Below are 133,803 nucleotides of genomic sequence, written 5' to 3'. Positions count from 1 at the left end.
ATAGTTCAAACCAGTGACACTCTTCAGAAGAACTTATTTCCTGTTTTTTTTTGTTGTTTTTTTTTTTTTTGTGTCATGTTGGTAGGTTGTTTCAATGGGACGTCCAAATGGGAGCTTTTTACCGTCCCTACTGGACCACAACCTGAATTATCTTTCGATGCGTTTTCCCTCAGGCAGTGTCAAACCTGCCATTCTGCTTAGCCCAAATGTCCACTTGTGAGCAATGAATGATCAAAGAAAACCCAGAAATCTAAAGGATGTTCAAATTGCAACGACAAAGTCATCAAGAAAAGCCGATGCCGAGGAAAGCTTGTGTTTGAGAAATGACTGGAAATGACTGCATGTCAAAATTCCAGTTAAATTTTGTGGGATCATAGATAACCCCACTATTGCTATTCTTTCATTAAAAACGGTAAACACATGCCTAAGCTTTGTTAATGACCAGAGGAACATTATGTCATCGATTTGGGCAGTTCATATCACTCCCACACAGTATGGAATCTACCAACTATGAACCTTTGAACAATAACCATCCAGAAGCTCTTCTACAAAGCAGTTTGTTGTGCTTCAGAATATTCAAATGCATGCATCATGGCATATGTCGCACTCTTTTAAACATACAATGAGTATAAAAACACCGCACGGGGGGCAACAAAAGCAACCCCGACACTCTTGGGAAACATCACAATGCACAGAGAAACAGAGAGATACAAATCTCACAATGGACAGAGTTATCATGCCCAAACAAACACGTACGCCACCATTTTGGAAGTCAAACCCAGAACATACAGGAGCAGGTAGCTTGATGGCGGTTTCACTGTTGCAGTTCGCACTGTCAGCGAAATGGATGAAAATCCGAACAAAGAACAACTGTACACACACGTATATCGTATGAAAGGCACAACTTCAAGTGCGAGTCTGAGTCAATGTGGTACAGTCACTTTGACTGACACAACTCTTTCTCTTTAGATTTCTCTTGCTCTGATCCACTCCTATGTGCATTTGTTACAGAGGTGGACTCACAGATCTCAGCTGTATGAAATAAATGAACGGTTGCCTTTTTGTAAATGTATTCATCAAATGGTGTTTGCCATAAATGGGCTGTAGAACCAAAGATGTTATGGACACACCAAGAGAAGAGTAGGAGCTTTCAGCTTCGCTGGCATCTCTGTCAGGACAGTCTTTGGGGAGATGACTCTGTGAGCAAACACGCTAAAATGCTAAGGTGTAGTGTATACCCTATTTATTATCTTATTCTAACGCGCTATATTAATTAGCCCAAGGCACAAAGTGCATTTGAGGCAATTATTTGGTCCCAGTCTCATGAAATAATGTATGAATAACTTGTCAAGTCACGTAGACGTTTCTTTAGCACATGTTGTGTGTTCCACTTGAACTTTGAAGCCAAAACTTTTGGTGGTTGCATACAGAAAATCAACTGACCCAGTTTTGTCATCCAGTGTGTATACTGCACCTATTCTAATTCTGTGATCTGAGTCTATGTGTGTCATGCTTGCAAACTTACTGACAAAATCTCTGACAAATTTAGCGTAGCGAATTTAAAGACCATTTTGATTCAGATTTACCAACCCAGTGTTCACCATCGAACATTTATCCAAGCTTTTTCTCTCTAATTTCGCACCCATCTCTTAGACATAGATGCAGATGAGATCTACAACGTTCCAAAACACCACCCCTACATAAAGAGCTTTCAATCTCCAATCTCTGAGTACATTTCTGACCTCACAAACAGCGCCGCCAAGGCTAATTAGCCTGTAGTGCTCTGTCAATTGCATCCTTTGATATCAAAATTGCACTTGTGAGTTCTTTCAGTCAGGTTTATACTCTTTTAAAAGTTTTCAATGACCTTTTAACACATTGCTAAATCTGGTATCTCTTCTGTCCCGGTGCTCCTTGGTCTTGCGGCTGTGTTTGATACAGTGGTCAATGATATTCTAATCTCCGGTCTCTACATTGGTTTAGTTATCGTCTGACTAACAGGTCCTTTTGGGCACGCGGTGGCGATCCCTCCTCTCATTGGACCGTTTTACCTATGGTGTATCCCATAGCTCCATATTGGGTGTTTACACTCTACGTGCTCCCTCTGTCAGTCAACTTGGAGACAACATTATATTGCTTATCACTTTTATGCTGGTGACAATCAGATTTACCTGATACAGCCTGATTTATTCTGTTAAAATGTGACTCACCAAATTTTCTTGACCTCAACAAAACTAAAGCCGAGGTTGTGATAATCAGTCCGTCTCACTGACAGGCTTCACAGCCCACTAATGTCTGACCATATCCAGGTACCCTGGCACTCTATTGTAAATACCTTGTCAAGAAGTGTGGTGTTAGTATTGATGTTTGTCTCTCATTTCAAGGCTCTTCATCAGACTATCGATCTCTAGAAACGGAGCCACGCCATCTTAAATACCCATAATCCGTTTTAGCATGAGATACGTCACACCAGTTAAGAAGTGCAAAAAAACAACGAAGAAGAAAAGAAATCAGAAAACAGACACAGACAAGGATGATTGTGAAAACGACACAATGACATAAGAATACGCAACAGCAGAATTATATCAAAGAGTCTGACATCAAGTTCTGCTTTGTAACAGCAACAAGACAATAGTCCAAGACCCATATAAATAGCAACATCCGTGCATCCATTCTTTTTCTATACCCGCTTAATCCAATTCAGGGATGTTGGGGGACTGGAGCCTATCCCAGCTGCCATTGAGTGAGAGGCGGGGTACAATCTGCACGGATTGCCAGTCCATTACAGGGCTAAACACACATTAAAGCCATCATACTGATTAAAAGACGAGCACTATGTCTTTAGCTGAAGGTAACAAAAACTACAACAAAAACACACACACACAGTAAGATACAGACTACAACATAGATCATTCAAACAGACCAAACCAATTTAAGAACCGTCTATAAACATAAAAAAGAACAATCGTACAGACTAACAGTGCAAGACAGTCACTGAGGAAAGGCCTCATTTTAAATGACCCAATGTACAGTGTGCATCCAGAACAGTTTAAAACAGACGTGACTAATCACCTGCTTTAATGGCTTGTGTTTGAGATTGCGTGTCTTTGTATGTAGAAATCAACATTCTGAAGAAGGGCCCGGCACTGGAAACATCCCAAACCAAAGCTTATCCAATCGTTTTTCAACGTAGACTTTTAGCAAAGGTTAAACATTTTCCTTCTCTTAATGAGCTTGAGATGGTCACTCATTTATCACCTCTAGGTTGGATTATTGCAGCACATCCGGTGGTACGTGCCAGGTGCTGATACCACAGCTAGCGTTGGTTCAGAACGATGGCTGGAACACACAAACATGAATATATCTTTCACCTACCTTGGCCTCATTACCAAGGGCGTAGGAATGAGTTTAACATTGGGGAGGGGGGCACATTTCGGAAACGTGTCAGACATAAAATAATTTTTGGGTGGGACAAATACGCCTGTCTCCAATATTTGGGGGGGGGGGGGGCATGTCCCCCCCAGTTCCTTCGCCTATGCTCATTACATTGGTGCCAATTGGCCAAGTCACACTCTAAAGTCATTGAATAAGCAGCTTTGAGTTGTTCCACGGTTCAGATTTGTATCTGATCGCTCCTTTTCAGTTGCCAACACTCTGGTACAGCCTCCTAATCAGATTTTCCTACTCAGTAGATTAATTAAAAACACGTCTCTTCTGGCTTGCTTTCCCAAATAAAGGCCCAAACTATTTTTGTTTTTAATGATAATATCCCCTGGGATGGGAAAAAAAAAGTAGGCTTTTGTTTATTTTTATTGAATTGATCTCCGGCTGATCTTTATTTTTTATTTTCTAAATTTGTATAGCACCCTTTGCATGTTTGATACTGTTTTTCCATCTTTACACATCCTGTTCTTGTGCAGCACCTTGGCCGCCGTTTGTGGTGCTGCATAAATAAACTGACTTGACTTTTCATTCTGTCAGAGCTCACCCAGAACATGCCATAGCAGAACTGTCACATCCGATTTCATTTAGATCCAGCTGCTTTCTTTTAGCTTTTGACCCTGGTGTTCGTCAGTGAAAAGTCACCGGACGTATTTAGCTTGAAATAAAAGTGGGGGTCATTGCTTTAACAGGAGATGGGAGAATCCAAGGGACGCATTCAAGCTGTGACCATCTATCTAGAGATGGAAATGCTGGTCAGAACGTCCCGCTGTCACCATGCAGCAATATGACTGAGGTGCCATTTTTCTTTATGTTAGGAGACTAAAAAAAGAAAACGGTCTAAAGTTGAGTACTGTTAGGCAGTGCTTGGCTGACACCTTGTGGATATCTTTTGTCACGACTGTGAAGGTCAAGTTTTGTTCTGTTTTTGTCATTACATTGTTTTAACACCACAAATCCTCATAGGTTACTCTACAGATCAGTGACCAGGAGCAGAGATATTATAATTTTGTTACTGCTATTTATTTTTTTCGAGTGAGCAGCAATAAGCACAACTTCAGTAGGATTTGACTGACACCAAGATGTCTCTGCCTGCCACTCCTACACCCACCCATCGCTCCAACCGTCCCACATTACGTCACTGAGACCCGGGCGCTTGCTTTGAGCGCCGCAGCTCCTCGTGAGGCGGAGCACGCACCTGCAGCCGGGAAACACGGTGCACGTCTCCTCTTGCCTTCGTGTGATCCGCCCCAGGTTTCTTGATCGCAAATAAACTGCCATAAAGGTCCAAACACAGCGGGTTGAAAGGCGGGACTTCCCCCCGAGCACATCTAAAACCGGTCCGGGTCGTGTGTTTTTTTCAGTTTTTTTTTTTTATCTGTGTGCAGCGGACGGGTCGAGCCAGTGTTGGGTCAGATAAGAAGGTAAGCTTGTTGACAACAGCTGAGCATTTTTCAAGATGCATTATTTGTGCGTTTGCTCCGCAGCTGCTGATCTGCGCGGACTGGACTCGCTGCTGTGCGTGTTTGTTGTTGCGCGCAGAACTGCGTGTTTTTGGCTGTTAGCGCTGCCGTAAAGATGCTAAGACAAAAACGTCTGTTTGCTTCCTAGTGTCCCTGTCTGTTCGTGTGAACATTCACCTCAGTGATATTCTTTCTTTCTTTTAGAATGGAGTGACTCTCACTGGTGCATTGCAGCCGATGTAACCTCAGTTTGACGAATTTCCAATGACATCATTGCTGTTGAATTCAAGAACTGTTTCTCTAAGGTCAGATTATAGACACATCAAAATAATACCACTAAAAGCTTCATTGTCTTCTTCTTCTCATTATTATTATTATTATTATTATTATTATTATTATTATTATTATTATTATCTGTATATCTATTCTTTAGTTTTTTGTAAACCAATTATTAAGGGAGACAGTATAGCTCCAAATAGGATCTCTCAGTACCTTGTGTCAGAACCTCATACTGCCTCATTCGTTCACAATCTTGTGTAACTAAAAAAAACAATAATTTCCAGATAAAACCAGATCATTTCAGTCAAGGTTGACTTGCTGTCTCAGAGTTAATCAATGTAAGTATCGCTCATATGACACGTTTAAACAACCGATTCTTCCCAAGTCATTGACACCTTACAGATTCCTAGTTTGTTGAGGGTGTTCATAAGGAAGTATACTGTGACAAAAAAATGGAACCTGTGTGTAATTCCTGAATATCTTCTTACAAAACTATGGGCAATAGACATTATAAAAGGCATTGCTTACTAATTTTTCTTTTGTACTGGCATGATAATTATTACTTTATAAAGGAATCCTTAGAATGATAGTAGGCCTATTTGTTTTTTAAAGAAATATTGAATGCAGAGGAAAAAAATTAAAAAATAGAGACCTGAATTAGATTTGATTAATATTAGTTGAATGTTAAAAAATAGCTTAGCATATGCAGGATCATCTTTGTAAGAAGTGGAGGACAAAGGTAGAAACTGACTTTTATTTGCATCAATGGAACCTGTTCTTGGTTAAATTGGTACATTTTGGTTGTTTCCCTTTACTCCTTCTCCATTCCAGTGTAGCAAGCTATGTGTGTGTTTGTTTCTGCCTTGTCATTTAAGCGATTTGAAATCAGAAATATAATTGTATGCCCATTTTGAATGCAACTCCACCAACTCATTTGAAAAGAATTGTTACAGGGTCATGATCTATGAATCTATGAATATATATCTATATCTGTTGACACCATTTGCTGTAGTTTTGAGAATGGGAAATGTTTTCTGCATGATATAGGATTTCAGCAGCTGGGTGTTTTTTTAATTGAGATCTAAATTTAACTTTGAATGACTTAGAATAACCCGTGATACCCATCATGTCCTTGTGAAAGAGCTTGTAGTGCCAAGCATGAGAGCTCACACTAGCACACACAGTAAATCAAGCTTTAACTACCACACACTAGGCTCACAGAAAAATACTGACTGGCCGTTTCATTCTCAAATACTCTTACGTCTTCAGCAGTCTGTCTGCTAACGGCTGGTATTGATCCCTCTTTTGAGATATAATTCTCGTCACAAGTTGAACTGGCCTGTTTAAACACCACACCGCAGTGAGGAACACTGAACTTGCGCATCCCCACTTTATGTACACTTTGAAAATGTGCAAGTTACCAATGCCATGTGCACTAATGTTCCCTTATACCATACCATCGATGCTTGCTTTTGAATTCTGTGCTGATAAGAAGTTGGTATATGAGCGAGAGAGGTTAATTGCTGAGCTTGAGCTGGATTTGTGTTTTTGTTGTGCAGGTTGTATCGTCACACTATGCTGGGCTACTTAGCACACAGAGGCTGCAGTCCTCTTCTCTGCCTGTGGGTGCTGCTTCTGCCCCTGGTCTCCTTGCAACCCCTGAACCACCCCGGGCACCCGGACCACAGTGCGAAGGACCGGCCCAAGCTGCTGCTTGTGTCCTTCGATGGCTTCCGCTGGGACTACATTGATCGCGTCCCAACGCCTAACTTCCGCAACATCATGGAAGGGGGGGTGAAAGTGGAGTACGTGGAGAACGCTTACATCACCAAAACCTTCCCCAACCATTACAGCTTGGTGACGGGGCTGTATGCTGAGACACACGGCATCGTGGCCAATGAGATGTACGACCCCGCTCTGAACCTGTCCTTCTCCATGGAGACGGACAGCATTTATGATTCAAGGTGGTGGGATGAAGCTGTGCCTCTCTGGGTGACCATTCAGAAATCTGGAGGGCGCAGCGGGGCGGCGATGTGGCCGGGGTCTGATGTCAAGATCCATGGCATGTTCCCCACTCAGTATCTCCAATACAATGCCTCAGTCTCATTTGAAACCAGGGTGCAGAGGATTATTGAGTGGTTCTCTGCACCCAAAGATGAAGCCTTGGATTTTGGAGTCCTGTACTGGGAGGAGCCGGATGAGAGTGGGCACAACCTGGGACCTCAGAGCCCACTCATGGACGAGGTCATTGCAGATATTGATGAGAAGCTCGGCTTCCTCATGAATGAGCTAAAGAAGGCCGGGCTGTATGAGAAAGTGAACCTCATAGTGACCAGTGACCACGGGATGGCACAACTTTCCCCTGAGAAGATCATAGAACTTGATGAGTATGTGGACAGAGACCTGTACACCTGGGTGGATAAGAGTCCCGTGGTGGGAATCCTCCCCAAAGAAGGTAACAACAGCGATATTTTGGGAATAAAATGAAGTTGACGAGTTACACTAATGGGCTTCTGGCTGTAGCTCCATTTTAGACATACTATGAGACATTGAACCCTGTCTTTTTATCCATTTATGAAACGTGTGCATATTTAAAAATAACAGGCATGCTCGTTAACAATTTGATTAAAAAGAATGAATAAAATAACCCAGCTGCATGTTTAAATATAGCTTTTGTGATTCTCTAGTATTGTGTAAAAGCCACCCACCCCATTTCTATCCTTCTGAGGAGCCAAACTTTTTGCTGTAATCTACTTTTTAAAGTATTTTGAAAATCTGTATCCAGATGTGTAACCCTCTGCTTGTCTTCTATCTTTTAGGGAAGCTTGAGGAGGTGTACGGTATGCTCGTGGACGCAAACCCGAACATGGCGGCTTACAAGAGAGAAAACATCCCGGAGCACTTCCATTATCAGCACAACATCAGGATCATGCCCATCCTCTTAGAGGCTAAGGAGGGCTGGACCATCATGCAGAACAGGACGGGACCCTTCATGCGTAAGTTATCGGACCCCGTTAAAGCTACGCTGAGATTTTATTCTGGTTTGCGGCTCTGCACATCATAAAGCAGGTATCGTCAGCGGGTTTGAACAGCAGCCTTTGTCTGCTCTAATAATAGCTTCACGGCAGATTTATTTCAGTCTCTGAACCAAAGCAAGCACATGTTATACCAAGTGTAATTAACAAGGAAGGACAGATTAAGTTCCCCTGGCTTGAATTGCAGTTATTTTTTTTCCTTTGGTTCAATGGAAATCAGGGGCCTACTTTTCAGACGAGAAGCTTCCGACCCGTGTGAGTCTTTCAGCACCGACTAATTTGATTGCTTAATTCATCCCCTCTGCTTGAAAGCTTGCTAATCAGTAAAACGACCAGGCCGGGTCCAGCTGGAAGGAGAATCTGCTGACTCTCTGTCATAACGCGATGTGAAAGTGCTTAGCTGGGTGTGTGTGTGTGTGTAGGGTGATGCTTTCCTGCATCCGTAGTTGTTTTTTTGACTGTGTAGCTGTTCAATGATTTAGAGAGAAAAGGGCCTTTGTAACAAGACCACGGCCGTTAGTATCTGTCATAGTTTTTCAGTGTATTTAGCAATTAATGTCGTGTAGATGATATGTCAGACTTACATGAGCGTGTTAGAGAGACACGGTTATGTCTAGAAATATATTTGATTTTTTTTGTGTGTGTGTTTTGATCTGAGCCCATTCACATCTAATTTGGGATTTTTGAGTTATGGCTCTTTGATATTTGTGCTATTTGCATTTGGAAGCTGTCGCTGTGAACCAACAACATGTGGTAAAAGTACCCTTTGGTCTAAGCGAAACAGGTCCCCTGTGATTGACAAAATGAATAACTTTTGGTTAAGATGTGGTTGGAAAAAAACTCTTTGGTATCCATGTTGTGTGTTGTTGTTCTCGCTTGTCTAAGCTGTATTAGCATTGAGGGGATTTACCATGATTTCTCACCAGGTGAGTGTTCAAATCTGTCATGGTACAGACTATAGACTTTTATCCAAGATTCCTTTCTTTGTATGAAATCCAAACGTTTTCTTGATGTTAGATGCATTGTAAACATTGTTGGTTTTTGGCAACTGTACAGTTGTTATTCTACTGGATTGTAATGTTTGAATTGGGCCATCAGCCGGTGTATGGTACATTTTATTCAGTCCAGTTGTTCATGTACCGTTAATTACATCTTTAATGTTGTAACCAGATTCCAATTTGTATTAACTAATCTTTACACCCTCAGAAGATACTCTTTCTTTAAGGCAGTCATTGCTTTCGAAGGTTTCCCAACAAAGTATTGGATATGAATAATTATAATTTGTCCAATTGCCTAATTTTGATCTCCTAAAAAAATAGTATTCTACATATTGAGGAGCTGTAATTTCACAAAAATATTTTATTTTTACGACCATATTTGTCCTGCTAGCTTTTCCCCTGGCTTAACAAAAATGTCTGCCGGTGATTCATGGCATGTGCCAAGAGGAGATCTATAGAAAAGCAATGCAGGGATGATTAGCTTGTAACAAATATCCCAGCCCCTTTTGCACTCGAATTTATTTTCTTTTCCTTTCCAGTGGGGAACCATGGCTATGACAACACCTTACGGAACATGCAGCCCGTGTTTGTGGCCCGTGGGCCGGCCTTTCGCCAGAATTACATCAAGACCTCCATGCGCTCCGTTGACCTTTACCCTCTCATGTGCCACATCCTGTCCATCCGCCCTCTGCCAAACAACGGCTCCCTCCTCAACATTCAGGACCTCTTGTCTTCGGAGCCAACCCCTACCACACCAACTCCACTCCACCAACCCATTCCTCCTCAGGTCAACAGCTACTCCTATGCCCCGGTCGTGGGTTCCTTCATCGGTGTGGTCATGGTGTTGGGCTTCCTAGTGGTCTACATCATACTGGTGACTCTAAAACAGCGGCCTGTGCTAAAACACAGAAGCTGGGAGATGTCTCAGCCTTTGCTGCAAGACGACTTGCACCTGTAGCTGACGAAACAGAAAGGATGGCCGATATAAAAGAAGAGGAGGTATTGCTCCCCAAGGTACTGCCCTATCCAGAAGCATCCCCTTCCTAACACCGGTAAATTGTGCTGCTCTCTTTATTGAATAGGAGATCAAGGAAATCAAATGTAGCCTCCTAATCATGTGTAGAGATAAAGTAATTGCCACATTTACAGGGTTTGCTTCTGGTGCAGGCTTAATTAAAATAGTAAACCTTTAGATGTTTTGTTTTTTTATTTTTAGTGGCTTTGCTTTGATTGTGAGTTTTAGCGCAAATTACTTCAACATTCACATCCTCACTGAAAAAGTAGAGATTCGTTTTGAAGAGTGGGATTTTAGCCCGTGTTTTTGTAAAGTGTGAACGTTTAGTGGCCAAAACTGTGACGTGGATAATATCAAGGCGTTAGTATTCGATGCTCAAAACAAACTTGTTAACCGGACGTGCTCGTAGCTGTTCTTCGAGGCCAGTTCCTGCTTTTCAAGCGTCTGTGTGGGTATCCTCGCGGGAAGTCCACGAACGTCCGAGTAGACCACTCTGTCGAGGTCTCTGTGCAGTACAATAGTCTCACTGTGCACGCTTTTATCGCAGCAACTGTGTATAAGACAGGGGGAAGTTTGTTCTCGACTCCAGTTCTAAGGCTATGTTCACAACACGATATCTGCTTTTTTTTTCGGAGCTGTGTGGAAACAGAAATTCGATGGTCAGTTCCAATTTTCAAATGCGATTTGCGTTAAGTCAGTATGTGGCCCTGTGGCTGTGACGCTGATTTAGGGCTCCACATAGCTTTCTTAAACAAATGAGCTGAGCAGCATCGTTGTCATAGATCTGCAGCACTAAAGCGGCGGCACTAGCAATAGCCGCTAAAGCAGTAAAAGCTAGCCGCCTGGCTTTTCTAATCCTTCTAAATCTTTTTACATTTGACTGAACATCCTCTAAATCAAAAAGTTGTCCTTTAATTCGATGCCGCAGTTGCGACGTCGGAACTGTTTGAGTGTCTCGGTCTTATCTCGAGTGGTCTCAAAAAATACGACTTTTTCTTCCTGCATGTAGGACTCGTGTATGCACAGTAGGGTGTCATCATTTCTCAGCCCCTCTTTCTACGTTGGTCGTGAAAAGGGGGGTGTAATTGAAAGCTACAGAGGTTTCTGCGAGTCGGCTATTCGACAAGAGCTTCCTTTGAGGCGTGCCGACGCCCTCAACACCCTGACAGCAGCCGCGTTTTCTTTGACAGCCGCCACGTTGATTTATTCGACATTTTCAAATCTATGCCAAACAGATTTGTATGTCACAAAGTAAGGACGGATCAAAGTCTTGTTCGAATTTTCCACCACCTTCTTGTTGTCTGAGCACTGAATAAGATGCTGCTTTGAACTATAAATGCTGTGATTATTCACAAAGTATATTAAAGTATTCATTAGCCTCCTGTAGTTTCAGGAGGCCGGCCGTGGTCACTGTTCCTTTTTTTGAATGTTACTCGGAAGCAGCCGCTCCGCTGAAGACTCACCCCGTGTGTCCTCCTTTTTCTCATGCGTGGAGTGCATTCCATAAGCTAATTGCATCACTGCTTTGCTTTTATTTTAGTCTTCAGCTACCATTTGCCTTGAAAGACCTTTAAACACCTCTTAAGAGTGTCCATTTATTTGTGCGTCAGTCGTTTTTTGGTTGTTGTTTTTTTGGGGAGGGCTTTCTTTCTGTGTAAATGACTGTGGATTGCCCCCCTCTTCTTCGTATGTTGACTGTCTTATCCATGTTCATATTGTCGGTGAAATGTGAAGTGCAATTGCTGTTGGTCAGTTTATTGTCTTAGGGATTTTAGGTTTTATCGTTGTTCGGTTGAGAAGAGTTTGTCAACGTGACCTGCTAGGACTGATCCCCTAATTTGCACTAAAGGATAGAGGTGAATGAGAATGAAGGGGCAGTCGTTAGCCGCTTTTTTTTAGAACATGTAGCCTATTATTTGCACTTCTAGTTTGTAGTCAGTATTTGCAGTGATTAACAGAAAAGGAGGCGATAGCCTCTTTCTGAAAGCTATTTTGACTGAAATAATCGTAGAATTAGACAGAAGATGCAGAATTAACTGCTTTAACTTTTTCTTTCCGCACCTTACGAGAAACAATTGGTTTCATCTTCTCCTTTCGGATTTTTTGAGGCATTGACGTAAACCTGTGGCCAAAAAAAAAGGACATCACTGTGATATGTACTTTTTAAAGGAAATTGAAATTCATATATTTAAAACATTTATATAGAAATGGCTAATTTTCTGATCACTTTAATGTTTTAGTACGGAAAAGTGTTGTCTGACAATTTCCCCTTGTTGACAAGAGCAATGAAATATATCCAGACTGTGTTTCAAAATTATTCTTCTGAAATTGCTTTGGAAATGCTAATTATTATCAGTTTGTTATCGCCTTGGATTTGAAATGTGGATATTTAATATGACTGACAAATGATCTATCTTTGCCATGTTGGTGTAATTACAGAGTCTTCTGAAAAATAAAGGAACTTGTAAAAAAAACCCACAGTTTTCATTGTATTTGTTTTATGGCCACTACCTTTTTTTTTCCTGTTAGTTCAAACATCTTTTACAGTTACTTTGAAAAGAAAGTACAGCCTTTTTCAATTGTAAGTTTAAAAAAAGGTGCGATACAAAGCTTTATGTGTCGGGACATGATTAAAAAAATAAGATCTGATTGTTATTGGGTCTTTAAATACAATCAACCTCCGATGAACAATGCACGCCATTGACACCCTGTCATTATTTAACAAAAAACTAAGCCAATACGCAGAAACCTAAGTCCACCTCATGATTCAGTAACTTGTAGAACCACCTTTAGCAGCAATAACTTTAAGTAATAGTTTTCCACGTGATGTTATCAGTCTCACATGGTTGTGTCCATTTTGTCCCACTTTTCTTTACAACGTAGCTTCAGTTCTGAAGTTTTCGTGCCTTTGTTTCTTCACAGCTTTCTCAAGGTCCCACCACAGCGTGTTACAGCATTTGATTCCGGAATTATCTGCTATACAGAAGAGTTCCTCAGTCTCTAACATTTATATGATAGTGGGGAAAAAAATAAACTAATTATTGTGTTAGTCCGGCCAAAACTGGTCTTGTAAAATCCATGTTTATTTCAACCAATATTGTACGAAATTGAGCTTCTCAAAGACAGATACATACAGCCAGATAATGCGGCTGGGAGTTGGATTCCTCCTGCAGGTATACACAGAAGAAGAAGAAGAAGGAGTAGCTGGCAACCAGAGAGAATAACGACAAGAAATAGAGCGCACCTTTTTAAAAGCAAAAAGACAGGAAAGTGTAAGCGAATATCAGTACGGTCAAATTCATTGTCATGGAGTTGGTCAAGTTTAGGTTAATAAATTCATACTCCTTCCGCGCATGTATACTGGCCGAGTTGTGCTATAACTGTAGCCCAAATGAAGGCACTAAATGCCAACAAGGTGACCGGATCCTGCGGCTGCAAAACAAACCCAAATCATCAGCTCTCCACTACCGTGCTTGGCAGCTGGTATGTGTTTGAGCTGATATGCTGTGTCTGGTTTTCCACAAACGTGGCGCTGTGCATCGTGACCAAACATCTCCACTTCTCTCTTGTCTGTCCAAAGGTAAATCGTTCCAGAGGTCCTGTTTGTTCAGGTGCGACTTTAAGAACCGAGGCGGTGCTGCCAGATTTACTTTTTGAGAGAAAATCAACTTTTTTTGTCAAAAGTGTAACATTCAACGCGCAAAGTGGGGCCTGTACGGTCCGAGACACGTAGCTTTTGGATTTGTTGTTTCTCCGAACATTACGCGGTCAGACTGTGGGGTGAACTTGCTGGGAGGTCCACTCTTGGGATGACTGACAACTGTCTTGAATGTTTTTTTCATTTGTGAACAGAATTAAAGGTTTCCTCTCCCAAAAAGACCAGGAGAAACTCATCCATGCATTCATCTCCAGTAGACTCGATTACTGTAATGCTCTTTTAACTGGACTTCCCAAAAAGAGCATTAAACATCTGCAGCTCATCCAGAACGCTGCTGCTAGAGTTTTAACCCGGACTAAGAGATCTGAACACATCACAGCAGTTTTAAAATCTTTACACTGGCTTCCAGTCAGTCACAGAATAGATTTTAAAAGCCTGCTGATGGTTTACAAATCCCAGAACGGTTTAGGCCCAAAATACATCTGTGATATGTTCAGAGAATGAGAGAATATAAACCCAGCAGAGCTCTTAGATCCAAGGACTCAGGTCAGCTGGTCCAGTCCAGAGTCCAGACTAAACATGGAGAAGCAGCATTTAGCTGTTATGCTGCGAACAAGTGGAACAAACTGACAGTGGAGATTAAACTTTCACCAAATGTAGACATTTTTAAATCCAGGATAAAAACATTTCTTTTCTCATGTGTCTATGCACGAAATCTGCACGATATCTTTTAATTTATCTGGACTGTTGCTTGTTTTTAAATTAATTTAAATTATTTTATTTGTTTTTCTTTATATAATTTTATGTATTTTTAATGCTTCTTACACTCCCCGCTGCAATGCTTTTATTAAAGCACTTTGAATTGTTTTGTACATGAAATGTGCTATATAAATAAATTTGATTTGATTTTGATTTGAAAAATCCTTCCTGTAAAATGATGGACTCTATTTTGTCTGGGAAGGACATTTGAACCCTTTTCAGATTACAGTTGCTTCTCTTAAGATCATTGCTGAAGTCTTTCCTCCTTGGCATTGCATGAACACACACCTGAATTTTACCTCCAGACAGGTAAAATGCCAAAACTTGCTTGATGATCAATTAATCAAGTGTATTTGCTACTTATTCTTTAAGTATTCCTTACAGCTTCTGCGTGTCTGAGGTTGTATTGACCTAACCGTAAGACATGACACATTTTACTGTACCCCCCCCCCATGGCCTTCTTCATTCACCTGAGTGCATTTTACAGTAAATTAAACTGATCACTCAACAGAAGTAAAATAAAAAGGTTGGACAAACTCCAGGTTACGCTTCAGTTGTCTCGTGTTTAAAATAGTTTTCTTTTCACTGTGTGGCAGTGAACAGCATGACGTTTTTAACAGGGTTTTTAAGTTTACACTAACATTTTCTGCTCTGCGTTAATGTCCTTGGAGACGTGCAGGCCTTACTTGTTCACTCGTTAACTTGCGGGATCAAAGGTCTCTTGTGAGTCAGAGGCAGGCGAACAGAGAGCCACTGCTGCCGCCACTCCACAGCTATTCCTCCAACCTACAACATCAAAGTCTGCTCCCAGATAAAGCCAGCCAAACATGGACGACCACTACGACACCACTATCGACCTGGTAAAGGTCCGAGAACCCAAATATGAGAACTCGGGTGAGTACAGCCAGGTGGAGGTCCACGCCTCTGCGGAGGTAGAGCGGGTCTCGACGGACTACATGGAAATCAGGGACGCGGACAAAGACAGTTCCTCGTCCTCATCATCCAGCGACGATGAGGAGGCCAAAGCTGAGGCAGCGGTGGAGGCGAGAATGGAATCGGAGGTCGAGGAGGCGCACGACTCGTCCAGGCGCTCCTCGGCCTCCTCGCGGTCCTCTTCCTCCCACGGAGACCCGTGCGACGACCCGCCGGTTCAACCCATGATCCAGCTTGAGGATAACGTCGTGGAGGAGATGATGATGGCGTACACCCTTCAAGACACTGAGCCGAAGCAGGAAGAGTCCGTGGACTACAGCCTGAAAACTCTGGTGAATGTCACCCTGGATGAGAGCAGCGCGGCCCCCGATGGGCCCGGCCAGCCTGTCGTCTCTCTGTTCGTCAAGGTAAGAGAAACAACATGTTCTCTGCACGGGGGGTGGGGGGGACCCAGAGCAAAAGTCAGTTTGCCTCATTAACCAGCAGTGAAGTTGGTTTTTCTATTAGTTCTTCAACTTTAAAGACACGTTGTCTATCTGAGGTTGATGCTTACTCAAGAAAAAAAAAAGAGAAAAAAAGACCTAAAATCCCTCTAAATACAAGAGACAGCTGGCATGATCCTCAGGCATATCTTTTTCTAATGAGAAGCTAAATGTTCCTTTTTATTCTTTAAACGATCTACTGCTGATAAGCTATAAATGCCTTAAAGTGGGCCCAAGTTCATCCGTTAACCAGTATTGTGGTGCTTTCAATTCAATTCAATTCATTTTTATTTATATAGCGCCAAATACAACAGATGTCATCTCAAGGCACTTAAATAATAAAGTACAATTCAAGCCAATTGGAATTCAATTCATTGTAATCATAATTATTTACAAAATAATCCAATTCATTCACGTGAATTATGGTCCATAATGGGCCATAAGGCTTTGTGGCCCATTATGGACCATCCGAATGGGATTACCAGCCTGAGTTTTGTTTCCTGGTTTATGTTGGTCATCTGGTAAAGTTCTGTGATTAAAAACATGACTAATCTCCTCATTAGTTTCTGAGGCATGGTCTATCCTGAGGAGTGTAGAAAACCTTACGAGGCAGCATTTAATGGCTAGAATGGCATAATCTTATCTTTATAGCCACATTATATGCAAAGTTAACCTTTGAAGCCTGACTAATTAAAGTCGTATCAAGCGCTGCTATAACTAAGATGCATCTTTATAGATATCTATGGATCGGAAGTATTTCAGAAATGTCACAGAAGCAGTGATTTCTGTTTGGCAGGCTCATTGCCAGTCACTTTAAAGCAATACTATGTAACATTTCTACCTTAAAATAACAGCTTGAAAAAAATTGTGCGGCAAGAATGAGTTTTAATATTACGATGGCCTGTCTCCTATGCCCTTCGGGGGTCTGAGTTGGAATAACTGCGCTATGTAACTTTGCTGGACCGGCCCGGCAGCTGAGCGGAAGTACTTCGACTTGCTTTCTGGCACACCTACCGCAAAAACAAATAGATCCCTCTCACGCTCCCAGGTACATTTGATGACTCTTACCTTCTCGGTCGATATAGCTTGCACCTTCTAACTCCTCGCCGGTTCGTCAACAAACGTGAAACGTGAAAGCGAAAGGGTGTTGTATTTACGACAGTGTAACCGTACATTACCTCCAAGCCTGTAGGGGGAGCTCCAGAGTGGGCTTTTTGAGAAGTTACATTGTATTGCTTTAATCTGGTGGCAGTCTGATCTAATAATTAACCCGTCTCCTGTGAGGCCACAGTAACCAGGGGTGAACTTCACGTCCGTGCAAACCCTCCGGTGTGTTTTGCTCTTTTGTGCTCTGTGGCGTGTGCTATCAGCTTCGCACTGGGTCACTTTGCAGATTGGGCTGCTGAGGTTGAGGCAGTCAGCTGGAATCAGGGAGCTCTCTTTCAGCCCAGCAAAAGGCTTTGTAGTCAAAGGTAACGAAGACGTGAAGATTTGTAGTTTTCTCTTTATGCTGGACGACGTACCGGCGCGCAAAAAATACCAAGTGACAGCTCCAGTCTGACTTAGATTAGAAGTCGATTAGAGTGATCAGAAACCTGCTAAACTAAACACATTATTCTGGTCACACACACACACCACCGTAAAAAACCCAGGTCACCCTACCTGTCTGCATTGCCCATGGTTTGAATTAGGGATGCAGCTATACCACTTTTTTTCAAACCGATACGATACAAATACTTCGATCTGAGTACTTGCCGATAAAGAGTACCGATGCAGATACTTCTACCACAAAAAAAATGCAAAGAATTGGACGACAGGTTTCGGTCTCACTACCCTAACCACACTGTTCCTGATTAGCTCGACATCTCCCCTAGCCGCCAATCTAAAAAAAATACAACAAAAATGACAAGCCACCCTCTGATTGCGGTTTTCATTCAATAAATTGGCATCGGTTCATGGTATCGGTTACCATGAACCCCCCCAAACCTTTAAATTAACGGCATCCTTTAAAAATTTCAGATAAAATACTGAATATTCACTGTTATGAGCTGAAGAGAATAAATTCTCTGTAAATATATCAATTGGGAATCTTATTTCTGGTTTAGGATTCTTTATAATCTGAATTTTGGTGCACATAGCAGAGCTCAACTCTATGTGGTCAGAGGTCAGACGAGAACATTTGCACACCCACGAATGGATTAAAGCTCACACTTGGAACATATGGATATGCTATCTTGGTGTTCTTACATCACAATTATGATAAACACGGATCGGAGTTCACCGTGGAAATGACCGCATCCTTGGCCCCTTCGACTCTATCTGGCCCTCCTATTTGAGTGAATCCAAGGTGTGGGCGAATTTTCCAACGGCTTAATCTTCAACGACTGCCATAAAATAAACCGAGCTCGGCTATAAAAGTGGGGAGGAGAGTTGGGACATCATCTGTTTGTGCTGACAGCTCGGGCTACTCCTCCGCTACAGAACAAGCAATCGCTTTTATCAACGAGAGGCATTTTCAAAAGGGATCAGTGTCCTATTTCTAATGCGATAAGTTAACACTCGTTGCACAAGATTTGCCGGCCAGACACCCGTATTCACGGTGTCCATATTCACAGATATTTCATGGCATGACTTAAAAAGTAAGACAATGCTCGCCAAGTGTTTGATAAACACACAAGGTGAGTGTGTGTCAACGCGAGAGGAGAACTCGAACACTCCCCCTTCACCTTGGCTCCGGAAAGAAACACGTCTGTTACTGTTTGATGCTCGTAGTAAATGATTAGCCCAAGAAGTCAGTGATCTGAGCTTCGATTTGTGTCAAAACAGACACAAAGACCGAAATGCTCCACGGATTTTTATTAACCTCACATGTTTAGAAAATCCACGGAGGAAAAGATCAATTTTAATTCCTTAGCTTCTAAAGCTGCAGGTGGATAAGAGTGTGCTGGAAGAAACAGACCCTAACGGATGTAAATGATTAAACTAAGGGCATTTGTTTGATAGGACATAGCTAGAATAGATGATTCCAATCTTTACAAGCAATATGCAAGCTACTCAGCTGCTGATGTAACCACATATTCAACAAACAGAGTGCTGTTTCGGTCTACTTGTGTACATTCAGTGAAGAAGAAACTCTACCCTCTTGCTGTTCTAAGGCTTTGTGCATCAGGACATCATAAAAAAAATCAGCGATCTTTATGAGGTCCTGAAATCAGATAAATACAACCTCAACGCACAACATTTCACGCCTTGTGATTATTTGGCTAAGTGTGTGACAAACTAAGTACACCTTTATTACTTTCATGGGTAATAAAAGGCTAATCCAAAGCAGAGGTTCGGGGAGTGTGCTGGTCTGGAGCATTCAGGTGTGTGTGAACACAATGTCAAGGAGGAAAGACATCAGCAATGATCTTAGAGAGCCAGTTGTTGATGCCCATCAATCTGGGGGAGGGCTGTAAGGCCATTTCCAAAGAATTTAAATTAAATTTAGCAAAGTTGCATCTGAACAAACTACAAGACTTCTGTAACAATGCTCTATGGACAGACAAGATGTTTGGTCGTAATGCACAGCGCTACGTTAAGTGAAAACTAAACGCATCCTATCTGAATAAACACCTCATGCCGGCTGTCGGATATTGTTCGCGTTTGGTCGCCGAAAAGTAAGACTCAGCTTGTCGTCTTGCATTGTTTTGGCCAATTCTGTGAAAAAAGAGACTTGTCGACGTTCTTCCTCACTGATAATAAACACCTTCATCCTCCACAGGGCCCAGTGGCTGGTTTGTGCTGCATCTTAGTGCGTCAGCCAGAAGAGGGAGCTGCTCTATAAATATAGACGGTCAGGGGGGGGTATCTATCCCATCTGTTTCTCCTTTTCTGTTTTCATCTCACTTTCAGGTGATAAGACATTTATTCTATCTTTCAGAGCCAGGTCTGCCGCTAGCGATTAGATATAAGACACGTGAGGATGAAATAGATATGGATGCTGCTGTTCTGGTAGTCAGAAAAACCAATGAAGCGACAGCCACGGAGGCTCAAAGTGAGACTGATATCATCCTATTTTTTGGCAGTGTTAGGGATAAGGGGTAAATAGTGAAATAAAAAACTGTGAGCTTTGGGGAAAGCAGTTAAAAGAGTAAGCGCTTGCAGTGATGCGTTTGGTTGCAGTGGTGGGAAGAGAGAGATGGGGCCCCACCCCCCTGGAATAGCCTGACACCTGTTTTCCACTTAGTGTCAGTGAGATCTCGCTCTGCTCTCCATCCGGGTCGAAATCAGAGCACGAGGCTTTAACTAACACCTCAACCGACCCTCAGCGTCACCTGGAAGACACAATTAAGAGAGAAAGCTGCCTTTTTGTAGGACCAAGCTGGGGTGATTAAATCTCTCTGGAATCAGGAGGACGGAAGGCAACAGAATTTTTCCCTATTTCATGGACGATGTAGACCTCCAAGGATACAGAGAAGTTTAAAAAAAATTACAAACAAGACTCGAGTTTACAGCCAGAACCAGGCGCCATGTCCACGAACTGTCAAGACAGAGAACCTGATATTGAACTTTTTGTAAAGGTAAGACAGAACAGTAATAACAGTGCTCAGTTATGCTTGTGTATTTTTATTTTCATTGAAGGTAGAGACAGTAAATGGGCAGAATTTTTAGACGGGCACCCCTGTGTGATATAGACGGCTCATGTCATCTGATAGTAGAGGTAGAGTTACAGCAGCGTCCACCCAGCATTGCTGTGACAGTGATACTGAAGCTGCTCACTGATGATGGGAAGCTCAAGACAGCCACCGCATGGGCTGCATTATGCAACTGGCTTCAATGCGATAGACTGAAGTCGAGCACCGCAATTCAAGGATCATCATCTTGGAAAATAATTCACCAAATTAAATCAAATGTTGAAATGTTTAGAAGTAACCATCATGGAAACGCCCTCCTTGAACAACAAAAAGCAGCAGTGTTTCGCTCCCAGACAAAGTTCACTTCCGGTCTCTCTGAGAACTGTTAGAAGCAGATGAATAAAGCTGAGGCAGGTGAAGGGAGAGCAGATGGCAAAAAGCTGGTATGTGGAAGCACTGAGCCGGTGTGAGGGCCGGCGTCCCCTCCTGGGAAACCAGACAACCAGGTAACGGTGAGTTTAGTGACTCTTGGGTCTTGCCTTAACTTTTTGGGTTTTTTCTTTAACCTTACGTTTGATTTAGAAATTCTAAGCTGTCGTTCTTTTAATAAAAGTTTACTCAACTCACTGATTTTTTTTAATGTGAGATCTGATGCACAAGCCTATTTATAGTAAATAGAGAGAGAGAGAGAGTAGTTTCCATAGCAGCTGCAATCCTAATATTAGTCCTTTCCTGTTGCTGCCGTCTGAGATGTGACCCAGATGGACAGAGATCTGTCCAGTGATGCTGGACAGCTGCTGCTCACTGGGCAGCAATTAGGCTTTGATTTTCTAAGCGCCAATATTTGGAATTGTTGAAGAATTCGACTAGATAGCCGAATGTTAATAAATAACATGGGGAGAATGCAGACATTGGCACGGTCGTAGCTTGCGTAAGAATATATCAGCATCCCAGTTATAAACCCCACACAACTAGAAACACACTTGTGTAAAAGGTTTTTATGTGGCGTAGTGATCAAAGGGTCAAAGGGCACAGATTGTAAAGGTCAGTATCAGCGAGAAATTCGCAGAAACGTTGGGTCTGGAGTTTGAAATATTTGGGTGTTCACCAAGCAGTGGGAGGCAGGGGGGCAGCACTGGAAAGAGAGACAAAAAAATAAAAATAAAGGAATTGTTTTGTTTGCTTCACTTTGTCATATTTTCCCACTAAATAAAAAAAAAAACAGGCACCAGAACACATTCACAGTCTTCACATAAGAGTTTGTGATGGATCCCATGAGGCAGCTTTGTCTGCAGGAGACCCCCCCTCAGCAGCAGGTCGCTCAGTGGCCTCGTACCCGCACGTTCCCTGTTCCTGCAGGTCCAGTTGCCCGCAGCAGCTTTTGTCCTCCGTGTTCTAGATGCTGTTTGGCCATTATCTGCGGCTTGTGTATTGTGTTACTTCCATGCAAGTGAGCGCAGCCCTATAACAATGCACGGACAGTAAGCGCCACATTAATGCAAGCAGCACTGAGAGCATCAATGGCTGGCTCCGCATACAGTTGGCTCAGCTACTTTCAGACTGGCAGATCACTCTTCTGGTCTTTGCTCCGAGCCTGTGTATGGACATGTGTAGTGAACTGCAAAGTGCCCTCCATCTCTGTCATGACCCCTCTTGTGTAGTGATAGCCCTTGTTGCATCCAAGTAAAACAAAGTTCAAAAGAGTTTAATCACTATGTCATTCATTTGATGAAGCAGACAGACTCCAGATGCTAACCGTGAGGTCAGTGCACCTGTTCTGCCGCGTGTTGCGGGCCTCTGTGCGGCTGCGGGTCATCAGGTCAGATGCTGCTCCCTGCGCTCCAGTGGCCACTGAACCGGATGATGGAATCAATATGTATAATTCAGCTGAAGCGGGGGGATCAGGTGTCACTGTTGGAGCTCTACATGCCGACACACGATATCACTGCATGCCTACAAGTGTAGGATGTCGAGGAAGTGATTCTATGTGTTCTGCTCTCAGACAGAAGACGTACGCAGCACTTTGTCGAGCTGACAGCCTAAAACGCGCTGCCTGATTAGCTGTGTTTTCGCGGCTGTATTCGTTTGCATTGCTGGTTGGGAGAATGCTCGACGCACGTTTGGGGAAATGGAAACAACTTTTGCGATTCATGTCTGACCTGGCAAAGGTTAAAACTAAGGCTGGGCAACGATTAAATTTTTTTATCTAATTAATCACATGATTTCCCTGATTAATCACGATTAATCGCATTTGTACACAAAATCCAAAAATGAATTAAAAAATGTATTTTAAATGTGCTGCCATATGAATGAAAGTGCCATAACATTTGTTGTGCAAACACACTTTTAACATCAGCATCTTTATGTAGTTTTTATGTAGAAGCCTCGCTCCACTGTCTGTTTCCTTGAATGACTTGCTGGAATCAATTGTGTGTTTTGCCTTTAAGTGATTTTATTTTACACTGGAACTCCTACGGGGAGAAGACAATTCAGCTTGGCAGTGTTTACAGATGACTTTGGTTCTGTCGAATCCGCCGTCTGGAAGAACTTTAAAATGAAAATGACCGAGTAAAAGTTCCGTACCCTTCTCCATGTTTGGTGGATCCGCCGATTACTTTCTTTTCCGGTTCCGCAGCAGGCAGCAACAGACTTTTACAAAATAAAAGCCAGTGAGCAACAGACTTGTACAATTAAAACAGGGGTGGCCCGTGGCGTAGTGGGTTGAGCAGGCACCCCATGCACATGAGGCTACAGTCCTCGCTGCAGCTGGCCCCGCTTCGAATCCCACATCAGACAGCCCTGTGCTGCATGTTGTTCCCCCTCTCTCTGCCCCCTGCTTCCTGTCTCTCTGAACTTTTCTATCCATTAAAGGCACAAAAGCCCCCAAAAACCCAGGTTTTTCTTATTTTTAATTTCTAATTTTTTTAAAGTAAAAAAACAAAACCAACGTTAACGTCCCCCCCGGGGATAAAATATTTATCAGCGTTAAATAATGAACGAGTTAACGCGATAATAACAAGTTAACTCACCCAGCCCTAGTTAAAACGATGTCAATTGTTCACCTGCTTTCCAAAAGATTGCCTCAGATTTGATTTGCTGGGTAAGGAAACCTGGTTTATGATATACATAAATTCATGTGGGCAGCATAAAAAATGGTGTACATTTGCTGAAATACACGCATCGAATCTCTTCAACCACAAACGCTTATGTTATTCTTTTGATAACCAGTGCAATATTCCCCCACCTGCAATCAATGTGCCGCCCCTGAAATTTCTGGCCTATACAATACTCCCACTAAATAACTCCTGCAATTTATATTTCTGTCTTAATGTTGAACTTTGATTGAACTCTTTTCATTCAATGATCATTTTTTGGTGTCATCATTTCTGCTCCTCTTATTTCATTTATCCGCTGCAGGGAGGGAAGCCCGAGTGTCTCTGCTCCCCTTCCTGCCGCTGAAACCATGAGAATGAATAAGGGGATGGTTGGACTGTCCGCTCGTCCTGACAGGCTATATATCCCCAGAGAGTGTCATAAGTCTTGAGTCTGACTGGCTCCGTGTCATCTTGTGCTTGTGTGCAGGCAGGCAGCGATGGAGAAAGCATCGGCAACTGTCCCTTCTCCCAGCGTCTCTTCATGATCCTTTGGCTCAAAGGAGTGGTGTTCAACGTCACGACTGTTGACCTCAGGAGGTTAGCGTGCAAGAGATGCAAGATCGAGAGCACAAAAATGCCCCCACCCCCCACCCTCATGCATTACCGTTGTTTCCTTTACGATGTCTGCTTTCTCTTGTGTCCTGGGCAGAAAACCAGCAGATCTACACAACCTGGCCCCGGGGACGCACCCTCCATTCATTACCTTCGACGGAGAGGTCAAGACGGATATCAACAAGATTGAGGAGTTTCTCGAGGCAATGCTCTCCCCTCCAAAGTAATTCACCTGGAAGGTTTTACAACACAGCGTGTGCTGCACCGTACTCCACACATCCTGCTTTTGGTTGGATTTATTTCTTTTCAGCCACATTGCTGAAGGGAAAAGGAAACTATTAAGTCAAGTGAAAGAGTGATGCATTTGATTAAGATACAGAAACTATTTATTGTTTATTGTGGATGTAAATCTTACATGAACTGGTGCTGGCGTGTCTCAGGTGCTTTTGCACCTTAAAACATAGAAAAAAGCTATGCTGAAAGCTTCACTTCCAACAGCGTCGGCCTTTAATCTAATTTTAACAAAGTCAAGTCAAGTTTCGTGTCTTTTGTTATTTTTTGTTACTGTCTGTTCAAAAAGAACCTCAGAGCCAGTGTGAGAGCACTTGCAGAGAAAAATGTCAGCTTAACTAAATCTTTCTTTTATTGCCTGTAAAGTTTTTTACATTATAAATGGACCTTAGTGTGAGAGAGCTAAGGGGGCGGGCGGCCAACTTAGTGCGAGTGTGTAACATGTTTTAGGTTTGAGTTTGAGCTCCGGCCCAGGTGTTAATGCCATCCAGATGCTTTGCTCTGACTGCATCTCCTGCCTCTGTCCCCGTGTCTGCTCAGGTATCCCAGACTCGCTGCCAGGCAGAGAGAGTCCAATACAGCTGGAAATGACATCTTTGCCAAGTTCTCAGCCTTCATCAAAAACACCAAACCTGAGGCCAACGACGGTGGGCTGCTCATTTTATACCATTTGAACTCCCATTTACGTGCACAACAGAACAAGATGGGAAAAACTGCATGACAGTCATTATTATGTTTCTCCACTAGGTAGTAGCAGAGTCCATTGTTTAAGGGGCTTGACTCACGAGCTGTATTTTGATTTGCTGCCACCTAGTGAGATTATTGCCATAAATGTCATGTCGCTCTAACTTTTTAACAGTGTTGTATCAGCCTATGTGTATTTGTTTCTTTTACTTGTGTGTTTAGGTCTCAAGGCAGGTTTAACCAAGGCCCTGAAGAAGCTTGACGACTATCTCAACAGCCCCTTACCAGATGAGATTGACGCTAACAGTAAGGAGGAGGAGAAGGGCTCCAACCGAAGCTTCCTGGACGGTAACAAGCTCACCCTAGCTGACTGCAACCTGCTGCCCAAACTGCACATAGTCAAGGTAAGGACAGAGTGGAAAAGTGCTTAATTTCGTTAGACCAGCACGGGGAAATGTTTATTTCCCAATTAACTGTAATTGAAAGGGATATTGGAAACGGTTACCTTACCATACCAAGGAAGAATTACCAGAAAACCGACTACGACAGTTTTAGCACAATTTAAAATGAAGAACAGTATTAACATTTCTTTTCCCATCATGCCGAAGCACACTATTTGTCGGTTCTTTTTTTTCTTCTCATGCTGCACATAAAGTGTGATGTTCTACAGACATGGGAATGCTACAGCAGTTTATTTGACAGAGCAGCTATATAACCTTATATAAACCCCATACGCTGCACTTAAAAACATCTATGTCATCTATCCGTTTTTGTCAGAGGAACTGCACAAACAGCACACCATTTACATGGCAACTTGCAATTCAACAAGATTAAACGGAGACACACACGACAATAATTGGTCAAGGAAAGGGATCCTGGAATCCTGAAGATGGTCTTCGTCCCACAAAATGGGCCAGCTTCCTCCTTGTTGAATAGATGAGACAAATAAAGGAAGAAAAAAAAATACTGTCTAATATGTCAATATAAGTCAACTCTGACGGTCAGCTATCTAACTTTATAAAATGAAATATACAAATCAAGCATATTTGTTTGAGTTACGAATGCTAATTTTAATCACCTTCCATCTTGCTAATGATTGGACAGCTAAGCTAACGTTAGCTGTGGCTCTTTTATCATTACAAGGCACTGAAGTCACAGTGGGTTGTTCTGAACTAACATCATTCCTGTAGGCTACTGATACAGTTTTAGGTGGCACGAAAATATTACAATTCACTACACATCAGATATTTATGATGATAACGGAGATTCAGGTGCTGTGAGATAGAGTTGAAGCATTTTTGTTTGCGTTTGCTTCATGATTTTTCCTCTTCAAAACCAGAACGAATGTAGCTAGATTTAAAGTATTGTGCTCATAAAGTATAGAGAATACAGTGGCAGAAGGGAGAACGCCTACTCAGATCTTCAGCTCAGTATCTATACAGTAATGTAAAAATAGGCAAAAGTAAAAACCAGAAATGAAAATACTTAGCAGCAAAGTACAGCGAGTACTTCAGTACTCGTATAGTCCTGTAACTACTGGTTTAATCGTGAATAATGTGTTGTATTATAAAACCCTGTCATATCTTTATAAATTCTTTGTTTTAACACGAACAAGTAACTAAAGTTGTAGAATAAATGTGATGGAGTAGAAAGTAAACTCTTTGCCTCTGACACACTGTGGAAAGGCGGCATTAATGGAAACAGCCACGTGGCGTACAAGTGCCTCAAAAAATTCTACAAATGCACCGTATATGAATAAATGTACCCATTTACCTTCCACTATGGACAACACTGACTCACTTAAGGAAACTGGTTAATTGATTGAACTATTGCTAAATTAATATCAATGATAATTCATTTTCAGATATGTTCTGTATCAGTCGTTTAGAATGAAAAAGATAAAGCTTTCTCTGCCATTCACTGAAGTTTGATGAAAAGGCCAGAGTACATGCAGTTGTCCTGTCTTTCTTTTCTTCTTTATAAAGCACAAAACATCTTGTCTTATAGCATGCCATGCTTCAGCAGTGTCACTTGTAGAGACTCCCAATAACTTAAATGTACAGAACAGATTGGCCATTTTGCCTTAAATGTATAAGCTTAAAAAGCAATAAAACAAGCAAAGGGACAAAAACAAAATACTCGATGCCACTGAACCTCACTATAAGCTGTGACTCTTCCTCAGGGGGTGTGGTTTTTGTCCTCACGGCTACAACTTTGCCATCTCTCCTAGATCGTTGCTAAGAAGTACCGCAACTACGACATCCCATCGGACATGACAGGGGTGTGGCGGTACCTGAAGAACGCCTACGCGTGCGATGAGTTCACCAACACCTGTGCTGCTGACGCAGAGATCGAGGTTGCCTACAAAGACGTGGCGAGGAGACTGGCCAAGTAACTCGCTAACTGAGCTGTGCTCCAACAAAATAAACTAGCGACACAAAGCATAACAAAAAAAACAAAAAAAAAACAGCATCATCTCTGAAAATACAGTACATGTGACTGTCCTTTCAAGTTATCTTCAGTAGCAGTTTCACAAATCTCAGCTTTTTTTTGTCTGTCACTGCAAACAGGTCAGATGTCTCTTTCCAGCTCCAGATGTGTTGAATTGCAGCACTTCAGTGATCGCTGTATATGGTATTTCAATCACATGCGCAGACATGGCAAAACAGAGGTGGAGCAGAAGATAAATCAAATTCATTTAGCTTGATTCCGAAGCAGCCTCAAACATCGCTGCTGTGAAACTTTTGACATAACTCTTTTCATTCAAACATGATTGTGTCTGTCTGTATTTATTTCTCATAACACAAAGCTCTCTTTCATACATACTTCACCACACGGCCAAACGTTTTACTAGCTGCTGATGTCAAGGTCGTTCTCTTTATTTATTCCCAAGCCCACAAAAGTCTAGTCTGCCTCCAGTGTTTATTATCGAGCTCTGGCTCCTGGGGAGACACCTTGTTTCATCTGTGATTGATGATTAATGCTAAATGTTTGCCGAACTCCGCCATTCCAATCTGCTGTTTCATTCCGATCGTCATTCATTAAAGTAGGTGTTGTAGTTTTTTGGTTTTTTTTGTTTGCTCTTGCTTATGTGTGTCTTGAGATTCACTCCTGCTTAAGAAAGTTTGAATTTTTCTTTTTTTAGAGAGAATAAGTGTAAACGCTGATTTTAAAAGAACAAATCCTGGCTGATGAGGGCTTTATAACAAATTCGAAACAAAGTTTGTGTCGGCACTGCTTGCATGCATTTCATTTTTGTAAAACCTGATGTAGAAACGTTAGAATATGAAAACTCCTCAGCTATGTGCCTCTATATGGAAGAATCGGAAATCCATGCCAATGTCATTGATGGACTCATTCTGACAAATGTATTACAGCCAGAGCTAAGACATTTCTTTTGCCTCTAGCTATTAGTGTTCAGTCTGGGTATTGATTTTGTCTTAAGTTACCACATGATATTATAAATGGACAGACTATTTATTTAGCAGCCCCAATCAGGCCTGATTAGGCAGAGCCATTAGTGCTGCGATGAAAAGCGTCTTCCAGGCCAGGTCCACAATGGTCAGGAGCCCTGCCCTCCAGCCCTTTAACAGAAGGATATTTCCTCCGCTCTGATGAGTCTATCACCATCTGCAGCCTAAAAGTTAAAGTTCAAAAGTATCAGTGTCCACGCAGAGGAGAGTGGAAACTTGTCTCGGGGCTTATCGTCTTTGGCTTGATGTCAGGCTGCGACTATAGCAAGACTTCCTTGAAGAGCCATAAGGCTCTTGTGTGGTTTGGACAAACATATGATATGAAATTGGAGCATGATGACTGAGAGGCTTGCTCATTGCAAAGGTCCACAAATAAAATAATATTTTCACAGATCTGCCTCTGCCTTTTCCTTTTCATTCCCAGCGAGATGATCAGTCAACACTGATGCTTTTGCAGGTTGTCCAGAAGGCGGGGGTTGAGAGGTCTCTCTCTGCCACGGCTAAGGTGCTGCAGGAACCTGGTCCTCAAAAGGGTTAAGTGTGTCTGACTGAGCTGATCAAATCCAGTGGTGCAGGTTTGTTTTTCCATCCATAACACAGAGAGAGTGATGACCGCTGACAGGCTTAAATAGAGGCTTCCATGCCAAGGATCAAACGCCATCCCTCTTCTCCACTCTCTCATTAAGACGGAAAACCCGAGCGCCGCCATCCGATCTGTCTCCATTTTTCCTCAAAGGAGTCTAACTTGAAAGATCTGCGCCTGTCGGATTTACAATGGTGGGCGAGTGGTGTTTACTGAGACGCGGACTTGCCAGAAACAACAGTCAAAGAAAATAAATGGAGCCTGCCTAGTGTTTCCACAGGAGTAAGGAAATATGGAGCGAGACTTGTGCCTTGCTGTTTGGTAATTAGTACCTAAACATCCCTGTCCTTGGATCCCATCGCTCACATCCAACATTTCTGCAAGCTGGATAATATACAGTGGAGCATTAACGTCAAACACGTCTGGTCATGGGGCCTGGCACGCCACATTAATCTGTTATTACACTCCCAGTGGATCTACCAGTTGCTGGCCTTGGCTTGGCCACCATATAGGCTGACAGGGACTCACACACAGCGCACTTTTATGGCCAGGTTTAGTAAACCTTTTCAGCTCAGGCATAAATTGTATAAATTGGGTCTTGCTTTGAGACCTGGGCTGATTAAAACAAACTGGCGCGTTTGACGTTTGAGGACCTACCAGAAACAACCCTGTGATCCAATTAAGACCCAGACCCATAGTTTAAGAAATGCTGCCATATAGCCCTCAGTGCCCGTGCAACAGCAAGTCAAATTCTGCTTACCGTAGATATTTTGTACCTGGGAGAGTCACGCTGCATATGTTTCAGCCTGAGGAGAAATTTAGTTTTCCTCCCTGTCCCTTTTAATGAATACAAAAAAGCATTATTGAAGCCCTGTAGGAATAAAAACATAAAAAAGAGAAAAAGAAACGAGGCTGCCCGAAGTTTGCTATATCTGCACCCCCAGTTTATTTAATTAAATTACTGTAGAACAGAAGTATTTCAAGCGTTTCTATCTGGTGTATTTTTTGTGCCTAAAAGAAGAATCAATGCCTGCTCTTTTTCTGACCAATGGCAGACGAGGGAAATGGAAATATTTCAGAATAAATCTAGTAGTCTGAGCTCAGTTTGCTGTGTGTGATAGTGCGAGCTCTGCTATGAAAATAGCCGTAAAGTTATGGTAGAATGGTAAGCTTTTACACTGTGCAAGAGCTGGCTTTTAGCTTGGCCTCGGTTCTGTTGTGTGTCGACAGTTTGCTATGCTAGCTGCCAGATTAGCCTGATTCCTATCCTATCAAGACTCTATGTAGCCCAGCACTCCGGAGGCTAGTGCCTTCTGCAGTTAGCTGAATACCATTAGACCAGGAGCTAGGAGCAACCCTCTTGCCTCCTACGACTCTTCACTCAGCTTTGATTCGTCTGTGTTCTCCACCTGGTCTGTACTAACTTCTCTTGAGCTTGCAAGCCTTTCATCTTATCTATTCCTTGCAGCAAATTATCTGCACAGTGCATCCCACCACACAAGTAGTTCAAATCGGTTTGTGCTGGTCCCTCCAAACAGTCTATGTAGCACATCCAAGCTGTCTGACCTGACTTTTCTGAGACTTTTCAGTGGCTCTCTGATTTTGCTCATGATATTTCTTGTAACATTTTAAGGCATCTTATGAACATGTTTAAAGGTAAAAACTGAACAAACCTGATTTCCAGTGGAAGGGGACTTACCACATAGACAAATACGACTGTTGAAAATAAAAGGAATTGGTGGGTGGATGAGAGAAAAAGGAAATCACTGCATCCTAGGAGCCTTTTTTGATCTGTGAAACATGGTTGTGGCAGTATCATGGTCTGGGATTGTGTACATGCATCTGGGCGAGGACAGTTTGGAACGATGAATTCTGAATTATAGCAGTGAATTCTGAAGGTAAGTAGATCATTTGGTGAGACGACAACCCCAAACAGAGAAGAATGAAGTTAATATTAAAGAAGAAGTAAAGTTAATGTATTATAGTCAAAATGCTGAGCCTTTGTCCAATAAATAATTGTTCAGAAGGACCTGACGCTAGCAGTTGATGAGAGACTCAAGAGAGACAAAGTCAACATAATTTAATTCAGTTTTGTACGGCACCAATTCACAACAAAAAGTCAGTTCGAGCCACTTTATATTGTAAAATCCAACAATTTTCTTGGAGCAAGCACTTGATTATGATGGGGAGGGAAAAACCTCAAAAAGACATTTGATCTTATGTGTTTTCGAATAGTGTATCCATCTGGAAAAGTTAGAGAACCAAGACTGACACAAGACAGGCACAACCTACACTAAAAACGCACTCTACATAACATAGCAGTAAAGATTCAAACCTTTTTTCTACTAAAATATTACCTTCACTGTCTCCTGTGATTCTTCTTGTTTGTTAATGGCTGACATTTGATGTACAAAACTACCCCTTTAGAGGGGAAGATCTGAGCTGCCTGAAGTGTCTAACCAGAGAACAGGAACCAAGTTGTAACCGGAGATTGTGTTTAAAAGAGAGACAGGGCTGCTGAAGACGAGTCCTCATCTTTTCCTCTCTGAGACAGAGAGCATCTAAGAGAATATCAGGTTCTCTGTTGGTCCCCCAACCCTCCTATGCTCGCTTGTCCTCAGAGGTTTGAGTGGCTTGTGGTAAAGCTTGATGGGGATTATTGATCCGCCTGGCGCGCGCCTGCGGTTTTGGCAAAAGACGGACGACCTCACCAGAGAGAGTTCTTGGCACACACCGGCCTCCGTCTTAGATCAGTTGCATAGAGGCTGGGACTGGCCTGTTGTGGCCCAAAGAATGGACTGTTTGAGTTTGGATTCATTTGACTGAGACATTTTTATGTGGATTAAGATATCCGATCAAAATTAGGCAGAAGATAACAATAAACATATCTGACTGTGTTTTTTGGCGAAGAGTCGCTCAAGTGAGTAACCATGTCTGCAGACAGCAGAGCCCAGAGGTACTTTTGCTTTTGGTTGGATTTACTGGTTGGAGCTTGAGTTCCAGTTGTGAACCACATGAAATAATCCTCGGTCGCTGGAGAAGGATGTGGACACTGTGCTAATTATGTGAGATGATGATGTCAGGTATTAATACCTACCAGTGAGCCAGAACTTTTCTCTCTGTGCTGCGTTCCAGTGTATATAACCGCACTGAGGTGACCACACTCACTTTACAACTACACTCGCATCCACATGTCGGACATGTCTGGATCCTCGGCAGCCCTCACACACCAGCACTGTCAAGCGGGCGCTCACTTTATCATTCATAGTTGTAAATCATCGCCTCGCCTGCAGGAAACACGCTGCATTTTATTTTCCAGTCATAAACCATAAAACCTGCCTCCAACACGCGTTATGATCCTTGGAGACAGAGAGGATGAATGTTTAAAGCAGAACCAGACACAATGGCGGGCATCCTTCATCCCTCTTTTCGCCTGGCATTCCCATATAGCCATGGTTATATGGTGGATTTTCCATAAAGCCCCAACCTGATCTCTGGATTGACTCTGAATTGCCAGTATATGAACACAATAACAAGGGATTAAACTTCATCGGATTAGAACAAATTATACTGAACAGGACTGTAAATGCATTAGACTGAATTGGATTGCAATGAATCAGTCTGAACATGCTTACAATGAGGTTGATTGAATTGCATTAGAGTAACAGGATTGAATTGGACTGTGTCAAAGAGGTGCAGTGCAGGGTTTACATGGGTACAGCCAATTGATTATTTCTCATTATAGATTAACCCACTTCTAAATCCTCTCTGGTGTGCAATAAGTTCAGCAATATGCTTCAATTGAATTTATTTTCCTCGGTTTTGATGGCCAGGTCAATGTACAAGGTTCAGACCTTTGATTAAAAACTAAAACTGAAGCAGCAAAATGATAGGTGAAAATGTGGAAATCCTACTTGGCCATTTTTGGATCAACAAATATGGCAAAGTGCTATTAGATGTTATTGTTTGTAACAGAGAGAGTTTTGCCCGACAAGCTGCTTGGAAAAAACAAACAAACAAAACAAACGTAGACGCACAAAGAAAACAAAATGTCAGAATTCATAAATACGCCCACTTCTCCGGGCACCACCACACCACTGCTCGTTTTGAACTTGTTTACTTTCTCTTTTCTTTTTGTGAATTGGCACAATACGAATAAACCGAGTTGAACCAAGTCCAAATGACACCCGAGTTGGGTGTCATTTAGTGATTACCGATCTGAATCGCCAGACCACTGATTCTTCAATTGACACTTGCCTGATAAAGTTTTCACAGCCCTTCATCTGACAGCAGGGACATATAGAGCTCCTTCATGCTTCCTTTCAGGAGAAGATGGGCCCCCTGCCCACATTTTTGAAATTTTATTGCCTGGCTGAAACCTATGGAAAAGGCCTGTTTCGCATGAATATTTGGCACAGAGCTGCAGTTTATCCTGTCTTATGCTCTATACACTCAGTTGTGCTGCAACAGATTTGCCATTTTTTGACAGCTGAGATGGTGTATAATTTGAAACACTGACATGAAGCGAAGGCTTCGGACAAAGACGCCTTTTGTTTGTGTGTTTGGTCGCTGTCCATGGTCCTGACACACAGATTTTCAGAGTAATTCCCCCTGTTCTTTTCAGGCCGTGTGGGCAGTATCACATTGCACAATCTGAACTGGCAGAACTCAATAAATGTAGGCATTTTAGGTTTCATAACTGCACTTTCTTCAAACTGCGTTTCACTTAGCAGCAAATGGTTGCACGGAATCAAATGTTTCCAAAGAAGGCTACAGACACAGGCAGGCTTTAATCGAGTGATGAATGGATTCTGGTGGAGGCCGCCTTACAACCTTCCGTGTCTTTGAGGTTCTGGGCTGCTGCCTGGATGCAGATCGTTTGCCAGTCGATCTTTTCTTTTATTACAGGTCAAAAGACAAGTTGCCTTTTACAACCCCCGCCCTGTGAGGGCGAACAGCTTTTCAGATCTGTCATTCATCTGTGGAGGAAAAGTTCTTGCGCAGGCTCTAGTCGAGAGAGGCAAAATGGGGGGTGTTGCAACAGCCCTGCTAATATAATAAGTGCTATCTTGGCCACATCAAGTCTGCCTTTGGCTGTGCTGAAAACCTTATAGGTGGGCCCTAAGAAGATCCCTATGGCTAAAGAGAAAAACCACTAGAGTGCGCCAAAGTACACAGTTATTGTTGTCACGGTTTGAAAATCTCAAGGGTGGGACCTTGACCAAATTAAAATCACTTTCAAGTTTTTGTTTTTTTTTGCATTGTGGGCATAAACTGAGCTCAAAGGTAGTCTTCCTTTGAGACATTAAGCTGGCCCGCAGCCAATTGTGAAGCACAGATGTCATCAAGGTTCAGGGAGGTCGATGCTGATTCAACAGTTGAGGCCCACACTGGAGTTTATCCTGGGAATAAATGAGAAATCAAGATGCACGGATTCCTGTTTAAAGGCAGAAATCACTCACACACACACACACACACACACACACACACACACACACACACACACACACACACACACACACAGCCTTGTTAGTGGAGACGGAAACATAGGAAGAGATATACAGCTCTCTGAGTGGTATGAGGCCCTTGAGGATCACTTCCCGCCTGAGCTGCTCCTCTGAAACATTTGTAGAGGTCAAGTAAACAGTTTGTATTGGGCTGTCAGCTGTCTACATGTGTGTGTGTGTGTGTGCACAATCTTTCGAATGAATTGCTGTTGTTCCCTTAAAAACTCTTGTTTGTATACCCTCCGCTGATTGCATAATATACCGAAGAAAGAGCAGTCTGCTTTGCTGCTGCAAAACTACTTACAACCTGGTATAAAAATCAAGTGTACATCATCGCTGGCATCATGTTCAACCATCAAATTTAACTGGGACATAAACTCCGTACCGGCCCCTCTTAAATGAGCCTGCCTCTGTGCTGATGTCTCTCCCGTGCATGCAGGACATTATGCTAATTTCCCTGGGTGTCTGGGTCCCGCTGCTCCTCCGGAGTTCATTATTATAATTGCTAGACATGGCTGAGAACGCTGAGAATGCAAACCTGAAACCAGCAGGAGCTTTTTCCACGCAATCCATATTCAGGGAAATCCCGAGAATGTTCCCAATCTGAGCCTTAACAAAACATATGGAGATGGTGTAGATCTCCCTTTCAGCATGTGTACACACACTTAGATTGGCTCTATTATGTCTTGGAATAATGCAAAACAGCTTCCCCAACTCTCCCCATTTCTGCTCCTGTCTCCATCTCTTTGGTTTCACAGTGTACCTTTGAAACGCAGCCACGGCGGTGGCAGTGGCAGTAGTAGTCTGGCTCAGCGTGCAGGGGGCCCCAGGCTGCCTCACTCCACCGTCCAAAGACAATGTTGGTGCAGACGGAACGGCACACCAGAGATGACACCACCAAATGGGCCTCCTTGCATGCAACAAACTCTGAGATCTATTTGGGAACTGTTTCACAGGAGATCGAAGGAGTGATAAGTGTGCTTGAAGAATCGAGTCAACTCAGTGGTGGATTGAAATGGGAATTCTTTCATCGGACATAGAAATCTAAACTTTTTTTGTTTTTGAGTAAAAGATGGTCAATTAAAGAGCACATCTACCTGACAACATTCTCATTCATCCCTTTTTTACAGTCGCAGTTTCAAGTTTCTTCTTGTGATGTCACGCACTTATGCTCGCTGATTTGCGTTACCTTCAGATTTAAGGTGAACATAAGGAAAATTTTGCCTTTCTGGGGTGCGATATCTATGCCCAATCCTGTTACTGAGCTGTTCCAACTTCCCCTAATAAGGTCTGACATGTTTCAGCAGGTGTCTATTTTAGCTTTACAGTCTTTTTTTGCCCTTTGCCCAACATTTACTTTAGTCGCAGTAAACTATTCTACGAGCATGTATCGTTCCAAAAAAAAAGAAAAAGAATGATTGTATTTTACATTTGATTTGTTGACTTTGAACTATTTGAACGATTTGTAAATCATTGCATAACATCATAATTAACTCAGCATCCCAACTGCTTTAGAAACAGGGTAGTTGAATCTTAAAAAGGTTGAGGTATATTATTGTCTCTAATCAACAACGTATTTCTTTCAATTTAAGGACAGGCTTCTTGCTTTTTGACCCTTAGAAACATTCAAAAAGTCTCTGCTCGTGCAAATATTCTCTGCTTTACCTAAAAGCTGCGTTTCCGCTCTCGGATTCATTGCTGCTTCTACAAATATCCTGCTACCCAGTTTGAGCCTTCTTCCGTCCACTCGGGCTTCGCCTGTGCAGCGGACGACACGTGATTTAAAAAAACATTCAAATGAGTTCAGGTCTGTTCATGTGGCACCAATGATTTAAATGGGTTTTGTTCAGTGTGGAGCTAGCATACAGCCTCATGTAATTTGGGATTTAAGACCTTCAAGTTGACCTCACTACATTTTTTTCCCAGATGAAATTACAATTTGAAACAAGATAGGAACTGACATTCAGTTTCCCTTAATCATGCAGAATAATGCAAAATCTGTTCAAACCCATTTTGAAGCGATTACTAAACAAAATGCAGCCATCAGCCGACACTGAGCTAAACTGCAGACTCCCTTCCATATAGAGCCATTATGATATGTGCTTCCTGTTTAAAGTGATTCATTTTCGCAAGACTCTGCTGAAGCCAACTCCCCAGAAATTGTTTGGAGGGAATGCTCTCAAGCAAAGTGAGCGTCCTAACCTGCCCATAAGGATGCTCAGATGTCCCCGTCATCATATCAAGAGCAGGAACTGTTCAGTATCTGAGCGGGAAAACATGGGAGGCTGCTATCAAAGAAAACAATGACGATCTTGATTGAAGAAGAAAGTCCTTCTGTTGTTGACCTTTGCACATACTCAATTCATGAAGGAACAGTAGGCAAAAAAAAAACAACACGTTAATTGGAGGGGCGCTTTATACAGACAGGGGGAAATCTTCTTAGGTAAAGAGAAACTGATTTATGTGGAGAGATGAGCTGAAGAGGAAAAAATAAGTTACAAAATACCTATTTTATTCTTAAAATAAACAGAATGTACAATCACAATGCCAATTTCACTCACTGTTGTCAGGTCTGTTTGTTCTTTTGAAAAAGAAAGAAAGAAAAAAAACAAAACAACAAAAAACAAAACTCATGGTCTTTATGAAACGTACCAGCAAAATCTTACAGAGTCTCTGTTTGATTCAGTTTCCTGACAAGTGTTCATGAGAAGAAGCATAGCAATAGAAACAACAAGTAAACTTTACATAAGAGCAGGGTAAAGTACAATTCCTGGATATCATACATGTTGATCATTAAATAATACAAAGTTTTGTAATGACAGTTTGTACCCAACGTTTTAAAAAAAAGAGAAGACAAACCTCTGTTTTTTTTTTTTTTTTTGTCCGAGGTCGTGAAAATAAAACAACACAAACAAAAGCAGATGAGGACAGAGTGGGATGTCAGTGCCGCGCTGATGTGTAAACAGTTTCTAAAGGATCGTTTCCTGTTCAGTTTGTGAGCAGGAAGTGCAAAGCTACCGATTTAAACATAAGTGAGAGATCTCTGTAAAATCACAGCAATCGCAAAGTGTTTTGATTTGATTTCTCATCGTACACTGGAAGAGCTGGAGCTGCTTCTTTCCTGGGCTGAAGCAGACGTTGAAATGTGGTGTCAATTCCATCAACTGAGCTCAGGGCGTCCTCTGCTGAGAGACTGCGTGCAAACCTTCAATGACGAGCTGGATAAAGTCTGAACCCTGGACAGGCCCGTATTTTTCTCAGCCTTTTTAAATGGGGTTATTATATTACCCAAAATGCACTGAACATCATATTGTACCAAAGCAAGACAAAAAGAAAAAGAAAAAAAAAAAGCCCTGTGAAATCAGATTTAACTCCAATGTAAATGGCTTGTTTGGCCAAGTGTTATCCATTCTCTGTGTGTGTGACTCCAGTAGCGATATAGCTGCATTGAGGACCAAAACCACGAGCCCTGCTGGCAGCCTGCCGCAAGTGGTGCTCGAAATAAAACAAGAACTAAGTGCTTTATGAAACAAACATACACAAGTTTCCCATATTTTTTGGTTACCAGTTTGCTGCCAGCAGCTGAATCCAATCACCTCGGTTTTTGCACTTTTTTTTTTCTGAGTAGAAATCTCACATAGTCATGTCGAAGGCAGATCTTCTACCTCATGCTGGGGCAGCAGAATAATTCCAGGATGTGACATTAGCAGGGAGAAGGGTACAGGTCTGCTAAAGCATGCCATTAAAAGCAAAAGCTGGAGATAAATAAATGTCTGAAGGAATACCTTAGTCTCGTCTCTCTTTAACTGTGAGATCTCCTTTTCAGTCTCACAGACTGAAAAATACAAACCTGTGTGTGTATGTGTGTGTGTGTGTGTGTGTGTGTGTGTGTGTGTGGCACACACTAAGGCAAACTTTTTCAAAGCTATCTTTTGCGCATGATATGAAAGCTATAATAGACTTGGCATGTTTAGGCTATAATCTTGACAGAGCTTTCAGCCAGGCTGGATATGAAAAAAAACAAAAGAAGAAATGCAGAAATAGCAAATCCGTGGGATCATCCAACGATTATTCCAGTCCTGAGGAGTTCACGTATCACAAAGTAACCGAATCTTAAAGTCTGACCCGCACCCGGTGTGGCACCGCCGCAGTCGTCTTTGGACTCCATGCATGTGTGCGTGTCCCTTTTCTTAAAATTTGACAAGAGAATACACAAATATGTGTGCGCATGTCAGACTAGACAAATAGAGAAATTAAGCAGAGTTTGGATATGAAATGGATAATTATTTTCCCCCCACTGAAAGCTGGCTTTCGTGGTATGTTGCCAAGAGGCACAATGCGAGTTATTGCTCAATAAATGCCAAAGGTTTAATTCTAAGCCAAATGTGTGTCAACGCCTAGCGAGGATGTTGGCCTCTTAATGTGTTGAGCAGTAAAACTGAGAGTTACACCAGAAGAAACATGTTGCAATACTCTTTGGAAATTACATTTCATATTCCAAGCGATTTAAATCTTTGGGTGCTACATTGAAAAAAAAAAAAAAAAAAAAAAACGAAAAAAAAAAAAGAAGACTTTTTTAAATTACCTATCAAAAAACGAAAAAAAAAAAAAACTTTTTAACTTAGTTATATAGATGCATCAAAAATATTCAGATTACACTTCTTTGACTCAAGTTTCAAATACAATACATAATTTATGGCTTTATAAGTTAAAACTAAGAAAATGCTTCAATCTACATCAATGTCTCACCCACAATATACAAGTTAAATTAATTGGTTTAAAGCAAATTTACTGTCCACACCACTTTAAGGTAACATATGTGTTACTCTTATCAACTCAGTGCTTAACTTGCATTTTGATATTGTTGTAGTACAAAAACATGCTCTGCAAAAAGCCTTAATGAAATACAAACACTATACAAAAGAGGCAGTCTTTTACATATATTGTTGAAGCATCCCTTAACTTGTGGACGATGATAAAACTGAAATAATGTCTCATCCACATGGGCCTAGTAAACCAAAAATAGTTTTTCTCATTATTGCTGTGAGAATCTCTCCCTTTGTAGTGCCTTGGTCAAAACACATTCCAGAAAGACACGTTCGTGCAGGTCTGTGTTGTTCTTTTTCTTTTCTTTCTTTTTTTTTTATCTCTACTTTAATTTCCGAGCAAAAGGTAGAGATAGCTGACGAGAGCCCAAAAATCCCCTTTTCATCATATAAAAAAAAAAGGTTTTGTGCTTTCAAACCATGACACCGGTTGACTTCTTATCTCTCTGGCCCCTGGTGGTCTTTAATACGGCCTCCAGACTGCTTCATCCATGCGGCCTCCAGGGTTGAGAACAGTAGGGGAATTACTGTGGCTCCCGTCGCCATCCACCCCTCCCTCTGTCTGGCTGGGTAGGTTAGGGTTCACCAGGGAGGTGCCCGTGGAGGCGCTAGTGCAAGGTGGGATCATCCGGGACGGCGAGCGGTCCCCACCGGGAACCATGGAGAACTGGTAGGAGTTGGAGGAAGCGCCGTAGTAGAGATAGGGCGTGCTGCTGGTCTGGAAGGGTCCGCTCTGGGTCTGGGTGGAGCCTGGGTAAGGAGGGGGAAGGTAGGTGTGGTAGTGAGCGCTGCCCAGCGACATGGCTGAGGTGACAGGCGGGGTGTAGGTGAAGGTGGCCGGGTAGTGCATGCGAGGGCTGGAGAAGCGGCTCTCCGTGAGAGAGGAGAGGCTCGAGAACTGGCGCTCGAACTGACCAGGGAATGGGCTCAGATCGGAGGAGCCTGGAACACACACAAACACACAGACAGATTCACTTTTTTTTAGGATGTCCTTTGATCAAATTGATGGATCGTACAGACGTCATTTCCATAAAAGTGCTAAAATTTTCTGAAACGCAATGAAAAAGTCAATCTGTCATACGTTCATTTGATTGAACTTTTATCTAAGAGACTAAATCCCAACTTCGTTGTATTTCGACTACATAGCAAAATTTAAAACTTGACTCAAAAAAAGTTGGTAAAGAGCCACAGAAAGACTTTCTATAAAGAAAATTGATAGAATATACGAGTAACGACGTCCCGAAAGAGTATACAATCTGCAGATCAACTGGTGACAGGTAAGGGTGCCAGGATTGGGTATAAAAGTAGCATCCACCAAAGACCGAGTCTCTTCCACCACTATGTGCAAAGTTTGGTCAAAAACAATCAGCAGCAAGTTCCTAAAAGTACTTTTCAGTGCAACATTGTGAGGAACTTTGTTTTTTTTCAATGTTTTTAAAAGGCTCAGGGAAAAAATCTCTGTATGCAAAGGCTGAGGGCGAAAACCACTGTTGGATGGTCGTGACGTTTGAGTCCTCAGACGGCACTAATGAGAAACATTCAAACAACCCTGATCCATACAGCTCCACAGGGGCTCAGGAATACTTCTGAAAACCATTTTCACCCGACCCAATCTGCTGCTGCATCCAGAAAAACGTAACCTGAAACTGCATTAAGGAGAAAGCCCCACGTGTGCTCGCGGATTCGCATCCGAGTTCTCTGGACACGAGCTCATCTCAGATGGATATAAAGACAGCGGACACGTGTCCTGTGGTCAGATTAGTCCATGTTTCAGCTGCTTTTAGAAGAAAAAACTGATGTCTGCTTTGATGTGCCAAAGATTCGATTTATTTTTTAGTGTGTTGCTGCCATCAAATTTGAAATCTATTTCTATTTCCTAAATACAATGATGTTGGTCAGGGAAAATGGACTTCCTGGGACTTGCGTCTGTTGAATGAAAGCTTAAAAGAATCAACCCCACACAGCTTTAGGTTTTCATCGGATTTTAGAGAATTGCCCAACTTTTTTACAAAACGGGGGTTTGCATTAGATAATCCACGCATCCTCTGACAAGCGTGTCAGTTTTAATCAGGACTGCGGCCTGAACTCTTGTAGAGTTACTGCATTTAATAAATAAGTCCCTCGAGAAATAAAACTGTTGTTAAAATAAATAGTCATTCCGAGCCAGATATTTGTATTAACCAATTCAGAGAAAAGCCAATTAACTTTCTGGGCACAGTTTTTTTTCCCTCCAAACATTGTTGTAATCGGAAGCGTCAGTAGTGTTTTTCACTTCAATTTCTAAGTTTTGATAAACCCAGCAAGCCCATCAGCCAAGTCCCACACATGCATCAGCTTTAATATATTTACACTTGTGCATATTTATGCTTCTTTCTCTGTGTGTGTTGGTGCATGTTTATGTGTATCTGTAGAATTGTTTATGCATGCAAATGTGTAGTATAGTGTGCGTGTGTATGTGTGGGTTGGGGTGGGGGGGGGGGCTTGTGTGTGAATACTGTATGCACATAAAAAAAAAGCAGTTGGGATGAATCAGGAGCTGCACATGTGGAAACACTTTGAGCAGAAACAGTTTCCATGAGATCCATAATGAGGCAGGGCTGAGCTCTGATGTGGCTCCTCTCCTCGCCTCCCATCGGCTCCAGCGCGTGCGCACGCGCGCGTGTGTGTGTGTGTGAGAGCACGCGTGTGCGAGAGAGAGCTGAGAAGGAGCTGCTCCATCTCACCCTTCGTTCCTCTTTTCGCTTCATCCCTTAAAAAATACCCAAAAACCACTAACTGGCTGCGGCGAGCTGTGTGCTGGGCGAAGAGTTGAAGGAGAATAGGAGGTTCTGCTCCTCTCTCTCGACTCCCCCACCTCCACCCGTCTCCTCTCAGTGGTTTAGTCCAGCCATGGCGCTCTTATCATAAATCACCAGGCGTCTTCCGTGTCACCATGTCTGCTGCGAGAGGACAGGGGGTGGTGGGGGAGAGGAGGGAGGAGGAGCGCAGTGTTTATGTGCAGGGAGGGATTGTGAAGCCGGGTTTGTCGCTAGCGTCAGATAGCATATGCTGCCAATTAGGGCCTTTAAACTTCCTCTTTCCACCAGATTTGTTTGATTCGAGTAGAAATAGTAGGTGATTGTCTCTGTTGCGGAGAAGCAGTGTGATCTCAGACATGGCCGGCGCTTGTTAATAAATTCCCGTCTCTTGTTATGAACTTTTGGACCGGCTTTCGTGCTCAAAGTGGCCCTGTGATGATGAGCCAGATCAAACTTTATTAGCTCAAAGGAAACCAGAGTGTAACATTGTCTAAATGTTTGGAGGGATCTTACAAACACTGAGACATCCCTTCCGAATCAGCCGCTACGACTTGACTTGATGAACTTCTGCAACCGCTTCTCGGTAAATTAAACATTTCAACACATGGGCTGGGCTGTTTGAAGGTGGATGGAGCGGATGGTGCGGAGCGTGCGCTGGTGGAGCATCCATATGAGCTTCTGCTTGTACTTCGGTATGTTCTGTAGCCAGATACTGTTACAGAGCAGCCTGGCGAGGTGTCAACATGATCTCCGGAGATCTGAGAGCCTTAGGCATATCACTTAGGAGGCATTAAGCGCGCGAGGTGTACAAGTCGGCGAATGCTTTTGCGTTTTCTGCGCGCGCGCGTGCTCCTACATGCACATGTGTCACTTTGAGAACAAAGCCTGACGCTTCATGAGATGAAAGCTGAAGGGAAAGACCAAACTAATCAGAGCTGACAGGGCAGCTGGCTGGATTTTAAACCCCTTCTAATGCAGAGTCACACGGCTGCATCGCCTAATCACTCAGCCTTGCTCTTGGCACACACACACACACACACACACATACGCCCACACCCACACCCACACACGGAGCATTGTATAGTGTTAGCATGAGGAAACAGACAGAAAAAAAAGCAGAGTAGAAAAAAACCCTCATATGGCAGTGAGTCAAACAGGTGTACGGGGGAGAAACTTGTCTGGCAGCATGTAGGGGTTTTAAAGGAGCTTTCACATTGGGGGGGAAACAGAAACAAATTGGAACACAGATGCTGCCGTTACTGCAAACAGATTGGCTAATGCAACTACCCAGAATGCCTTGAGAGAGTGGCGTATCGCTGTAAAGACACTTTATTTGTCTGTCATGAGCCTGTTATTATCCCCAGGCCTGTTATTACCCATACTCCTCAGGGATCAAAGGCTTAGAGCTAGGAAAAAAGGAAACAATTGTTTTTTTTTCCCCTTCTCTTTTTTTCCTCGAAAAATGCCATCACAACTCCTCTCTGGAGAGACAGTCAGACTCTAACAGGCCTCACTCCTCGTGTTCATTTGGGAGTGAGCGAACAGCAGCTTGCTGGTAAATAGTAGTTCAATCCTTTTCTTTTGTTGTTGTTTTTCATGTTCCTGCTTTTGTTTGAGTGTGGGATTGTGTGCATGTCTGTCTGTCTTTCCCTCGCAATTCAAAGCCGATGAATCCTTTGTAGCTTGATTTGATGACCCTGATGGGGCGAGTGGCTTTCAGAGGTGGCAGAGTAGTGGTTCTACCTGGCAATCGTCGAGGCACGTCACTGATGGCAGGCAGGCCCGTGCCTCGGCTGGAGGAGAGGGGGGTGGTGGAGTGGACTGAGGGGGACGCCATGGGACTCAGGTAGGACGGATACGTCTGTTCGTATGACCAGGGAGGAGAGGACTGGGACTGACGAGGGTCTGATGGGGAGAAATGGAACGAGTGAAGGAAAGGAGCAAGGAAAAAAGGACAGGGAAAGAAAGAGAGAATAATTACCACTGGGCTTCTTCAAATATTCGTAATTATTTGTGCTAAAATGTGACAATAACATTGAGAACCATAGACTTTATTAGTGTCTCTAATCCTCTCCGTGTGCATACGGGTAGGTTTCAGTTGGGCGTGTTATGCAACATCCTCCATAATGACACATCTAATGTTTACCTTTGAAGAGGAGATCTTCCTGTTTGCCTTATTAAACATTGTGCTTGCAGCTGAGACACAGACAGCCTTACTGGCACTCACCCAGGGTGTAAACACACCAGCAAACTACCAGACTGCATTGCTCTTTATGACTGTAAGTATGCAGCAACACAAGAACAGAGGAACGTGGACGTGGACCGAGACAGGATTTCATAGAGATATATATATACTCACTGGAAGTGCTTTTTAAGTATCCAGAAAGAGCCTAAAATCAGATTTGTAGATTTGCTCAACTAAATGATTTGGAAATTAATGTCATTTGAGAATGACAAAAAGGGTGAAACAAGCAGAGGAAAAAAAAAAAAAGTAAAAAGAATAAAATAAAAAGAATAACTCTTATACTTTGCAAAGTAATCCAAAATAATGGCTAATAAATGGTAGGACTAGAAAGTAACAGGAATAAGTATACAACAAAAAAGAAAGTTATGAACTGAAGGGTGAACTGTAATCAAACTGTGCTTGTGACTAAACATATCTGTTCCATTGGCGTTCAAATGACTGCCCACTTTTGACGTATCGATATACTAAAACCAATCCGTCCCACACACACAATCCTGTTCATTGCAGAAAAATGCTCGCCACCACGCTGCGACGCTGTTCAACCATGCCTCAAACGACCCCCTTAGTAGCACTACAAAGCCCTGCCGCGGAACGACTAACAGCTAAAAGACGGCGTGTGACGGGCTTCCGGGTTTGTGAGCGATCGCGTTACGCTCTGAGATGGAGATTGATGGAGTGATGGAGTAGAAAGAGACAGGCAATGTAACACGCTGCACAACTGCTTGTGGCGTCAGCCCAAAGGTCCAACTGGGGAGGGGGTTTGATATTTTACAGTTTGTGACTAGGTGATATGCTTAGGGACAATTCTCGGGAAACGGCCGTTCCACAGAAAAACTGCTGGAAAATTGTAGATGATCCTTGAGTGACGTTTGTGCCGTATTTTTGTTGCAGTTTGGGTGTCAAATACAAAGTGAAAAAGATGAATAAAATGCTCACTAAGACAATTTTAAACATTCCTTATTGTAGATATGAAATGCAAGGCTGGGTCTATCATATTGATGAATATTGATGTACTATCAATAAAATAAGTACAGCTAATAATAACCTATTCATAAAAGAAATTCAGTGTTCAAAGCATTACAGTGTGGGTCACTGTTTTGCTGCGCTCATATAAAGTACTTATATTCATCCAAAATTGTGATCACGAGTTTTTCTTATTTTTTTACCCCCAAATGCCCAATTTAGAGAGTTACATTTTAACCATTTCATTTTGTGCGAGGACTGGACTGTGTGATAATATCCTAAAACCGACACGGTAACACACGTAACAACAGACACAGCAACCTAACAGGTGAAGCCAAAAAGGTACAGTGTTTTCCCTCTGATAAAAAAAACTGCACTGAATAACGCTATGAAAATCACTACTTTGAAATTCGTGTGTCCCGATATACAAGCGATGATGATGGTCTTAGATTAGTCTGATGGCTTTCTGATAGTATTTTTATGGTGAATGTGAAAATCTGGCATCTTTGTCAGTTTCAGATGCACTAATCGGTAACAGAACATTCCACAGTTTGCTGAAGACACTCATAGACTGTATATAAAAGATGGACATAGACAGTGATGTCGCCCGCAGGTTTCTCCACTGCCACATTGCTCCTTTGAAACCAGATGTTACAAGCAAGCAGTAGATATGATGGCGAACAGTGAAAACTACACGCCACTCACAGGGCAGCGTATTGCCAATCACAAGGCAGCCCTGCCCGACAGCATACCCTGCTTTATTGTTAGTCTGATTATAACTGAGGCCACAATTTGCTAAATGAACACCGTGCTCATTAGATAGGATGTGAAACTAGCAACTGAGATCATGGACTCATGAGGGAAACATTTATAGAGGTCACGAAGAAGAGGAGTTCTCATAGATTTCTATTATACCGGACCTATTTTTGCACTGAAAGGATTCGCCCCCTGCTGGCTACTGGGTAGAATGCAGATTAAAGGCATTGGCTTCATTTCTCCAACCCAAAGGCTGCATCCATCTTTAATATACAGTCTATGCTGTCATTCCTCCTGCGTATAAGCTGACTTTGGGAGCTCACCTGGTATCTGTGTCTGACCCTGTGGGTTGAAAGAGTTGGCCGCTGTGTTGAGAGTTGGCCGGGGGCCTTGAGTGGGAACTGTGACCCTCACCCTCATCCTCTCGAGCTCACTAAGGCGATCTGAGAACAGGCCTGTTTTGGGCGGGTCCTCGAGTTTTTGACGATGCCCTGCACAGAAACAGAAAAAGACAAGAGTTTTACCTGGATGTGACACAGGCAGGGTTCAACAGTGCTCCCCGACAAAAAGGGGCCAGAAATTTTGGGTCAAATTGGGGTCACCATCAAGGTGGCGAGTAAACAGTTATCTATGTTCTCCAGGCGAGATTAATATAAAAAATAAGAAAATAAACTGAGGAGCCATTTAGGGGATTTCTAAATGAAAAATTGTTCACTAACATCTGGAGGGAATTACTTTCAGTCAAATAATGCATTCTGTAATTTTATCTCTCTAAAAAAAAAAGAAAAATCGATGAAACATACTATTAGCATTCAGCTCTGTGGTTGTTTGCTCTTCACTTGGCATACAGCTAGTCAAATGTCCTGTACAATGTGAAGCTCAATGAGTCAGCTCTTCTGTCTCATGTCTTGCTCGGTAAACAGTCTGTGATCCTAAACAAGGAGGAGCTACACAGCCTTTAGGGAATGGGATGCTGCAACCTCTTAATTACTTAGGCAAATATCTCGTATCACCCTGCATGACAGGAAAATAGAAGAAAGAGAGAGATGTGCCGTTCGGTTTTAACTTGGGGAAGAGGCTTCAACTAAACACAAGCTCTCACGCCATTTCCCCATTATCCCCACAGGAGTCATAACCAGTGCCAAATATATATATTATGCCGCTTAACCCTCTGCATTCCTTTGCTGATCATTTTACACCCTTTATATACCTGACTCTATTCTCATCACTATTTCAGGCTGGTAACGCGACGCTTCTCCGAAATACAAACACACTAAATGCTTTTTGATAGGAAATACGCTGCAGGTCATGCACACAAACATCAGACAATGTGTCACTCACTATCTGAGCCCAACCCTGTCCCAGTGCACTATCAGCCATGTAGTGGGAACCGAATCAAAACCTTCCCGTTTCCCCAGGTGCGGACGATAGTTTAGCAAAGGTGGGGTAGAAACGAGAGGCCTGTGCACACACAGTTCTTTTAAACACAGAACTGTGTCAGTGTGTCTGTCTGGTCTTGCACTAGTTACCCTGTAAAGGCGGTAAAGTAAATATCAAACAGAGGAGAGTAGAAACTCCTGCTGTGCTTGGCAGAGCTCCAGCTGGCACAGGCAGAAACAGCGAGCTACTTCAGAATCCTGCCCAACCTGCCTGCAGCCTGTGCTGGGAACAAAGGCCTGGCGCTACACCTACAACACAGGGTGGGTGCTGTGGAGAGCAGCGCAGAGAGTAAACAAAGAATCTTACAAAAGGAGTCATCATTTGTGCTGTTGAAGCATCGCGACAAAGACCACAAAAACCCACAAAAACAACAGCTTAACAACACGCATTAATGCCGTTCATGTCATATTCAGCTTGCTATCTTTCTGCAGACTTTTTCAGTCACTGCAACGGTCAAATAAATGTAAAAACGACGAAAGGCGGAATTCTTTCGAAACCGCCCATGACAGCCTGGCGCTTTTCCACTTCTGCAACAACACATTATTATTTCAGCCTCGGATATGCTATGAAAGACCATCTGACTCTTCACAACAAATTAATTTAATCTGGAGCCAAATTTTGGACCTTAAATGCCAAATTCTGCTGCAATGAAATGAGATTTGAGAATGGCGGCAGTGAAAAGTCAAGTCACTGACAGTCAGACGGGCCATGATTTTTATTACAATGACGTCTCCGGACTGGCATCACCAAGCTCAAAATAAATAGGCAATCTCATCATCGCCTTCTTTTAGCTGCTCCGGCGCAGAGAATAAAAGTGGCTGCTTTAGGACTATATAACATAATTCATGTCCATATTTCATTAATAATATTTCCCCATCGTTCCCGCGGATAATTTGTGCCTCTCTTTGGCATTCTTCACCGCTCTGTGCAAGCTGTGCCCAGTCAATCAAAGCGTTTCCATTTTCAACAGACTGAATTTCTATTCTAAAAAAGCCTCAGGACACAGTACAGGCTTTGTGCACAGCCTGTCTCCTAGTGATGGGAATAAATAGCAATGAGAGTCCAAGGGAGATGAGGGGAGACAGAAGGGGGTGGACACAAGCGGGGAGGAGACACACGGAGAGGAAGAGACCCCGATGACCAGTAAATTAAGAGCTGTGTGTGCATCTGAAGCAGTCAGGCGACACAGGCTCAGCGCAGAGTGCTGAGCGCAACAAATGGTGAATCAGTTAAAGAGGGTTTAGGATTTCAACATCTTTCAGGAGGATCCCAAAATACACACAAAGATTTAGATAGGACAATGATGTGCAAATGTTTGGGCATCCCAGCTCACGCTTACTGTTACTGCAGTAAATATTTAAATGGCTTAAATTTCAAAGCTTTGTAAAAGCTCTGCTTCCTCAAACACTGGCTCCTCTCAGCGACCATGAAAAAAAAGAAATCACAAAATCAATTGAAAACCACAAAGTTTGTGGGAAAGAAGGTTATTTTTTTGCTTGTTTGTTTGCTAATGTAATTACCAAGAATGGTAGGTGTAGTTGAAGTCTGAAAAACAAAGAACATTTTCAGTGAAAACTGCCCATATGACCCATTTGTCAAAACCCCTGTTTGACAGCAAAAAGACCTTCAGGAAGATATAGCAGACTCTGGAGGGGAGGTACACTGTTCAGTACTGTACAGCCGCACCTGTACAAATATAACCTTCATGAATGAGTAATCAGAAAAAAAAAAACTTTCCTGCACCTGCACCACCAAATGCCGAATCAGAATACTGCAAATGGCCTGATTCATTTTGGATGTTAAAATAGGCCTTTTGGTTCCAATGTGCGAACCTACGTTCGGAGGAGAAAGCGGGGGAAATAAGACTCCCCTCCAGTCTTTAAACACGGGGGTGGTTGGGTCATGCTTTGGACCTGCGCAGCCTGCAGCGGGGGAACATTTAACAGTTGGTAGGCAGAATGGATTCAAGAAAATCTCAGCAAATTCTGGAAGCAAACCTCACAGTGTTACAAAAGCTGAGAGTAAAAAGAGGACACACCAGAATAATGATCCTAAACGCACATAAAGATCCAACATGGACTATGTCAAGTGGTGGAAGGTAGAATGCTAGTATTGAAAGTCCCTCAATCTAAAGTTAATGGGAAATCTGTGGATAGACTTCAAAGAGCAGTTCATGCAAGACAGACCAAGAATCTCACAGAAGTAGGAACATTTTCAAGGAAGAATGAGTAAAAATCCCCCAGAAGAAGATCTTAAGGACTCCGATGGCTACAAAAATAGCTGTGATGCTTAAGAAAAGTACTGAATGCGCTGGGTGGCCAAACATTTGAAACTTATTTTTGCTATCGAAAAAAAGAGAAAAACAAAACAACAATTCTGACGTGCATGACACAAAGTCTGTCACTGGCAGCTGAAAGTCAGTGTCATAATTTCAGGAACTCTCTTTTGTGAACCACCAAACTGTCAAGTTATGTACGGATGTATACAACCCAGTTTAACGCAAACCTATGTATCATTTTACTCCTGCAGGAATGCAGCACGTCAACCACCACATTAAGGTCCAATTTACACTCCAAACAGCCAGACCTCAAGTCCATTAGTTTACCAGGCCCTGACAGTAAATACAGTTTTTCATGAGTTAATTACACATTTTAGAGGACAACAGTTGCCAAACACAAGACGTCTCAGCTGTTTTATCGGAACCCTAGCAGGGTGGAGGAATGAGCCGGGGGTATTTAAAGGAGCGGGAAAGGCGGATGATTTCACTGCCGTAGGGAAAGTCCCTGAGATTCCCATCATCCCTGTGAAAACAGCGGAGATTTTCGATAGCGCCTGCCACTTCCCTGCCCAGCCAGCGGCCGGAAACATGGACAGATTCATACCAGATGTGAGCAACTTGAACACACACAAGAAACACACTCATGCAGAAAAAGACGTATGGAAACGTCTGCACACGAGAGCATCACACACGCTTGCACATACACTGCGAGCATATGTACACACTGACAGACATTAAGAAAGGATTTAATAATGAGCAGAACACCTCCAGAAGATAGCATCTCAAATGACACAGATCCTGGAAAACTATTGTTTTAGCCGTCCCAGAAACATACGTCTGGATTCAACTCCCCGCTGCTGATCTGATAACAGTTAGTAAAAAGCAAGTACTTGCTACAAAATACAAGTCCTAAGTGATTAATGGCAGTATCAGATTGAATCTGAGCCTGAGCACAGACATCTTTGACAAATGGTTAGCTTTCCCCCCAAGACAGCATGCTCATGCCGAATATATCCTTCAAACACCAGATAGTTTATTTAGCTAGCTTACGGTTTGCTTTGAGATTTCGCTTGAGAAGGATATCTATGTGCTTTCTAAAATCCAGGGGTTACAAAGTTATGAATCATGGATGGATATTGTTAAACATGCTTATTCACTTTCTCTCCCAGAGTAAGTCTCGAAGACTCATGTCCCTCATTTCTCTTCAACAGAAATATGCAAAAACTTAAAGCATTAGCCAGCACCGGGCTTTCAAAGCTTAGCAAAGACGTGAAAGGGGATGAATTTAATCATTTGTGAAGATTAAGCTGAGGGGACATTAGACCAGAATTAAGACGTACATGTGGGTTTTTTGAATGCAGTTAAACTAAAAACAAATTTTTTGAAAAAATGCAATGATAACAATGTCACCACAGTGAAAAGAGGCCCGCAGGCCAGTTTCGATCTTTTACTTCCCTCATGCTCTGTAAATTTTGTGGAAATTCCTGACCAAGTCTAGTCATTATTGCTACGAGCAATGTACCACAAAAAAAAAAAAAAACAGAAACAAATTTCAGCAGGCCTAGATGATTTTTCATTTAAATGTTTGTGCTTGCCCAGAGCGGACCCAACTTTAGTGACCTTAAGGTGTGTTGGTAGACGGGTTTTTGCTTCTGTTTTAGTCGTTCCCCGTGTCTCTGGTCCTAATGCTAAGCTAAGGCGATGTCTCAATTGTCAACCCACAAGTAAGCAAATGTGAGCATATTTCCAGAATATAACATACCCCCCCCTTTGTCGAACTATCACCACGTACACATCAACAGGACATTCTCCTGTCTGCTGCCTGATTCAGTAACATGTGAGGACAATGCAGCCCGCCAGAAAATTCGAGAATAAAAAGGATAATTTATAAATTTAGGTTCACGTCATGGCCTCGTCTGAGCCTTCAGCCTGGTTTATGATCACTGGGTGAGCTTGGACAAATGTATCATTGGGGCTGATTCCCCCCCCCCCCTCCCTTCATGTTCATGGAGCCTGGGTTGAATCAGCTCGTCTGTCTTTGCGTGTGTGTCAGTCATCCCACGGTGGAACAGTAAAGTCGATGAATGAATACAGTGGGTCCATATTTCACTTTTTTATTTGGAGCTCTCACAGTGACCATGTTGTTTTCGTGAGCGCTCAGAAACAATGAATTATTTCAGGTGGCAATCTGAAACTGGCAGAGCGTGGCTCGAGCAGTGAAAACGGTGAGTGGGTGACAGCCAAGCGCATGTCTACCATGGGGGTCTGGTGTGAGGGACGAGAGGGGAGGGAGAAGAGACTCAGAGGAGGGAACAGAGTAAAAACAAAATTGCGGGGAGAAAAAAAAAAAAAAGGAGAGAAAAGAGGAAGGAGTGTAAAAAGAGAGAGGGGAGAGGAGGTGTGGGAGACGAGGCAGCAAACGAAAAGAGAGAAGTAGAGAGAAAGAGGGAGCCAGGCTGTCGTGGAGCTCTGCCAGCCGTCTGTGTGGTCCATGCGTTCCAGCCTGGAGGAAGCTAGCCAGGCAAGGGAAGGGCACACACACACACACACACACACACACACACACTTACATAGACACCCAGATATACACAACAATTCCCAAAGGCGATACATTTATTGAACGCAAACACACTTTATACACATTTGTACAATACTGTACAAAGTTTAAAGACACACACACACACACACAGCTTGGCTTGTGTGTGGTTTTCAGAAAGGCTCCCTCTCCACCTCTCCATCCACATTAAACTGTTTTGATTCAGAACAGGGGAGAACAAATCTGGGAGATGTTTTTTTTTGTTGCAGCTAAGGGCAAACCAAACCCAGGCTTTGTCTTTTTATCATTATCTCCTTTTATGATTCACTTTATGCCTCTTTATTCATCTGTATTCCTCTTTGTCTCGCCCTCCCTGTGAATAACTCTGTGTATTGTGTTGTAGAGACATTGGCCCATCTTCAAGGAACTTCATAAGACGTTCAAGTGACTGGCTGCCTTGGGAAAAGCCTGAAGTATTTTCCTCTCTCTTTTCTTCTCCTCCCCCCTCCATCCTTCTTTTGATTTCTTTTCCTCCTGATGTTTGGGCGACTTTTATTTGTCCGGCTCTCATTATGAAATGCTGCTTCAAGAGAGGCCACAGCGCATATATAATTCTTTTGGTACTTTCTATAATCATCTGGATGCTGAATAAACATTCGTTCTATTTTTGGACAGGTTGCTCAAAGCAGCTTTTGACAGGGCACAATCATGCAGACACGTAAAGGACCTCATTCCCATAAATAATTCATTGAAATCAAACTTGTGACATCATCTGAATATCTCTGGATTAGATAACTAGCATGTACTGGCAAGTGTGAGGGTGACATTGTTTGGGTGCCTTTTTTTGTTTTTGTTGTCATTTTAAGCTATGTAAGGAATATCTCGCATAATGTTTCCAGCAACCACTATAGTCAGGTTGTTTATGAGGCTGGGATTCAGTGCCATAATTTGACTGAAAACAAATTCTTGATTTACATGAACAATTGACTCAGTAAAAAAACAATGACGGGCACAATGTTTTGGGCTTCTCCTCCATTTTACCGTTTGCCAAACAACCGACCAGCTGCATTTTCCTGTCAAAGTCATCAAGCAAATTTGGTAGCTTTGATAAATGCGTTTCTATTGCCTGGGGTACAGTCAAAAATGATATCTTGTAGTGTTTTCCTGAGCATGTTTTACTGGCCTTACAAGAAAATGTCATGAGGTAAAGGAAAGAAAGTAGGGGAAATTTGTAAGGACTTGGGAAAAGGCACGGCAATGAGAATCCGACCACTCTTACATTAAACTTACATTAGCAGAAGTGAAACTGTAGCTGTTGAAACAATATGCCCCAAAAAGCGCTTTACATATGCTGACTAAAGTGTTCTTATCATCTTGTTTCACAGAGGATACCTGATTCATATCATATTACTCAATTATCAAGGTTGGATATTCACAAAAGTGAAGAAATAGCCATGAAGTTAGTTCTTTTCTTTTCTTTTTTCACAGGCTGCTCACACTCACCTTTCTCCTGTCCACCACTTATTCAAGTGCAACCCGGTTAGTAAAACTAAATAAGAACGTTTAAATGCATGAATTAAAGAAAGTCAAGCATTGCTTTAAAAGTCGCTGCCATGTGTTAACAGGGGATGAAAGCAACCCATTTCCTTTCACAAGGGATGGTCAAGCGTGTCTTATGCTAAAGGAAACAGCGAAGGAAGCACTGAATCTCCTTTCTTTAAAATTTTGAGAATTCAATCAGGTTGTTATCCTGGTTGCCACTTTGATACTTCCACTGAAAAATCCACTTTTGTGTGACGCAAGACTGAGACCGACATATGACAATCAGGTTTTTTTTTCTTTTTTCATTTCTGCGTTACGTTTAGGTAACAACACAGCAAAACTTTACTAAAACACTTTGCTACTTCTTGGTTGGATTTAGTCAATTAAGTCGATAGGGTCAGAAAATGATCACGGTAAGGACGAAAATACATTCTTTTTACCATGTGACTTTCACCCTTGTGCCATTTTTACGTCGCGCATGCAGGTCCTCTCATGACCACTAGAGTTTGTACATTCTTCAAGCATAATCTACCTGCGTGAACATTGGGTGTTTAGGGGAGAAGGATTGTTTCCAACCTGACATTCAGAGCTACAGATTTAATAAGATAAGACGAAAAGACGAGGATTCTTGAAGTATGTTGATCAAATGCCACTCTATATGTTTTGTTGCTCACATTGCATCCAGATGTATTTTGGATTTCTGGTTCGGACTTACCATTTTATTTTATTTTCACCTTTTGTCTAAATGGTAGCATACGTTTTATTACACTCAGACATACAACTACATTTTTTCTGTTAATTTCTGTTCATTTGGGCCATGTAAATAAAGCTCCTCCAATGCTGAATTAACAGGGAAGCTTGGCTGCATATGTAAGGACTGTGTGTGTATGCCAATGTGTGCTGCGAGAGTTTGGCTTGGCAGACAGGTCTCCTGAACCACTAATATTGTCTGCAGGCTTGTAAGTAACCAGGGGCCTCTTCACCAGACTTGTTAACACCCCGACCAAAACTGAACCAAAACACGACCCCGTCCCCAAGCCCAGAACCCCCAAGACCCCACGGCTTTGAATGCCAGGCAGCAGAGACGGATCTGACCGCTAACCTCCACCACTGATGCACGACACACACACTCCACACAGAGTAACCACAGGAATATACCAAAGCAATAGACAGTGTGTGTGTGAGTGACACCACAATGGTTTTTGTCACCTTCCCTGTTTGTCTGTCATCAATTAAGTCTAATGGGAACAGTGGGTTTGGACAGAAAGCCTTGTATATTGTGTTATTACGGCTCGGCTATAATCACTCAGGAAGTTTGTCTCAGCTGGCCACAGCCACCGTCAGGAGCAGCTGAAAGGAGACAGAACCACCTATAAAAGCATATTGGTTTAAACAACCACTCCCTGTCTATTAGCTCAAAATGACATTTAATGAGGCCTATTAGCTCTGTTCCAAATCAGCAGTGTGGCCGCACTAGACTAATGACACCAATAACACACTCTGTCTCTACAAAATATGTCACACAGGCTGCTCACATACAGGACCAGGGAGATCCAACACACACATTCACAGATCATATCTATCTACATGCCTGGATGCATGAACATATGTATGAACACACACACAGGCGCGCACACACTCGCTGAGCTGCTGGTGCAGTGGCAAACCACAGGGTAACCAAGAGCTGTCAAGCGATTAAGTACAATGCAAGCCACAGAAACCAAGTTAGCCTCCCGCTAATAGCACAGTGGCCAGAGGGACCTGACTAACCGTTAACCATACCCGCACACACACACACTCTAAACCTCATACCGCAGATCTTTAAACTAGGCCTCACTAATATTCGTCACTCCGACCGTGCAATTAATTAACGCCTGTATAGCTCAGAGATACAAACCGGATTCATTTTATGGGTGGTCCTGCTTTATTCTTCCTCAGATATTAGATGGGGGACCACGGAGGGGGGGGGATCACATCCGTCAGGAGGATTCATATGGCAACCATAAGGCTCATGAAACACACTGTGACACAAAATGTCCTTCCGGAAAGAGCCACTCACAAGAAGGCGAATTATTACCACAGAGAAGTATTAACATATAACCAAGAGAGGCACTTCTACGCTTTATTTTCATCATTCCAGTCACTGTTTCCATGTCGAAACCAAGAGTGCCACATAGTGTATGTCAGCTTTCAGACAGCTGAACGTGGCCTATCTGGTGCAGGCCGCAGGCCGCCTAATTATGCACCCGTTTAACCCGATATAAGAGCTGTAATGGCCGACAAAGCCCCCCCCATGTCTCAGTGAAGCGTTCACAGATAGAATCACAGTTCTAGAGACAGCCGGTGCTCTCAGCTCTCGGGGTCTGTGCTAAAAAGTTGGAGGAAGGGGCGGGGGGGCCCCAAGTGGAGAGGGCACATGTGTGTTTTGCCACCCTTCGACCTCGTCTTAATGACCCCTGAGAGGGAGACGTGTTCTGGCTGTAGTTCCTCAGTAAATTATACCACCACTGTAATTCTGACCACTTAGCAGCAAAGGAAAGAAGTTCAGGGGTTATGTATGATGACATAGTCATTATTGCTTAAATAACTGTCCTGAGACTGAGGTTAGAACGTGCTGACTTTTACTTTAAAGCTTTTCCCGCAACCACAAATTGTGCAAATAGAAGGAAAAACAACGAACAGTCCCTCCTGTGCCAGAATCCCTTCACCTGGTAGAAGGTAGAAACTCATTTCTCCACTTCAGTGACTCACTTCTCTCCGAGCTGAAACTTTGTTGAGACCAAACTGAGCTTTTCCAAACAAATTCAGTTCCGGCTCCCATCTGCTCGCCACCAAGTAACTAGACTTGTTTGAAAGTCATCTGACGGGGGACAGCAGATGCACAGGAAATGCTTTTGATCAAACAAGATGGCTGGAGAGTGAGAGCGGGTGGTGGGGAAAAGTGGGCGTGATTGTGAGTACATGTGCGCTTGAGGACAAGCATATGCCTTTGTTTCGGGGCGCATGTCTGTGAGTGCTGAGTGTCGAGTGTGTGAGGCGTTTCTTGGCGCCAAAGGCAGGTTTCCTACAACCCAGAGTGATGGTGGTAATAATCCTACTGTCTCCCGGCTCCTCTGTGTCTCTGTGTGTCCTGGTGCCATATGTGACTGGGCAGGCGGGTGGGTGGATTGTTTGTGATGTGATATTGTTCATTGAGACGCCTTGAGATGAGAATATGTTTTTTTATGAATAGGGAGGAGGATTGTGGAAACAGCTGTGTGCCAGACCAGTTGGCACTGATAGCTATAGTAAAGTTTTTTTTTTCTTCCCTCAGTTGTTTTTATATGGCCCATTAAAAGAAGCTGATGCTAGCACTCTGCTACCCAGTGTACCCTCTCAGAAATACTTTGTCTCACATTTATTTCTCCTCTTTCTCCTGCATTGCCCTCAAAACTTTGTTTATTTCCTTGTTTTTTGCAGCCTGTCATCGTTTTTTAGGCCGAGCGGCTGCTGCCATTGGCTGGCTCAACAGTAAGCCACACCCACAGCTTAGTTAAAGGGCCAGTCCATTGATTTTGCATGTCAACAGCTCTGAAAAGCATAGGGGGAATGCGCGTGATGTCATCAGACATGTGAGTGTACTGTTCCACCCACTGAGTGGCAAAAAGAAAGCTGGCTCAATGACTGGGGTCTACGTGACTGGCTCGAAAGCACAAAAAGCATGTTGGTAAAACAGGGCGAAGAGCTGTTGTGACATTGACTGTACCAACACATCCCACAAGAAGAGACTGTTGTCTTTTTTACACACTTCTAAAAGGTAAAGCGATAACAGCCAAAGGGATTGCTGCAATTCATAATGTCAACTGTAATCCAGGCTTGGAAACATGGATTCTTAGTGAACAATTTGTGTCGTGTACGAAAAATTCTCATTGTGCAATTTTTTGACAAACCTCCGACAGGCTATTCAGCGTTTCCCATTTTTAGCTTGTGTAACTGCAAAGCTCTTTTTGGTCTGCAAAGTGGATGAGTGCAAGCCATTAGCTTGTAATGACAACCAATAAGTACCATTTATGGATGCATTCTGAAATACGTACAGCAACTGAATTAAGGATTAAAGTCGACTCCTAATATGTTCAAATTAGATTTATTGTTGACATTTGATGGATGAATAAGTCATACTCCCAACTTGCCCTTGTAATCATGATTCCAGGGTTCATAAACTCAGTTAATTTAAAAAATTAATTGAAACTGGCTGCCTAGCATATTAAACTACGAGCACGAACCTATCCGTGCCAATTGGAGTATTCCTCCCCTACATTTCGCTGACAAATCCCGCTCTGAAGTACAACCAGACATCCAGAGATTAATATGCCTTAAGGCTTTGTTTTAGGAACTTTTCCTTCGCTGAAATGACATAAATGTAAATATCAGAAAAACCTAATAATCTGGCCGTGGTCCACAGATACTTTAGTAAGTTACAAAACTCCCCGTCGAGACCATCAGCCTTCAATTTAGCCGATATTCCCTTGTTTTACTCCCAATCCCACCTCGAGCCGCGGCAGCCATGTTGAATGATTTTCCACTCAGGGGGTGTTTCTGCAAAGAACAGTGATGTGGGCGCATACCTTCCATCTTCAATATTTTGAGCAACTAAAGCTGATTCTCCATGAGATTAATCTATGGAGTAGCATTATGGGAAATGCAGTATTCAGAGTTTTTGGAGTTTTACACCACTTAAGGCCTAAAAGGTGGAATATTTTTGCCTCCGCTGCTTATCTCCAGATATCTTTCCTTTTCTTTCTCCATCCTCTCTCTTGTGACACCCCAACATTTTCAAAGTGCAATATAAAATTCTAGAAATACTAGAAAAGTTAAAGCAAGAGCTGCTGTTTGGTGTGTGTGAGTGTGTAAGCAAACTGCATGCATTGGTACTCACTCCTGGGCTCACGCGGTCCGTCCACGGTGACCTTTATAGCTCGGTGGTAAGTGGCCACTTGTGGTGGGTTGGTGAATACTGTGATTGTCAGCGTGAAGCTCTTGCCTGTGGTGACATCAAACAACATCAAATGACATGCCATCTGTGGAGACAATGAGCAGTATTCATCTCCGAACCATCCCCAAGTCACAAGTGTGGCTGTGATCGTATATCAGCCAATAAAAACTAGGAAAATTCAACTTAAAGAGGATTACCAACAAACAACATTGGATGTTTTGAGAGGATCTCTTTAGTTCCTTTGGCAGAGTCTAAATGGAAGACTGACTGCAGGAGCCAGTATCTCATTATCCAGAATTTCTAATGCTGTGTGAGTGGGCGAGAGGCATTTTAATAGTCACTTCCTTTCTCGATAATCCCCAGCAGTTGCTGCCTCGGGGTTGAGTGCTTGTCTGTGCAAGCGCGTATATTCCTATGTGCATGCATGAGGAATGCTGTGAATCAGATTGCAACAGCCAAGTCAGCAGCTACACTAACGTCTGAGGTATGCAGACGCATCACGCAACCAATGGCTACCGCGCGGGAAACGGGAAGGGGAGGGTGGGGGGCGGCTGCAGCGACTCATCTGAGCAGCTGTCCATATACTCTCAGCTATCCTCCCCTCTTCCCCCGTACAATGAAACGTACTGTAAACATGCTTTTCAGGGAAGTTGATAAGATGAGTCAGGGAGATAGCTGCAACAGGTGTCCCACATACCTGGATTTAGGTGCATGAGGGTGAAGCAGAGCCGGTGATCTGTGATAAAGTGGGACGCCGTGTGCGTCACGATCTTGTTTCCCTGCCATCATCTATTCCCTTGGATCTAATTTGTGATTATTGTAAAGATAAGCCTGCACCTATCGGTGGAATCTAAGGATTTGTGTATATAACTCGTGCATCCTCGCTATCACCATACAGTAGCACCCTTTTCCGCCCCATAACTACCACACCCCCTTCCATCTCCGTTGGCTCTCTCCTCCTTTCTGTGCAGGACTTTTAGCTATCTGACATGCTATCAGTTCGCTTGGCTTGTACTTATCTGTCACTGCAGGGTATTCATTTCAGACACCTCGTAGTCTGATCTACCCTGGCTCCTGTGTCACTTCCTGTTACTAGATTCGGTGTCACAGCAAAAGGGACGCACGCAGGGTTTCTATGGCAACAGGTCCAGCCACTATACCCCCCCCCCCCCCCCCTCTCTCTCCTCTCTATATTTCCTCACCCATCATCTCGCCCAACATCCTCTGTTTCCTTACTATTTGACAGCTGCAGCAGGGAAGGAAACAAAGAGGAAACGTCACTAGTGGAGCCGCTAACAGCGACTTACTTTAAGTGACCACTTTTTATGACACTTGTACGTAATCAAAGTCTTTAATAAAATAGCTGTCCGTGCCAACTCTCAGACTGTAAATAAGATGATTTAGATGCAACCGCTGAGAGAATGAGAGATACAAAGTGCCGCTTGGTGATGCCAAACATTCAAGGAATGCCATTTGACTGCACGGAGGTTGGTCTCATCCTGACAACCTGATGATATGTGAGTGATCCGCCGCGGGGCTGCAGCACCCGCCCAAAATGTTTGTGAGTCTGAACTGTGCTGGGTCATGTCAGGTGAAGAGAAGTTTGGGAGAGTTTTTTAAATTAGAAGGTCAATATCTTTTGGTCTCCAACGCTTTGTTTCTTACACTTAAAGGGCAACGCAAGCAGGAAAAAGTAGGAATAAGAAACTTTTTTTTTTTCCTCATTTGGATTGAAGGGAGAAAAAAAAACTAGGAGGGAGTCGTTTTTTAAGGCCAAGAGAAGGGAAGCAACATGATTCGCCTCTCAGACTCGAGGAGATGGGTGGTGGGATTTAGCCCTGGAGTTAGAGATCATTATGTGGTTGCCACTTTGGGAATGTGGCCACTAATCCACACCACTGAACCTAATCGCTCCTCCGGAGTTGCAGGCGGTGAATGGAGAGCTTAAGGCCTCACCTCTGCCACTGCGCCCCACAAAGCGGAGATCATTGAAACGTGCCACTTGATTCTTCATCACGCCCGAGGCGTTGCGCAGCTCGGCGGAGTAGTTCTCGTCGTTGCCCGCCATCACGGTGACAACCGTACCGTCAGGTATGTCCCCCAGGGCAACCACCTGTCGGGGGAAACAAAGCGCAGATGTTCCAGACTGGATGCACTTTTGACGGGCAAATGCTGTCTTTGTCAACCTGTTGCTGAAAAGGAGATAATTATCATCTTTTGTCAACAATCTTCCTCTGTGCTTGTGGGAAAAAAAAAAAAAAAAAAGCAGGAAATCTTCCTTTCGAAAAGCTGCGTGACGATTTTTCACCCACACTCCTCGTTTACATCACGCCTCCTCCTTCAAATTATGTTGATAAATGGATCTAATTTTTACTCTCCTTAACCAATTTGACATCAGGATAAATGTCATTATGTGAACCATCCCGAGTTCGGTCTTTCAAAGACAAGCACACAGGCCTTGTGTTATCATTTAGACTCTTGGATGCAGATGAAAGAGGATGAGTGGGCCTGCGGAGTTGCAATAATTACAGGGCCGACGCAATGAGAGCGCTTAAATAACACTTATATTTTAGAAAGTGTCAGTCTTGATTCGAAGCCAGAGCTACGGCTTCAAATCTCCACTCTGGAGCGTCTTTGAAGTCCTTTAAATAATATCTGTCAAGTAATTAATGGGACCTTTCCTGTGAGATGTCATGGGAGCAAAGAAGGCTTCAAAAGCACCAACACAGGCCCCAAATATCAAAAAGCATAAATATCGTTCGGTGCATTTAAAAGTTGATTTTTTTCAGAGCATTTTCAGCTCATTAGCACCTCAGTGAAGCTGAATGTTGTTAAGAATAATCATGACAGTGATTATTAAAATATCTAAGAGACTGTTACAATTTAATTTTTTTTTTATCTGTTATTTTAAGACTCAGTTTTGCCATCAGTTTGGTCACTATATTTACTGGGATTAAATAAAACATTGAAAGAGTACGATATGTAAATCCTTCCCTTCTTTTACATTTTCACCCTTTTTAAATATGGTTATAATTCATGTGAGCAAATTCTTCTGATCCATTTTCTTTTCGAGATGAATTTTTGGGACTCGGATCGCCAAATTATTTTAACATCTGCATCATGCAAGTGGATATTAATTAGGGAAATTCGTAGCAACATTCTAAAGACTTTAAAAGTCCAAGTGGCAGAAGAATAGAAAGAAAGAAAGAAAGAAAGAAAGAAAGAAAGAAAGAAAGAAAGAAAGAAAGAAAGAAAGAAAGAGAGAGAGGAGTCAGTGTCAAAAAAGAAAAAGCTTTTCTAAAAGTAAACATCACAGCTCCGCTGTCGTTTCTCCTCGCTGTAAATTAGCGTCACATCACTCGGTTTGGACTCACCTTAAAGGCGACAGGCAGCGTCTTGTTGCACCGCCAGTGGGAAGGCAGGACCGAGCAGAGAAAATTGGGGCTGTCGGTCCGGACCAGCTCGGCCGGGTGGTCGGCGATGATCTCGGCCATGCTTCGGTTCTCGTGGGGGCGCAATCTTGGCACCGCTGCGTCCGGCTGTCCGGTTGGAGAGCTCACATCGTTCATCTTCCCTGGGACCGGCTGGAGGCTGCTGGACGGCGGACTGAACCTCCGGCTGGCGCTTGGATCTACGGGAATTCGCATCACAACACCGTGGATTATCAGAAAAAGAAAGGCAGCAAAGGCTCTCCAGGTCCTCTCTTTTCTGTCTGTTTTTGTCTTTCTTTCCTCTCACACACACGGTCGCGGAGAAACTCGGAGCGCTCGCCGCCGCTCGCTGCACCTCAGCGCGCCTGCCAACGGAAAATGGGACTCGGCGAGCGCACGCAGCGTTTCGAAACCGCTCTCCGCTCCAAAACTTTACTGGGCGCCGTCAAATCGACACAAAACACGCTTCTGCGGCAAGAAAAACAACCCCTCGAAAAACGCGATGATGTTTTAAATGTCAAGCTCTTTTTTCAAACCCGTCGGGGGGAAGAGTCCATGTGCCATAACGCAGGCGTACTCGCTCATGTGTGGATATAAATAACATCAAATAAATGTCCAAGCTCGTAATAGGCTATACAATTACAAAAAAGAAAAAAAAGAAAAAGAAAAAAGGCAGGTCTTAAAAGGAACGGTCGACCCAGATGGTCGAAAAAGTTTTTGTCTGTCTTCCTTTAGTGAAAAGTCAAAGCGCAGCTCCAGGTGCGTCATTGAAGTCTTTGTGCCAAACTGAAAGGCACTCTGAAAACCCGCAGGCTATGTACACACACACACACACGCACACACACACACACAGAGAGACGTACACACGCACACGGACGCACACACACACAAAAAAGTTTTCAAAGTCAAAGGATTAAGCCTTGACAATGCTTAACAGGGCTATTTATAATCCCGCGACGGCTGCAAATTCTACATATCTCTCTGAAAGTCTTCCGGCCGAGCCGCAGGTTTTTGTGTAGGTTACAGGGTTAGAAAAGCTTGATGGAGCGAGGAAGGATACAAAAAAAAAATGAAAGAAAGAAAAAATCATCGCCGGTGAGATGAAGGAGGCGGAAAAACGGATCCCGTTTTGTAGCCGTAAATGTGGTTAGTGTTTGGAGGCCGGGGTTTCCCGTGCTCAGGCTTTTTGTGGTTTATATAGCGCGAGCGCCGGGCAATTATTGCGCTGATGCGACTCCAACACGTGGTGTCTGGAGTCAGATCCATTCCCTCCGCCATAATCTATCACGCCTATATAGACTGCCCGGACAGCTCTCATTGTAAACTCCATACATTAATAAAATAAATGAATTAAACACCGAGTTCTTGGTTCGGTGTCGCGCCTTTTTTAAGGAGTTTACGCTCAGCCTGCCGTGAGCTACGTACCGACATGTCACCGCTTCCCCGAGGCGTCCGAGCGCTCCTTAACTCCGGTCGCGGTCATTTCCAGTCAGCGAATCGCCTCGGTCCATCCGACCGCGTCGTGCCACCGCTGCGTCCTGACAAAAGTGCGGCTCGCGCAGGAGCCTTCAAGAGAAGGAAACCCGGCGAGGCGCGAGTGAGTCACCGGAGAGACGTGAGTCAGGTTGCCCGAGAGGCGCAGGAATAGAGTTTCACTCGGTCGCAGGGGAGAGCTGTTGCGCAGGTGTACAGGTATTCCGCTGTGCTCACCCACCCGTTCGGCCCCCAAAGTCGGTGATGTTCAACCAAACTTCCCCGGGTGTTTATTACGCCTCGTGCGATTTGTTAAATCCGCTTCGGGGAAAATGAAACTACAAAGCGCACAAGCACCGGGTAGAAAAAAAAACAAACAAAAAAAAACGAGGCCCCGAGTGACTTCTGCAACATGTAAATTACGCACAAACGACTCGCTTGTGTACATTTTCATAAGCACATTGTTTTCAAGTCTTTATTCGGAAACAGACTGCATCTCTACATCTGTCTAACACCTGGATTTATTTTAGTTTCTGTGGCTGCACATTTATATATAAAACACGAATCTTACAAAATATAATCAATTCTTGTGAATTATTCAACACAAAATGTATTTTTTTTTTAAAATAGTTCAAACTCATCTTCTCTGATAATGTTAAATCTATAATAACAATCCAATATCGGGGCCATTTTTATGCAGTAAAAGTGCTTTTAATTCTGATATTTTCAGAGAATTTTGCTGTTGATAATGATGCACTATGAATTCTTTATTTTCACAACTGCTGTTTATACTTTTCCTTTCTTTCCTTTTCATTGTAAAAATCACCAACTTGAAATTGTGCATTTTGTTGTAAGCATGGCCTTCAAAGACACAAACAAATGTTTTCATCAAAAGGATAATGAATTGTGGTGTAATTAGAAAATAAAAGAAGCTCAAATGACACCCGTACACCCGTGCATTTCCATCATGCTATAAGGGCAAAAACAAAAACAAAACAAAAAACAAATGAGTAAAAAATAAATAAATGTGGAATTTTCATTGCTTGAAAATTCTGTGTGGATGCCTCCACTTCTCCTGCCCCTCTCGCATCTACTGTAGAGGGCATCATCCACCCTCTGTGAGGCTCCACATCTTTGCCAGCTCTCATCACCCACCCCACCCTCAGCCCTGATTACCCATCAGACTCCAAATGGGACTTTTTTTGGAGTGCCACATCACATGTGTTCCCTTTTTCCGCTGCTCCCAAAGCGGCTTTTATTGCACCGACTCTTTAAGACAAAGAGCTTTGATAGTCCAGGCCTGGACTACTGGGAGGCACAGCTGCCAGGTTATTTGGATCCTGTCGGGGCTTTTGTAGCTTGTTTTTATGCTATCATGACTAAAAAGATTTTTTTGTTTTTGAGACAAAAATAAATAAATAAATAAAGAGGTTGACCGCAGTACTACAGCCTGAGCGCTTGAAATAACTTCTTGTGTTTCATAAAGTGTATGTGTGCGCACACGCATCTGTGTCTGTTACCATGTGTGTAAGTGTAGGATATAGGAGGGATATATATATATATATATATATATATATAAATGTATATACATAAATTTAAAGTCTGAGAGCACTGACACGCATCTGGCACCTCGTCATATGGATGGGGTGGAGGGAATAAAAAAGAGTGATTGAGTTACACTTCCCCCCCGTGTGCCCAAACAGCAGAAATATGGTTCACATTGTCCAACATTCTGGAAGATCAACTAACAATTCATGGATGGATAAATGTGAATAGTAGTAATTAAATCTGTAATAGCGATAAACATGGCCTTGCAGGAACCGTGGAGGCAGTTATTCCAACAGAGTAAAGTTTCAGCTCGGGTGATATCCTCGAATGCGCGTGGAGCGATGTGGAAAACATCCCAAATTTAGTCGTGGAATTTAATTTAGGGAAACGTTCGGGATGAATTAACATCAGCCATTCAGTCAATTTTATGTTCTCAGCTCAATCAGCTTTATTACTTTTTTTTTATTTTTTTAATTGTGACTCAAATTTGAGCTGGAATCTAATTGGGGAACTGTTTATTTGTGGGGTTTATGAGTAAAAGACCTGTCAATGAGTATGTTAAATAGATTCCCCAGCTTTTTAAGGCAAACTAATCAGCCTTAAATTTACATTTGCTGCAGAGGCTGCATATTTTCCCAGTCCAACCCCGGGCCCCAACCTCCCCTCCACCCAAACCTAGTCGTGACTTAAACCCTGACAACCTCCGCTCATCAAAGAGTGTTTGTCCCATCTGACTCCGCTTTGCTTCTCCGCTGCACATCCAGCAGCATCTGTCTTCCAGCTCCCTGTTGTACAGGATACGCAGCGAGGCCTCGCTGTCTGGCTCTCTGTCATTCAGAGGTACTGGGCCGAACCCTGTTCAAGTTCAAAATCCAACGTTTGATGTCCCGGAGATGTGAGGGAGACAGCGGAGAGGTCGTTCATGTGCCAGAACACGCCGCTTAATCGAAAATACGGCTCCTCTGCTTCGCTGTGGCAGATTTATCCCGGCTAAAAATTAACTTCTGATTAAATGTGAGTGCTGGAACGTTGGGCTGTTGGGATTTTTGACTGATCCTGCTCAGTATTAACAGATCTAATATGCTGTAGTAATGAATCTAGCTCAAAGCTGTGCAGCTATGCAGTGGGTCTGCAGCTCGCCTGCAGCACAGCTGGATCGTCTCTCTCAGCTCTGGTATTATTCATCTACTGTGTTACACTGGCTTGGAGTCACTGCACAGTAGGAACAGCGAAGAACCGCACTGTACCACATTGAGCAGGATGTGCGTTCTGTGATTTATGGTAATATTGTATTTCTGCTGCTCACTTTCAATTATTTGCTTTAAAAAAAAAAAAAGAATCAAACTCAGCTGACACACTTTATGACTAGTTTCCCTGTCGAGATACCAAGTGGCTAATAAAAGCCTCTGTTCTCTTTCCCACTTGGAATGACAAAGACAGTGTGAACGGCTAATATGTGCTCACACCCGCCGTTCGTAATGTTGGTAGCAAACGAACAGCGCAAAACCTTTCTCTGTGCGTTTGTGGGCTTTACGTCTCTCTTAGGAGTCCCGTGCATCTTCGCTCGAAACACCTCGTGAGGACAGATAACCTCGCACACACACCTCAGTGACGATGCAGCATTTCAAGGAGGACACATCATGCATTTTAATCTTTACAGCACTGATAAGCTTAAGTGGTGTGCAAAAGTCTTCAGCCATCCCTCATTTATTTAAATATCCAGGAACCTAAATGGAAATACAGTATAGAAGGAAAAAACTGAGTTTGGACAATTCTAAGAAGCTTGTAAGTCAGTATTTGGTTTGAGGACCTTTATTCCTCAGCACAGCCTGAACCCTTTTAGACGAGCTTTCTTGTCATTTCTTTAAATAGTATTCAGGAACAGTTCTCTAGGCTTCTTGAAGGACATCCCAAAGCTCTTCTTTGGATGTGGGCTGCCTTTTGTTCCGTTCTCTATCAAGATGATCCCACACTGCTTCAATAATGTTGAGGTCCGGGCTCTGGGGAGGATTCATCTCTCCATCAGACCTGTTGCCACTGATTTTCAGTCCACTTCTTGTGTCATTTCTCATACCTCAGCCTTTTCTCCCTGTTTCCCTTCCTTAAGAACGTCTTCTTGACAGCCACTCTTTCACAGAGATCACTTCTGATGAGGCTTCAGTGAACAGTAGATAGTTAGCTGAAGGGCCAGATGCATTTCTCGGCTCCTGTGTCAGGTCTTTGACGGATTTTTTTTCCTAATTCTTTAAGCCATCGTTTTCACTTTGCGTTTTTTGTTGTTGCTGCAACTCAAGAAATGGGAACAACAAAACAAAGTTTAAATGGGCCCTTTGCTAAGTTGATCGTTATATGTAAACACAGCACCGATTCATCCCTTGAGTTAGGGGCTTTTTTTTATGCTTCAGTGATTTTAGTAGGTCAGTGTTAGGTGGCCTAACAAACAAAAACTCATTCCTCTGAAAATGGTCAGGTACAAGGACTGGACTGAAAATGAGTGAAAAAAAACAGCCAGTGTCCATAAAGAAAGTCTTTGAAAGACTTTCATAAAGCCTGGAGAACATTTGGTCAAGACCACTTTAAAGGGTACAAGAAAGTCTGGCTGCTTGGAAGGAAAATATAAAGAATTGAGGGGTGGCTCAAGACTTTTGCGCAGCAAACCTTACTGTCTCTTAGCACCACCCATCCTTGCTCCTTCTCCTTTACATCAGCATATACTGCAGGAAAAGTATCCTCACTAAAGACACGGGATTAGGGCTCCATTTCACAGTTGTGCATTTTTCAAGACACTTAATTATAGCTTTCTAGAGGAGCCTGGTGACAAGGCCCATGCGTTTGTAGCTCTAACGGGATGTTTCCATGTTTGGCAGGCCACCAGCCGAACGGCCTGCCAGCAAACCAATCAGGGAGCCCACCGGGGTCGGCAGCAAACCAGCCAAAGAACCAGTCCACCCGGCAAATCAACCAGGAGAACAAACACGAGGCCGCAAAACTAGCTCGCCGGTTAGTGAACCAACCAAAGAGGATGACGGGCAGAAACTTTACTCCTCATGACCTCATCGACACAACGACTCATATCCACGCACTGATCCCAGATCACAGCTAAGCCCTTAATGACTGTTTGTGACCGAGCCCGTGACATCACGGTGAACTGTCGGGATGAGGACGGCACGTTCTGCGGTGTGCGCTTCTTTGTTCACGGAGCTGCATTAGACTTTGAGATGGTTGCCGCGGCTGTGCCCTTCGGGGTTTAGCGCATGTGTCTTTCAGCAAGAAATGCGGAAAGAGTCTGCCTGATATTTCACTCTCTTTCAGAGGACGGAGAGAGCAGCATGGAAAGAGATGGAGACATGGAGGGGGCGGCAGCTCGCTGCTTGTGGCAGGAGGGTGGAGAGGGAGGACGAGAGGAGGGGTATAAAAGACAATTTCCTCTCTGCTCTTATTGCTCTGACTGTCTGCCGCCTACTGCCTTCATGGAGGTCCCTAATTGAGATCACTTGTACTTAAAAATAGGAACAAAAAAGGAACTTCTGCGGGCTGGAAGATGGAGAGGAGAAAATAAAGCAGTAATATGTGATGAAGGCTGCCATTAAAAAGTCCCAATGATAGATCTGAGCAACTGAGCTGAGAACTCTCCCTGCGTCTGCCAGTGAACCTTCAGATGTTGACGTGTCACGCACCACCTGCTGTCACTGTGCATGTGGAAGTGTGTTTATGTGGGTTTTCCTTTGAGTGTGTGTGTGTGTGTGTGTGTGTGTGTGTGTGTGCGCGTGGCTCTTTCAAGGGGTAGGGTGACAGTGCCTAGGGTTGTGGCCAGAAACACGCCAAAGAGGAGGGAGTTCAGTTTTTCCACTTTTGCATGCACTTGTATGTATTTTGCAGTTTGTGTTTACATAGCTGCAACCGAGCACATTTGGCCATCCGTCTCTATGCAGCTTTTGCATCATTAGCCTTTCTCTTATTAGTCCTTCACTTCAATTCAACCGTTCCACCCATCAAAACCTCCCCTGCTGCACCCTTTCCTTGACTCAATCCCAGAGTGTCCTTAAAGCTGTGCTGGTTTCCCCTTAAAAACATCTGTCACTCAATCACATCTGATCGTGCCATTAATCAAACAACGAGCACCACTCCTCGGAGACCAGTTTGAAGGACTGGCTAGAAGGAAACGCAGCATATCCAGCAGTGGTACCGGACCACGGCTGGGAACAGGAACCCTGTAAAGAGCGTTTTTCTTGGACCGAGACCCTCTGTAGGTGCTAAAGACAATACAGACACTAGGGCTAGGCCAACATTCCACTTTACACTTTCCCCTTCCTCTGTGTATTTCACTGGTCTACTTCCTCTCTGCAAACTAGCCGGCTAGTATCAAAATATTTATAGTACATCTGCAAGACATGCTGTTCTCATGTATCCAAGACCGTTTAGGCCCGTGTTCATTATGCGAGGTAAAACCAATACCAGATTCACAGAGGAGTATTCCTTTCTGTTGTCCCTGTCCGTGTAGTATGACTGGGGATGATTTATGTGAGGTAAGGACGCACAGGAGAGGCCGATAGAGTGGCTGCATGGCAAGAAGGCAGACAAGCAGTAGCCCAGACTTGCATTCGCAGGGGGGCTATCGGCTGTCATTTGGTCATTTCCAACACTGCAGTTTGGACGGGCGGCAGCTAGAACGAAAGAGGAGGAAAAGGAAGGAGACAGGCAGAAAGGATGTGTATGTACGTATGTATATGTGTGGAGCTAAGATGGAGGAATGCATAAGTGCATTGGGTCCAAATTAATGTAGGAAGGTGGAAAAAAAGGGCCTGATGGGAAGGGGAGGTAAAGAGTCTGTCATGGATGCTCAATTGCACACAGACATAAACATTTAACCGTAGAAGGAGTAAACCCACGTCTGGAAATGCCCCATATACATTTTTAGCTTGGAGCGTTTAAAATTTGTATTAAATTTACCATCTGTTTTGTTTGGCTAAGATCACAGCTTGGGTATCATGAATGGCCCATGCAGAAAAGTCTAAAAAAAATAAATAAAAAAGAAGCCCTGGTGCTGCTTTTCTGCTTCATTTCTGGGGGGTAATCAACATCAAAACTGTCGTCAAGTCAAGTGAATATGTCCAGTATTGTGACAGCAGCCAATCAGATAAACAGAAAAAGTGAACTAGCAGCCACCGTACTGGGCGTGCGACGAGCACCAGCACTCAACTTCGGAGTATTTGCTCTCCTTCTCTTTTTCCCCAATCTCTTCCTGAACACAGTCCAGCTCGGAGCAAATCCAAAACACTGAGGCTGAACTCTGCAACCTGGAGCCGTACATACTGGTTTGAATTCCAAACCATTCACATGGCAGAGTGGCCCCAGGGAGACTTGGCTTGTGACCATTTCGAGAGGTCTTGGATGTTGCGTCTGACCCTCAGTGAGCTGAATGAGTTAAGTTGAGAGTGTCAGTCCTGACGCAGCTCTCTCAGAGATTGGCATTTGCCTCAAACCGTAGCCTGTAATTACACTGAGCCCATTAGGCCACTGGTCAAAAGTGACTCACAACAAGGTCGGGGTGTGGAGAGAAAAGACGAGCGGATGGAGCTCACTTTCGCTGCCAACAGCCTGAGATGTCTTGAGATAAAATCAAATCCAGTAATCTTTGGAAAAATATGGGTTGAACGTGGAAAAACCACCTTCAAAGTCGAAGAGAAATTTCCCAGATTTCCCAAATTTCTCCACATTCAGTATACATATAGACATTTCATGTCTGCTCTGTCTCTACTCTCGTTGAGACCCGGATGACGCCAGCTTAACGGTGCCAAATTCAAGTCCCGAACGGAGACTCATCGACTGCTGGGTCCCACGAGGAACATCAATTACATTGTGAAATGCTGTCCCTCAAACACAATCTATTCTGCGGTGTTGCGTTATGGCGAAGCTGAGAATTTGAGCGTCACACAACGAAAAAATATCCCTCCCTGGCAACGGCCTTGTTGGGATGTGGTCTCGAGCTGACAATTAAATTGTCCTCTCGGAATACACTCTGGAAGCACGAGATTTATGGCGAATCATTTCGCGAGAGCTGATCATCCTAAATATTTTAACTGGATTTTATGGCATCATAGATCACTCTGATATGTTCGTGCATCCTCGAGAGATTGCAAACTGTCCCCAGTAGTTGCAGAACTCATTTACAGACAATTAAAGAAGCCCTAAACAACCCAACCTCTTCTCACTTGAATGATACATTATTCTGGCAAAACAGGCAAGCGTCTGAAATTTTACCAACCACAAAACCTTATCATACTGCTCCCTGAACCATCACTTTCAGGTCACTACTACATGGAACTACTGACTTTTCCCGGCAAAGAAAACCTTAGAACAATAAAACAGATATACACGGTAAAGAGCTGTAAACATTAAACCTGTGTTTACATTGCAAGGGATTCTTTTTCATCGGTAATAGCCTCACACTGTGAGCCTGATGATTGGGTAATATTTATTATGGGCCCTTGGGGTGTGCTTCCCTCCCAGTCTCTCTCATGTCTATAAAACCTTCTCCCCTCAGCCCAACTGCAGCGCAGACAAGCTCCCAGAGCCTGATTGCATATGTGCTTTTAATGTGTGCTTCTATAGCGCCTTTAATGTGCATAGGTCATGTGCGCATATGCGCGTGGGTGTGTATACGTACAGTATATGTGTGTTAGCAGTAAAAGGGCTGGCTCTGAGACTTTGGTTAACCAGACTATAATTTGGAGGCCCGGTGAAGACTCCCAGCAGCCTCTCACTGTTTGTTTACCAGAGAGACCAACTCTACTGTTTCTGCTGCATCTGCAGGGTCCAGCAGGAAAAGGGCGTGCGTATCTGTCGGGCTGCGTGTGCATGCAGGTGTGTGCAATTCATGTGAAAGTGACGAGCGGATAGGTAAAGATAAATGAGTTTGTGCGCTTAGAAAGAGCATTCGAGCAACATGAACATATTTTCGATGTTTTTACAGAACCCGTCATTCCAACTAAAGAACTCAGACGTCCCTAATTGCCCTGTTTTTCCTCAGATATCTTAAAGCTACAGTGAATCGAGGTTAATACACATAAGCTGCTCTTTCTATCCTGGTAGACAGTCATGAATAAGAAAACAAAAAAGATCTCAACTTCACACAGAAAAAATAAAAAAACACCCTTGCACTAGAAAGTGATTGTCAGCAAAAAAAAGAAGAAAAAAAGAATGCTTATTTTTGTTTCTGCTGAAACTAATTCTCCCGAGACCAAACAGCTCGCTTTCTGCCCTTTTTTTTCTTTTCTCTTTTTTTTTTCTCACCAATCCTCCTCCCAAGCAGGAATAAAAAGAAAAACAATGCAATTCAAAAGAGCGTCGCTCCTAGCCTGTCATTTAGCTGTAACTTTGAATCATCTTTGCTCTGTGTGAGCTGTTTTTCTTCACAGAGACGCACACATACACACACACACAGAGAATTGTTGCAGCATCCTAAAATTCCATCACGAGAGAGGAGGAGGAGAGGAGCTTTCAAAAATATCACTATAATAAAATATTCCCGCTCCCATGGGCTTCCTCCTTTGCTCATTCAGCATCAGGAGAAGTGAAGTGGAAAAGGCCCTGTGATTGGCCTCCGTCCATGAGGGAGAAAAAAGCGAGAAAGAGCTATTTCTTTTGGGGGAAAGACGCAGAATAGAAGGAACAGAGCAACAGTTGAAGGAAAACTTTTAACAGCAACAACAAAACCGACTACAGACGACTGTAAGAGAGCAGCTGTCTGGGTGAGTGACAGGATTCAACTCCAGACTGGAAGCCTGCGCCAGCCAGGATCAAGCGGCACGTACGTATATAGACTTTGATCGGCGGGGAGCTGCGCGTCGAAGCAGTGTGATTGGATTGAATGTGTGTAAACTGGAACAGCTCAGGGATCAACAAAAAAACAACAGCTTAGTTCTCAAAAGACATCAGGCCCAGTCACAGGAAAGTGCTTTCAAACAACCTGAAATCCAACATGGGGGATTTTTTGCAGTTTTTGTAACATTGCTGTTCCAGCGGAAATTGTTCGAAACTTCTTTTTTTTCTCCCCCCACAAGCAAGAGTTGTGCAGACTTCAGCAAAGTTGTAAGACAGAAAGTGCTACCGCTTTACATCAACTTCCAATTTAGCATGTATAAGAAGCAGGTTAACACCACTATATTTCCTCTAGTATAAACAATATTCATTCAGTATTCTTTTACAAGTAAGTCTCTTCAACTCGACCATCTGCTGAGGGCCATGAGGTGCAACAGAGAGCTTCTGGACACAGAATCCATCTTATGTTTCACTAAATGTGGGTACTTTTAGTTTCACGGTGAAGTGGAAAAGCTTTAGACGCCTTAATAAAATAAAGACGTTATTGTACTCATTCTGTACATTGTCGAGACGTTCTTCCTTCCAAAAAAAACGACTGTCGATTGCTCAGGCGGGAAATAATGACCGATAATGACGAATATGGGACATCTAGTGGCTGCGAAAGCAACTGCATGTGAATCGTGAAAATGGTGTCCATTAACGTGTCGGTGGCGCAGTAGAAAAACATTAATTTAGGTCCTTAACATAATGTTTATACAACCCCAACCAAGTGCTTTTGATTTCTTATCCTAAGAAAGTGATGTTTTTGCCTAAACCCAAGTGACAAAGTGTCGGCACAACATGTTGGGTTGACGTATTTCTACTGCAACTAGCAAAATAGTGTCTATAGAGTTAACAGTGGCAAAGTAAAAAGAACGTATTTTAGCCACAACCGTCCTAATCAAGTAATGTTACTGCCTAAACCCCACCAGGAAGTGATAAAAGTCATGTTCTGTCATGTTATTGACTGAAATAAAGAAAAAGAAGTTGTTATATTTGGATTTAAAACTCACTTCCCAAGGTTGAAAAGTCTGCAGATCATCTGGAAGCTTGTTATTAATATTTAACAAGCCAAAAGGCTGAACGGGACTTTGCGTTAAATCAAAAGGAGCTGTTTTGATTTGACCTATTTGGTCGTTTTGATTGGCGTTACATCGGAGTGTAGATAAGTAACAGAAGAAAAACCTGGCCTAAAAAAGAGGCCCTTCATGTAGCTCAGGAGCCGTTTCTTCTTCTTCTGCTGATGTGGACTAAAGGCAGGAGAAAAAACAAAAAAGTGCAACATGTACTTTTGAATTCACATAGTCAAGAATGAACCTTCAACATTTCTTTATTCTGGCTATAATACGATGTTGGCAAAAGATTGAACAAAAATTCAAATATTCTCTCTTTTTCTTTTTTCCCTTTCCTCCTTTCTTTCCCCTTCCCCCTCCCTCTCTTGAGGCCACTTTACAAATGAGAGCTACCCTTTTCTAGCTTCCCTCCTCTCCCCAGAGACTTGTCAATATCAGCTACACACACCATTCAAAGTTCAAAGACTAGCATCCCACTAAACACACCTACACACACTCTCCTGGCCCCCCTCGTGTCCCTGGGGCATATTTCATTTCGGTGTCTCTGAACACATTTGAATAAGCCTCCATGCTGGCGTGTGTGTGCGCCACAGGTGGTGCAGCGCTGGTGACTCTGATTATTGCGGTGACCAAAGCATCGCTGCCCCATCACATTTGTCATCACCCCTTTCCTGAAAGCGTGGGTGGGAGGGGAAGGATGAAGATGGGGAGTTTAAAGGGAAGCCGAGGAAAGGAGGAAAGGGAAGATGACGGTAAATGGCCACCCCCACAGTGCCATATGGGAGGTAGTTTGAAAGAGTCAGTTTTATGCTGCGCCTACTGGACGCATCACAAGTACAGATAAGTCCTCTTCTTTGTACCTCTATCTTTTTTCCTCCGTTTTAACGCATCTTTCACAAATTTTCCCAAATCCGCTTTTCTGCCTCAACATGAAACAACAAACGTGCAGCCTCCTTCCACACACACACACACACACACACACACTTTCAGAGTTGTCCGGCCACCATAAAAGGCTTGTGTGGGCGTTGCTGAGTGGGTGGGCTCTCTGATTTTCAGGTGTATTTGATCTGTTGTGTTCACACCTCAACGCTGGCAGGGGGCCCCACTGCGTGGGCAGGTAATTTGAGCAAATTAGGAGATGGGGCCTTTGTGCTATTAATGACACCCCATACCCTCTACTGCACGTCCAGCCATTGTTCTCTCACTTGCACACACCTTTCTTCTCTTCCGCTCGGAGTCCCCCGGTCCCATCTGCGCCTCCTGCTCAACACCCACCCTCGGTCCTTCCGAAGCCATAGTGTATGGAATGCACACACATAAACATATAGTGCACATGGGGGCGGCAGGAAGGGGGGGGGGGGGGGATTGGTTCCAGGTGCCAGTTTGAGTGAGAGCATTAATCAAACGGATAGATCTTGCTGTCTACACACCTTTAACGCAAACACACTCAGTATAGTGCGCAAATACAGTCTGAACCGGGCTATTCTTGCAGAGTTTACTAGAAACTTTGCTGAATGCCACATGCCCAAACCCCCCTTTAAAAATACCAAATTTCCCCACAAGAGTGTTTTTCAAATCTGTGTGACAAATTTTTTTGTACGAAGAAAGTAAGCATCAACACCCGTAGACATGTTGCAACAAAGGTTTACTTCTCCTCCCGATCGCTCCACTGATGTGTTGCCAAGCTATTGATCGCACGCAGCTCGCTCTGACTCGTCATGCTTCTCCTCAGAAACCGAGCGAAATCTCACGACTCTGTGTTTACGCTCAAGCCGATTTGTGTTCCGTCCTGCAGATAATCAGATTTTCGCTTGAAAACATAAGTCCAAACCAGCTCTGCTCTTGTCACGATTAGCTGGAGAGTTGGTTTATATATTTGGGAGTCTTCGTGGCCAGAGTCAGAGGGGACACCGCATTCCTTTCAGATTAAACTAACAAGGCGCAAAAAACTCGCCCTTTTCTCTGGTGTGGGGAAGAACAGGTAAGGCCTTGTGTAGGTGCTGTGGCCGCGCTCTCACTCACGTCGTTGCAAGCTGAACCCAAACACTCCATATTTCCTCAAGGTCGAAGCAGGGCGAGCATGGAAGCCGTTTCGAAGGAAGGCGAAGGGAAACAATGATGTTCGGCTCTCCTGTGGTTTGAGATTGCTGTATCAGCTCTGCTTTAAACCATCTTCTGAGTAAAATAAATCAAATAAAGCAAGAATAAACAGAGAAGGAGGGACACCACACAGAAAGAGCAGCATGATCTCGGTCATAACACCGGTGTTTTGTTTCATTAGGATGAACTAGTTCCAAGATAGACCAATTTTTAAAGTGTTAGGTAGTTACTTCCTCTCTGAGGGCTTATATCGGATAGGAGTAATTCGCCCAGCATGATGCCATTGGAATGGATGGAGGGGCTGCAGGATCTTGTTAAGTGTGAAAATAGCAAAGCGCCGCATTAAAAGCTTCTCTGGTTCACACGATAGCATTAACCAACCCGGTAATTATGGTGCATTCAAAAATTATAGTTACGCATGGCATGCGTTTGAAAAGCTTCCCAAAAACATACAACAATTTGGCTTTTATACCGAGTTAAAAATGGCAAAGATCTTAAACGTTTTACGCTGATTTATGAGGAAACCGAATCCGACACGAAAAGGAAAGATGTAAGCACTCAGACTGTTTAACAAATAGGATTTTTTTTTAGTCTTTTATCAATACTTCAGGAAGGCAGAACCGAACTGAAAGAACAGCAAACTGGCAGGTCAGCTTACGATAATATTGTAATTAGTCTCACAGCTACTGGATATGGGGATAAAACGAGGGATAGCACACACTTCCTTGTGAGTACTTGCACTAAATCCTCCATTTGTTGTTGCAGTCTCCCCATTACAGGGATTAGTGTAATCTTGCTTGTTTCACCAACTTTCCACTGCTTTTTTTTTTTCGACAGATGAGAGGCATATATTGCACATCAAGCACTAGTTTAGAACTGGATGGGACAGCAAAGTGCCGGAGCTTACTTCAAATTAGACATGGGAGCGGTTTTTCTCAAGTACAACACATAACAGAGATGATTTATATTCAACAGGTACTTCATTCGCAGACTGAAATAAAGCTGTTTGTGTTCGTTGTCCTGAGCAACATTCATTACCCTTTCGAAACGCTGGAAATGACATAAAAGCTCTCCAAAAAAACAGTAAACATCACAGGTTATAGTGTTCCAGGGACACTCTCTTTCAGACCTTAATAAGTGCTTGCAGTCTATTTTTAGCCACAACCTGCCCACCGTTCACTTCGGTGAAATTACAGACCAATTAATCTATCTTTGATTAAAAGCGCTCTGCACCTCTCTGATTGCTCTCAGGAATCATGAAGACTGATGCGAGCCACCGGCACTAATAAGTGCTAATAGCTGGCGCAGCTCGCAAACACAAACAGCACAATTTTACTCCGTCAGTGTGACCCTGCTGGGGATTAAATAACATGTTTGCCTCTGAGGTACAATTAAGCCGTGCTAAATGGAGTTGCTTTGAGCCCGGAGTCGAGGGAAGAGTCGTCGCTGCACAGTAGCAGCCAGTGAAGCGCTCTGACTTTCGCGCCCCCCCCACCCCAACCCCTCCTGGCATTTTCAAATTACCTATTGATGAGTGGGCTTCATGTCTCTCCCCGGTCCGGAGGGAGGGAGAGGAGGGAGGATGTCTGGTTCACTTTTAAGATGTCTCCAAGAAGCAGGCCTGTGGTTAGATCTAAGGCAACACTTATGCAACAGAAGCTGCCTTTCTCAGATGCATATACGGTTTCCCTGCAAATTATCTGAGATTTTCTTTGGGGAAAGTTTTCCGCCTGGAGTCTTCGGATATTTACCCACGTCGTCCCGCTTCGCGTTTCACCGTGTTGATTCGGGGCATGTCTGCACGAGGCACTTTTTCTTTTCTCCACTGCGAGCGCGCCACTTTACTGAACAATAATTGCTCCCATGACTTAATTGTCTACATGTAATTAAGTTTGTAATAGAGAAAATAGGCACTTAAATGTTCCCCAGAGAGGCATGGTGGTTGAGTGGGTGCCACACATGGTGGAGATTACTCTGCCCTCTCCATCTGATCCGCCAGCATGAGGAGTTATAAAAAAAGAAAGGAAGAAAAAAAAAAAGATGGATTGAAAGCAATTTAATGAAAATTGCCTGATGTAAATGCCAAGATATGTTTTAATGAGCCCCCTTTTTTCTCAATTTGGAATATTTGCCCGCTCCCTCAAGTCAGCTCAATTTATTGCTGGGACTGTTTGCTCAGTCCTAAATTAAAAATGTCCTTAATGAACACAGATATACTGAGCGAATGGAGCAATGAGGCCGGCACTAAACAGGCTGATGTCAGACGAAGGAAATCAGACGAAGCATGGGAGCAGAAGAATAGAAAGAAAACATGTAAGATTATTAAAAGAAAGGGTCAAACTTGAGCTCAGTTTTATCAGGTTTGTGCAGAAAGCTGATTCAGTTCATTCTTAAACGTTACGCTCAGCGTTGACAGAAGCACATTTATCGATGAGGTTTGATGAACTCGAACTCAGATGCTTTCTGTCTGACCAAAAATATTCAAGATGCCAATTCGATTTTGTTTAGCCAGTCCTGACACAGCACAGCGCACTACTGTACATTTATTTATTCAGATTTATAAATACAGCAGAAAGAGCCGGTGGTCTTGAAAAATCACACTGCTCCGTCAAGGGGACTTTTTGTGGTTGCACTGACAGATTTACAGCCCAGATGTTCATAAACAGGGGCAATGTCAATGAGGCGCAGCACAGTATCAATCAGCAACACGGCGAGAGGACTGATCAGTGATTATCTCCCCTTCGAGTCTCTCTACCTGAACATCTGCACACGTCTGCTCCTCTGCCTCGCTGCCTGTATGCTTTCAATTTCCTGCTGTTCTGCTCCTCTCCTCTCCTCTCGACCCCCCTTTAACCCCAAACCCCTGAGACACACTGAAAGGTCGGGGGGGTTAAAGCGGTAATAAGTGGCAGTGACTGTTAAGAGGACGCTCGCTCCGTGCCGGCTCTCAGAGTGCATTAGGAGCCACCCTGCTTCTGTGCGGAGCAGCTGCGTCTGTCCGCGGAGCCGCTTCTCAAAAACATCTTTTGAGCGTTTGATTTGGACAGGAAGAGCGGAGCAGGAGGCAGAGGGGAGGTGGTGGTGGAAGCAATGCGGGATTTGGCTCAAACCGAGCCCGTCTGCGTCTCGCGTCGCATTGGGAAGAAATGTTTTGAGTTTGCAAATCCACCCGACGAAGCTAAAAGCGTCACTTATTTTGCAGCTTTGGTGTTTAGAGGCTGTCGCAGTAGGACGCAGCAAACCCCAAAAACAGAGGCCGCAAACATGACAACACAAGCTGGCCTTCGCAGGTAGTTGAAAAATCCCAGCTACAGCTCTTAAGATTTATTTTGGTCCTATTGAGTACAGAACGAAGCTCCTGGTTATAGAACTGGGAAAAGAAAAAAAAAACAATTAAATATGGGGAACAAAATATATTTGAGTAAAGAAAGTGCAACTCTTGTGTTTTTAATTATTTGCGGAGAGCCGATAAATCAGGATAAAAGTTCATTCAAATCATTGATTACACACTCCAGCCATGAATTCACTGAATGACAGCCGACATGGATCAACTTCTTACTCAATCTGGATTGGTGTCAGTCGATTAAATGCTCCCTGGCGGCTGCGGGATTCGACACTGATTAATTAACGACAGCAGTGCGACCGAACAATTTCAGGAAGCGGTTATAGATCTCACTTGGCAAACTAATCAATACTTCTTCTCTAAGCACAGAGACACCAAAAGCACACACAGCCCAGCAGACCCCCACATCTTGTTTCAATGCCCGACTGTAAACTCTCTTGTGCAGCGTCTGTTTACGTCTGTCAAAAATATTGCCCCCGCTTTTGTTTTTGGTTCCGCAATGGCATCGCTTTGTAAATCTAAGCGCATGTTGCACAAACATGTCATCTCCTTCTCTCAGAAATATTTATAAACATCACATACTGGAATCTCTGAGTGCAGTTTTTCTTTTCTCTTTTACTTTTTTCGGTTTTTCTTTTTTTTTTGTGTGTGTTGTCTTTGTATTTGCACACCATAAAAAGCCTTGATGATAGCTGGGTCTCTCTTCCACCACAAATGCTTGGATCTTGATAGCAGTGTCCCCAACGACCTCAGATGATCCTCTCCTCTCATCTGGACCCAAATCCCTCCATCAGATCCAAGATCTTTCCATTCTTTACACAAACTATCCAAACCTCAGCACTTGACCACCCCCAGTCCTCCCCGTGACCCCGAAACCCAGGACCCGACTCCAGACCCCATCATGAACCAGCAAAGCGGTACTCACCCCAGAAGAAGTTTTGCTGACATGGTGTCACTGTGCTGAAAAGGCTGTTAGATGCCATAGCTGCCTCTGGTTCCAGCAAGCCCCACTTTTGTTCCACTGTGGTTTCCGTGACCCCTGACACGTCCTAAACCAAGAGCACGCAGCGTGTCATGAAGGGAAAAAATGGAAAGCCATCCACAAGACATGCTTTTACGTATCAACTATTCGGACGACCACAAGTAACAACCAGGTTTGGGTTTTATAGAAAAAAAAAAAAATTGCAGAGGCAAATATCGCCTTTGCGGATAGATCAGATGGTGTCGGACTTGCTTGCTTGGCGAGTGTGGTTGGAACGTACTTACTCGCTTAGCGCCGTCCTTGTGACTGGTGCTGGCCCGCGACGATTAACCATTTACACTCCAGGTCACCCTCAAACACCAACCCCGAGCCGCACGTCTGTGGTTCTGTGGTTGTTTGGGAGGCGAGCAGAGCCCTCACACAACCAAAAAGGCACCAGCTTTAAAACTCGTCTCTTTCCTGCCCTCCATGTGCCGTCACTGGAGACCCTGGGTCACATGCCCTCTAACGTCATCACAGCACAGCAGCTGAGTGGGACAGCCTACCGTTGTGGCTTTCTTCCCTCTCCTCTGAGTTTTTCTTTCTCTCTCTCTCTCTCTCTCTCTCTCTCTCTCCTTTCTGGCTCCCCTCCTTCTCTCCTTGCGCGTGGTTCGGCAGCGTTTCCAGGCTCTCTGGGGATCGGGAGTCTGATGCTCCCATGAGTCAGGAGGCTTCAGTAGGGGCAGCTTGTTCAACCGCCCATGCCCCCCTCAGCATATGGGGAACAGCGCTCTCTCTGCCTTGCTCTCCCTTCACTCTTTCATCCCCCTCCCTCCTCTCTGTGTATGTCTCTCTGACTCCGCTGCTCCTTCCCTCAACTCCTTTAACAGGCTGCCGAGCTGCTCCTGTCTGCCTTTGAGCGGGGAGAGCTGAGTTTGGTAAGATTTGAGGGTGTGAGTGAGGAGCGAATGGCTGGCTGGCTTTGGCTGGCTGGCGGTGTGAGACTGGGTGTGTGCGTCTGACTGTGTGTGTTTGTCTGTGTAAGCATGTGCAGCAGAAAGAATGGGGAAAGAGAGAAAACTAGATGTGTGTGAGGGGGAAAGCGGAGGTGGTGTGACACTGCTTATTTACAGAGGAGTGTGTTTGAAGAGTCGCCTGCATTTACCCTCTTTTTCCCGTCTCGCACGTTGCTGTGTCACAGACAGTAGTCATGTTATTGTGTCATGCTCTAATAGCTGTGTTTGTGCATGTGCACGTGCATATCCAAGCCCGCGCTGCCAGCTTTTATTGGCTCTCGTGGAAGCGACAGACGGGGGCGATTCCTGTAAGAGGCCATAGATCACGGGCCACCTGTCTCCTCTGTAGAAGAGATGCCTTCGCACACAGTCTCGCAAAACACTTCGAAAAACACACCCACAAACACAGACGCCCTGCAAAATAGAGCCGAGCAGGCAGGCAGGTCGTGACAATCAGCCATGAATCACACACCCTCACGCATCCCAGCAGAGTTGGTCTTTGATCAGCGATCGCAGGGGATCAAAAAACGCAGACGAGGTGCTCGTTCAGAAGCAGAGGAACGCGTGGAATGATGCTGGGAGCTCAGTCAGATCTGAAAGTGTTAAAAGTGTCTCATCTTGTCAGTAGGCATGTGAGTGACTAAGCAGTAAAGAGTAGAAAAGTCCCTCAGGCTTCTTTCTTCGGATTGTCTTATTGCCAAGTGAAACTCTCTACCTTCTAATCAGTCATTACCATCAACCAATCAATGCTTTTGATTTACAGGCTGTGATTTTAATGGTTAGAAACAAGTTTTCTCGTCATATTCAGCCAGCCATCAGAGATGATTCAGGTGCGGTGGCCGGTGGTTTCCCTTATAATTTGTTCGAAATTGCTCTTTTATTATCTTTTTTTAAAAGCATGACTAATTTCTGCTCATCGATGACAGAACTACACTCATCATTCTCAGCGGTTTTGTCTCGGTGATTTGATTGTTTTGTTCATTCGTGTGCCTACAATCGGGCTTAAATAAAGCTTGAATTTCAATCCAGCTTTGAGTCAGCTTCCGATTGTGTCAAACATCCACAACAAATCAGCGTCTTTCTAGTAGCAACGTCCTGATGACTGGAAAAGCATTCTGAAGGCACGTTTAACGGGAGCCGTTTCTTCGTGTAAAGTGTCGAAAAGCTGAACCAGAGAGAACTTTTCACACTGTGTTTCTGTGGATCATTCAAACTGTTTCTGAATCCTCTAAATGTGAATTTGGAGCACCTCGTTGCAGACTTGCAGACATGTCTTAAAGCCAAACGATATCTACGGATTTATGACTTTTGTTTTCAGTGATCCTTTCGGTTTACAGTGTTACGAAATGAAGGCGCCTAACTCAAAAGGATGAGCATTTACACCAAAATAAAAATAATATTAAAATAATGTTAGTCAGATGAAAACTGGACTGTGAAATACATGTTTATCTTACTGAACTCATACGAAATGGAAGCTCTCTAAGTCACCCAGATAATGCAGTGAGGGGTCGAATTACTCCTGCATGTAGACGCTCAATTAGACTCCAACTGGCTGAGGTGCTCTGGGCATGCGCCGCACTTCCTGTTCCAGGAAATAACAAAGAGGAGAATCAGTACACGGATGAATAAATTGGGAAAAACAAAGAACAAGCATAAGGCATAACATGCAGTACATTTACAAAATGTACTGAACTGTAAAGCTGTCCAATTTAGGACCAACGTTTTTTTGAAAAAGTTTGTCGCGAGCTGTGTTTGCGACTGTTCCACACGAAGAATTCCGTTACTGGCAAGTTGAAGAGGAGGGATATTTCCAGTAAGCAATCTGGTGTCGAACATCCTTCAGCACACTGCAAACAGCCAGGCTGAACTCGGCTGGGCGTGTAGACAACTTAGTTGAGTCGAATATTGAGTCTTTGGTGCATAAAAAAAAAAGCTATCTCCTTCAAGGGATGAACCGGCGTTGGGTCTACACATATCAGTCAACTTTGATAATGTGTCCAAAACTTAGCAGCGTCACAACAAAGGTGCAGAGACTGTAAATCCTTTTACTTTGCTTGTTGTTTTGCCTGCCGCAGCTTTCATGTGATGTGAGGCCAAGCCATAACCATGTGTATGTAGGGTTAGAAAGCTTGTTTTTTCTATATCTAACCAACCAAGACTAAGTTAAAAGGTTTTTAAGTCATTTTGGGTTGGAATGGAGCTTTTTTAGCTTTTTAGTTTTGTAGCACGACACTCCACCGTTAAATTCCACCCTAAGTGTTGAAGGTGCACAATATCAGATTTGTGACAGTCCAATGAAAATCAAAACGTTGGCTTGCAGTGATTTTTCTGACTGCAGGAAGTGTAGTAACACAATATTTGAGCTTTTATTGTAAAAATTCTACTTTTTCATATCCTGGAGTGAGCGTAGGTTGATGGGAAATCTTTGAAAAATGACGTCATGGTATCAGTGATGCAACATTAAATGCAAATGGAGTCAAACTGGTTCTAAATTGTACTTTTAAACTCAGGCAATGAAAAGATATTAGTAAGAAAAAAAGAGACGCAGTCTCATTACACCAACAGAGTCTGAACCCTTATTTGTACTGCAACTAACCTTATTATAGGTTTAGAAAAAAACGGATGAAATTCTACGGCACAACAGCACATCCACAAGTCTTTACCACCTTCCTTATTTTTGTGCTGTGAAACATTTTCCTTGGCTCACTGCTTTGTAAATATTTGCTGTCTAAAACAAGAACAAGCCTCTTGAGCTGCAGTGCTACAGAATCCTTTGGGAAGGGCTATTCAGACCCTGCAAACACACCGAATATCGCATAACACACACGGTACCTGTTTCCATTTAGAGTTTTAATCGATCATGTCAGCCGTGCCGTTCACCTTCAGTCTAAATATAAAAAACTATTTTCACAGGGTCCGTGATAAACTGTTCGACTTCTTGGGGTCTGACTATATCAGAGGTGTTTTTTGTTTTTAGGGATAAGTTTTGTACTTGATATTGAAGTTTTTCAAGAATAATATTTAAGGTCACGTCTAAACATTTTCAAGGTTACTGCAAACGGATGCTTTTCTGTCAGAGGCATTCAACTCCAGGACAAAGTCCAGCCCTGCTGCGAGTTCCGCTGAGCCACAATAAATTACACGCAGTTTGATGGGGATGTAATTGGCACATCATGATTGAGTTTAAAACATAGAATGAAAATTAAGCAGAAATGTCAACCTCCCTCCTCCCCCCTCTCACATGGCAGGAAACATAGCTTCTTGGGTGGCACGGCATGTGATAAACAACCTTGATGGTGAACTGTGATGATGTTGTATAGTCTCAGATATCACTGCATGGATTCTTTAGGAGCTGCGAAGAGCTGCCCCCCCCCTCCCTATGATACAGTAACAAAGTTTAGATAAAGCCCGCCGAATGTTGTTTTATCTTGCACAATTGTCGGTCAGGTCAGTGGTTCAGCTACCTTAAGAAAACCACAGCAGACTCCATCCGGTCTCGAAAAACCATGACTCAAATTGCTTCTCGTGTCCGCAGGCAAGTATGTGAGATTCAATTCGACTGCTTCCACGGGCTATCGAATCTGGAAAACAGTGAAAAAGGTTCGGATTTTGGCTTTTGTAAAGGGGTCAGGTTCTCGCGACATTCAACAGGCCAAACGTGTTCATTTGAAACAGTGTGCTGACGATGGAAAACACAGTTGATGGTTTGAACATGTCCAATCATAAAGGCCCATGTACATAAGCAGATGAGGGATTATTTTACAGCCTCTCATGAGGAAGAAAAAATAAAATACCTGCCACCAGTTTGAAGGCTTCATTTTGCTGTAGAGACAAATTTGTTATATATGTACTTCTTGCTGTAAAAGAAGAAAAAAAAAACGTTTTTATGTGAGTGGTAATAATGTTGAGGGCTGAAATATGATGTGGAATATAATATTGCATTCATTACTGGTTCTCCACTGGTGGCCGCATACTTACACTTGCTGAAGCTGAAGAGCCTGGCCGTACTCTGAGCTCTGGCCAAGGTCTGCCCTGAGGACTGTGGTTGATGGCCCACCCTGCCAGACACTTTCTCTCCCCTACCACCCAGGACCACACGCACACACCTTGAAATGGACTCGCGTTGTTATCACAAGCTCTCACAGAAACATAATAGAGGTATCATGTGCTGGGACGTGCGTAAAATTGCGTGTGCGTGATGCAGAGCAGCTCGATCCTTTCCTCGCTTTGTCACAGTGGAGGCCCTTTGCAGGCGGCTGTTTTCATTGCAAATTATTTCTCACAGCCGAGTATTTCTGGAAAAATATTAGAGGATAATGATACCTAAGATGAGTTAAAATTAAACCCAGTCTGAGGCCGCGGAGCTGTCTGCATTCGTCTCCCCGTGAAGGCTAAAAATGACGTGACATAATTAGCCCTGAGCAGACATTACACACATGGAGGTATTGCAGTATTAGAAAAGGAAAGGGCTTATTAATAGACCTTTTTTTTTTCTGACTGTGTTGTGTACTCACTTTGGCGGGGGCATCAGAGGGGGCCCGGGGTCGGGCAAACAGGCAGGTACAGTGATTCACTTCAACAGGCGACATCTGTAAAACGCCAAGGTAGTTTACACTGCGGCCGAGCCCGAATTAACGTGCTTTCATTGGAAACAAACACCACTTTGCAATCAGCTTCTGTTGGCCGCTCTGCCCCCGCTGTGAACGTAAATGTCTCCTCAGGGCGGCCTCTGAGGCGCATGGATGAAGCATGGAGAGGTTCACTGCAGCATGGTCCAAAACCCCACGGAGGAGCCGAAACTCGATCCACTCAATCCACGACGCCTTGTCGCCAGGAGGATGTTGACGTTCTGTGTGAATAGTTTGGTGAGGTACGGTATGGTATACCTTAATGAAAAGTAGATATTTTCCTTCAGGGGTCCAGCAGTGGTATCTAAATCTTCCAGTGACTTCGGGCCCTTTCTTGTGGTGTCTGGACAGCTGTTTTTGGAGTCACAGTTTTGAGGGAAAATAAAGTAATAAGGGGAAATGTTTAATATCGAATGGCGCGCGCACAACCTAAACACACATTAAAAATAGCTCTCGGAGTTGTGATTACATAAAAAAAAAAGAGGAGGGGAGTCAGACCATCGGTGGAGGCTGCGATGAGAAAGCTGTGGCTGACCACTGGCAGACTGTGCCATTTCTTCTCCTTCTCTCTCTCTCTCTCTCTTTTTTTTTTTTAATTTTCCCCCTTCCCATTCCTCATTTTAATCAAGGGCCCGGTCCAGGATAAACAGTGCCCAAACAGCGAGGCCCGCAGAGACGCGGGCAAAGATTTCTCAACGTCCACTGACAACTTGGTCTAATGTATGCGCTAAGTAGACGGAGCCGGACTTGTATATATCTCCTGTGCTTTGGCACACCAGTCGGCCGCTGGTCCTGCTGTCTGGCTTTCAGACGCCATGCTTGCCTTTAAGGTGAGGACAGGTCCAGCTCGGCTGCGCTGCTCCTGCATCTCTGCTCAGGCTCAGTGGGGCTGGTGCAGAGTATGGCTGCGGCCGCTGGGAACCCTGTCATTGTGTGGTCAGTTGTCAACAGCTGAGAGATTTTTTTTTACAATATAATAATAAATGTCAGGCCGGGGTCAACAGGGTTCAAGCTGCTGAACTGCTAAGTCAGCACTGTAATGACACAGAACAGGCGACACAACTCCACTACAAGGCCCGAGAGTCACATGACGCCCCCGGTGACACGATGCCGTCACTCCAGGCAAAATGTCAATAACAGAAATGACTGTGTGTCAGTAATAAACGAAGCTGCGCCGCGCCATGACTCAAACCTAAGGGGTCACGGCAGCCAATCACAACCTGAATGAGCTTACAGATGAGCTGCCCCATTACGCGTCTCAGACTCCCAGTTTTACACGCCGAGGAGAACAAAGTATGCTTGATGAAGGCAGACAGCTCACTGCAGAAACAAGCCATTATATGAGGAGGAGTTCGGCACTGTGTCACTGACAATGGGGCAAACAAAAGGCTCTGTTGTCTTCTTTCAGTCGGTGGGTTATTTATTTTATTTTTTTCCCTTCCCTTTCTTCTGTGGGGCTTTTGTGATGGATAATTGCCCTCCTCTCATGATTTCATAATGCTCTGACTGGTCTTTCAGTCCCTGTGTAACACAATAACAAGATATAGAAAGAAAAAAAAGAGAAAAGGAGGGAGTCTAAATCTGAATTTCTGATGTTGTTTAGAAGTGTCGGGTTTTTTTCTCTTTTTTTCTCTTCGTTGTGGTGTATAATTTTAGAAAGATGTATGAGAAGGACGCTGAGTCGAACCAGTCATAATAATACAGCCTGGAGCATCGGCCTGCTCCCAGAGTTCACTGGCTGCATTGTCTTACTATAATCACTTTTAAAAAGAACACACACACACAAGTGTCTCATGGTTTATGTCTTTATATCTTATTGCTGCCTGAGTATCAAATTCATATCAGATGGGAGCCTCTCAATTCAACCCTGGTTTATACTGAATACAAAGTTAAATTGACAGTGTTTAGGCTTGTGAATGTAGCGTCGTTGTTTTATAACCATTAAAACTGTAGAGCTGTTCAGTGTTCCTGAGTTGATATTTATCACCTGCACCCCCCCGCGCTGACAGCAGTAAAGTCTGCAGAAAACACAGGACAAATGAGCGTCCGGGCTCGACTGTAAACATTGTTCTCCACACAGAGACGACCGTACATGCACAGAGAGGTAACCCCGGGCCGTTGTGTATTAGATGCTTGGCAGGTACGCAGTCTTTACTCTTGAGTCAGCAGAGATCAATCCAGGACAAGCCAGCTAAGGAATGTACCCACTTCAACTTCAAACAGAGAACGCCAATCACAAACACGATGCATTTTGGAGTTTTAATATGTGACGTTGGGGAAAATGCATACATTTGAGGCTGATGGTGCTTGCTGGGAGTGATTATATGAGAGAGCAAGACACTCGAAATCCCTGTTTAAGACAGATTTCTGTGACAAAATGTCTGCAAACTATAAGTAAAATGTGTGTAATGAAAATACTCGATTACAGATTCAATCACATGTAACTATTTAGCTTCAGAACAATACTGCTGCATTGTGCCGCGTTGATTCTCCTATGATGAAGTTTCCTAAAATGCTACAGTTCTATCGCAAAGAACCAGGAAGCAGTAAAACTACAACCAGTAGTTTTTTCCTCATTTGTAACTGTTTGGATTTATTTGAATCTAATCTACTCATATGGTCAGCGCAAATGTCAAATAACACTGTTCTGTTAAAACGAAGCCAATTAAGGGTAAGAATCAGTAAAACACACAGCAGAATATACAGAACATCTGCGGGAGGTTGATGCTTTTTGTTAGTGGATTTCTGCACCTTGTGAGAACAATACAAATGTAAAACGTCATGTCTTATATTGGGGTTTTATATTTCATATTCTGTTTCATGAGGGCTATACCCAAACAAAGTTGTTAGACAGCTCTTTCAACTGAGGACGCTGTAACAGGAGTACAGTCTCACTTCCAAACAATGTACAAAGTTACATACTTTTCCACCAATTTTATCCAGACAGGCCTTAAAAAAGCTCCAAAAATATGAAAGTGGCACATCTGCAGTCAAATGAGGCTTCTAATATGTGTGCTTTGAAGAGCACAGACGCATATTGTTGCCTCTCCAACACTATTTTGCAGATGGTGGTTTGGGGATGTGTAGCTGTGAATCACAATGACCCGCTTTTTTTAACTCTCAAAACATTCCTGCAGCCTGCGAGATGAAATGCTGGAATCCGAGGCACGATGCTAATTTGAAGACAGAATAAATCTATAAATCTGACTCGGTCTCTTGCCTGGGGATATACAGCCACGATAATTACAGGTTGACTTTACAGACATGCAGACATCTCTCATCTGTATTGCTAATAGTATAACCAGCAGGCTGCTATGTGCTCACTCACTGTCTAGCAGTCGGGGTGAGCAGAGGTAAGTTCTGACAATGATATCATTATGCCGGTTGGCTCAAACAGCATGTTTGTTATGACAGAAATTTACTGCAGTTTAAAATAAATATATATCTGGCTCTCGTTACAAAGGGCATTAATGAATAATTCTGAAATCACAAATGGGGAAGGGGGGAAGGGGGGGCAAAAGAAAACATATTCAGGATTACGGAGCCAGGTGTTCAGTATTTGACATGGCATTAGCTGGCAGCCGTAATTAAAACATATTTGTGAACACAGTGCAGCACTTTGTTTGTCCCTCACTGAAAAACAGCCCTTCCCTTCCCCTGACAGCGTGGCTATCTGACGGGGATCTGACACAAAGCATAACAGATGATCTGGGAGGACAGTGCTGCATCTGGTTGTAGTTTAATCCTTGTTTTGCTGTGTCCTTCAGACTTGGTGCCATAGGCCTAGTTGCTCAAACAAGTAGAGTTCATACGAACACAAAACCAACTTGTGGTGCCTGGAAGACTCCCCACAGAGGTCAGCTTCGGGACTCACCGGCCCAGGAGACAATGGTTCAGGACGAGGTGGGTTGGATCGCTGATGCTTTATTGCTCAGAGAAAAAGATATCTTTCTGTTTCTCATTTTATTTCTCTATGAAGCTTTGGTTTTTCCTCCTCTGGCAGGGTGGGCTGGATCAGTTCCACATTGGTGGCCAATCAGGACAGGTAAGTCTTTCGTCCAAACCAATCAATTTCCCCCATTCTCGAATACGAGACAATGCTGACGAGCCCTCTCCGCTGACGGCAGCTCCACCCTGGCTTGCTCGGCCTCTCTGCCTCTGCATCTGTAGGAGTTCATCAGAGGCAGTTATATTGTTTTTGCAAGGTCAGACTTTTCCGGGTATTTTTGTGGCCTTCTGTTTGCACACCTGGCGGAATTGTGAAAGTTTGTCTTGGGTCATATGTGTTTACCCACCCCGGGCCCCAGAAGTGACCCCATCACGCCACCGACAGGGAGGCCGGCACTTGCGTGTGGCGATTTCCAAAGTGGCCAGTCTTGGAAAAGCGCCACACTGCCTGTGCTGCCTTTCAGCAATCTGGCCCCAGTCTGGCTGCGCCTGGAGCTGTGGGGGTGAGGAGGGGTAGGGGCTTGTTGGCAGGGCCCTGCAGTGTTTTCAGAAGCACAGACTGCTGGCAGCATCGCTCAGTGTGATGGAGAAAAATGCCTGCTGCTAATGAAAGCCAGCAGTGTCTCTCCAATTGGACTGCAACCCAAAAGGCATTATGTAACTGAGATACCGTAAACATTTCAAAATTGTCTCTCAACAGATTATCTGTGTTTATTTTTTCCACATTATAGCTGATATTTTTGAAAGAGTTTGTAATTGAAGGAAAAGCTCCGAATGTAGACGAAGTTTCTTTTAAAATCAAGGACATTTAGTCTGCAAATATTTTTTTAATTTCATTATCAGATCCAGCTCCAGTATATTTCAAGAATCACTAGCTATAGTTCCCGGATGTTATTTTTTTAAATTTGTATCATCGAAATACATAGTCAGGCTGTGTAACTGGAGTTCTGTCACTAACAAAATCAAGATCCTGTCTTATCAGTGATGTGCAAACACTGCATCAGCAAATCTTGAACGCTCCCCTTTCACTCATGTTTGGATAGTATTTTTTTTCTTTCTGCCTGAGCCCTGTGCTGCACCTACACGATGCATTAGTCAAATATTTATCTTGTTCAGGAAAACGAGGCTACATTGAGATGGGAATTAGGGTGACATGATTTAATGGGCACGGCAGTCGACCTTCTGGGGTGCCAAAGTCTCGCAGTTTTGGTGGTCTTCTCTGAGAGATCAGACACCCAGAGGGTCGTTTAGCAGACCACGGGATGCCATGATTCAAGACCCACTGAGGGGACATGAAAGTGCAGAAGATGGAGGGGCCTGGACGGCAATTACTGCTCATCAAGGCAAATTTCAAAGGGTGACTAAATTGCTGAAAGTCTTGCTTATGAAAGATTTACGGTTTTTCCCCTTGGTGTCCTCCCTAAAGACTCGGGGCGGGGAAGCAACATTTTTATGTCTGCACACACATCATTGCTACATAATAAGCCATAAGCTCTTCCTCACTGGAGGAGATTTTTTTTTTTTTTTAAAGCACATGAAACTGATCGAAAGACACATAAAAAAGAATTCGGACACATTCCTTCCTGGCAAAAGTACATATTTGCTGTTCTGTTTATTGAATACTGCTCAAGCAACGAGGAGCCATTTGATCTGACTGAAATAACAAAAACGAGACATTAAAAAGAAAAATCTGTCTCCGTCTTTATTTGGAATTCTAAATCTTCCGCTCTTTGCCTTTTATGCTGCAAACCAGCATAGAAAATGTGATTTTCCAGTATATTAAATGAACCAACTTTCACTCAAAATAGATTGAGGGAACACTTCATCCTTAAATTCGTTTCCTCTGGAAGATTCCTCGCCGCATTCGAGAACTGAAGAAGTTTTCTAACTTACACATTACACTTCATATATCACATTTACTGTCAAATGTCATAAACCTAAAAACAATATTTGTCTCGTTGTATTTTTCTCCGTGTCATGAAATCCGACGAAATGTTCTAACGTGTCTTTTTGTGTTGTCCTTTGGATAACCAGCCACAGGAATAGATATTTCCAGAAAGCACTGCTAAAATTACAGCATGAGGGGAATGAATCAATATCCCGGAGTTCTGCTTTTCCACTTTGAAATGTAGTGACACTTAACCACTACACTAAACTAGACTTTTTGATTTAAAAGCATTGAAAGCAACCGTAAATTGTGCCCTGAATAACTATTTATTCATTGTTACTGAACCGAGGTAGTGCAGTAATTCAGCTAAGATCATATAAAGTTGATCCCCACATACCTTTTCAGAAACACTGTAGAACTAGAAATTTTAGATATATGAATATGTGTTAGCTACATCTGCTGTATTTACATGTTCACTGAAAACTTGGCTAGTTGTGTTCAGCTGTATAAATCAACACGTTATAGTAGATGTGTCCTTCCGGTTCGTTTTATGAGGTACAGATTGTTATGCAATCTAGTGCAAGAAACTTGCCAGAAATGACTCATATAAGAACATTTTTAAAGAGCTGAAATGTATTAGTGCGAGAGCTCCGAGGACCCAAACACAGCCTCAGAGGACAGGCAGCAGTGGGGAAATAAACGCACCTAATTAATAACCAAACTAAAGTAGTTGCTGAGGCAGAAATCCCCAAAACACTGGAGTAAAATGTGTTCAGAAAAATAACTCAACTTGGCACGAGAAATAAATTACACAGCACAAAACGTAGATAATAAGGATCTGGCACTGAACAAAGAACACCCAGAACTATGTACGCTGGAGGAGATAACGACAAACAAGATGCAGGTGAGGCAATAACGAAGACCTGGTGTGAAACAAAAACGGAAGTACACTCAGCAGAACACACGAGGGGGGAGACTCTACGAATTAAACGGGCAGAAAGGTGACCGAGTCACGGGATGGAGTGACAGAAATTTAATTGGAATACAAAACATCGAACTCCAGGAAAAAACACGAAAAACTTCACACAAAAGGTAGCTGGAAAGGCAGAAAATACTTCCTGTCTTCGTTGCTGCTAAAAGACACTGACCCTGGTTAAAGTCAAAATGAGAGTGGCACTTCTTTCTTTCATTGTCTGCGCCACAATGCCAGGAGTGAAGATATTTACTGGCGTGCATATTTATCAAATGGCAGCCAGCAATTTGTGTTGTCATTTGGCTAATTCACAAAAAGTGATGTTAACTTAAAACAACTGACACAATGTAAGTGCTAAATCGCGTTAGAAATACGTGTTAAACATTTGTCCAGATGGCCCAAGATATACTAGTTTCACTGTGTATAGTTTTAAATTGGGAGATGGCAACATATAACATATCTTTTTGTTTTCCTTCAGGCGGTGTTCACGTGACGTAGCGGTTAGGAATACTAAACTGTTTAAGCTGTCATGAATGAATTTTGAAATATTCTGACAATGTAATTTGTAGTTTGTGGACCCTACGATGCACTTCTAACCACTCAGAAGTGAGAAGCCATTAGAAAAAAGGATTTGCTTGTGGTAGGGAAGGGGCTGTGCAGGAAGAGTCATGAGGCATGTTGAGTGAAGGTGTTGGTCCCAAATGCGGAGACGGACAGGTTCCAGAATCAGAGGCTTTGTTAAACCTAAACAAAAAGGCCTACTGTTGCAGGAAAAACCAACAGCTGAACACTGACTAATGACTAACATGGAGAGTGAAGACAAGGATCTGGCACTGAACAAAGGAAACCTGGAGAATTTACACTGAGGGAGATAATTATAAACAAGGAGCAGGTGTGGCAATCAGTAACCGAAAACCTGGCGTGACACATGAACAGGAAGTAAAAACAGCAGAATGTACACGAGGGCATACCCTACAAAATAAAACAGGAAGCAAAGTCAAAGTCAAATTTATTTGTATAGCACATTTCATGTACAAAAAATTCAAAGTGCTTTACATAAAATAAAAGCATTGCAGCGGGGAGTGTAAGAAGCACTAAAAATACATAAAAGAATATAAAGAGAAACTAATAAAATAATTCAAATTAATTTAAAAACAAGCAACAGTCTAGATAAGTTCAAAGATACCGTGCAGATTTCATGCATGGAGACATGAGAAAAGAAATGTTTTTTACCTGGATTTAAAAATGTCTACATTTGGTGAAAGTTTAATCTCCACTGGCAGTGGAGAGGTAAACTGAGGTAAACTGATGACAAGAAGGTAAACTAGAATAAGACATAAGAAACCAAGACAGCAAAACACAAAGTCAAAACCAGAACACGAAAAACTTCTCATCGCCATGGTCACTCTCCGCCACAGCTTCCCCTGCTTCTCATGTGGAAGTGACATCAAAGGTAGAATGCTTCAGCGAATGACACAACTGGCAAAAACAAGACTAAAGACTTTTGTCTTAACCCCAAGATGTGAGAAAGACTGCCTTTAAAACAGCCTGAATTTTATTTCTCTTTTTTTAAGCAGCTACAAGATCAGTCTGATTGCATGTACAATCTCTCATCCCACTCTTAAATTATCTCTAAAGAGACTTAATATTCTGTTCCCTTTAATACTTCCTCATACTGTTTCTAGGTTTATGTTTTTGGTCAAGAAGGGAACTCATGATAATCCTTTGTGCACTTTTGTTACAGTTTCATAGAATGGGGAACCCTGGGTGGCCCTGATAAATGACATTTGACATTTAGAACTGCTTGTATTCATAACAGTCATTACATCAGTGCTTTCTAATGGTGGTTTTCATTTTAATGGGCAGCATTATATGAGAGGCTGTGACGTTTATATTGAATCTGTTGCACCTAATTAGAATGGAATGGTGGATTTAAGGGTCTGCTTATTCACAGGCACAACCACCAAATTCACAAATATCTTTTCCTCTACTGTGACCGCAATGGCTTCATGTTGATTCAGGTACAGAATCTCCTCCTTTCACTTATTTCGGCAAACCTCAACATGATTAAGGATATAAATGTTATTCTTATGTTATTTAAGCACAAAGTCTAATTTGGCAAGGCATGAATTTCTCTCAGATGGTCTAATTTTGCACAATACTGTAAGGAAGTTAAGGTTTCACGGTACCAAAAACATGTAGATATTATCTTTTGTTGTAAGAGCTAAAATGCCACAGGAGAGCAATGTGAGGCCCAGTGAGAACTGCTCTTAGAAAGTCTTTAAGCAGCAGCAGTTATCCGAGTTGACCTTCTCTTATAACACGGCCCAGGTTTACCTAAAGCGTCACCGTGCATTTCTCTGTAAGCTAATGCACCAACATGCTCTTGCAAAAACTGCTTGAAAAAAAAAGCAAACTTCATGGGCCAAGTGGTGTAATTACAGCAAACAACACAAAGACAATCTATAAATCACAGCTAGGCCTTTCTCTTTCATTAGATAGTTCACTCTCCATGCAAAAACTGTCCCCAAGGGAATGAAGTTGCAGGTCCCACCCAGTCGCTTCCTCAGTGGGAGAACAGAAAGACAGACCCTAGCAGATGCTCTTGGTGTGTAATACGACTGCATGAATGTGTCTATATGATATACAAGTGACTCATCCCTTTTCTTATAAATGCCCTCATTTTAATTTCAGTTTACTGTCATGACAGCTGCAAGATAAAATATCACCAGTATATCTGCTCACAGAGCCAAATAACAAGATATGACTATCCACCTATTGAAGGCATGACTGCATCTCAGGGCCACTGCCAAGTGAGGGAGATCCCCTGCTAAACAATATGATATCACTTAATCCTGCTCCTATTCCCTGAGCAGTCAAGCCCACGTAGGCTTTCCACTCAGTGGTGATGACTGGGCTCTCTGCTGATGAAAGGAGTTGAGATCCATTAAATGTAGGACTCATCGGCTCATCTGAGTAATTTGGAACAGGCACAGAGTGGGAGGAGTGGATGAAGGAGACACATGATAGCGTGACAAACAGCTGACTGACATATATGGAATTTCTTCAAGTTTTATGGCTTATTTGTTAGATCCAAACAGTAATATATGCACACTCACACACACACATATACATATGTATTTATATATATATTTACATATATGTGTACGTGTATGTGTATCTACTCTGGTGATTGGGCTGAATCAATGCTGCATGTATGAGCTCAACTAGAGCCAGATGGGCCGAGGCACCTTGCACATGCTCCAAAGTTCCATATTTTTTTGTATTTTTTGTAAAAACAGTAAAGCTTAACTGTAAATACAGCTAAATCCCCAATAAACCTGCTGTCACTCACATGAATGTGACTTTGTTTTTTTTAATCGTCAGCTCAACGTTTCAGAGCCCATTAATTGTTTACTCATTGTTGCTTAAAGCGTTTCCAAACTGTCGCCCTGTTTTACTAAAGTCCTGATTCTATAACCCCGGCGTCGTCTAACAAATCACCCTTCAACTAACAAAGTGAATTTGGCTGTACTAACATGTATTATAGTCTCCCACAGAGAAAGTTAGAAGCAGCAAAATGTCTCAAACGTTTTCTTGAAAACTCTCCAGAGTGGCGGCACCGGAGATATTTTGGTTAATTCCTCAATTCCCCGAGTGTGCATGTATACTGGGACAAGAACGAAGGTCCGATTGAATGACCAGGTCCAACTCTAACCGTAGCTCAACTCAATTGTCCATGTAAAGCCCAATTCGCACGGGATAAGTATTACCTATGGATCACTGGTAATTCGCAACTACCCCCGCACCTCTGTAATTTTTTGTGGCGCATTCGGACGGGACAAGCAAAAGTCTGTAATTTACTGAAATCACAGACATCATGAGCGGATATTCCGTAATTGTCGTAACTTCCTGTTTTGCCCCGTTGTACCTGGTTGTACACATAGGTTGAACACACAGGTGTGCGTTCAGACGGGACTTAAATTACCACAGGACGTCTGTGTTTCGCCGAAATACAGTAAGTAATTCGCGGCGGAATTATTACCCCACAAATCACGGACATGGCGCATTCCCACAGGACTAAGAACTCAGACATTCTCTGCAATTATTCCGAATTACGGGGGGTCCATAGGTAATACTTATACCGTGCGAATTGGGCTTAAGTGTACTCTTTTTCTTTTTTTAAATTTTTAACTATAGATATATTTTACAAAGCTAATGAAGAGCTCCACGTTGATTGTTTTGAGAGTATATTTCAGTGCTTTTCACCACCTTTTTCTTTCCAAATGACTCATATGAAGATGTCAGTTTGAAACAATTAAGTATTTTGCCAGCTCTATAGCTATGACAGGCAGCCAAATACCCAACCATCGATAATGGGATGAACAAATTGCTGAATAAGGCACCATAGGTTGACTACATTAAGTGAATGAAGTGACTTCTAACTTCAACAAACTGTCTTATGGTCGGCGCACACCTTTACGATGTCATCGTTGCATCGTTTGTCGGGTGATCGGCATAACAATTCGGACCGTATTTGACACGCTCGCACGTCCACCGCACACACTTGCGAACCTACGAGTTTTTTGACCGAATGTTATCACATGACCGAAATAGGAAGCCACAAATCACGTGACTGGAGGCAGCCATGTTTGTGTCGTAGTCGTCCAACGTGACTAAGTGCGCTATTTCCATTGGCTGTTTAAATAATCCTGCGCGATGACATCGGAACAGAGACCGCACACACATACGATTGTATTTGGCACAAGGAAAATCCGTACGGAAATATCAAACATGTTTGATTTGATCCGATGGAACGACAAACGACAAAATCGTTTGTCGGCTGCTACCGCACACCTTTACGATTCCCATGCGAAGTATTCGGGCCGACAAAATCGTACACGAATCGTAAAGGTGTGCGCCGGCCTTTAGATGGGATTCACAGAAGCACGTATGTAGCCAGCATGATGAGCTCAGCAGTGAAGCTATGCATGGACTAAATGATGTCTGGATGAAAGTTGGCTTGAAGTGCAGAGTGGACAACAGCGACTCATTTTATCACAAAGAAGAAGAACATTAGTAGACCACTTATTGTCCAGTTGGTTGTGTACCGCAGGTGTTGACAGTGTGCCTTCTTTCAACACCAACTTCCAGATAGTAGTCAGATGCTCCAGTAGAGGCAATCGAAAAAGTCTTTATCCCCAGACGGCTTGTGAACCACTCCCTGTCCCCCACGAATGAGCTGGAGGAGGTGACTAGAAGCTCCCAGGAGCTTTGGGGGATCTCTGCTTAGACTTTTGCCCCTGTGTTTCCCCCTGAACCAAGGATGGATCAGCTGCTTCCTGGTAGTATTGAATCATTCACAAATATTTAATTCCAAAGAATGTGATTTGTTCATGCGCACTGAAGTATTCACAGAATACATTCACATAAAGGCCATTATTTTCTTTGAAGTAATGGTGAGTGTAGATGAACTTATCAAAATGCTAATCCCTCATGTGGGTACACATACAAAGACACAAATACGAGCAAATACCTTCAAGTTCCTCTGTTGTTTCAACAGACTTTATCTGTAAATTAGCACAATATCATGGCCATGATATGTGAAATTTTCGCATTTCGACAACTAAAAAAGTCTGTATTTGGTGTGAACACAAGACAAACGTGCACACCGGTAATACATGACTCTCATCCTGGAAACCAGGGTTCGTGTTCCATTTAACTTGGTATTTTCTACTCAAAACATCTGCATTTTCTACCTAAATGGGTGAGTGATGAGTCCTGGTTCATGTGTAAAAGACACAAAATAAATAAATAAAAAGTCCAGCAGATTCATGTGGACATGAGCCCTGGTGCTGTTTACAATTACAATTTTTCATGAAACCTTCGTCAAGAAAAATTGAAAATGCGAGCGGTATAAAATTGAAAAATCTTTTTACCATGAAGTAACAATGCAAGTCCCTAATGTGATTACATGAACTTTTATCTCGGACTTTCTGCAGGAAAATATGTTTGTTGCACTGACAACTTTTCCATTTCCTAAAGCCAGGGATCACGAGGAGTACCATTCAAAAAGTTGGACTCACGCACCCTTTCATTTTGAATAAGTCGGTGTGTCTAAACTTTGACTGGCTCTGTACACCACTTGGTCCCATTTCACTTCTGCACCGGTCCAGCACTGATGCACGGATCCTTTTCAACATCTTTTTAATAAAACATGAATCAAGTCTTTCGGGGAAACTGAAAAGACCAGCTTTGTATGTCGCCACTGCCAGGCATGTTCTGGCCTGTAACTTAAACAGTTTTTCCATGTGTGTATATGAAGGGCTTCATCCTCTTTTGACAAATGAAAGAATATTTAAAAAGCTGCCTGGAGCAGCCTGGCGGTAAAGTCTCTTCTGCCCTAGCACATCGAACACGAACTACATCCGGCAGGTACTTCTACTTCATGCACTTTTCTTTGCTTATCAGCTGTTGCATAAAATAAAGACATAACAAGCCAACAAAGAAATAGCTCCAGCATCCTACTTGTTGATGTTCACAAGGGATTCAAATTTCTGTTCAGTTCTAAATAAAATCCATAAACCGCCCCCCCATCCTTCTACACAGCTGCAGGAATTAAACTACTTCCCTGCTCACTTGCATCAGCTTTATTAAAATTCCAAATGTGCAGTACAGAGAATCTACTGTGGCTCATTTAAAAGTTGAAAGAGTTGTTTCAGCCTGCAGTTTCTCTAACTTCCGGACTATATAGGTCAGGGAAACCTGCCAAAAGCCTTCCTGCATATTGGGCACATGTGTTATGCCACACATCAATGACTGACATTTGATGTTTTCTACCTCTCCACTTCCACTCCTCTCATCACTCCCCCATCTCTTTGGCTCCTCTCACCTCTCTGTTCTGCTCTCCTCTCTTGCTTTTTGCTTTTCCAGTCCTGATCTCCTCCTCCCTTGAATAGTGATTGTGATGGAGAGGTTAATCCAGCCGGCATATGGTTGCCATTGGCGGCAGATCTCCCCATAATGGCGGATGGACAGTGCTGGCTAATCACGATCTTTGATCCTCCACGAAACCCTCAACTCGCGTGGCTCTGATTTCCCCTCATCACTGCCACGTTGAAATGAGAAGGCCTTGCTGCTCTGGAAGTCATTTTGGGCTTATTACTTAAGCCTCAGCATATCCCCATTGTCTTTGCAAGCATTGGAAATGACTAGAGGCTGTGCTTCTGTGCAGTCAGCGGTGTGGGTATTTCCTCTAACTGCTGCTTTGTTGGCCAACTTCTTGCCTTCTCACCCTCTTTCCACGGCAGCCAACTTTTGATGAGAGCTTTAATTTGATGTTGTTAAGGTTGTATGGCTCTCAGCTTTGCTATTTCTCTGGCCTATAATAGTCAAGTTTTTTTTTTTTCTCCCATGTGAACTTACAGCCTGTTGGGCGACGTCCTAAAATGGCCTCCAGATTTATTGGGGAGCTTTTTCGCTTTCCGAGCCAAAGCAAGAACATTACTCAGCAGCAATTACTACAGCAGTTGACAGGGTCGCTGTTTGCCACAATCTACGCACATCCAAGCGTCAAGGTGTGTAGTGATTGAGTAATGCAGTACTTTTGAAAATGCACAATTACAGCTCACGAGCTTGGGTTTTGTGACAGTGTCATCTTGGCGAGGCTGTAACATCACACCGGTCAAGCTCTGGATTGTCACCAGGACAATCAGCAACACCTCAGTAGTAATTAGAGTAAGACTTAGAGAGGGCATCAGTCACGTCCGTGTTCCAGTGACTCATGACCCCCACCAGTGTAGCCACGTACACGCAACCACGCTCACAAACATGCACACACACACACACACAAGTCAGTGTCGGCTGCACACACGTGGAACCAGTCAACGGCACTGAGCCTGGGCAGGTCTTAAGTAAGATGTAGAAGCTTTGAATGGATGATCTGTTTACAGGGAGAAGAAAGGCGTGCTATCAGGTTGCCAGATCTGGAACACATTCATGCTGATGCTACTCCTATTGTCAGATAAAACTGGCGGATACATATGATGAACATCAGATAATTCAGGGGATATGTACAAATCCTCCAGCAGGCTGCAGAGAGATTCAGATCTGTGAAATGTGAATGAGCGTAACATTACTACTCTTCTATTCGGTGACGGCATCCGAAGGCTTGATTTCATTGCTTCCGTTACCGAATATTTCCAACTGCTGCGGCTAATTAAAGGACCAATTTCGAGTCAATGTTTAGGCCATAAATTTCTCCAACAAATAAAAGCCCAACGGACATAAAACAGTGTTACTATTTGTTGTGTGAGGTGAACTTTTCCACCAAGATTAAATGAAACTTTTGACAGCTTCGGTCCGAGTCACTGCTCCCTTTCATCCGATGGCCTCCTCACAGGCCAACAAGCACAGGGGGGTTATTTGACACAGCTAGAGTGACGGCGTGTGTCAGGCTTTCTATTTCAGCCTGTTTTGAGGCACACCTTTGTGAGTTGCTGTGAGGTAAGTGGATATTTTCCTCAAGGATACCTCACAGCAGAGTTTGTGTGTTCACTACGAGCTTTCAGTGCGTGGTTGGAAGACTGACTACGTTGCAGACAGATCTCTGGTTTAGCTCTGGGTTTGCCTCTCCACCCTCCCCCTGTCCTGAGCCAAAACTATGCAGATGAAAGTTTGAAGTGTAACAAAGTGATTAACAGCGGTGTTGCATGAATGGCTGAGGTTTGCCATATTTCTATTGCTGGGTGGTAAACTAATGGCCATATTAACATTAATTCAATTTTCTCCCATGCTTTCGTTTCAGAGAGCTGCTTCGTTACATCTGGGACATTCCTGATTTTTACAACACAAGAGTGGGAAAACGGGTCTGTGCATTAAGACACAGGAGGAACAGATTTGAGAAAGCTTTAGCGACACAGTAAGTTTCCCAGGAAATGGGCGGCTGCCGTGTGACTCTTTTGTCTTTCTTCTTCTTCCTTTTTTTTTTTTTTCAATCAAACAGAAGTTTTATTTTAAAGAGCTGTTTGTGCACATTTTCAAAATGAGAAATACAGACCATATCCTGTTATTGAAGGCGCGGGTGTCTTTACTGCCTGGTGAGGCAGAGGCAGCACATGGCAGTGTCCCTCTCAGCATATCGGGGCAGCTTGGTGAAGGGGCAGCATGTTTAGTCATACATTAGTGCAAAGGACACTTAAGTGCTACCTGATGTTAGCGGGAGTGCATGTGGACACAGTGGGGTTTTTTTTAGGCGTGCCTCAGAAAGTATGCACAATAATTTTGCCATTTACTGCGGTCTTGTGATGGTGCACTGCCGCTGTTATATTGGTTTGGAATGTACCATTCTATTTTCGAGCGAGCCCACTCAGTGGGTTGTGGGCCACTACAGCCGCTGGCCCACTCGTGACTTTTACAACAAAGCCCTCTGACTGGGTCTAAACCGACCGATGAAAGTTGCAAATTTTGACGCAGGACATTTTTGAGGTGATTGTGTCAACAATTTCTATAACAACATTCTTTATAAAGAAATATAACTGACAGAGCGGACATTGGATTTCACCACAGTGTTTTCCCAAATTCTATCCAACAAATTGCTCTGCTGGGATTTCCAAGGTTTGCAGTTCAATCTTTAAAAAGCAGGCAAAGATGGATGCAAATATGATGACTTGTATGATCAGGGAAATTACCCCCCCCCCCCCCTCTGATTGCAATTTGACCACAGTTTGTTATAGATCGTAGAAACGTGCATGTCTGAAGATCAATCCTCATTCTGTGGCTGTCTGTCCCAATCATTTGTGTGAATGAAGCTTGTAATTATAGAGCAGAGCTTTTGTGTTTAAATGGCAATCCAGTTTGCAGTTTTTCACATAAACTGTCTGAAGCTTGAATCTGAAACGAAGCAAAATAAGCAATATTTCTGTGGAGAGTACCCTGCCAATAGCCCGAACAAAATAACAACTCCCCATCCAGGCCAACTGCTGTGGCTGCCCTGTTTATTTTTCTGTACAGAGTTCATCGATGGAATTTCAGAATTAACTGACAGACTTGAAAATATTTATTGAAAGGGCACCATAGCAAAATGAACATCAGAAAAAGAGGAATCAAAAAGCATCCATCAACGCTGTTGGAGGGGAGTGTGTGAGAGTGGTACAGCTGTCGTTTCATTTCCACTCAAGCTAGATTAAATAAAGAGCGCGCTGCAGAAAAATCCCTCTGTACTCCCAACTTCTCCGGCTCCGGCTCCCTGGCACTCCATTTGACTGACCACTTGTCAAACTGAGAACAAAAAAGGTACACTATAATCATGACTTGCCACAAGACTGAGCAGTTATTAATTAAAATAAAATATACGAGCTCATATTTGATCTTAGATCACTGGAACCTAATTAGTTTGGATATGCATATGCAATTTTAATATTGGAGTTATTAGTTGCTTTGGATTGGCTCTCCCTGTAACTCTGGACAGTGGAAACATGAATATTGATCCATCATGCAGAGTTGGTAATAGTAGCTGCAGTAGTTATACCAGTGGTATAGTTAAGCTTTAAACCTCAAAAGCCTTTCATATGTGAGCTGGCTTTGATTTGGAGCTTGAATGGGGGAATAATGGGAGGCAGACAAGCTGGGGAGTGCAGCCACACAAAGGCAGCGTGCCTCTCTGAGGGGTCTGGCTGCCTGGCTGTCTCAGGGCCCTGGGCTGAGGTTGGGACTGAGGCAGAGGCTATGAGGCTGGGGTTTCACGCAAGATGGAGCTGCATGGGGATTAGTAATGAAAGGCCTGGATGAATGAGGAGAGTCAGAGGCGTGTCATGCTCTCCTGCAGCCTGACCCTAACCCCTGAGATTATTTTATCACAGAGAAGTATCAGCACGGCCTCAGGAGTGCAGGAGAGGAGACAAGAGTGGGAGGGTTGAGCTGTGGGTGAGATGGGACGCTGGCAGGGTGGGGTGATGTGGGGTTGTGGCGGCCCCTTTCTAAACAGCACTCCTCAAAATAGATCCTTCCACTATTTGAGGGTTCAGCCATAAAAGCATGAAAGAGTTTTCCTTTCAAATCAACCTAAGCAAAGCAAATCTTGAATTTACAGCAAGATTAAATTTGGGTGATTGCATAAAAGGGGAAACGTGGAGTTTTCCAGTTTTGGGACATGACTAGAAACTAGCTGTTGCACCTTTAGCACATCTGAAACAGCCAAACAGTAGCAGCGAGGAAGAAGTAGTCGAATATATCTGCAGTTTGACCGGGATGACGCAGGCTAATACAGCTGCAATAAAGTTAGAACATCAACTATGGCTGATTTATTTGAAGTGGAGGGGAAGTGTTTAATATGAGACACATGGTTTCAATAGATAGCTGAAGTTCTATGCTATGAATTGCACAAAGATGTCAGATGCCTGCACAGGAATTGGTCAGTGATAAGTACATGATATAAGACAGACACAGAGCGAGGCCATATGAGTCCATTTTCAAACAAAACGTTCACTTTCATTTCAGTATTGTAATGCGGAAGTTCAAGGAAGATTTAAAGCAATTCAGACATTTTTAGAGCAGAAAGGTTTGAAGTAAAATCCTCTGAACTGACACTGAAGCATATTTTTGTCTTACATATAACCTCATGTCTTGTCTGGTTATCTGCTCCGACAGACACATTCAAGCCAAAACATACCACAATGCACTTCAGGTATTTTGAAAGAATGATGAAATATATCAAAACCTAAACAAGTTATACTTTTGCTGTCTTTTCTCATTTTGTGTCTGTATTGCTAGTAAAAAAGGAAGAGTCACAGTCAATATCTGGAACATGCAAATCCGGACCTTTAGGAGAAACTTTTTTAAATGATATTTTTAAAGAGTGCAACTTATATATATATATATATATATATATATATATATATTAATTGTTTCTGTGAATCTAATTTGAATGAATGCTAACATAATTTTTAGCTTGCTGCAGTGAAATGGTGTGAGGTTACGATCAATTTCAATTTAATCTCATCGTGGATACAGATAGAAATTCGTGTTGTTCATCCACTGTTTTCTCAATCATTTGGATTTTTTTGTAGCTGTCTATGTTTTACAATACAAGCTGTTTTATTTTTATCCATTCATTTTCTTAGAAAAGCAGCTAAAAGGCTGTATGTTAGCACCGAACTGTTAATTATGCAAACATCAGAGTAAAGACTTCAGCCGGATCTATGGCAGAACAAACTTAAATGCTTGCTTCACTTCCATGAGTTGTGACGGTTTTTGCAATGGTTTAGTTAACGAGTCCTCATCGCGTTGGTAGAACCATGGTAAGCTAGCTTCATCCCACATAATGTGCATTCGACTTTTGTTGTCCAGTTGAGTAAAATACTGCCATGATTCACTTTATTTTGTATACCTTTATACACCTTAATAATTTATGTGATATACTGTATATCGTATTGACTATAATCGTGATATTGAAAGGATTAAATATTGGTATTGTGTTAATAATAGCTATTATTATATTGTGACTTTATTTTAGCTAGTGAAATCAAAATATTCTTGAATACGAGTGTTTTTTGGTACAATTTGTAAAATTCCTTACCTCCTATTTCGAGTGTAATTCAACTGATACAAAAACAAAAACTCAGAAAACGTAGACTAGCCAGTCTGATAGCTTTGTATTTTTTTCATTTTGCTATTGATATTGCGATTATATTATAATAGTCAAGAATGCATGAAGTCAGCCTCACGTTCTCTGTTTAAAAAAGAAAAAAAAAAGAAATCTAATGGAAAGCAAAGCTAAAGGACCAAAAGCAACCCCACACCAGTAAAGACTGATTTATGGTCGTCTACGGAGAGTGACAGAGAGCCCTCTCGGAGACCCTCGCGTAGACGCTCTCTGTCGCTTGCGTGCTTCGGCCAGAATTCCCATCTATCCGTCGAGGCGACCAAGACTCACGGAGACCGCAAGGGTTGTGATTGGTCGTCTAACAACATCATTTCCGGAATCACTTTTCCGGTTAGTTAGTTCCTTCCTCTCACAACAACAACACCACCATTTTTGAAAGAGTTTACTGTGTGCCGGTCAACATTTTAAAAAAATGAAGCAAATCGAGGAACGACTTATTGAAGAGGTCGCCATCGTTCAGTGTGAGGAGTGGAACGGAGCCGGAAGGTAAACAATCAATCAACGACTTTCACGATAGACGTCGCGAGATTGGGTCGTCTAACGTAGCGATGCCTACTGATAGGGAGGTGAACTGCCTTGCGTATCCGACTTCCCGACGGAGAACTTCGAAAGGTTTAGTGACCACGGAGTCGGATTGACAGATAGCGACGGAGAAGCATACCAAGGCCTAGAGATTGGCCTACATCTCAGGTTCTCAACGTATTGATTTGAGATAGCACCTAAGTGTCAAGAAACTTACAACAAGCCTCGTTTCCACTATGCAGTCCGGTACGGGTCGGTTCAGAACGGTACGGTACGGGTCGGGTCGCTTTGGGGTCAGCTTGCGTTCCCACTGTACAAAGGGGACCCTCAGGGGTGGGCGGAGTGCGTGCCGAAGCATAAATAGCAAATAACAGCAAATAACAAATAACATCCATAATTTCGAACCACCTCCAAGCTTCTCCAGCTTAATGCGACACTGGCTCGCGGTCCGGTTGAAACCACTCTCTGCCATTTTTTGCGGCAATCAGCTGGAAAACTTTTTCGTTTCGCACAGCACCATCGAGCTCCCGCTGCACAGCCTCCTCACCAACAACGGAGAGCAGAGCCTGGAACTGGTCCTGTGTGCTAGGTACCCCAAGCAGAAGGGTTACGAAAATGGTAACAGTACGGTACGGTACGGATCGGTACGCTTTCGTGGTAATGGACACTGCATGAAAAGAGGGATTTGTGGATGTATGTGGCCCCTTACATGTCCGCATACGTTAAGCCCCTGCATTTGCGGTGGTAAAAGTGAAAACTTGGCCCACGTTGTCGCAAATTGACCTGGCAACTGCTCCCCCATGCCCCCCTCCCCTCCCCTACTTAGAGCCTTTAATATGTAAATGCCAGTGATCAGGTCAGGAGCTGCCACAGTCATTTTCAAGTGGGGTGGGGTGAGGTGGGGGGGGGGGGGGGGGGGGAGGAAGGCCTGTTTCTACACGTTCATCACTATCACCTCCAACTCCAGCCAAGTTTGTTGCTGTGTTGTCTTGAAAAAGAAGAGGTGCACGCTGTCTGCTGGTGACAGGTGATGCATATCTGTTTTTTTTTCTCCCAAACACCTCTTTTGTAATACCGCTTTTTGTGGGCAAAATTCAAGGATTCAAGGATTCAAAGGTTTATTGTCATATGTGCAGTTAGAAACGTGTTTCCCTGAACAATGAAATTCTTTTCTTTGTTGCCCGCACTGGATGTCCAAATGTATAATAATAAAGATAAGATAAAGATAAAATAAGCATGCAACAGCAATATTCTAAAAGGTTTCTTAAATAAAATAGAAATATAGAAATAAAAATATAGAAATCTGGCCTGTATACATAATGTGCAGTAGTGCGCTCAGTGTTTTATTGTGTTTGGCTTAATTCGGTGTCACAATGGTCACAATATCGCCGAGGTCTTTTCTTTGTCCTTGCAGAGTCCATTTTTGTATCAAAACAGTGCAAATTGCCAGCTGTGGCTATACAACATTAAATAGCAAAAGGACGGGAGGTTGTCTCGCGAGTATTCCGTGTAATGACGTATACGCATATGATTGGTGGAGCTTAACGGCTCGCATAAGCTCTCGTTCAATCACGTATGAGAAACATTGTGTCGTGCAGTGTAAACAAAAAGTTTAAGAAGCAGATCTGGCGGCAACAAGGCAGACAGAAATCGCTGAGGTCCCGTGCTGTGAAAACTGCCCTGGTTTGCGGAATACAATGGCTGGAAGACGACTTGCTTTCAACTCCCCAGCAACTCTCTGCGGATCTACAGGTTTGTGTGTTTTTTTCTACTTGCACATGACCATTTGATTGTTTAATTTTAGTCTTGTTGACACTGTACAGCACTTGGGACAGTTCTCGCTGATTTTAAATGTGCTGTATATTAAACTTACTTACTCACTTGCTTACAGGCAGATAAAATGAAAGTCCTGTTGAATGCTATGACCGGAATGTCTCGTATGGTGGCCAGCACTGTGGATACTGTCGTGGAGAGGGTTCTGGAGGGAATCGACCAGAGATTCGCTAGGTTGGAGGCAAGATGGCCGTCGAACGGACTGGAGTTACATTCCAGAGAAGTTGAAGAGCGCACCCCCAAGAGAAGGCGGATACAGAATCCGAAAATCGCGGTAAGAGTAGGTTATTGACTGTGGCTTTAGGCTAAACTCAACTTAATTGTGTCCATCACGTGAAAACCAGTGTGAGTTGCTTTATTTAAAAAAATGAATTTCGTGTTTTCAATTTATAGGAAGCAGTTCGCCGCCTGCATAACTCACCGTGGCATTATAATCCAGGTCAAGGGTAAGAATAAGTGAATGTTCTCCCAATATCTAGTTGAGTTGGACCCGATGTTACGTTACGTCAATGCAGGTTTTTTTTTATTAACCATAGGCCTGTTGTTTTTACAGGCTACTGTCACCTCACAATATGGATGTAACGAGTCGCTTGAAGGAGGCGGTGTCAAACAGTCCGAACTTCAGAGAGGGAGACGGCGACACTATCGAGGGTGAGCAGCGCTGACTTTTACCACGGCTCTGGCACTGACACTGTTAAGCACTGGTCATTTTATTCATTCCTCTTGTTTGTTTTTTTTAGCTGCGTGACGGACCTGTGTGCTGTGCTACAGGCGCGTCTTGAAGCCAACCCGAAATACTCACAGTCTCACCACAGAAGAGTGAAAGAGAGTAAGAACATATACGCTGTCAATATGACTTTCGTTACTTTATGGACAAGTTGTCAATATGCTGTGCATGGATAGACTATGTTTTGATTATTTATTGGTTATTCCAACAGCTCCCAGAAGCCAGCTTCTGATCCAGGATGAGGACGTCTGACAACTCCCGCAGACCCTGCAGGGACCGGAGTAATGCGAAGAATGCGGATTCCAAACGGCGGCGTTTAGGCTTATTGTGTATATTGTAGGCTACAGCAGTGTGTGTGTATATAGTTTTCAATTCTTTATTATCAATATGGTTCTTATTACAATGTACACTATGTACATTGTGTGGTGTGGCAATAAAAGCGCTTTAAAAAAAAAAGTTTCCTTTTTCATTTCCTCAATAGATTCACGTCATTCATGCCTGCATTAGCCTAGTCATAGTGCAGCTTATAAGAATGACGTGAATATATGAAGTACACAAACATCCCAGGAATATTAGTAATCATAATCACAATTATTAATCATAATTGCTGAGTGATATGCCCATATAAAGTATGCATATATTAACCTTATTGGCCAATGGGCGGTCAGCTTTACAGGAGCTTTTTTATGTAATCACGTGCCTTTTTCGTCCAATACCAGCGAGGCCAGTGAGAGGTCCAGGCACTCTCACAGCGGGGTGCTAATCGCTGGGCCATTAGCACCCCGCTGTGAGAGCCCGCCGCGAGTCGGGTTCGTTTCCGACGATTTTCTCGCTCAACAAACTTAAAGTTTGTCTGCCTGCAAGCGCCCAGGTGCGTCCGAAAATTAGGCAAATTCGCGGATGTTCACTGCCGTCCACAGTGACACAAATCCCTCTTTTCGTGCAGTGGGAAACACTGAAATAAGCGAACCGTTCCGACCCGACCTGTACTGGACTGCATAGTGGGAACACGCCATAAGCCGCTGATTGTAGCACCAACGCAGTGTGGACATATAACCCTGCCATAGAGGACTGACATTCAATAGCTGCCTCTTTTTGCACAAGCAGCTCCAGTATAGAAGTGATTGTGCAAAGTAGTGGGGACTACTGCTGTATCAGTGTGATTTTGTATGCAGTACGTTCAGTCACATTAAGGTTAAAAAGATTATCTATCCATCCATCCATTCATTTTCTATACCCACTGAATCCGTCGGTCGGGTCGCGGGGGGGCTGGAGCCTATCCCAGCAGTCATCGGGCGAGAGGCGGGGTACACCCTGGACAGGCCGCCAGTAAAAAGATTATCTTTACGGTTAATTAGTTCATTTGGCTGTCTATTATCAGTCTGTACGAAGTTTTTAAAAAACGTTGCCTTTTTTCCATCATTGTTGTCATTCACGGAATTAACACTGATGTCAAGTTGTTAATTTTCAAACAAAAGTCCACTCAGCACATTTGCTCTTTTCAGGAGCACCCTGCCTCTCATTTTCACAGTTACACACATTCACACCTGGTTGCTGCAAAAATATCCAAAGCAATCAAGCGCTGGCCACAAAGCTGCTCTGCTGGAGTCCATGAGGGTCGAATACCAGGTAGAAGGCAACTCGACAGCTATTCCAGCCTGTCACCAACTTTCTGGTCACAAATCAGCTTCTCCAACCTTCAGGAGAAGCTAACACTTCAAACAACTAGTTTCCTGTTACAGTGTCTGAATCCAGGGCAGCTGCTAAATCAAACACTTATTTGTCGCTGCTTTCTATTATGTTGTGTCTCGTTTCACAGACTCGTAGTCTGTGTTTTTTTTCTTTCTGCTTGTTTATGGGCATGTTTGTGTATTTTTGTACTTTGAGAGTGAACAACCCACGAGAATGGGAGCAATCTGTGCGAGAGCATGTGAGTCCTGAGATGAAACGCTGACATAGAGTTTCCTTATGATGCAGAAATGGCCCGTGAGTTCGGAGGCGTTGTTGAGACTACAGAGAGACGTCCTTGTTTCTGCTCTGGAGGAACTGACTGATCACCGGCCAGTCTGCTTGCTTTCGAAACTCAGTTGTCTCTGATCCGGACCAAAGCCCTTTGTGACTAAACAAATGGAATAAATTACCCAACTGGAGTGAGTTATAGATTTTCCCCCCTAGAAGTTGCTGGCATTTATTATATTACAAATGCCTTTATGTTAGAAGCAGAAATTAAATTGGGAAGTCGTAAAAGTGTACTCCCAGACTTAGGGCAAGAGCCTCTATTATATTGTTAAACAGAAACACCCCTTTGTAGGGGTCAAGCATTTAATTTTCTGTATAAGTTTATATCGTTTTGAAGATCCTGGCTATTAAATCAACCCGGTGACCCCACAGACGCTTTTCTCTCTGTCAGCGAGGACATTTCCTTCAGTGTCAAATGGGCTCCAGGCGTAAGCCTTTGAGCTCAACTGTTACATCTGCTCTACATATTCATCCAAGGGACTCTTTAAATTCTTGCCTTGTGCCCACACATGAACACACACAAACAGCAAACACACCTTTCACATCATTCACAGCTCTGTGCACATAAGGCTGAGCACACGGCAAGTAGGAAATTATACTTATCATGTCAATTTTGAAGAAAGAATAGATGTCATCTTCATTTAACACAAGGAAACGGTTCTTTATGAGCGGTGACTATTTCTTACATGCCGAACTGTTCATGCACAGCTGGTCTGCAGTTTAACCTAATGGGCAACATCCACAAATTTAACCAAAGACTGAAGTATTGTGTTAAATAAAATTGAATTACTGCTGAAATCAATAGATAGTAACCAGTAGGTTCTCAGACCATTGTTTTGTTTTTTTTTAACTCAGCCTTCAAGTTGCATTATTTTGACAAAATCTGTACACAGACATAAAAAAATAAAAAAAATATAAACACAGAAACAACTGCCAAAGTGCTCAAAACCACACAACTCACAATGTGAACAGAAAGCCAGCAACCAATCTGTGCTGTAAACATGATGTTTTTATAGAATTTTGTTGATACTTTTTACAGAGAGTCACAAATACATTCATGGTGTAATAAGCAACATTCAGAACCACTTGATGTCACATTAGAGCATTATCATCTTATCATCAAACTAAAACAATCTGCATCTCAGGGAAAGCCCCGTCAATACTGACTTCGATCTTAGCCCTCTCTTTGTCAGCTAACTGCCAAAACCTCTGCTTTTATAGAAGTGCTCACGCTTTCTGATGGTCAAGTTAATCAAGTGTATTTGACTAGCCACCGCTGGCAGCTACTTACCCTCTAAATTTCAATGGAAGCTGAAAGGGTGCGCTAAATTTTTCACACATTCCTTCTGCATTTTGGTTTAGTTTTTTGGGGATTTGTCTAAGTAAATGCATTGCAAACACATCCAGTAGAAACAAGAGGTAACTTTTATAACTGATGTTACTCAACTCTGGATACTGTATAAACACCTGATAAATGAATCATAACCACCTTTGCGGTTGTTTTTCTGCAGCTGATATGTTTGTCTCGACCACATGTTGCCAGGATGACATCACTAAATATAATCAGCAGGGCTGTAGCAGCCACTTTGATTTTTGATCACATCTACCATTAGTTTTAGTCAAGCAAAATTTACAGTCTTCATTTAATGTTTCTGGTGCTGTGCTCAGAGTGAGATTAAGAATGCATGTTTACTCTAGCAATCTGGTTTTGATTCAAATTTGAATAGAAATAAACTTATTAAAGAAATCTAAACATATGATCAAATAGTCTATTTTTGCTGTTTTCCTTTACAGATGCCTCACAGAAATTCCTTTTAATTTTGTGTTGTTTGGGCATGGCCTTGACATGTGATGAAAGGGAAACCCGATATCATTCACCTCAAAAATCAAGCTGCCGTTATTTCCCTCAAATGAAAGGGAAAGCATTAGTTTGATGGCTTAAAACCAGCTTCATTTTCCAACTTTCCAGGGTAGTTTTAGTGTTTAAAGTTCTCCATTGCTGACTTATGTTTCTGTTGAATCCTTACCTAGCAATGGAGTCAGCTATCCAGCAGATAATTATTACCTTCAGCATATTAAGTCTTTAAAACCTCATGACTTGGAAGAGACACTCATCTCATGTATAGCTGATACACAGCACATGGCATCAGTGCATGGATTCAAGCTGCAGGATGGCAGTAATGTGAGTGCAGCGGAAAGCACTGTAGCAGCAGTGTGGTAAACTGTGAAACAGGAGCCATAGTAGGCAGCCTAGATTAGATTACATTAAGAATACTGAGAAAAACTATGAGGGTTTTAGTGCTTTGAGTTTGAATATTCTCCAATGGTTTGCAAATTGAAATGCACTGAGAAATTTGACTGCCTCTAATGTATGCAGTACATGAAGAAAAATATGCAAATAGGCTTTCTGCATCCCAAAATCAACACCACTACAAGCGGAAACTAACAGCCCTGTGAATGAGTTGCATCCTCTGCACAATTTGGACTCAGAAAAAGTCAGCATTTGAAAAAACATTGTAGAAAAATCTGTTTTTAATTAATGGCACGGAACTGGACAAAAATCTGATTTTGTTATCATTGTGACAGCAGGGTTGCTTGTACTATTGTCATAAATTTGGTTCAACTTGTACTTTAACACATTGTGCCAATTGCAGACCCGATTTGTAAACAATACATCAGCAAGCTTCTCACTCACTTGTTTCCAGCAGTCAGAAAATTCTGTTGACAAAGTTTTATATAAATCATCCCTCATCCAGACAACAGTTTATATGTATTAAATCTCTGCCGTACAAAATGCATTATCCAGTGCCACTGTGTTTGTGTTAAAAATATTCGTCAAAATCTTGTTGGTATTTGGTTTAAAACTCCACTGATAGAGTGAAAACACACTCTGTTTACATTGTGAGTTTATAATTGTTTCCAAAAAAGCAGAATTCTGCTGGAGTGAGCCTTTCCTTGGTGGTTTTCATTGGTTATAAAAATTAGCATGGGTCATGTGCCATGTTTTGTTAGCAGAACACCACGGGCTGTGCGCTACTGTGTACCTTAATATGGAAAAAAAAAGGAGTGCTGTTTGCCAATGCATCCTGGTTGCATGCATACAAATAAATCAGCTAGCATCCACCAACATGCCTTTGTTATTTGTTATTTTTAGTATTTTTATACGAAGTGCAATAAATCATAAGCCTGCCAGATTGAATCCCCCACAATGCTATGCTTGGATTAAAAAAAAAAAATCCACAAACTATGCTACAAATTGTTCCTGAGGAGTAAAATAAAAACTCCTAAAATTAAATCATTGTGTTACAAACAAATAGCAACACGAAGACAACACATTCTCTCTTTTTCTTGTGTGTCTCCCAGTCAGTCTCTCTTGTATGCCATACTAGTCTCTGTTACACCCCATGTTCCCACTGAGTCATATTATTTCCATATTTATGTCGGCAGGAGCCCCTCCCTTTGATCTCCTGCCTTGTTCAGAGGCTGATCCTGTTATGGCTTGTTCCTGTAAATACTTTGAAGTGATCTAGGATTAGAAGATTGTGGACCCAATGAAAAAACAAACAGCTCTTTACACAGATTCATTTATAAGGCCCCTTAAAACACACAAAAAATCATTTGGTAACAGTAGATGGAAGTTTACTCAGTAATTGTTGGTAATTGTGAAGCCACTGTTTATGGGTTCTGACAGAGTAAGAGTCTGAGTGATTGAACTTGGAGTGTATTTAGCCTTTGAAACCTGACATCAGCTGGGGTTTACACACTGTAACCATCTTTCTGCTGACCATTTGCTCTATGTGGGTGAGACTAGAAATCACGCACACTTCAGTTCATCTGAGTTTAACAGTGATATTGGACACACTGAAACATATCCTATACACAAAACATGATTAAGACTAACACTGTGACATTTCCACCAGTACACTTACATGAAGTTCACTACCTCATGTAAGTGTAGCCTACTGATGAGGATTGCAACGTTTGAATGGAGAACTTGCAGCAATTTTGTGAACATTATTTCTTTAACCCCTAACTACCCATCAAACACTACTTTCTCTTACATTAAAAATGTTAGGTTAACACGCATAACCACCAAACAACGGTGCAACACAATATCAATGCCAGATATCTGCTGCTGTTAGCTAGCTTGTTAGCACTACCATTAACATTATTATAGCTAATGTATACTCCTCCTTCTGGTTAAAAGTTGGTTAATAGTCATTGCTCTTGTGTTACTTTACTTTGTCAACCCACAAACCACTGAGGGTGCAAAGTATGTAAAATGCACACGTGTACAATAGCTAAAGTAGCCATTGACAAAGTGAACAAACCTATAGCCTACACACAATAAAGCAAGTATAGGCTAGCAAACATAAAGACTGCATTGGGCTTAAATCTCTTCAGCTGCTTTAGCAGCTTAGTATAGTTAAGCTAATGCTAATAAACTAATGTGATAATGCTAACTTTTTGGTTGTTTAATTTTTCACAATATTATTCAACTTTGTTTTGAACTTTAGTATGTTAACATTTGGTAATTATCACTTAACACTAAGTGTAGCTGTGGCTGGTGGGATAGTCACTAGTTTAGCAGATATTCTCTCGTAAACAAAAGTGTTGGATGAACGAAAAGTTTGGCAAGATGGAGCTACTACAATAAAGGTTGACAGAGTGACAGTTTTTTGTGAAGGTATTATAATGTGAGAGATGAAAAATATCACCATCTATTGTAGTATCTGTATCAATATTGAATTCAGAATGAACATTTCTGAGGGCACTAAAGGAAATACCAAAGTCATCTTGAACTTGTCAAGGACTTGGGTTCTTGTGAGACTTACAGTCACGTGATAATCCAAGCTATCCATTTCTGGCCCCAATAGAAAACTTAGCACCAGTCAGCATCCTGAGCTGGCAACTAGGGACTGATTATTTGGGACTATGCTCATCTGGATCAATTCACAGACAATATATTGTAATACTAAATTATATGATATTAATGTTATATATAAAAAAAAACTGCCTTTGCAAAAAGAGATATAATAATTCCTTTTCTGAGAACAATGGATGTATGAATGTTTCATCTAAATTTCAAGAACAATCCATCTGATAGCTCATGAGATGTTTCAGTGTGGACTAAATTGTTGGACCAACAAACATATATCCAAATAGCCACATCACTATAATATGTAATATCATATAATGATATATACACACAAAGAGACACTTCTATACAGTGGACATGAATGAGCGTGTAGGTGCCGTCTGATTCTCTGTATCAGCTCTGTGAATCACCCTCTAACGCCCCCCCCCCTCCCGCTAAATTACAACCAACTACAGTTTACCACGCTACCCTGAGAACAAAGACACTCTGATCCTTTTAAGTGTCAGAAATCAAAGAAAAAAAAAAGAAAGGCAACAAAAGAAAGAATGTCCACATCCTCTTGTTCTTGTCATGATATATAAAGAGTTCCTTCTCTTCCCTCTTTCATGAAAGCCTGTTAAGTGTCACACAAGCACTGACCGCAGCTGTTTCATGACATTTATTTTCTTGTCATTTTTTCCCCCCCTCTTCGTTCTCTAATTGGCTTCTGTTTGTGTTTTCCTCTCATGTGGTCTCTCTACACTCAGCCTAAATGAATGTATGCACAGGCTTGCGCAAAAAGAAAAAGAAAAAACTGGACTTGCACAAGTTTTTCAGTGGTGGCAGCATAAATGTTGTAGGTCAGAGAAATTATTATCTTTAATTCTAAGGCTGTGAGTCTCTTGATTTTTGGTTGCAGAGTGTGGGTGACCTCATACACTTCATTGCACATTTCATTGCATATTTCCTGTCCTTTTGCCACTTGCTCTGTGGTATATCGCCCTTCATCGTGTGGTCTCTTCCTGACCAAATCACCAAGCTGTGTAAATTGCACATTGAGGCAGACAAAAGAGTAGGGTATCATTTTGACTACTGAATGTTGTGGCAAAGTATTAAATGAATGAAGCGCCTCGTGTGAATGAAGTAGAGTAACAATAATAAGGGAAACACATGCATTGCCTGTTCAGTTTAAATGTTTAATTTCTCAGGCCTATAGAACTTTTTTTCTGCCAACCCAGAGAAAACAGCTTCTCTTTCCTATTTTAAAAAATGATCTTAAAGAATGACATCTGTTACAGCAGGATCAATTAACCAATTCATCCCTTCACAACTTTATTAGATAAAGACCACTTTATAAATGTTATTTACATTATTATCAAAAGACATCAACTACTGAAATGTGTTTACAGTAAGACAGGAAAACTGTCACTATTTACCACAACAGGGCCACAGAGGTTAGCCATTTTTATAGAAACTATGTGAATAAGCAAGATAAATGGATACTGCATAGCCAAGAGGCTGCGCATAGGAAGTCTAACCAGCGGGCTTTATTGTGTTTTTTGGACATGTGTGACTTTACATTCCAACTCACAACCCAAGGGTTGTAAAGATAGTATAACGACAAACACAGACAGCAACCGGAATAAAAACAAGCCCTCTAGAAACACACACACACACACACACACACACACACACACGCTTTTACTGGAAGAGTGAAAGAGCATTGCAAAGGGAGAGAAAAAAAACCCAGAGAAAAACAAGTGGGCAAAACCACTTGGGGAAAAAAACACCCTATATTATCAGGGGTGGAGATCTGCCACAAGCACATTCCTGATTTAATACTCACTTCATCCCAAGCTATTTCAATATTGGTAAATACTCCAGCGTATCCACGGGCTGGGAATTGCGCTGCACCCGGCAGACATAACACCTCACAGAAAAGACACGATACTGCGGTTGTATGGTGAAACAGATTCTATCTATCTATCTATCTATCTATCTATCTATCTATCTATCTATCTATCTATCTATCTATCTATCTATCTCAATTAAATTAGACAAACTCATACTTGTCAAGCATATCTCCAAAAAAATGATCCAACATTACATATCTGTGAGTGAGAAAAGTTTTCAGCGTTCTTATGCAACAATAATGGCTCTTAAATGTGTTCATTAACTGTTCATCAGTCTTGTACATAAGCCTGTAAAGATTAAAGAACTTTAAGTAGTCTGGGATGTAGCTATTTCAGGCCCCTTCACAGTGCTTCTATTTAAAGTTAATAGAGTAATTAATAGATCTTGTTGCGTGGCCCCATGCGCTTTCTATGGATATTCAGTTTGGACAGATTCAAAGTTAATTTGTCGTCCAGCGATGTCCAGCTGTCCTGGTACAGATGCCACTTGAATAGGCCCAAACCATCAAACCACCACCACCCTGTTTCACAGGTGGCATCAGGTTCTTTTTGCTGAGATGCAGGGAGTTAACTTCTCAACATACAACACTTCACATTCAGACCTAAAAGTTCTTGTTTGGTCTCATTTGTCCATTTAACCTTTCGACCAACGTTCCACTGCTGTGTCAACTGGATCTTTGGTAAACAGCTGACAGGGAATTTTCTTTTCAGAAGATTAATGGCTTTCCTCCTGCTGTGTAATAGCCTTGTTGTTTAACACTCTCCTTAAGATAGACTCAAAAAAACATTAAGATTTACCAATTTTAGAAGTGCCGGTAGTTGCTTAGAAGCTACCCAGGGTTCCTTTGTGAAGCTAACGTACTGTTGCAGACCTTGCTCTGGGAATAGTCTTTGTTTGGTCGACCACAATGGAGAGGGTGACAGTGATCTTGAATTACCTCCCACTGTGCAGTCTGTCTGACTGTGGATTCCAAATTCTTTAGAGATATTTTTGTTGCTTTTACCAGCTTGTTGAGCACGAGCAACTCTTTCTGGGAGAAGTCTCTTTTATTTGCATGCAGTTGTCATCCCACTGAGTCTAAGGGCTGTGTTTTTTGTAATTGTTCTGAAGCAGTGTAAACGGAACTTACGTCAGGCTGTAAGCTCGGTGCGAAAGCGCCGACATGCCAAACCAGAAGCTCAAACATTTTGATGAGAAGAAAATAACAAAAGGGCTTCTGAAAAAAAAAAAAAAACGAAGAATCATTAATGGAAGTGTCCAAAAATTTTTTACAGACTGTGAAACAGAACATTGTTATGTATGGAGGTAGATTTGTTTCTTTATTATTCAATCAAAAAAAAGGTTGCTTCAATCAAAAAATATATTTTCAATCAAAAAAACCCGTTTCAATCAAAGAAAAAAAGTGTTTGAATGCAAAAATATATTTGAGACTCAAAAAAATGCATTTGAACACTATTTTTTTTTGCTTGAAAATGTTTTTTTTGATAGAAGTGAAGGTTTTTTTGTTTGAAGCAACTTTTTTGATTGAAGTATTGTTGTTTTGTGTTTGGGCCATATTATGGGTAGGACATTTGTGTCTTTATAATTCAATCAAAAAAGAAGTTGCTTCAAACAAACAAAAAATATTTTCAATAAAAAAATCACTTCAATCAAAAAATAAACCTTTTCAATCATAGAAAAAATGTTTTTGAATGCAAAAAAATATTTGAGACTCGAAAAATTGCACTTGAACACTTTTTTTTTGATTGAAAATGTTTTCTTTGATTGAAGTAATCTTTTTTGTGTTTGGACCATGTTATGGGTAGGACATTTGTGTCTTAATTATTCAATCCCAAAAAAGTTGCTTCAATCAAAAAAAAAACATTTTCAATCAAAAAAAAATATTTTCAATCAAAGAAAAAACTGTTTAAATGCAAAAAAAAAAAAATCATTTGAAGTGTTTTTTTTTTTTGATTGAACTTTCTTTTTTTTTGAATGAAGTGAAAAAAGTTTTGAAGTCGTTTTTTTTTTTAATCATTTTGACACAAACGTACCGCAGTGGGCGGGTGCTTCCCCATTGGTCAGACATGTTTGAGTGACAAGTGTCTACACCAACGACGTCTTTCTGACAAGCAAGTCATGGTCGCCACTCGCCAGCGAGCCAGGAAGCAGTGGTCAGGCAGTGGTGGAGTTGTTGGTAAGTAGATAAAACCGTATTAAAATGATTGGTGTCACGTTATTAGCCTACTCTGTTTGATATTTCGATTAAACATACAGCTTGCTAACTTAGCTCACGTTGACTAATTTGTGTGATTGTGTTAGATATCTGACGCCTCATATTGTCAGGCAGGCTAGCAGGGTGCGCTAACGGCTAATTGAATTGTTTATTTCACTTAAGTAACGTTACAGAGGCTTGCTATGTGCTAGTGCTATATTGTGTTATAATACGTAACGTCATTAGTGGTCAAACAACAGTCCACAGGCCAACTGTTGCCCACAGCGCTGCCTGTTTAGCAGCAACAGGTCATGCAGAGCCTGAGTCTATCTTCTCACACAGCCCACAGGATTACACGACGCTGAAGTTGGCATCCGATTCGCCAGCCTCCGATTCGCGCATTAAAGGGGTGGGCATAAAGGGCCATTTCACTGCTTTTTTGCATTTTGATCGACCAAAACAAGGTCCTATATGGAAACTACAAAAGTTACACTGCTCAAATCTGGATGGAATTATTCTAAAGAGGCTATAGATTCATTAAAATCTTGTTTGGGATTTGTGAAACCTTTTTCTGATTTGTAAAAATACAGAACAGGGCCATTTCACTTCTTTTTTGTTATTCTGATCACCCTGAACTGGGTCCTGTATGGAAACTACATTACTTAGACTGCTCAAATCTGGATGGAATTATTCTAAAGAGGCTATAGATTCATTAAAACCTTGTTTGGGATTTGTGAAACCTTTTTCTGATTTGTGAAAATAAAGAACAGGGCCATTTCACTGCTTTTTTGGTATTCTGATCACCCTGAACTGGGTCCTGTATGGAAACTATATTACTTAGACTGCTCAAATCTGGATAGAATTATTCTAAAGAGGCTATAGATTCATTAAAACCTTGTTTGGGATTTGTGAAACCTTTTTCTGATTTGTGAAAATACAGAACAGGGCCATTTCACTGCTTTTTTGGTATTCTGATCACCCTGAACTGGATCCTGTATGGAAACTACATTACTTAGACTGCTCAAATCTGGATAGAATTATTCTAAAGAGGGTACAGAGTCTTTAAAACACATTTTATTATTTGTGAAAACTTTATTTGGTCATTGAAAATTCAAAAAGTTCCTCTGAGCTTTCTTTCTTCTTTTCATTTGGACCATCCAAAACCAGAACCTGTATGAAAAATGATTAAATATGGGTTTAATCATTGATCACATGATATAAATGATATCAAACACACTTTAGAATTTGTGAAACCTTTCTTTGTCCCAAAATTCACAGGAGTCCTCGCCTCTCCATGTTCATTTTAATTTCCATGAGGATCTCCTGTCTTTCACTACATAGGAAAAAGAAAAAGTTCATGCATTTTACGTCACTAACTACTTACAAGAGTCTTCTTTACTTGTTGACTTTATTATCATGTTCTTTTATCTAGAAACAATGACTTCTCTCACCTTTCTTCCATCTGCCCGTGGTCAACCTCTGCCACCGATTCAATCCGTTTCATTTTTCTGACTACTTCCAGAGCCTTTATTGTTGCCTGCATCAGACATCCCATAGTCCAACCATTAATATGCTCTATTCTGTATTGGATGCTTTGATGAAATCTGCATCACACATTTATTGCTGTCATCTCATGAATCTTTCCACTAACATGTGCTATCATTTCAGACCCTGCTTGTCTTCTCCTGCTCCCATCATAGTCATCTTACCTCCCATCTGAGTGCAGACAGGACCTTCTTCATCCCATTATTAACACTATCTTAGATACTGTACCACAACTTCCTGATTATATCGTCTATCAAACCTGTAGTATTTTGCCATTATGTGTTATGTGCACTGATGAATTGGATATTAAACATTACATTTTGCTGTTAGAGTTCACCCTATACCAGACAATTTGTGAATGTAAGGTTGAAATACATTTACTTAATCAAGATTTGTCTTTCTGGAATGTTGAAGATGTCTTTTGGGTTAAACTATTTCTTCATATCTCCAAGTGGTTGCCAGTGAGAAATAAACTTCTTGTTAAGTTGTTGTAATATAGATAGAACAGTGTGTAGTTTGGTCAGTTAAAAATGTGTAGTGTTGTTGTGGCTCCAGAGTAGAGTAAAATAAATTACAATGGGAAAATGGGCTACTGTAATGAAGGTAATCTTCATTACTGACTTTTGGTCTTTGAGGTCACATGAGTAGTATTTTTAATAATGTGGCATAAATAAATTGTCAAATGTTTTATTGAATGTGTATATTAACAACAGGTGGGTGTGCAGGTCCTGTGTTGCCCTCAGCGGGGAGTGAGGGGGGACCAGGCCTGTAAAGGGAAACATCCAGTCAGTTAGTAGCCTGAAATGCTCTGTGATAAGGATACGTGTAGCTAAAGGATGTGATAAACTGTGAGGTGACTATGCTGTTTGGAATGGTGAATTCTGAAATTTGTGTGTAAAGTCATTCACCTATGTCTCCTCTCCAGGGTGCTCAGTCAAAAGAGTCCCTACATTCAGTCTGCAGCGTTTGAAGGTTCCGGGTCGTACCATGTGCTGATTAGTGTAGGGGGGAGTGCACCAGAATCAGTTAGGGGAAGTCTTTGGTAGATTTGGTACTTTTGTTTAGACATGCTAGGAATTGATTGATTTTATAATAGAGGGTAAATGTATTTTAAGGTTTTTGTGTGTTGTTGTTATGGGGATGTGTAATGGGAGGAGCAGAATCCCCTACGGGTTTGGTTGGTGGAGCCAGAGTAGGATATAAGGCTGCCAGTTGGACCACGTGAGAGAGTTGGTCCTGTTACTACGAATGCTGCTAGGACCACAGTGCTCCTGGTCCGCAGTATGTGTCCATGTTAAAGTGTACGATTGATGTAAATGTTGGTGAATAAAACACCCGGTTGGTTCATCACTACCTCTGCCTCAAGTCTCCTACCTTGCGTATCCAGCTGCTACATGGCCATCCTAACAGATACATATGTCCATGTACAGTATTCTAAATCATGTAAGCACAACCTAATGATTACTGTTGGTCTTAACCACCCATTATTTTACATTAAATATGTCAAATAAAATTAATTTTTATTTTCTTGACGTGTCTTGTAAAATGGCAACTGGAAACAAACTTTAGCCAAATAGACAGTTTTTAATCTCATTATTACAATGGCAGGTTATCACATTCACAAATAGGCTAAAGGGCTGCAAGGCAAAGACAATGTTGAACAGTTGTTTTACAGACATCTAAGATAGTGTTAATAAAGGGATGAAGAAGGTCCTGTCTGCACTCAGATGGGAGGTAAGATGACTATGATGGGAGCAGGAGAAGACAAGCAGGGTCTGAAATGATAGCACATGTTAGTGGAAAGATTCATGAGATGACAGCAATAAATGTGTGATGCAGATTTCATCAAAGCATCCAATACAGAATAGGGCATATTAATGGTTGGACTATGGGATGTCTGATGCAGGCAACAATAAAGGCTCTGGAAGTAGTCAGAAAAATGAAACGGATTGAATCGGTGGCAGAGGTTGACCACGGGCAGATGGAAGAAAGGTGAGAGAAGTCATTGTTTCTAGATAAAAGAACATGATAATAAAGTCAACAAGTAAAGAAGACTCTTGTAAGTAGTTAGTGACGTAAAATGCATGAACTTTTTCTTTTTCCTATGTAGTGAAAGACAGGAGATCCTCATGGAAATTAAAATGAACATGGAGAGGCGAGGACTCCAGTGAATTTTGGGACAAAGAAAGGTTTCACAAATTCTAAAGTGTGTTTGATATCATTTATATCATGTGATCAATGATTAAACCCATATTTAATCATTTTTCATACAGGTTCTGGTTTTGGATGGTCCAAATGAAAAGAAGAAAGAAAGCTCAGAGGAACTTTTTGAATTTTCAATGACCAAATAAAGTTTTCACAAACAATAAAATGTGTTTTAAAGACTCTGTACCCTCTTTAGAATAATTCTATCCAGATTTGAGCTGTCTAAGTAATGTAGTTTCCATACAGGACCTTGTTTTGGTCGATCAAAATGCAAAAAAAGCAGTGAAATGGCCCTGTTCTGTATTTTCACAAATCAGAAAAAGGTTTCACAAATCCCAAACAAGGTTTTAATGAATCTATAGCCTCTTTAGAATAATTCCATCCAGATTTGAGCTGTCTAAGTAATGTAGTTTCCATACAGGACCAAGTTCAGGGTGATCAGAATACCAAAAAAGCAGTGAAATGGCCCTGTTCTTTATTTTCACAAATCAGAAAAAGGTTTCACAAATCCCAAACAAGATTTTAATGAATCTACAACCTCTTTAGAATAATTCCATCCAGATTTGATCAGTGTAACTTTTGTAGTTTCCATACAGGACCTTGTTTTGGTCGATCAAAATGCAAAAAAAGCAGTGAAATGGCCCTGTTCTGTATTTTCACAAATCAGAAAAAGGTTTCACAAATCCCAAACAAGGTTTTAATGAATCTATAGCCTCTTTAGAATAATTCTATCAAGATTTGAGCAGTCTAAGTAATGTAGTTTCCATACAGGACCCAGTTCAGGGTGATCAGAATAACAAAAAAGCAGTGAAATGGCCCTGTTCTGTATTTTCACAAATCAGAAAAAGGTTTCACAAATCCCAAACAAGGTTTTAATGAATCTATAGCCTCTTTAGAATAATTATATCAAGATTTGAGCTGTCTAAGTAATGTAGTTTCCATACAGGACCCAGTTCAGGGTGATCAGAATAACAAAAAAGAAGTGAAATGGCCCTGTTCTGTATTTTTACAAATCAGAAAAAGGTTTCACAAATCCCAAACAAGATTTTAATGAATCTATAGCCTCTTTAGAATAATTCCATCCAGATTTGAGCAGTGTAACTTTTGTAGTTTCCATATAGGACCTTGTTTTGGTCGATCAAAATGCAAAAAAGCAGTGAAATGGCCCTTTATGCCCACCCCTTTAATGCGCGAATCGGAGGCTGGCGAATCGGATGCCAACTTCAGCGTCGTGTAATCCTGTGGGCTGTGTGAGAAGATAGACTCAGGCTCTGCATGACCTGTTGCTGCTAAACAGGCAGCGCTGTGGGCAACAGTTGGCCTGTGGACTGTTGTTTGACCACTAATGACGTTACGTATTATAACACAATATAGCACTAGCACATAGCAAGCCTCTGTAACGTTACTTAAGTGAAATAAACAATTCAATTAGCCGTTAGCGCACCCTGCTAGCCTGCCTGACAATATGAGGCGTCAGATATCTAACACAATCACACAAATTAGTCAACGTGAGCTAAGTTAGCAAGCTGTATGTTTAATCGAAATATCAAACAGAGTAGGCTAATAACGTGACACCAATCATTTTAATACGGTTTTATCTACTTACCAACAACTCCACCACTGCCTGACCACTGCTTCCTGGCTCGCTGGCGAGTGGCGACCATGACTTGCTTGTCAGAAAGACGTCGTTGGTGTAGACACTTGTCACTCAAACATGTCTGACCAATGGGGAAGCACCCGCCCACTGCGGTACGTTTGTGTCAAAATGATTTAAAAAAAAAACGACTTCAAAACTTTTTTCACTTCATTCAAAAAAAAAGAAAGTTCAATCAAAAAAAAAAACACTTCAAATGATTTTTTTTTTTTTTGCATTTAAACAGTTTTTTCTTTGATTGAAAATATTTTTTTTTGATTGAAAATGTTTTTTTTTTGATTGAAGCAACTTTTTTGGGATTGAATAATTAAGACACAAATGTCCTACCCATAACATGGTCCAAACACAAAAAAGATTACTTCAATCAAAGAAAACATTTTCAATCAAAAAAAAAGTGTTCAAGTGCAATTTTTCGAGTCTCAAATATTTTTTTGCATTCAAAAACATTTTTTCTATGATTGAAAAGGTTTATTTTTTGATTGAAGTGATTTTTTTATTGAAAATATTTTTTGTTTGTTTGAAGCAACTTCTTTTTTGATTGAATTATAAAGACACAAATGTCCTACCCATAATATGGCCCAAACACAAAACAACAATACTTCAATCAAAAAAGTTGCTTCAAACAAAAAAACCTTCACTTCTATCAAAAAAAACATTTTCAAGCAAAAAAAAATAGTGTTCAAATGCATTTTTTTGAGTCTCAAATATATTTTTGCATTCAAACACTTTTTTTCTTTGATTGAAACGGGTTTTTTTGATTGAAAATATATTTTTTGATTGAAGCAACCTTTTTTTTGATTGAATAATAAAGAAACAAATCTACCTCCATAGTTATGTAGCATGGGGAAAAAAAGTTTGTGTAGCGGGGATTTAATAACAGAGAGGAGAGAGCAGGGGCACAAACAGACAGTGAGTGAGAAGCGGGGAGAGAAGGAGCAGAAAAAAGTGCAAGAGACAGACACACTCGGGGTGAAAGGTCGCAACTCCGACACGTGTAGCAAGTTGAACCTTTCACTTCTAGCAGAGGTCACCGGTGGGAGGCCTCGAAGAGAAGTACTTTATTGTTCGGGGTTACGAGCTCCTTTCCAGCACTGTTAGGAACTCCTAAATCACACCACACACACACACACACACTCACTGCGGGTCATTCAGGGCTGCCTGAGCCAGATACTGGCTGGCCTGGGCAGATTTTTCCCCTGGTAAAGTCTTTATCCTAGACGCCTCACCAGTCTATTCCTAGATGCTGTTGAAATGGAAAAGACGAGGTGGGTTTTATTTCGGACGATTTAATGGCACAAACTAATGTATATGAAAAGCCATCACCTCATAAACCAATAGAGTTCCCTTGCTCATACACCTACTCAATGCACCACACAGGATTTTTTTACATGAAACATGAGAGCTGCGAAATCTATTTAAATAATGACAATGACCTGTGAATGTGGAGCACTTGTTTGTGAGGGCATTACTAGATTTGAACCAATTAGTTGAATAACTAAACAATCATTTGACTAAAAATATTACGTAACTATACTGATTAAGGCAGTCGTACTTGTAAATCCTTTATCAAGCATGCAGACAAACATTCTTTGGATGGAGTTTTTCAGATTAGAGGGTTTGGTAAATAAGGATTGAAAGACTGAATAGTTGGGGTTGTGGACAGCTGGTGATAACCATAAACAGCTATTCGAATTAAAGGGAGAGGATAACTTTGCAAGCATTTGAAAAGCATTTTCACTTCTCTGCCCCACACAATTATTTCATCAGGTTTGTTTTTTTACTACTATTGAAATACAATATCGGGATTTACTTGAAAGTAAAGGCCAATGGGGCTTGTGTGTTGAGATATTCATACTGACAGTCCTAATGTAATGTATAACAACATATCATTCACAAACTGACATTTTATTTGTAGAGCGAGTAACCTTTACTTGATTTTTAAAAAAAAAATCTTTTTACTACTTTTTCTTAATAAAAGAATCTAAACCCTGCTTGCATAACTTAGAAGTTTTTTAACTTGTTTTTTTTTTCATGACCAACATTAGATAAAAAAAAAAAAAAAAGGAAAGTGATGCAGTGTAACATAGGATGGAGGGTAGAAAATGAAAAGTTTTCTTGATATTTTCTTCATTTTTTAATTTTCTATTTCCAAACAACATACTTGAGCTTTGACCGAGCCTTGCGATAAGTGTTGTGCTCATGTCTGCATCTAATTTAAACCCTTAAAACCAGAGTCGCATCTAATTTGACCACAATCCAGGCCTTAACAGAAGGTGCTCCTCGTTGATTTATAATAAACTCTGCTAAGTGTCAGTGTGAGAGGTAGCAGAGAGGAGTGTGATGATGATAACCTCAAATGAATTCTCCTCTCTCCACCCTCGTCCACAGTTTATTAGTTTAGGCCAGAGGCCACTTGTAGCCTTGCAGAGTGGACGGTAATTGTGTGCGTGCTCCTTAAGCACCGACCGCAGCAATAATAGACTGAATTATACAATAAATTCCCTCCAGATGTGCTCCCTCCACACCCACCCATCCACTCCAATTTGACAGTTCGCACACCCACAATCTGTGCAAGGAGGCCTCCGTCCCCACACTCGTGAGTGCACTCACCCCCGCCCCCCCAACCCCCCCTCACACACAGACACACACTTATAAATGTACATGGAGACATGCATTGGCTTAGCTGCAGTGTTTGCATGTCAGATTGTTTCCATACTGGTGTTAGCTTGCTGCGTTTCCTCACTGCTGGTGTAATTACAGGTCGTATTAGCTGATAGTGTTTTGCTAACCTACTAATAGATGTCCTCCTGCCTTGGAAACTTCACAGAGAGCCCATTCAATAATAAGCAGCCAATACTGGTGGACACATATACACAGGTTGGACGTAGGAACATGCTTATGCTCTGTACTCGCTCAGAAACGAAAACAAACACACACAGCTCCACATGCAAGTCATGTATTTGATTTGGAAATATAAGCGTATCGCTTAAAGTGAATAGAATAAGAAATTTGCATTGAAAAAAAAATAGCCACCCTGCATGGGAATCTGCCCATCTATTTCTGTCTCGGAGAGAAGGCAGGAAATGAGGAGGATAAGGACAAGAAGTAGAAGAGAGAAGGAAAAGAGCGGTCAGACTAATTATTATGTACACTGCTGCTGAAATGTGAGTCAGTTTTCTGAAGTGGGGGGTTTGTCATTCCAGATTTTTTTTGTGTACCTCAGCCTACCGTCATAGAAACAAGGTTTCATATTTTCTTAGGGCTAAATATTGCCCAGCTTTCAGCCGGCGTTATGCTGATGCAGGAGGATGTTGAGAGAGAGGACCACCAGCTGGATTGGCAGCTGCGCTTTCTCTCCCTCTTCGCTGGTGAGCTGCTGGTCACCGGCCCTGTCTCAGCACCAGCCTGCACACTGCCACCCAGTGTTCAACCACACAAGACACTCACAGCAGAGGGGAATGAATAGCGGACGGTGGAAATGCAATGATCACTCAGCGGTGGAGCAGAAACACCTCAGATCAGTGAACACATCAAAGGAAAGTGTGGCCTGTTTTGAAAAATCAAAAAGTCAAAAGTTTTGACTCGTACTTATTATGTAGAATGGATTTTTTTTTATCTGATATGTATAAAACTAAGGTATATTATGGAGTTTCATTTAGAGTAGTATCTGGTTAGGTGTTTCTATGTTATGCATTAAAAATATTCATACAGCACCACGTCATAACAAAAGCCATCACAGGGGATTTCCCAGAGTGAGATAAAAATCTTTACTTTATTATGGAGATAAACCCCATGAATCCCTGTGAGAATGTGTTCTCAATTAATTGATTTGAATTGAATTGAAATGATACTGTTGTAGTATAAATGAACAAATATTTGTAAAAATAAAGACGTCAAAATACCACGTTATGTGATATATTGAGTTAACTGCTTTGTATTCTGCGTACAATTTGAATCGATGCACCATGTGTTACTTCGACTCGTCTAAGGTTTTCTAACTGTCTTGTTGACCTCCCATTCACACACTCTCATGTGTACGCGGTCGTTATTTGCAGTCTGATGAACGGACCAGAGGAAATGTGGGTTTCGGTGTCTCGCCCAGTGGACCGGGGGAAGTCAGAGACCCTGCAAAATTCTGATTGGCAGAGGACCGCTCTACTACCTCAGTCTTTCAATCTCTATCTGTAAAAACACTTCAACAGCTTAGAGTTCAGTCATTATTCCGAATTTAGTCATATTATTTTATGTAAAAATTTTCAGGATACAATTTTGTGTATAATTTGTGTACTTTGTGTGGCTAAAGACACAGGGCTTTTCCATCTATTCTACTGGAAAAGAAGAAGACGATGCACCACAAAGACTCTCAAATGAATTTTTTAAAGACTTTTTATACTGCACACTTGGCAGGTCACTAGAGTCCAACGCAGGGCTGTGTATTTTACAGTGACTTCTGCAACACAAAATCAACAAACTGAACAGAAGAAGGGAACCATTTATGATCCAAAGGTAACAAATGTGAATCACAAAAATTGCTATCACTCCAAAACTATTCTACAGCTTCAGGTGCATCAAAGCGAAAAAAAAAAAGGATCAAATAAAAGTAACTTGTAAGCAATTAATGCGCATCATGCTCGTCTTGATTAGCTGAAAAACATGGCATACACAAAAAGGTTTTATTTCACCTTTTTTTTTTTTTTTTTTCATGAAAATAAAATCCATAATGTTTGTTGCTACTTTGGTCCAATACATACAGGTAAGAGTTTTCGGTTCTGTAAGAATTAGCCTCTCTTTTTTTAATTTTGGCGTGAATTCTCAAATGATTAATAATAACAAAGCAATGTAAGTAATACGTCAAACGTATTTCAGCTGGCAGTGGTGTTTGTGTTACACTGTCACATGCTGATATTGTGTTTGCCAGGCGAGAGACTGGCCGGACTAATGAGCAAAGGCAGACTAATTTGTCTACAGACATGTTCCAGAGCACAGCTCCCCAGTGCTTTGTTCAACCTGCTATCCCAGGTGGCTTCTGTGCTTGAATGCCTCTTTTACCTGCTCTAAACTGCATGGCCCAAAAAAAAAAAAGGGGGTGGGTGGGAGGGGGTGCAACAAGTAATTCGAAATACACGTCATAACAGGAAACAGGAACAGGAAAGAGACTTGGCGGGGCTCTGCAGAGGCCAGGTGCAGAGTTTGGCTCGACTCCGGCATGTGCAGGCTAGAGGGTGGCCGCTGGTAGCCGAGGCCTTTTCATCGCCAAGCCTCTTTATCAAGCCCCTGGGTCTAGTTTGCTCTCCTGTTGCTGCTGCTCGCCGGGTAGCCGTTATAAATCAGGTTGCAGGAGATGTGGGGGACTTCCTGACAACTGCTCACACCGAAGGTCAAGTGAAATATCAGTTATATCGTTAAATTTTTTTAATTGCAAGAGGGCAGCTCGGAACAGAAAGCGCTCGGGCGGTGCTAATTCCTCTTTTTTTTGTGTTTAACACCACATCTTACCTCCCTTGCGGTTCGCTGTGTTTCCTGAGCTGCGTTGCTCAAGGGTAGTTAATCACCTTTCATGTCTGAAGGGAAAAGATGGTCTGCTCAACAGCTACTTGGATATAGTTGGTTCACTCACCAGTGATTGCCCGTGAGATAGAGCGCCTTCATCCTTTCCAGCTTACTCTTGGAAATTTACTACTCAAATTCACTGTCTGTACAGCAAAGGGAACAAATTAATTTACAGTCCTGCTGCCCAGTTTAGGACGCAGTGACGTATCGGGGGAAAGAATTACGATGAGCTTGCCCTTGCGAGCCACACTATAAAACAGTGTGAAAGGGATGAAATCAGATACTAAAATTGCTCATTTTCAAATCGCCGACATCTGCAGCTCAAACTCTTTCTTTTTAAAATTATCTCTGCTGAAGATGCATACAGTGGAAAACTTTGCTCTAAAACATATGCACAATTAATTATTTCTCTCTCATCACAAGGTGTTGTGTTTGTTTATTTTTGTTTGAGTGGTTGTCAGCTAAGTTCGTCATCGGAGCCCTTGCGGCCTCCTGGGTGGCCGCGGCGAGTGCCAAAGATGCCCCTGCCGTGTTTAATCTTTCACATTTATTTGTTTGCTTTGTGAGTGATTATGCATGCTGGAAAGACTTATTAGTTCTAGTGTATCCTCATTACAGGGGGCTGTTTATCCTGCTAGACTGTGGTCGGTCAGGCGGTGGCTCTTCCAGACCGATGCCCAGACACCGCCTGGCGACCTCGCCTTTCGCCTGTGCCCATACACTCCTTACAGCCAACCAGTATACGGCAATAGTCTGCAAAGCGGGGCTCAGCTCAAAGCCCCACTGGCATCACAACAGCAAACCGAGCCGAGAATTAGTTCAGGGTTTGTGTCCACAGTTTGAAAATTTATAAACTTAAACTCTCAATGAACCGACTGAACAGGGAGTGAGTTGTGATGCTTTTAAATATTTACTTTTTTTATTTGCACATTTGTTGTTGTCTCTCATAACAGTTCCAGGGGCGATGTTCTTGCTTATGCATGTGTGGGTGTGTAAGTGTGTGTGTGTGTGTGTGTGTGTGTGTGCTGTTCCTCCTCTGCAGCATCCAGTAGGCCTCACCTCATATGGCAGCCATTACCTGCACACATGCTCCTGTCTGAAGGTTGATCTGCTGGGTTAAACAAATCCAGGCAGCGCAGAGCGGCCCGGCTGGAATCAGCTCCATACATCAGCTGTGGAGCAGCCAACTTGACAGGGTTAGAGCTGGCTACCGTTAGCCGTGCGCTTACACGGATCTTCCAACACCAAAATGTGCTCCAAAATGAAGCTCGCTGTAGTTCAGGTGCCGAATGTGGTCATCAAATACACTGAGATGTGTGGCCTCTGCTGAGGGTTTTGGAGGAGGGAAAATGCTCCTGAGTTTTCCTTTGCAAAGACGTGACACGAATCATTTCGTATGTATGAAGTTCCAAACTAAACAGTAACAGGCATATATCCTCTGTGTTGAATGTGGAATTTGGTAATTATCTGCAGCAATATACTTTAACCATCATTTTGGTGGGAGACGAGGCATAAATGCATAACTGTCTCCCAGCAGGGATGGTGCAGAATTGACAATTCGGCCAGGTTTGTGGAGCCTGCTTCAATTCCTCTCCCAATCAAAAGTGTGTGAGATTCCATTTATGTTTATTACATTTCCTGTTTCTCACTTCATCACGTCGGAATTGAAACTGACAGGGTAATTATCATTTCACCCTAAATTGATCCCAATCCATGTGGGCTGGCTCCAAACACGGAGACACGAGAGGGGGAAAAAAGAGAGATGGAGGAGAAAAAAAGAAGAAGAAGAAGAAGCATTCTGGGAGCTTTTGGCGATGGTTCAGTCATCTGTAAGACGTATCGCTTGAAGGGTGGAGAGGGATGGAGGGAGAAGCGGGGTAGGGGAAAAAGGAAGGGGAGACGTTTGGAGATTGCGTTGCGGGTGTTCCCTTGATGTCCCCCTGACAGGAACCAGATTGGGAGCCGCGCGGCGTCGGCTCTTTGGCTTTTTATTCGTCTGGCTCCGCCGGGTTTTTCCTGGCCTGAGAAGGGCCCGGTTCGGAGACGCCGTGGCCCACTCATGGAGCCAGCCTGTAGTTTAAGTGAGAATAACAAATCCTAGAAAAAATAATAGGGCTACAAAAAGAAAACGAGAGAAGCAGCACAATCCTACTATTGTTCGTGGTAGCTAGGCAGAAAGCACAGTCCAGCCACATCTTTGGGACATTTTACTGGCTCTAATAAAGAGTGTGTGGTCCCTGTTTTGGAGAGGTCTCCTAAGACTGACAGATATGCTCTACAGTAGTATTGGATGGTTCCGTATCATGTATTTTGAGTTGTGTTACTTGGAACGGCTCAGACGGGGCCTGTCACTCACAGTTCTTTTGCCTCCGACGAAAGTAGTTGCTTATGATGGCATGGAGTGCAACACGCTGAATAAGTAACAATAAGGGCGACGGACAGCTTCTCTTCTCAGAAATCACACATAAACTGACAAAATCCTCCGGCTTGAGTGGCAACATTTAACTTACGAGCAAATGTACATGTAGATTTTACTAATATGAAAATATTTACACATGTCACTGAGAAATAAAACTGTGAGCTATTTAAAGCGAATGCC

General features: G+C 42.5%; 3 protein-coding genes and 2 long non-coding RNA genes across 9 annotated transcripts; 4 read left to right on the top strand and 1 right to left on the bottom strand.

The window, feature by feature from the left end:
• Positions 1–4,610: 4,610 nt before the first annotated feature.
• On the top strand, positions 4,611–12,692 carry enpp5 (ectonucleotide pyrophosphatase/phosphodiesterase 5). 2 transcript variants are annotated; one of them, XM_075459749.1, is made up of 5 exons: positions 4,611–4,865; positions 5,109–5,209; positions 6,743–7,638; positions 8,003–8,179; positions 9,756–12,692. In XM_075459749.1, the coding sequence occupies exons 2-5, from the start codon at positions 5,169–5,171 to the stop codon at positions 10,172–10,174; spliced, it is 1,533 nt and encodes a 510-aa protein (XP_075315864.1). In that variant the 5' UTR covers positions 4,611–4,865; positions 5,109–5,168; the 3' UTR covers positions 10,175–12,692. The 2 variants fall into 2 exon arrangements, with proteins under 2 accessions (XP_075315864.1, XP_075315865.1); XM_075459750.1 differs by lacking the exon at positions 5,109–5,209.
• A 7,646-nt stretch (positions 12,693–20,338) lies between these two features.
• On the top strand, positions 20,339–29,195 carry clic5b (chloride intracellular channel 5b). Its single transcript, XM_075458870.1, has 6 exons — positions 20,339–20,625; positions 24,262–24,371; positions 24,484–24,609; positions 25,218–25,324; positions 25,584–25,765; positions 27,592–29,195. Exons 1-6 carry the CDS (start codon positions 20,575–20,577, stop codon positions 27,754–27,756), a joined length of 741 nt encoding a protein of 246 aa, XP_075314985.1. The 5' UTR covers positions 20,339–20,574; the 3' UTR covers positions 27,757–29,195.
• Positions 29,196–39,471: 10,276 nt separating this feature from the next.
• Positions 39,472–81,795, bottom strand: runx2b (RUNX family transcription factor 2b). Of its 4 annotated transcripts, XM_075458957.1 has the most exons (8): positions 81,371–81,795; positions 81,034–81,157; positions 62,655–62,911; positions 61,237–61,393; positions 59,224–59,328; positions 46,836–47,003; positions 44,292–44,453; positions 39,472–40,692 (listed from the first exon to the last, which is right to left on the bottom strand). In XM_075458957.1, exons 2-8 carry the CDS (start codon positions 81,089–81,091, stop codon positions 40,214–40,216), a joined length of 1,386 nt encoding a protein of 461 aa, XP_075315072.1. In that variant the 5' UTR covers positions 81,092–81,157; positions 81,371–81,795; the 3' UTR covers positions 39,472–40,213. The 4 variants fall into 4 exon arrangements, with proteins under 4 accessions (XP_075315072.1, XP_075315074.1, XP_075315075.1 ...); XM_075458959.1 differs by lacking the exon at positions 44,292–44,453; XM_075458960.1 differs by lacking the exon at positions 46,836–47,003.
• Positions 81,796–108,674: 26,879 nt separating this feature from the next.
• LOC142375594 (uncharacterized) lies at positions 108,675–109,164 on the top strand. The gene is made up of 3 exons (XR_012768998.1): positions 108,675–108,812; positions 108,932–108,984; positions 109,092–109,164. It is a non-coding gene; the product is annotated as an uncharacterized LOC142375594 (long non-coding RNA).
• A 7-nt stretch (positions 109,165–109,171) lies between these two features.
• On the top strand, positions 109,172–109,618 carry LOC142375593 (uncharacterized). The gene is made up of 3 exons (XR_012768997.1): positions 109,172–109,189; positions 109,279–109,367; positions 109,477–109,618. It is a non-coding gene; the product is annotated as an uncharacterized LOC142375593 (long non-coding RNA).
• The last annotated feature ends 24,185 nt before the right edge of the window (positions 109,619–133,803 follow it).

The sequence above is a fragment of the Odontesthes bonariensis genome, chromosome 24, assembly GCF_027942865.1.
Source record: "Odontesthes bonariensis isolate fOdoBon6 chromosome 24, fOdoBon6.hap1, whole genome shotgun sequence".
Classification (NCBI taxonomy): Eukaryota; Metazoa; Chordata; class Actinopteri; order Atheriniformes; family Atherinopsidae; genus Odontesthes; species Odontesthes bonariensis.
Note: the sequence above shows the minus strand (reverse complement) of the source record. Positions and strands in the feature narration are given on the sequence as shown.

Excerpts from the sequence above, each read along its gene's own strand:
- enpp5 (XM_075459749.1), top strand. The coding sequence starts at position 5,169 with ATGACATCATTGCTGTTGAATTCAAGAACTGTTTCTCTAAG. Across the intron at positions 5,210-6,742 it reads TCAAGAACTGTTTCTCTAAG|GTTGTATCGTCACACTATGC; the intron begins GTCAGATTATAG and ends TTTGTTGTGCAG. Across the intron at positions 8,180-9,755 it reads CAGGACGGGACCCTTCATGC|TGGGGAACCATGGCTATGAC; the intron begins GTAAGTTATCGG and ends TTTCCTTTCCAG.
- clic5b (XM_075458870.1), top strand. The coding sequence starts at position 20,575 with ATGTCCACGAACTGTCAAGACAGAGAACCTGATATTGAACTTTTTGTA. Across the intron at positions 24,372-24,483 it reads ACGACTGTTGACCTCAGGAG|AAAACCAGCAGATCTACACA; the intron begins GTTAGCGTGCAA and ends TGTCCTGGGCAG. Across the intron at positions 24,610-25,217 it reads GCAATGCTCTCCCCTCCAAA|GTATCCCAGACTCGCTGCCA; the intron begins GTAATTCACCTG and ends GTGTCTGCTCAG.
- runx2b (XM_075458957.1), bottom strand. The coding sequence starts at position 81,091 with ATGGCATCTAACAGCCTTTTCAGCACAGTGACACCATGTCAGCAAAAC. Across the intron at positions 59,329-61,236 it reads TGTGGGGCGCAGTGGCAGAG|GCAAGAGCTTCACGCTGACA; the intron begins GTGAGGCCTTAA and ends ATGTCACCACAG. Across the intron at positions 47,004-59,223 it reads CGGACCGCGTGAGCCCAGGA|GGCATCGTCAAAAACTCGAG; the intron begins GTGAGTACCAAT and ends GTTTCTGTGCAG.